Source organism: Arachis hypogaea, chromosome 13, assembly GCF_003086295.3.
Source record: "Arachis hypogaea cultivar Tifrunner chromosome 13, arahy.Tifrunner.gnm2.J5K5, whole genome shotgun sequence".
In the NCBI taxonomy this organism is placed as follows: domain Eukaryota; kingdom Viridiplantae; phylum Streptophyta; class Magnoliopsida; order Fabales; family Fabaceae; genus Arachis; species Arachis hypogaea.
Window position 1 is genome coordinate 14,916,646 of NC_092048.1, and position 144,179 is coordinate 15,060,824.

The following is a 144,179-nucleotide window of genomic DNA, read 5'->3' on the forward strand; positions in this document are numbered from 1 at the left end:
TAATGAAGCAATTCCTCATCGGTTGGATGAAATCGAAACCCCGGTGGCACACCACCGTTATTAGAAGAACCCATCAAGCTAGAATAATCACTTACTACTACTACTACTACTTAGCTGAAATTTAATTTGAACTTGGAAGGAAGGAAAGTGATAGATGATGATGGAGGGTAGCAATAAATTTTGTAGGTGGTGATTGAGGCATGGGACTTATATACCGTGATGGTTGTCAACGCCACCCACTGTATGTAACTATAGAGAAAGGGTTGACGGCCGGTGACTACGCCGACGGGAATGGTTAAAGCTACTTATCGTAAAAACCAAGTTTGCCCAAATGAATGTGACTATCTCTTACCTATATCTCTATCATTCTTATTTTTCTATTCTTATTAATTCTTTTCTCTTCTTAATCATACATCTTCCCCCACTAGCGTATAAGGAGCGTAAGCTACACTCCCCTATCCGTATATTTTTTTTTCCATAATAATAATTAAAGATTCAGAGATTTAGCTAGAGTTGAATTGGATAACTAAAAAATATAATTTATTATTTTAAATTAATTAATTGCTAAAAAATAGATTCGACTTTTTAATTAATTTTTTTTATGTTCAATTAATTAATTTGTTGCCAAATAATATTTATCTTAAACTGAATCGGTCTAATAACTAATTGAACCGACTGGTTTGATCTACAATAATTAATAACGCGAAAGATGAAATAGGTGGTATATTTATTAGCAGAAATCAAAATATTCAAAGTACAAATAATGGAGGGTATATATATATGGTGCAGCTATGACTATAGTTAATCTCAGTGCTTATGCTTAAAGGTAATGAATACATTTGCATGACCTACTAATAATTTGACGATGATATTATTATTAACAGCAAACCCATTAATTAATGATAAAACTTAAATATCTTAAATTTAATTTGTTCGTGTGCACCATTATCAGAACCGTGCTTATGCGTAAAGGTATGATATATGATGTCTCGTTTCCCTATCTTGATATTATGTTAGCAGTAAATTAAACTTAATATGGTGGAATTTATGTATGTTATTAGGGACCCGTGTGATTGTCCGAACTAATTATTACGTTAATGCGAACCTAAGGTATACAGAAGCAACATGCTTAATTTGTGGTTAAAGCTAACTTGGTCAAAACCCTCTGCTTTAGGATAATTTTCGATACTTCAAAGGAAGAGGGGTTCGTGCCCCAAATAAAACCCAACAATGGCTGGAGAATATAGTACTATAGTACGGGGACCTACCAAGCAAAATCAAGGACATTGTATTTTTTATCTAAAGGTCAGCACCAACATTACCATGGCCAGTATTATTCACGTTATAACGATTTTTCATGCTAGCAATGAGGGACAGATTTAGTGTAATACATATATAGAGAGGGTAAAATCATACCAGTATTAATGTATGGTGTATGCATATATATATATATCAAATGTGAAAAAGAATATGTATAGTCTATGAATAATAACACCGAATAATAATGTTGATGCTATATATATATTGTTGCATATAGTATAATCCACGCGCGTGGCCGAAGGCTGTCAACTAAATCTTGCTACAAAAATAGGTTAACTAGTTTTCAGCAAATAATTAAATCAGTAAACGATCCCGAGAAATAGAAATATAGGTTATTTGATTGTTGTTAAAGCAATGTGTGGAAAAATAGCTACTAAAGCTTCTTGGGATTTCCGCATTTCATTGGACGGCCGAAGTTTTATACTAACAAAATTCTTCTTTATAATTTTTTTATACAAAATTATTGACGATCGCATAAAACTTTTGAGAAATTTTGGGTCAGCCTTAAATGTCCATAGAAACAGTTGGAGACGCAGTCGCCATAGCTGGGGCATGCACATGTGGGTATGACCTAAGGCCTCTTCAGATTGTTATAGTTTGATTCAGTTGCACGCTTTCTTTCTGTATTTTTTTCTGATTTATTATCCCCCTTCCCTATGAGCTTTTGCGATCCTTCAATATCATCAATCAATTATATGTATATATCTCTTCTGATGTTTGTTTATAGAATTGAATATAGTTGGTGAATGGTGAATTGTATCTAGAAACTTTTTTATATCAAAACCAAAAGAATGATAGTAATAACCTGTTAGAAGCTACAAATCATTGAGTTATTAGTTCCAATCATTAACTTATTGACTAGGGATCAAACTTAATTCAGCTAATTAATTTGAAATTTAGCTAACATATAGGGAAAAATTGTTAAAAAGAAACCTCTAACATTAAAAATAATAAGAATATTTAAAATTTAAGTAAAAAGAATATTTTAAAGTGAAACAAAATAAAGATAATTTAGAATTTAGAATTTAAAGTTTAGCATTTAAAATTTAGAATTTATTAGATTTATTAAAATTTAAGATGTAGTTAGAAATAGTTATGAATGATAAATAAGTGAAATTGTGGTGTTAAAAAAAATAAAAAAAGGTTGAAAGTATAATAAAAAATAAAATAATGTGATTGAATTTGTTAAATTGTAGTCCAATAATTATTTATTTATTTATTGGCTGAAATTAGTTAACGTGGTTGTATTATAATGTAATGTGCATTAAGTAGTCATCAGCTCTATTCATCGAAACTTCATTTCTCTATTTGCATTCATGCATACATATTTCTCCTGTATGTAGACGGAATCAAATAATTAATTGGTGATGACAGCTTTTCAGTCATGTTGACTCAAATCTGCAGTGGAAAATTTGTACAATAAAAGCTTATATATTATATATAGATATGAATTCCTAGTTTTCATACATTGTCCTGATATATGGTATCCATATCTTGATTTTGAAGTTATCTTCTTTGGTTAAAACTGAACTAGTAGTGGGATGTATTATTGAATCCATATATATTCACAGTTTAAGATATTAGTTCAGACTGGATGGCTCTTGATGATTCAATAATTTATCCTCCGATCCGAACGAACGTAAATATATATCTAACTAACAAATTAGAAATTTAGTTTAATTTAATTTGTGTAATTAATGCATTAGTATTAATATAGGGAATATTATCATTTAGTGGGGGAGTGGGCACATAGTTAAATATTTTCATTGTTTAAGAATAATTATATTATTAAATTATTAATTAATTTAAGTTAGTCTAATAATTAATTTATTTAAATAGGTGTCGAAATTTGAATATCGTCTTATACGTGCACTAATTTATTATTTAGTAGACAATTTTCATTAGTTAATATATATACACACAAGCTAGTCCTACAATTCCAAGTCAGTGAAACTTACATACGAATAAATTTCAGAAAATTAAAAAAAAAAGTCCAATATAAATTTTAGCTGATTAATTTAAATTTAAATTTTTTAATTCGGTAAATTTTTTATTAATTGATTTTTGTTGTCTCTCTAATCTAAATAAAACTGATCACATATATAAATTTATAAAAATACTATGTATATATACAAAAATCAGTCATTATATATTTGTGTATAAATATATATTATTTAAATTATTTTTAATATATATATTTTATAATGTATTTTATATTAGTGGCTGAATTTAGTATATATTTAATATTAATATTATGAAAAAGTATAGGGAGCCAATGAAATATTTGTACAATGTCTATAATAGAGGTTTATGGAGTATTAGAGATATAACCATTAGTGTTACCTTTTTATATCAGCGTAAGCTTTGAGATGAATGGTATTATGACATGGTATCAGAATTCTAGATCCAAAAAGTTAAAAGTTTGATCCCATTATACATATTGTACAAATATTCCATTGGCTTTAGCAGGACTCCAATATTATAGTATGAAATATATTTGTAAAGACTATTTTGCACCACACATAACAATATATACCTATAAGGTGGGCAATGCAAGCTTGAAGCGTGCTCACTAATGATTTGAATATTTGACTGTCACTCTTAGTCTTAGACACCGGCTGTATATGGTAGCAGTGATACTTGTGGCATAGGTTCATAGATTAATAGCTTCATATATATTCACTTGACAAATTTCACAAACATAATTTTCAGAGTGTTCTTTCTAAAATCCAAATAAAGCACATCTCCATGGCACTTTGAAGTAGTAGTGTTTCCTAATACTTGAATATATGTTTCTCTAGACAAATCCGAAAGGTGTAGTTCTTTTACTTATATGGAGTTACATTGGGAGTGACCCATGAATAGCAAGAAGGCATTAGGCCACATGCATCATTGCAAAACCACAATAATGAACCACTAACTCAATAGATAATAATAATTAAAAAACCCTCGTGTTCTACCAAAGCTCCACACAAATGCTAAGAGTTAGGGTATATATTTGATTGGGTAATTAGTAAGGGTAGTAAATTTCATTCAAATAATTTTATGTGCAAATTAAATTTATACATAAAATTCACCTTAACTTTTATCCCCCAACCAATTAAACATGTCCTTAATTAAATAAAATATCAAATAAAGAATTAAATTATGGGGAGAAATCATGAAAAATAAACTAAAAGATCAATAGACTAAAAATTAAACATTGAAGATGATGAAATCAACAGTGTCACCATATGAAGGGAACTCCCACATGGGGTTGAATCCGCTCAAAACTAGATCCACAAGAAAATGGTCCAAGGGAGATTATTAGAGAACTACTAAAGCATTATAACAGGAATGCTAATACTGGAGAACTATTAGAATGTATTTTTTAATTAGTAATATATGTTTAAAAGTGTGGGATCGATAAAAATATATTATTAGATTGATAAACTAAAAAAATTAGGTTAATAACTAAAAAAAATAACAAAAAATAATGAACAAGTCTAGGGGCCAGCAACTTTGTTAAATTTTGGCCATCATGTAACCAGCAAAGAAGAGTGAGCTATTGGATGAAATCTCACACCAATCTCACACCATTAAAACCATCATTGATGACTATTTAATAGTTATAAATCACAAAAATTGCTGGCCCTAGCATTCCTCAAAAATAATAAATGCTGCGTGCGCTCTCTCCCACCCAAATTCTAGAATCTCATATTGGTTAAGGATGAAAATTAAATGTTTGAGGTTTGAGATATGATATTAGTTTTGAGGCTGAGATTGAGCTTTAGCTCTAGTTTTAGCTCTTAGGAAGAATAATGAAGATGGGTGATAATAAAATTACAATCACGATAAGTATCCATAAAAATTTAGCTATTACATTACATATATATTAAAAATAAATTAATATATAATAATTGATTTTTTGTGTACCTAGTATTTTTAATAAAATTGTAATTTTGAAGTTTGAGATTGAAACTAGATTGTTTATGTATTTTTTTCTTTCTCATTGATAATAGAGCGTTTGTAATAGGATTTTTTTTTTTTTTTTTGTGTAGAGTTACCATTTGTCGTTCATCTCTTTTTTGTGGTATAACAATTAATTCTCCTCTATATATACTTATATAGTTAAAAGATGGTATATGCACCCATAAAAATAACTATTATGAATTTGTGTACAAATATATATTTTTCATTATTTTAATAAATATTTTATAGTTTAATACATATTATATTCTATATATTTGACTAATTTTTTATATATAGGTAACATGAATCACAAACAAAACTTTAAAAGTTTTCTCGACCACAAACAGAATAATCAAAGTCAACTTTTATCCTTCCCATCATCTTTTTTTTTTCCTCTTTATATGGTCAAATTTAAAAATAGGATAAATTTCTATGTTTTTTCTATAATTTTAACGAATAGTTAAAAAAATAATTCTGACATTTAATTTTTCTACTGTTTTATTCTTAATCTTTTTGATAAATTTCAAAAGTATTTTTATTTTTTATTTTTTATTTTTTTATAGTAAAAAATTAATCAACTTTTTGTTTGGATTTTACTCTTTAGTTATCTCAATTTAAAAATTTTAATCCTAATTTCAATCTCAATTTCAATTTTTAAATTAAGTACACCACACCAGCATATACCTTACTCCCCAGTCTCTACCCTCAACTCCATCACCTGCAACCTCCAACCTAGGGACAGATTTAGAGGGGCTCCAGTGGGAATCATACAAAAAATTTTAAAATTTTTATATATTATATGATGATGTATTTAACTTTAAAATTGAATTATTAGTCTAATAGTGGCTAATTAAAATATTCTTTGTCCTATAACTTGACTTCAAATTTCAATTGTTACATTTTGACACTAATAGTATATTATATTTTTTTAGGCCAATTATTTTGATCAACAAATTTTTTTTAATTGTTCTTTCTATTCTTTATTTTTTCATTAACCATTTGTTTGAATGAATTCTTTTTTCATTGTTTCTTCTATCTTTTTAATTTTTTCCTTAACTTTTAAATTTATTATCTTATAGAAAATACTTTAATTTTTATAACAAATTCTAATTGAATAGCAAAAAAATATATATACATAAAAATAAAATTCTTTTAATATTTATTTATTTTCTCATGATATTAAAATAATAACATATTAAATAAATTATATATTAGTATGAATATTTTATATATTTTATTTACTAATTTATTTTAAATATGTAACACCCTAACTTTTAGTACAATATGATCGTACCAAAAGTAAGGCGTTACTAAATTTCACAAAATTTTGTTTCTATTAATTCAAACCACGTATAAAAGATCTTCAAATAATAATAATCACATAAATACTATTAATAATAAGTGTTATACAAATAAATTTAATATAAAACTCAAATACAATACATATCCCTCTGGATAAAATAGAAACTAAAGCAACAAGAGCGAGGGAATTCTATAAAAGCGACAGGAATCATAAGTAAATCTACTAATCATCTGCAGTTTCATACTGAGTCTTCGAACCTGTGTCACTGAAATGGTGGAAGATTTTAGAGTGAGAACAAACTACAGTTCTCAGTAGAGAATGAAAATGCCGTAAAATTAATGAATATAATGCAAATAAGTAACTTACTCAATAAAATTATTTTGTTAAACCTTTGGAAATACTTTTTACTTTTATTTTATATAATTAATTACCTTACTTTAAAATTTCCGAACTTAAAACAATCTCAATCACAACTTAATAGCACAAGAAACAGATCAACACACAAACAAATTATAACAAGACAAACAGCACAATGGCAGAGAAACAAGATAAGCAAACACAACCAAATGCAAGTGCGCAAACAAGGATGATGCATGTCTAGTCCTACGCAGGCCATAAGCTCATGTGTCGGTTGCCTACCTGCTCCCAACATTACCCAGGCACGAGTCCCAGATATGGCTTTCCAGATGCATACAGTGTGCTTATAAGTCTTACGGCTAGGCCGCATATAGTGTGACTTTCAAATCAATGTTCTTACATCTGGAAAACAGTTCTCAGTGTGTGGGCGTCTCCACTATACATTTGGCACTAAGGCCCAAACAAAGTCGCATCTGCTCTCATGTGGCAGACAGTCTTTTAAAGCTTGTTCTTTATCTTTGCCCTCTGCTCTCCTATGGCAGAGATCCCCTTCAGTTAATGCATTCTTTTAATCTTTGTTTTCTTCTCTCCTGTGGCAGAGATTCCTTTAATTATCTCACTTTCTTTTACTTTTCGTTCTTCTTCTTTTCTTTCTTATCAAACCGAACTCATATTATAATTTAAACAAGATCTCTTCTCAAAAGATTGGATTTAAAACAGTATACATTTCTTAATAAATTGAATGCAAAATAGAATATATTTTTTCTTAACTAAATAAATCTCAAATAATTTAATTTTTTAAAACCAAATCTTTTAAAAATAGCATTTCAGACAAAGTCTCAAATTTTATAAAATTTCGACAGCACTTTCTCTATTTTCTCAACAATTCACCAACCCTTTTCTCAACAGTTATCAAATCAACGGAATTCTTAATAATCAACATATTTTATCGCCATATAATTTTTGGTAATTCTAAAATTATTCATAAAACCTCAAAATTATTGCTTCAGTTAAGGAATCAATTTTAGGAAGTCAGTTTAGAAATCCAAGCTCAATCTGTTTTTGGTTCATCAAACCTTAATTTCCACAGTTCATTGATCTTTTTTCTCAACAACGATCAAAACAGCAAGATTCTCAGCCCATTCAGTTTAGTGACCAAAGTTGTTGATAATATAGCCAAAATTTACAAGCACTCATTCTCAATACTCACGAAACAGTCACAATCAAACCATCATCGCAATAATTCCAAATCGAGCAGAAGCCGAAATCAATTTAACACTCAACACAATATTATTCAGTAAAATTAACATATCCAGCAACCAATAATTCTCAAACAAGCTTGCAACAATATCCATCATCATCAAATAAATCTCAATTTCATAACTAAATCAAGAAATCAGCGTAACCAGGAATTCGAGTAATTAGTTACTTTCAAACAATTAAATCATTATTCACGAATCACAGCCTCAAATTAAAATCATTCTGAATACCACACCAATCACAATTTTACAACCTCAATCTAAGCTTATCTCTATCAATTAATCACACAAAATATTTATAAATTATTTGCAGTTACTCACTAGACCCCATTGGCATTCGTGAATTAAAACAGTTAATTTTGAAATACATCCCCTACCTCAATTAACTGGAATTCGAAGAAATCGTTAACCGGGACAAATTCCTTTTTCCTATCTCGTAACAGCAGTAGCCTCACACAGAACGAGCAGCAACTACAATAGTTCCAAAACGGCATCGATACCAATACTGGTTGCAACAAAATTTTAGAAGCAAAGTGGCAAAAATAAAATAAGAATATATGTGACTAGGATTAGAACATCAACATGGCAGAGGAACAAGTTTGAAGCAGAACAAGGATGAGAGTGTTACAGTTTCAAAAATGGAGGAATCGAAACCAGAACAGTAGCTTTAGTGTTCTTCTCTTGCATCAAGGATTTTGCGTTCAGACAATTTATCCCCTAAAAAAAATGACAAATACATCCCCCAAAAAAGCAGACGTTAGACACATTACATCCTTCCATCAGCCCATGTAACAAACGGAACGGAGTTGCTTTGTTGTCCCATTACGAGAATTGACGTGTCTGTTTCTGCCACATCCGTAGTACGATGTCGTTTTGAAATTTTCTTCTTTTATATTTATTTCACTTTAGCTCTTAACCTCTTCAGTTATCCTCTGTTTTTACCCATTAACCCTAAGGGAGAAGTTGAAGTCAAAGAGTCTTAGCTTAGTGCAGTAACAAAAGTCACAATTCTTCTTTCAATGTACCAACAAGGAAGAAGATGTCGTTAAGAAAACCGGTATCAGCAGAGACATTCTTGACTCAGGTAAAAAAATATTGATGCTTTTGTCAGTTAGTGTATTCCTTTGTCAGTTGCCTTTATGGTGGGCCCATTGTTTGAAACAAATTTTTAATCTTTTGGAAAACATAGTTTTCAGCTTATTTTATTAAGAATGACACATTTTACCACATTAAGAATTGTTTATGCATTTGTTGTTACTTTGTGGGGTTTTTGCTTATTTGTTTATGATTACTGAAAGTAGTGATTAGCACAAAGACTAGTATCACTTTTAGTATTATTTATGTCATAATAAAAAAAAGATAAACCTGTTTTTGATTCCTTAGTTAACTGTTGTCCCAATATATTCAAATGATAATTGTGTTTCTACTTAGCAGATGGAGGAATTTGCTATTTTGTGTTCAACCATGGAGAAAAATTTGTGAGGAACAAACGGAGAGAGTTGAGTTATCGAGATAGGTTAGTTGAGAGGTTTCCAAAGATGGATCTGGACCTTATCAACTTCTTTGACTTAAAGGAACTGTTCAAGAGATTTGGATACGGTGATTACAAAGCAATGATGTGGTTTGATCCAAATGCTACTAATTTAGAAGTCGGTTTGCATCCTATTTTTGGAGATTCAAAGATCAATGCTTTAAAGGAGCACAAAATGCAAAACAAAGAGTGAGGAGTTCTATATATATTTTGAGCATCATATTCTTAGTGGTGAAGATGCTATAGGCTATGATGGGGAATGGATCCTCTCAATTGTTAAAAAAAAATTAAGAGTGTAAAGTGTGATCTCTAACCCTTTATTGCTTCTCTCTCATATTTATTCTTGGTCCCACTTATAAAATTAATGGTGAGAGATCACACTTTACTCTCTCAATTGTTAAAAAAAAATTGAGAGGATCCATTTCCGCTATGATGAAGCCGATGATCCTCTTATTTCTGATGATGACAGTGATGATGATAGTTACAAGAGCGCTGAAGATAAGTTGTACAAACCCCCACCTCCTAATTTTGGAGAATCAAACACTGATGTCGAAGAGGAGCTTGCAAGAGAGATGAAAAAGAAGAAGACTGCAAACAATAACCATTCTTCAAAAGAAAAAAAAAGTTACTAATGAAGAAAGTCCTAAACTTAGCAAATTTCCTAAATGTCGAAAGAAGAAAGAATATAAGAAGTCGAGAAGGAGTTCAAGATTGCGACAAGAGGCTATATTGAGTTAAGAAATTAACTAAATTAATTAATGATGACAAACATTAATTTATTGGAAAATTAACTAATTAGTTTTGATTATTTTGGTTAAAGTGATGCAGGCCAAAAATTTAATACTCAGCTGCAACCCAATATGAAACAAATGAAATCATGCTGGTGGGCTACAAATAAATAAGAAGCCCAAAGAAAATCAAAAGCAAGGAATCAGACGGGCCAAATGAAATGATCTGATCCATGCCTGATAGCAAACAATTCCCTTTCACTTACTTTCACCAAATCAACGTTCACTTTTTTCCTCTTGGTCAGAAATCACAGAAGAAAGAGAGAGAGCTTCTTCCCTAAGCTAATCACCAAAGAAGCAAGAAAGAGAAAGATTAAGCTTGAAAGGCAGATGTCTAATCAACCATTTCAAACCACATCAAGCTAAGACAAAGCTAAAAGGTAACCCATTTTCTTATGCATGCATCATATGTTCTTCTCCTCTTTCCAACTCTCTGCTCAGTCTAAAATGGGATACATGGGAAAGATGTTATCTGTTCTTCACTGCTGTGCATCTACGGTCACAAGTGAGTCTTGGGGGCCAAGTAGCTTTTCAATGGCCAAGATTTGGGTTTACCATTGAGGATATCTGTTTTCTGCTTTCTATGGTTTTTGGTCAACAAGAGAATGTAAGAATCAAAATTTCTATTCTGAGGATTAATGGAAAAAAGGTGAGATGGTGGGTTGGTGACGCACAAGGCTCAAGAAGTTGACCTAGGGAGAACAATCCAGCAACATGCAAGGAGATAAAAGAAGATTTTTCTTCATTCAGAAGACAAGGAGAGATAACCCAGTGTAATTGAGGTTTTGTTTTGTGAAGAAACTCTCTGAAGAAGTTCATTTACTTGGACAGTGCTTTCTTTCAAAGAAGCATTCCGCCAAAAATGAAGAACTGAATCAGAGACATGCAAATCTGGTTTATCATATAGCAAAAAGGGCTGTTGAAGAGTCAATCTCCTTCATGTTTTACAGATTGTAATTTACTTTTTAATGTTTATCTTTCTGTAATTTCTAGAGTGAAAAGGCATATTGAGAGAGCTCAAGTAAAAGCCAATGAGTGGAAAGAGGCTGAGTGATACACTTGAGAGAAAAGTCTAGAGTTATTTCAGATTTCTTTAGGTAAGTCTGTGTCTTATGTCTAGTATCTTGTACCTGTGAGGTATCCCTTTCTTAGTTGGGTTAGCACTAAGAGTGAAGAGTTAGGTATTAGCATAGCCAATGTCAAGTTAGGTTAGAACTTGAGTGTGGAAGGATTGTGTCAATCCTGTAGAATTGGTGTATGTAATACTTTAACTATAGTGAAAATTTTACCACTGTTGTGGTGGAGACTGGATGTAGGTTGCATAGCACAAGGCAACCGAACCAGGATACATGATGGTGTTAGTTTTTCTCTTCTCTGCTATGTTCTATTTTCTGATATTCATGAGACAAAATGAAATTGTCTCATAAATTTTTTGCTGCTGAGTTCAAACAGATTCATATTGCAACTTTGTTTTAAAAGGGTTATTATAGTAACTTAAAAGAAGGTCATAGATTCCACCCTCTTCCCTTCTTTAAGCCTTCCACAACCTTCATGCTACACAGCATGTGGGGAATTCTAATTCAAGTGAGCACCCAATTGAAATTGGAGATAATGGAGATGAAGAACATCATGAACATCCGAAAAATGCTGAAGATACTGAAGATGACCATTTTGTTAGGTACTTTTTAAGAAAAATACGTGCTCACAAGAATTCAGATGATGAGAAAGTGTTTGACTATGAATCGGAAGACTTGCATACTCCTGTTAGAAGCGATGCAGAGGATGATGTGAATATGACTGATTTTGATTACTTCTCAGAGGATGCTGAATTTGGGGATGTGAAACTAGAAATTGGTATGAAGTTTGACACTTTGAAACAGTTTAAGAAGGCGCTCAAGGACTGGACAGTAGCTAAGGATAGAGAATTACATATTTACAATGGCTAAAGAATGAAAAGGGGAGGTCAAGAGTCAAGTGTGTTAAGAAAAATTGTCCCTTCTTGATTTTTTGCTCATGAAATTCATGTGAAGATTGTTTTTAAATTAAGTCTTTTTTTCTGAGCATACATACAATAGGGACTTTGGAAGTAGTCAGGCAAATGTTAGATGGATTACTGAAAAACTTGAGAAGCAGTTACAGACACGGCCAAAGCTCACCCAAAAGAAAGCATTAGAACACATAAAGCAGGATTATAAAATGCAAAATCACTACAAAACCATGCAAAGGGCGCTTAAAAAAGCAAGAGAGTTAGTAATTGGTAAGAAAAGTGAACAGTATGGTAAATTAAGAAATTACCTGGTTGAGATATTGAAAAGCAACCCTGGAAGCATAGTCTTGTTGGAAGTTGAGCCAATTCCACAATCTCCTCTACTATTTAATAAATTTTATATTTGTTTATGTAAGCAAGGCTTCAAAGAAGGATGTCGCACATTGATGAACTTGACGGATGTTTTTTAAATGGCTAATATAGGGGACAATTATTATCTGTTGTATCTCAAGATTCGAATAACTATTTCTATGTGGTGGCTTATACTGTGGTTGCATCAGAGACCAAAGAAACATGGAAATGATTTCTCACTTTATTGCTACAAGATTTGGGAGACGTTCAATTACACGAATGTAGCTTTATATCTGACCAACAAAAGATAACATTTTAAAGGTGTTCTTCATATGTTAGCATGTCTTGATTGTTTATTATCCGTATGGGCCTAAATTGTATGTGTTTGTTATTATCCTTAGGCTCCTACAACATCAACTGCTCAATTTAAAACTCCAATTAAAATCCAGTCAATATTCTTTACTATTAAGCTACTGAATCCAGTCTTGTTTAGAAAAAAAGCAATTAATTGTGAGGCCTAAACAAATTCCACTACAGCTAAACACACCACAGCAATCAACAATAAATTCAAGTGATAGTATTTTTACAGAAATTCTGGCTACAACAAGCAGTGAAACAGCTTCAAGAATGTTTCAGTTCATTTTCAACCCTAGATTTAAGTTTTAGTTAAAGTCTTTTTTTTTTAACAAGAGAGCTCAACATAATAAGTGGAGCAAGAACAACAACAAGTAAATAGAAAAATTAAAAAAGAAAAAAATTACAAAGAAACTCATCAACTATTTTTTATACTCCTCTTTCTTATAGTGTACTCCTGATTTTGTACTCGTGAAAACATCTTCAACCACTCCAATATTACTAAAATTCTGTCAATCCAATTGCAAGATCATTAGGCAAAAGTCCACCAGTTGCATATCTTCTTTTATCAATTCTTACTAAAACTCTGTTAATCTGACAGCATCCTTTCTCCCCTCCACATGCACAATCTCGTTGAAGTCTCTCATAAAAGCTGACATAACTCTGCAATATAACTCAATTTCTCCCACACAGCAAATTTCTCTTCTCTTGTATGAACTCCATACAGAAAGCATAATTGAAATTATTTTTAGTAAGACCCCTTCAACACACAACCAAAACTCCCCTTTATGACAACGACTCATTTTAACCGTTATTTCATCCCAAATTAACAGTAAACCTCTTGAGGCACCCTCCGACTCAACATATTTTCATCCCGCAGCATCACTCTCCCGAATTCTTATTACATCAAATTTCATCACTATCCGCCACTTAATCTCAAACAAGCCTAACGTATTTAACTTAAATTTTTCTTAAGGTTTTTTATCATGCTCAATTTTTCATCACCCATTAACCCCTACCATTCCAAGAACAAATTATTTTAATAAATTATTACACACCTTTTTTTTGGGCCTGCAGCGTCTTGCTTTCTCTTTCTGTTTTGCCAATCTTCTTTTCTGAGCAATTTTTTCATTCTATGCTTGGAGAATAGCCATAACATCATCTTCTTCATTGTATAAAATTGCACCTGATTCCAACACTAGGTCTCAAGTTTTTCTATTTTCAAGCATCTGTTCCTCCAAAATATTATTTATGTTTTCCTTACTTCCTTTATTCTTGTCCGAACCACCATCATCAACCACCCTCTTCCCAACTACTTCTTCATCATGTTCCGATAGCTTCCCCTGTCTCTTTGTCAATGTTGTTCCCTTTGTGCCGAAACCCATGCCACTATTATTCACAATGTCATTCCTATCACGCATTTCTTTATCAACGTCTTCCGCACCATCATCATCAACATACACACCCAACCCACCAATCCCTCCATTCAATGTTACCGTCGGGAGAGTAGCGGCTTAGTTCTCCGCCACCAACTCTTCTTCGATCTCATGACCCAACATAGGTGGCGTCAGGGTTGCGCATTTTCCTTGACATGTTGAACCTCCTTTGCCGTGGCCAATCTTTAGCTTTCCTCCTTCAACACCGATACGATCTCCCTCGATCTTCTTCGCGCCGGTTTCTAGCGCAAGTTTTGCTGATGCAGCTTCCTACACACTTGTCGTAGACCCTTCTCTAGCGTGCCCATCCCTATCATGAAAACGGTGCTCTATTTCCATCAAGCCTATCTCTGATTCTAGATCCAACCCAACATCACCGAACCGGTTGATTGAGAAAGCCGGGTCCAAAGATCCTTCTCTATCTTTTTTGGACATCTTTGAATTGTTGGGCCTAGCACCAAGCCTACAAAGAACCTTCTTTTTCTTATTCCTTTTGCCCCTCCTTTCTAATCCATTAAAGTTACCTTCATAAATCCATGATACTATATCTTCAGAATCAGCTTCATAATTAATATGATCACATCCCACACAATCTGCTCTCCCTTCAATTCCTTCATAAATTGGTTGATATGTTACCGTTTTTACCTGATTTTGTTTTGAATGATCATTAATCCACTCATTCAAAATAATTTCAGGAATTACCAACCTGCCCTTATCTTCTCCGTCTTTCCTCAGCTCCCCCATCACCACGTCGGCTGCCTGGTCGTTGAAAATCGCCGATTTTGTAGCCCGTGCACTTCTTAAGCTCGTACCCACATACTCCCTTTCCGCAACTGTTTTTCGTTGTTCACAACTATAGTCACTTTTTTCATTAGCTTCTTCATAACAATTCAATCCAAAAGTCTCCCGTCCCACTTCTTTCACTAGCACATCGAACCCACTGATACCTATTGTGATATAGACCCATTCATTAATCATATCCATGATACAAGTATCAATTTGCACTCGTCCAACACTAAAAGACATGCACTGTCACTTTGTCACAACCGACTACTTCCCCATTGGCCTCCTAACATACTAAAGGTATCTGCTGACTACGCATGTAACGGAACTCTGTAACATTCTAACCACACTCTTTGAGTTTCACATCGCTCCATCTCATCCCATCTCCATATACTATGGAAGAATTGCAAGAGACTATGCATTTTAAACGTATATGCTTCTTTCGTATTCAATACAGAATCAAAAGTCAAAAGAACTTTATATGCTCCCAGTTCCCGTACTTGGACAACTTGAGGCAGGTTTTTTCCAATCATCTTTTTCAAGGAACTTAAATCAATTGCCTTCGTCGTACTGCCGACCAAACTTCTCTGTAGCTACTCCAAATTCTCTTTCACCACCGATACTTCTACTTTCTTTGTCCACCTATTTCCATGTGAGTCTGGCTCTTTTTGGTGCCTTGTTAGTTTCTCTACTTGCTTTTGGTTATCTCCTTCCTGAGGTTGAGAATTTGTCTTGTTCCAACTATCACCTCCTTCCTGAGCTGTCTTTTGGACCTTTGTCTCAGTTATTCGTCTATACTTCGCTTCTCCCACGTACAGAATCTTTCCTCTCAATCTCATACGATTCATTTCTGTTATAGCCTTTAGAGCTCCACCTTTCGTTGTGTATCGGATGAACGCAAAAACATACATATTACCACCTTTTTGTTTTTGTGATACATAAATATCGTTAATCCGTCTAGTCCAATTAAACAGATGGAATAATTCATTCTTTGAAATATTTTCGGGGAGATTATCAACAAAGATGGAGAAAGACTCATTTTCCAACCATTAATACTTTTCTCGATTCCAAATCCTGTGATCTTTTACATGTTCTCTAGTTCTAACCCACTCTGTGTTTCTCACCCTCTGTCTCACTCCTCACTCCTCCAATTTCAGTTAAAGTCTTGAATGGAAGGAATTGTAATATTTTCTATATAATTCTTTAGTATTTTGGATATGATTGTCTAGTATTTTGTGTAGACTTTTTATAAATTTAAATTCTGTTTTAAATTATATATAATATATTGTGCAATTATGATAATGTTTGTTATAGGTTTTGTTTTGATTTAGTAACACAAACTTCAAGTGTTCAATCTCTTTTTGGATTAAGTCTTGTAATTGAAAACAATTATTTAAAAGTTTTGATAATATAATAATGCTCTTATGGCTATATGGTTATCTGATTTTTTTATTTCATTTTATTATTGTGAACATTATATTCATTAACACCAACATCCATAATAAATTATACAATGATTCAAAAACTCTTATTCATTATTGTATTCATAATAATACAATTATAATACTATTACATTCATGCATCAAGCTATCTAATTTGATTCATTCATAACCCTTACTCCACATGTTCACAATAATTGCAATTAAAATACCATCCATAAAATATACATCATTTTTAAATCTATTATCAGTAATTTTACTTGGAGTTTTCTTATTTTTACAATTCATTTTCAATCTCATAATTTACTCCTCCAAATCAAGTAATCTATCTTTCACTCCCCTTATAGAACTTCTGAATCTTCACATCTTCGATAACATCATCCAATCATTTGAAAAATTTGCAATATGTCCCATAATAAGAACCAAAAAACATACTATAAATGATAAATATAAATTTCAATTTAATGGAACACTCAAAATTTAAAAAATAAATTGAATTAACAATTACCCTATAGTTTGGACACCTTAAGAACAATTTATCTAGATTATCCACTGTTCTAGACTTGTATATTGTTATATATAGTTGACAATTACACTTAAGAGTGATTTTATGGTTTAACCCTTTTTCATATGTTGAGTCATTCCTCTAATTCCAGCCGCTCCCTTCATTCTTTTTTTTTTTGGCGCTTCGTGCTTCTGGAACTTTCAGTGTTATTCATTATGCGTTGTGATAGGATTTTGTTTCAAGATGAATAATTGGAGACTATGCACAACTAAGATTTAAGGCATGTTAAAATCAAACAACATTGAAAGACTAATTTATCCTCATTAGTTAGAGTAAATCCAATGTGACATTAACGGATACCTTAATCACTTAAAAATCCACCAAACTCCGTTGGTCTTAATAACAAAAGGTTATAATATGTCCACATTTTATTTTGGTGGATACTACAATGAAGATGGCAAAAATATCTTCTCATGAAGATGCTTTGGTTAAAAGTGTGGTTTATTTATTTAGCCACACTTTAAACAAAAACAACACTTTTATAAATATCAAAATCTAACCATACAATTCATCATTTAAGGGTCAAAAAGAAATATATTCACATGAAGACAATTATAAAATCTTCATTGTAGTATCCACTTTTTATTTTTGAGAAGATATATTTATCACTTTTTTTTTCAAGAACTAAATTATCTGAACACAAAATCCTCATAAATCTAATTATCACTCTACTCAAAATTTTAAATTTCTAATTCATTTAATTTGTATTTATTAAACCCAACAAATTTACTGTGATTGGTTGGACTGCTTGGTATGGTAATGATATAAGTATTTGCTGTTAGTTCACCGATCATTCAAACCTAATGTTCTTTGCTTCTCAACTCTTCCTCCCTGCGTTGCTGCCTTTCTTTCTTTCTTTCTTTCTTTCTGTCTTTGTTGTGTAGCTTAGCTAGCTCTCTGCAGCTACTGATTCCATTGGAACATGTTACTTCTTCTTCTTCTTCTTCCTGAATCCAATTCGGTTAGGCAACAGTTTCCGTTCCATGGAGGGATCAACATCATCACCGGCGTCTTCGTCCCAATCCCTCGCTTTCTACGACTTCCTGGATCGCATGCGAAACCCTGCTTCTCTCGATCTTCTTCGATCAATTAAGAGGTATATAAACAATTATCGCTATCGCCTAATTCCTTTTTTTGTTTTGCGTTCATTTTTTAATTTTGTGGTGCATTGTTTCGGTTCTATTTGATTTCTAGCTCTTATTGTGCATAATTTCCGTGTATTTGAATTCTTTGAATTTCGATTTGCATTACGGATGACTTCATGAGATCTAGTGGTTCGTTGATTATACGCCAAAGATTGTGATGATGAATTGATTCGTCTTTGGTAAAAGTAAATACCAGAAATTCTAGGTCTGAATGTCATTTACACGGCATTGTTCGGTTCAATTAGCGGCAATAATATGTTATATTGTCGAACTACTAATTGTAATTTAGGAATGCATCAATGTTTATGACCCTAGCGTGTTATTGAGACACTGCAAGCTTGTAACTCTGCTTTACATGGAAACATATATGTTATTATTGGTATTGTTGTTTGTATTTCTATTGGTTGAAAAGATTGGTTGGTTGATGATTCTCTTGTCACATGGTTCTTGCTAACAAATAATTATATGGAGATGCAATACAAGTATACTTGAACAAAATAGTCCCTGCCTCAAGGTTTTAATGAGGCTTGAACTTAAATAGAGTTCTTTGAATGTGGTGCAGTTTTAAATGTTGCATTCCTTTTATGTTGGATGAGATTTATTGTTTTCAGCTAAGAGCTAACTCGTAAGAATATATAAAAAAATTTCAATTAATTTATATTGGGATGCATGGTTGCACACGCCTTTTCTTTCTGAAGATGCTTCATCAACCCTTTGCTCTTTCTGATACATATCCTATCCCTTAATGCAAATTGTTTTCTCAGCTTCATTGTATCATTTTCATTCTATCCATGCAATCCTGAAAGTGATGGGAAAAGAGTGCAAGAGTTCTTCTCAACAACAGAAACTGCAATAAGAGATCATCCATTGTGGATGGGTGCCACTGAAGAAGAGATTGACTGTGCAATGGAGGTACGAAAATTAGTATTGTATAATTCTATATAATATGCTGCATAAAAGTTCTGAATATATATGTCTTTCTATGTGCTCAGGAAAAAGGAAGTTATGTTAAGTACAATAAGCCCTTTTGTGATCCATTTAATGCCATTTCCTGTGCCTTGTTCTTCTTTTTATAATGGCTGGTGGTTCTTTATTTTGACTATACTTGTTCAGAAAAATTCACCATTATATTTGGTTAATAGGTAATAAAATCTAAACAATGATGCCATATTTTTGTACAATATCATATTACTGCAGGAACTAATTAACTTTGGCATGGAATATATGTAGTTGCTTTATGCAAAGTTGTGGTAATCTTTTTTGTACGTTAATTCTGTCGGCCCACTTCTGGGGGTCTTCTTCCTTTGCAGAATAGGAGATTCCTTCTTTCTTTTCTCTGAACATTCCTCGTTCATTCCTCCAGGGTTTGGAGAAATATATAATGACTAAATTGTTCTCCCGGACATTTTCTGCTTTGCCTGAGGATGGAAGGATTGATAATGACATATCAGAGAAAATGTGCTTGCTGCAAACCTTTCTGAAGCCTGAACATCTGGACATACCAGCACTTCTTCGCAATGAAGCTTCATGGCTGGTATGCAGCTTTAAGATGTGTATATTTGTGTTTTGAAGTCTTTTAACTTTCTGAGGGAATGTGTAAGAGAGTGGGGATATAATTAGGGTAATTTTTATTATATAAACAGCAACATAAACATTAGCAGAACTGTGAGAGAAGGAAAAGCGTGGAAGAACACTGCTCTGGAAGATAGACTTCCTTTAACTTGCACTAGATTTTTAATTCTTTGATCCAACAAACACTTTTTTTTTTTTTGCTTTTTGTGTTGAGCTAGAGCAGAAGTCTTTGTTTGAATTGTCTCCCTTCCCAATTTTTTAATCTGTTCCAAGGCTTCCAGCCTTTCTATTTAAAAGGATTGCTTATAGCAACTACACTTTTGAGTTTTTGCTTGATGGAATGACAAAAATTGATTCTACTTTCTTTTTTCATGCAGCTGGCTGAGAAAGAATTGAGGAAAATCAATGGTTTCAAATCTCCTCGTGAGAAACTATTGTGTATAATGAATTGTTGTAAGGTCATCAACAATCTGCTGCTCAATGCAACAATTTCTGAAAATCATGTGCCAGCTGGGGCTGATGACTTTCTCCCTGTGCTCATATATGTTACAATAAAGGCAAGCTTGCTTGGTAATTAGCCATTTTGCAGAGTATCATATTCTAATTTCTGAACAACCAGGCCCATTTTTCGTTATCTTTTTTCCATCTTTGTTTCAATTATCATGATTGTAGTATGATATATCTATGAAGGCGAGAAACTAAGGACTGTAGAGAAAAATTGGCTTCCGTTGTTACCTTCTTAGACCTATTTAAACTCAAAATTGACTCTTCACAAGACCAGAGGTGCATACAAGTGGAGTTCCTTGTCTTGACTAAAGCTCAGTGTCCACTAACTTGATTCCAGATGATTCATACCTCAGCTAAACATAAACCCTCTATTAGAAGTTGCTAGGCATTGGAATTTTAATTCCAAAACTAAACAATTACATCCTGATCTATATGATGTTAAACTTTGTGATTAGGTGGGGATAGCAAGCAAAGTGCCTAGGACTTTCTGCGGGGTTGACGAGCTGAAGTTTGCAAAGATAAAGATAGTGTTTCTCTTCATTATTTGAAGTACTGTATATTTAGGCCTGTGGTCCATTAACACTGTCCTATGACCTTGTTGTCTATATATTGATGCCGACTTTGATCATCAATTGCTTTTAAAGAAAAGTGAACATTCCCTTTCTTGATTTTCTTCTAAATTTTTTACATGTTATGGTGAGTCATTTTCTGTTATTTTGGTATCTTGGAAGGTATTCTTATTAGAAAACCTTTTGGTATGTTACTTTCAGGCCAATCCTCCCCAATTACATTCTAACCTGAAATTCATCCAGTTGTACCGATGGCAAGCAAAACTCGTCTCAGAAGCTGCATATTATTTCACAAATCTTGTGTCAGCCATGGCATTTATAGTTGATTTAAATGCTACATCCCTTTCCATGGATGAAGACAAATTTGAGGAAAACATGGAAGCAGCCAAATTGAAGAGCAAATTAAAAAGTGAAGAATATCAGATGATCAAACAAGGGGAGGCCAAGTGCAGTTCATCAGGCAAAATGTGTGACGAAATTGAAGAGACAAGAGGTCAGTTTTCTTATTTCTTGGGTGTTGTTTGAAATATTAATTACTGGTGTCCCCAATCACAATCATTGTATTTGTAACCCTTTTCCTAGTTATGTCGCTTGAATCAAATTATCCATATATGGAAGCTCAGAGTCGAGAGTTGAAGGAGAGAGACGTTGACAGATTGTTAAGTCTCTACAAGGATTTAGTTTTGAAGTATACAGCCTTGTGCAAAGCTATTGATTGCCTTCCAGTTTCAGAGAAAGAACCAATTATTAGACGCCTAAAGAAGCAGGAAACAGGCAGTCTGGTTGCACCGCAGGGCCAATGAATTGGAATAGGTACGAGAACTGATTTTGGGAACAACGGTTAAATAGGCAACTTAATGCCGAATTTACTTGTGAAAGTTATTTATTCATTTTTAAAAATGAAATCCATTCTTTAATTCGACTGCAAAGCACAGGTGAACGACGGATTAAGTTGCCTATGTATACTGCTGACTGCTGTACGTAGTTTTTAAGGATTTAATTAGCATGTGAGATACAAAATAAGTGGTTACAGTAGTTATATATCTTCCATTGCTCGATAATTTCAAACAGGAGCCTAGAAACGCTCCAAAAACAAGGAAGCTCCAAGGAGTCAAAACATAAAACTATACACGCATACATTACAAAACTATATACACTCATCGTACACCAAAATCTACAGTTATGTTACAAGCAACTGCTGCACAGTCCGTTGCCACTGCTTCATCTTTGCAAGAAGCATTCGATAATTTGTAAGACTTGTTAGCTTCAACATCGGAGTCTGGCAAATTTACAGCTTCCTGACGGTACGAGCTAAGGCATCTAAGACACACAAACTTAGAAGGTATTGCATCACAATTATCAATTCCCGCGCATCTCGTATGCTGCCAAACACTGCAAGTATCACATGCTAACATTCTTTCTCCATCATCGTCCTTAGCCCCACAGGGGCAGTCAACTCTCCATGTCTCTGTACCCCGTTCCATTCGGAAGCGGCTTAGACCATACTTGGCTGGACACTTGCCTTGAATTTTGACCATCGCACTTGTTCCAAGCAAGAATTTTAAGGTGAGCGAGTCACTAATTGAACCATACCCTATTACTTCCTCAGCTTGAAACCTCTTGTACATTGCATACACCTCTTGAAAAGCACTAGTGACCTCCCTCTTAAGGTCAGCAACAGTAGCACTCAAAGGCAACACGATTAGTTCTGGTGGCGGGGATGGATCATCTTTCGGCTGATCAGAAAGTTCAACCTGACACCACAGTCTGATGACCGGAGGTTGTTCCATGGCCACCTCTGGCTTGTACTCTTTCACAAACTGCTTACAGTCAAGAAGCTTCCTTGCTGAATCAGCCACACTTTTCCTCATAACCTTGGGTCTATAGCTCACCATTTTGTCTGGGTGAATTATCGAATCAAATAAAAATGCCAGATCGGATATGACTTGCTCTTCTGATGGATGGCTTGAATTTCGCGTAAATCCATCACAGAACGGTTCTAGCCTGTTGTTAATGGTACATGCATCAGTGGCACTACTATAGAAGCATTTTACAAAAGAAATTCAGTACATTATTCCCTTACCTGAATTCTGTAGCACTAGTATTTGGATTGCATCGTGAAGCAACTACCATTCCGTTGGCAGCTAATTTTCCTTCCAAATGCTTAAGACTGTAGTCTAGAAGCTCTGGAGATGAAACACCCCTGCAAACTGCACCCTTGAGAACACGTCTAGCAACCCATTTGACCTCCCTACAGGAAGCTGATGCAAGCAATACCTTAATCAAAGCCTGTTGCACATCCTCAACATCATGTCTTGTCCAAGCACACAATAAATTACATTTGTTGGAGCCTTCATCCTGTTTAGATATTTTTTTCGTCATCATCTTGCGAAATTCATGGACCAGTGTCAACAAAAAGGAGAAGAGGTCTTTGATTGTTAGAAGTTCAGTTTCAGCCAACGACTGGTAAAGAGAAATAACACACTGAAGGCGGCTTCGTGGTCCCCGACCCTGGAATGAAAATGAGGACAAGGGCATATCTGACAGGGTATTCACTGCTTTCTGGTAGGCATCTTGTGTAAGAGCATAGCTGCCATTTCCAAATTCATAACCCCAATTGCCATACCACGAACGGCTATTGGTGATTGCATGGAGCACTCGATATTCCAACCCAAATTTCTTGGACAAATCCATCACACTAACCTTCCTGCACAAATATTCAACACAATAAACTACAAAGCAAAGAAAACAAAAGAAAAATAAAAACTCAACAAAAAATGACCAAAGGATTCACACCTAACAGAAATTGCAGAACACAGTCTATCCCAAAATCCCATAATATCAAATCCAGAGAGAAGCTTTGAGCCACCTTCTCTTCCATTGAGAGTAAGCAGGTGACCATAACCATTGGAGTGGACAACACCATGCAGGAGATGGGTGTTATCGTCGATTTGTTGATACACCCAATCCTCAAGATCATCCACAGTAATGTTGAAGTCACATGATTTGCACCTAACAATTTTAAAAAAACAAAACAATCAGCCACAGATCAACTCATCAAGATCTTTCCACGGGAAAAAAAAGTTTGAGACCTTGGTTCAGATAGTTGGACAAGATTTTCACATCTGGAACAAGGTCTTTGGTAAGACTCAATGGATTTACTGGCAGCCCGGATAATGAAATGATATCGCTTGCGACAGACGGGGTGACCGCTCCACCCTGTTAATATATATTTTTTTATAGACATAAGTAACTCTCAATCGTGTGTATCTATGCTTGTGTTATTTTAGTTTTTAAGAACAAATTATATTATTTAAGCACATAGAAAACCAAGAAAGAAAAAAAAAATCATTTATAACAGCAGCTGATAGTAATATCTAAGCCAAAAATAAGAGACTGTGCTAAGCTATCTTAAAAAGGAGTTATTCAAGGACATAGAAAGCAATAATATAATTAGGAAAAAATCTATGTCTACGCCAAAATATATATAATTAAGTAATAGCTAAAGGATTAAAAAATTTAAACAAAAAAAAATAACAATTGTTAGATGATCACTAAATAATATTAGATTAACATGCCGGGTAAGTAGAATGCACGCGAGTAACTCGAGCGATTCAACTCACCAACGACTCGACACTGGTCACAGTACACTGAACTTCGAGAGCGCGTGACATCTTCCTCCACAATGTCAAGCGTGACCACCGCAGGCGAGAGATCCGGGCCTTCGACAAGGTCACCAACCCGGAACAAGATCTGCCACGTCATCAGCGCCGGGAAGAGTGAAGGCGGAAACGTTATGCGACCATGGTCTGCCAGGAACCGCTGGACACAGTTGCGAAAGGGTGAGTCCAAGGAAGCGCCGGCGGCGGAAGGGAAAGTGAGAAAGTCGTGGAGATCGGCGGTTACTCTTCTCTTCATCCTCTTCGTAGGCCTCTCGTTGACCACCATCACGAAGCCCAAGGAGGCTAGCCGGTCGGATAAAAAAACGACGCCGAATGAAAGGTAAAGTAACGAAGAAAGCAGATCTGAAGCGTTAGAGAGTGATTATGCTATTTACGTTGCGAAGAAGAAGCATAACAGGCGGAGAAAGATGAAGAACCGAAGATGAAGAAGAAGGAGGCAGATACGACGGCGTAGCGATGAAGGCGCTCGTTGTTGCTTGCTGGGTGTTGTTGGTAGGGTTTGTTGTGTTTTTTTACTTTCTTTCGATTTTTGATATTTGTATATATCCACTTTTCCTGAGGGCATTATCGTCATTCGACTTCCTATTGGCGGTTCAATTTTTCCTTTCCTTTTCCCGTCTTTATCAAGTCTCAAACTGCCCTTTTAATTCTAACTAAAATAGCCGTTCTAGAATTTTACAAACAAAATAGAAACATCTTTGGCAGATAAAAATAACCGAAATCTAATTTGATCAGTGATGTCATCTTCAAATGTAATATTAATCTGCAAATCTATTTTAAAAAGGAAAAACTAATAAGTTTTGCACTATTTAGAAAGATCTTAGAAATTACTCACATTGAAAGAATATAACTTATTTGTATTTATATAACTAAAAAAACATGTTTAATATTAATCAACAGTGTTATTTATTAATTTAAGCTTTTAAATTTCTCTAAGTTAAAAGAAAAAATAAATCCCATCTCAATCATGATTAATAATATTGGTATGGTTTCAAGTCAAAATGAATAATAATAATAATAATAATAATATCGACATTCAAATATGAGTATCTGACATAGATATTAAGGTTTGTTTAAATTTTTAAAAACTTAACATTATAGGGTCATCTAACCAAATCTAAAAGTATAATCAACTTGTATCTTTATATGTGAATTAATAGTCTTCACGTGCTTATTGTATCACAGTACAATTTAATTTAATATAACTATATCATATATATAGATAACAATGCTCTTATCAATTAATTTGAATTTTTAATTACATGATTGATTTTCACTTTCATATCTGACTTTATATTTCTATTTAGTCACCCAAAAAAAAAATCTGACTTTATATTTCTAGATAAATATCTTATTATCATTTACGAATATTACGATGTAACAGAACAAATAGCTTAAAAATATAAGTACAGTAACATCCTTAAATTATCACTTTATTGGTGCCGGCAAAGAATATGATTTTTTTATTTAAATTAAAAATATATAATATTTACCGATTTAAATAAACGTGTAAGTATTTACTGCAGTGAAAAAAATTTCGGATGCACCCGAGATATGAACAAGACGAGATCTCGGATACAGTACATCCGAAATATAGCTTTAATTAGCTTTAATCCATTGCATCCGAGATATACACATTTTTTATAATTTGGGGCAATGTATCTGAGATACGTTCTAGGATAATTTTTATTTATAAACGTTACAATATTTTTGTAAATTTAAAATTACGTGTATTATTATTAAAAAATTATTATAAAAAATTACGTCTATTATTATAAAAAAATTACTATTAAAACAATATAAATTTAATTTTTATTTTTAAATTAATCCAATTTTTAAAAGTTATATCTTGCCTTATGTATTTAAAATTAGCAATTCGAAATTGATTAGTACATTATTTTCTTAAAAATCAACCCATTTGAATTCGTATTCAATGAGAGTACATAAAAAATTATATCAAATTAGATTGATTTAAATCTATTCTATCTTTCAATCTATTCTATCTATCTATTCTATTATATAAAAATCGGATTTTTGTATTTAATGACGAAGCTGACATGGTATGCTTTTGAGAGAGTTTCCTAATTTATTTCTTTTAATTCATTAAATATAATTTATTACAATTGATTAATTATATCCATTAGTTGATTTGATTGGATATTTAAATATCACACAATATAATATTATGTATATTAATTAATTGAATATAATTGTTAGAGTATAATTAGGATCAATTAAATCAATTAGCATTATTCAACATATGAATATTTATTATATGATATTACGTCTTTATTATTTTGATTCTCTTATCACCTATAGATATCCTTCTATATTGTATCATTCTACACAATTTGAATACTCACAAATCTTTTTCCTTATGTTCTCTCTTCCCTTTCTAACATGGTATCAAAACTATGATATCCTCCTTGAAAAAGATGAGTTGATTTTCTTAGTTGAAATCACTGTATATTTCATACTTTTCTTCCATTTCATTTTTTTCCTTCTCTTTTGTCAATGCTTTGATACTTTTCTGACCTCACTAATTAACTCATCCACTACTTACTTACTCTCATGGAGAAATCATGTGTTTTTCATCACTTTTCGATAGTTTGTCATCTCTTTGCACTTTATCACTTTTCATCAGTTTTCCGACAGTTCACCATCTTTTCAACAGTTAGCCACTCTTGCGGCAGTTTTGTATAGTTACTATTGATTTTATTGTTTTCGTTTTCTTGAATTTTTCTTTATTTTTTTATAACTTAATAATTTAAATAAAAAAGTAAAGAAAGGAAAAAACAATGGCCAAAGACAGAGGTTAGAAGCCTAAAGCAGCAACAGTATTCCTCAGCATTATTATTATTAATATGAACTTTATTATTTTTTTTCTAACTTTGTTTAATATGAGCTTAGTTTTTTTTTCTTTGTTATTATTAATATTTTTATTATTTTTTCCTCTAATTATAAATTTTTTTATAATAATTCTTTGATAGAATATTTTTTTGGTCTAATAATTTTATTCCTATTTTTTGTCAAAAATAATTTATATTAAGAGAAAAAAAGATACAAATTAAATTTTAAAATTTAAATTTAAATAAGATGTGCAAAGGATAACTATTGAATTCATTTAGTAGATTTAAACTCTTTGTATTATCGTCATTAAAAATTTCAAATACTATTATAAAATTCTAGATATTTTTTATCTTATTGTTCTTAAATTATACATTATACCGTGTATTTGAAGAGTTTTATCTTTTTTGAAATAAGTGTGACATTATATAATTTTTTGGATACAAAAAGATAATGAAGTTGAAGTGAGTAATAAAATTGATTATATAATAAGATACAAATTTTTAGATTTTCTTGCACAATTGACAAATTTTTAGTTTCAAAATAAATTTTTACTCTATTTTTTATCTTTTGTTAGATTTTTTTTATAATTTTTTCTTGATTTTCTTAATTAATTATAATTGTAATAATTTATCACAAATTTGTATTTTATAGAAAGAATTTATCAATCATAAAATATAGAAGACTTAACAAAAAAATTTTAAAAATTTTGATTAATCACAAAATAAAAAATTATAAATTGTGCTTTAGTTATGTTGTAAAATACAAATTAGAGCTATTTAAAATTAATTTTTTACCATTAATGTTAACTTAAATTATAATAACGTAAAATATAAAAATTGTATATAATAATTTAATTTAATTATTTATACAACCAAAATTATTATATCTCATTTATTTTTATTTATTAATGATCTTTAATTGTCTATTAAAAAATAAAAATTTGAATTGATTAAATTAATTATTTTAACTAGTAATATAATTATTGTGACATTTGTTTTGTTCAGTAATATTTTTTAATTTATTTAATCTGATTAATCGTCTCTTTTTTATTTTATACTAATTTTACTAATTAAAGTTAATAAATTTCAGTTATTTTAATTCTTGCAACTTTTTATTCTAATAATTTATTTCAATTAATGTATTAATACAATTTTAATATTTATGTCATTAATAATAATAATAATTTTATTTTAAAGTGACATTTTATCCCATATATATGTCTAATTGTAAAAAATTTATTTTTTTTTATATGATTAAATTAGACATATTTATATTTAATTTATTTTATTACTTAATTATAATTAATTATATTAAAAGATTAAGATTATGCTGGATTATCATTATTTTATTATTTTTTATTTTTGATATTAATTCAGATATTTTTTTTTTATTTGTATCTTTTATTCTCTTATTCTATGTATTTACTCCCATAAATCTTGCTAAATTGAACAAGATAATATATATCTTCTTTTTATTCCTCTTTTAAATACACATAAAATGTATTAAATTATTTCTCTTCCATTTAATAATTTTGTTTTTCTTCTATTTATATTTTTTTAATATTTTATTGGTTCTTATTTTTTTTAATTTTACTTTAATTTATGTATTTTTTCTTATTATTCCTAACATTTTTTATTTATGTGTAATATATGTTCTTATATATGTTATAGAAATATTATTTGATTCTATTAACTTGCCAAATTTTTTGGAAAAATCTAAAGCTATAGCACAAAAATATATTTATAGATATTTTACTTTTTTAATTAAAAATATAATATTTTTTATCATATTTGTTAAAATTCTAAGTTAAATATGAATATTGATTTTTGAAATAGAATAAATATATTTTAAATTTTTTGCATCTAAAAATAATATTCTATCAAAGTTAGAATTATTTAGATGGATAAGTAATTGTGAATATAGAATTATTTAGGATGGATACAACTAAGTACATCTTTTTATTGAAAATACAAATTTAAAAATATTATATTCAATTCTCAACAGTCAACCTCTCATTCAACCATTGTATGTTCAAAAGATTTTTGAAAAAATGAAATAATTTTAGGTATATAATTTTTTGTAAAAATTTAATTAATTCAAGATATTTATAGTCGTTGATTAGAAAAGTAAATTGAAATGACAATTTAATATTTCTATATTCTTAAAATATTATTTATTTATTTTTCTAGCATTCTTTATCATCTAACGCTCACGTTAATATAATTTAATTCAATAAAATTATTTATCATCATTTGATTGAATAAAAATTCTATTTTATCTGAAAATTTTAGGATTTCTCAACCTCAAGATCATCCATGTTAAATCATTAAGAAATATAACTGAGAGTACAGAAGCGTCCCTTCATTCGAGAGCATGATTGAGATCAAAGAGCTTGGCTTTTGTGGTTCTTTAATCTTCGTCAACCAAAATTTTCTGTATCCCTGATAGGGCTGAATCACAACTCTACAGCAGCAATAATAAACCCTAATAATAACGATAATAATAATAAAATTACCTATTATAATACAAATAAACAATATTCGAATATATATATATATATATATATATATATATATATCATTAAATATTAAAAAAAATTACTCACCCATTGAAGATTATCCAAATACTCAATAATGTGTTCTTCACGTTTAGTAAAATCACGAATCATTTTTTATTTTATAATATTTACTCTAAACTTTCTACTCTTCCGATCTTCTTCCTCTCACAGCACAACCTTACAACTTAAAACCCCTCACTATAACTTCTCTCTCAACAAGTCTTTCACCTCTTCTGCTTTTGCTTCCTGCTTTTTGCTTTCAGATTCAGTTTTATAGACTCCATCACCGCTCTTTTCCAACACATGGCGTTCATGCAGCTTGGGAGCCTGACAAATGCAACCTGCGTTTTGCTCCTGACTGCTGGCAAATGCAATTTGCATTTTGAGAGTTCCAAGTGATCAACACGTCAGTCATTGCCTGCATGTAGAGAGCAGAACACGTTTTGAGCTTCAAGTTGCTTCTTTGCCAAATGCATGCTGCGTTTTGGAGCCTGCATGCAGCTCTACCATTTTCATGTGCAATCAAAATGTAATCTACGTTTTACACTCCATGCAACAATATATGAGAACAACACCATTCTTACTTCCATTTTTTAATTAATTCCTGACATAGTTACAATACTTTTGACTAAATTCCTATCTCTACATGAACCTCAAACTTAACGCCAAATCCAACCCCAAAAAGATGCCCTAAAGCTTGGCAAACGTCATAGTACATGTGTCCAAGTTAGTGCTCTAGACGGCTAAGAATAGTCTTTTATAATCCCTATGAGTCCTTCTGCATGTCACATTCTCGTCCTTCATCATAAAGCCATCTAAAATACGTTTAATGACTGGGGTTTGGAGGGCCGTCAACACACTTGTTTCTCCATGAAGTTACGTATCCACTCTTTTCCTTACTTGAGACAACTCATATTAGGTCAGGAGATAATCATTGGCCTGATAAAGAACTAGTTCATAAATCTTATCTTCATAAAGGGTTTATCTTTTTCAAAAAATGAAGATTCCAATGAAATTATAGTGAATTCATAGTGCTAGCAAAAAGAATAGGCCTTAAAATCCCTTTGACATGAGACTAAAAAGATAAATTTACCAATAACTATAGGACCAGAAATAAGGTGGAAAAGTTACATGAACTTCACGTCCTCTATGAAACTTTACAATCATAAAAAACTCACAGCAAAGACTCAAATGAAGATCTACAAACACTGCATAAATGATCTGAAGTTATATGTCTTTTAAAATGGAACTCATTTATCAACAATGCTTCCTTAGCAACTAATCAACAAAAATTCTGAATTTTTTGAGGTACTTCAAGCCTCCAAATTTTAAAGTAAAACTCGACTTTATCATTCTTTAGAAAATTTAAGTATAGACTACAATCAATAGAGTTTGGAAGTCACACAACTATATCCTTCCCCAAAACATCTGCAATGCACTTTAAATCTCATTCATTTCCATCAATAGAAATACAAACTCTCTCATCAAACATATTTTTAATTAAATGGCTCTAAACAAAATCAACAAAATCAAAGATACTTGAGATCAAGTGGTATTTCCAAAAGTTGACTAATAGAGTAAATTTTTTATAGTAGTTCTAAAATCCATGTGATTACCTAATGTGGTTCTTGAGATTCCAATTGTACCATTGTAGTCCTTTAGATTTAGCTTTAGATATCATAGTAGTCCCTAGACATCTTTCAAACGATGAGTTAGTTGTCACAGTGCTGACGTGACATCACTTTGCTACCGCTGCAGGGTGCCAAAACGTTGCATTTTGGTTTGGCGCCCAGCTGTGTAAAAAACGACGACATTTGAATGAGGTAGCATGTAAAACAATTTCGATTAAACTCAAACACTTCATTCGTCTTCTCCACTTCCACCCTCCTACTTCTTTGTCTTCTCTTCATCAATGGCGCAGTTCTAGAGTTCCGTTGGTAGGGTTAAAATATTTGAGAGATGAACTCATCCAATTCAAGACTCATTTAGTCATTCGTCTCCTCCACTGCAAGTCTGCAAGCACGATGTTCTGTCATTTTCATTGTTAATGAAGGTAACTATTTTTGTTATTATTTTTTCAATGCAATAACGGTTCTTCGCTGTATTTGAGTTGTGAGCGTGGTTGGGATTTTTTTGTTTTTTTTTTTATATATATATATATATTATTTGTAGTTTCTAGGGTTTGGTTTTGTTTAAGGTAGGTTGGGTTTTTGTGGAGATATTCTATTTTAACCGAATAGAACAGAAATAGGATAAACGATGGTCATAGATCTATATATGTGACTTAAATATTCTATTTTAATAAAAAAATTTTAAATTGCATAGGCAATGAAGGATTAAATATTTAAATGTAATTATTTTTTTCGATCTAATTTTGTGATTGAAGGCATTAGTGATTTAGCTGTTACATATGATCTTAATTTAAACATAATACAAGCTTGGGTGATACAAAATTTTTGTAACTTGAGAAATAAGATTATATTAGTAGAAAGAATACTTCAGTATACTTCCATTCCTAGTGAACCTCACCTTGTTTGTAGACAGTAATAGTATTAGTACAACTAAAACAGAATTTGTTTCTTCTGATATAACCTAATTTACCAATTCTTGAACCAATTTTGATTGTGTAGTTTAGAATTGTGCTGTATATATAACTCACTAACAAACCATATTGGGGCCCCTTTGTTCTCTGCATAATTCTCACATTGTTATAGAAAAAAAATCGACCGACTCCTTCTAAGTGAGAGGTCGATATATATATCCCAAATGGTTGGTTGTTAGTTTCATAGTTTTATTATTTTCATAAAATATTTGTGCCATAGTTATAACTTATAACAATCCATTGTCAACCAAACGTATAATAAATTCACAAGTTTTAGGAAAGAACAATGACAAAAAGAACAATAATAACAACAGATCAGAGGTAATAATATTAATTCACATTATAATTGAAACAATAAAAAATAGTTTGTGATCCGTCACCTTATAGTTTGGTATTTATTGTGTATTATGAGTCATAACTCGACTTTATTTATCTTCATTCTAAATTTGTAATGGACGATCTTAATAACTATTATTTTAATTTAATGACCAACAGTCATAACATCAATTCTATTCATCAATCCTATGTCTATAAAGGCACCAATTTCTATATATCGCAAAACACACACGGATATGATAAGTTATATTTCATGTCTAATATTCTATATTCATAGAATTATTATATACCTCTTAAACACTTACTGACTTGAGCGTCGGAGTGTATTTTGCAGGTATCCACCCACTGTGATTTTTACGTTCGAGTTATTCTCATCTATTAAAGAAAAGACGTATTACAACAGCGCAAGAGACCGAGCTATACTTGAAAATTCATCCATATAAGAACAATTGACGTTCAAGTTATTCTCATTCCATTAAAAAAAAAAGCGTATTACAACAGCGCAAGAGACGAGCTATACCTCGGAAGTTCATCCACGCAAGAACAATTGGCACCCATCGTGAGGTCAAGTAAAATAATTTCTACTCCCCTCAGGTTTATAAAACTTGAATTACATTCAAAATTTTTGAACCAATCTCAACAATCTTGTTTAAGATTTTATTTAATACCTTTTTATCAAATTTTAATCTATCGTAACTTTTTATAAAGTATGTGCTTTATGCATTTGAATTGCTTTACTTTTATGAAACATAATATTTCACATCTCATAATCGATCAATGAATCAATTCGAGAACAAACTCGACTTCTAATCAATCCGAGAAAAAAAAACTCGGTTTTCAATCAATCCAAGTACAAACTTACCTATCAATTTTGCTAACTTTTTCAAAGTTCTATACTTACGTAAGTAAATATATTTTATTCATACATATTTTTGCATTTATATTTTCTGTAACTAATATTTACTGATATATTAGTTATATTCAAATCTCAATATATGTTCTATACAATAATGACATATAACAACCATGTCAATTAAAGTTTTATTTCATTATGTGCTATATTCTTATTGCTTAATGATTTTATTTATATAATTAAATGAAGGTAATGATGAGTTCAAATCTTAAAATTCGATTCCATAAAAAATCAATTGTATATCAATATTATATAACTGTTATACTATTCACTTTATACTATTAAATTTTATGTTACTATTTGTTTAATATAGAAAGTTAAGTAAAAAAAAAGTTACAAATATGCAAATTTGTTATTTTTGCACAAAGTCATAGCTAAACAAGATTTATTTTATTATTAAATAACTAATTACTTTATTGTTTTATTAACAAGTTAATGCAGATTCTACGAAACAAAGTTATAATATTAGCAAATAAAATTAAGTAATTCATATTTGGTATGTATGACATTCATATATTGTCTTCTTCTCTAGAATTATCAACTTTCAAGGTATAGTTAAGTATGATTTTGGTCCCCAACGTAAACGTCGAAAATCAAAATCGTCCCCAACTTTTTTTTGCTACAAAATGGTCTCCAAAGTTTCAGTTTGTTTTAAAATCGTCTGTTAGACGAAAATACCCCTCCCTCTCCTCTTCTTCCTCAACACTCATCTTCTTCCTCAACATTAACCAGAAGCAGATGCACAAACGCAGAGAACAACAATGGATAACAACAAGCTCAACCAGAAGCAGAAGAACAGCAGAAGCGAAAAATAATGAAACAACAACAACCAGATGCAGAAGAACAACAACAACCATGGATCTTGTATACAATTAACCATTAACAGAAATTCAATAACCTAAGCTAATTCTATCAAATCTAAGCTAATTCGACAACAACAACAACAATTCAGCAGCAACTTTCAGCAATTCAATAACCTAAAATCAACTAACAGAAAATTAAAATCCAGCTAAACTAACCCAGAATCAAATCAAGGGGCTGGAGGGAGGGTAACAGGCAGTGGTGACTCTGATTTCTTCTGCAACAGGGACTGAGGGAGGGAAAGCAGGGAGGCTCGCTGGTGGTGGTGAAACAGAGGAAGCTCCACGTTGCTGCATGGTAATGAAGCAGGGGAGGCTCCACGTTACTGCGCCATGGTGAAGCAGGAGAGGCTCGCCGGCAGTGAGCTCTGGTTCGAGGAGATCCGAGATAGGGAAGAAGAGAAGGACGAGAGAGGGTTGCGGTTGATCTGGACAGGAAAGAGACAGCGGCGGCGGCGGCAGGATGGCGGGACTGCGGCGGCAGGACGGCGGCTTCCCTTCCCTCCCCCTCCCCCCTCCCCGTTTCTCGCGCCCCACCCCCCTTCTTTCTCTCCCCCATTCTCTCTGCATCCCTTTATTTCTTTCTTTTTTATTTATTTTATATTTATTTTATTTTATAATTTTTATAATGAGGGGTAATTTGGTAATAAAAATAAATAAATTTGCTAAAAAGGATGATTTTAAAACAAACTGAAACTTTGGAGATCATTTTGTAGCAAAAAAAAGTTAGGGACGATTTTGATTTTCGACCTTTACGTTGGGACCAAAATCATACTTAACCCATTTTTTTACTTTGAACTCCTTTACTTTTACAATATATATTATTCAATATATGTTGCGATTTTAATATATTTATTTTCTCAATTTATCTTATTAATGTCATATGCCTTTCAATATAAATTGTAAATATTCAATAACTAATTGCTTTAAGCGAGAAATTCATCAATAAGCTATTGTGGGCCGAAAAATTTTCCAAGACAATTAACCATGATATCCTCGGATCATACAATTGATTCTGTCAACGGATATCTATTTCTGAACTTTTCAGTTCACATACAATCAAATGCTAAAATTGTTCTTAAACGAAAAAGTATGTCCCGTACAACCATCTTGATTGAATGACTCTTATCACTCAAAATTTTTTTTTGACTAAGTGCTGACATAATAACCCAACTAAGCTTGGGGCTCACCATATCATTATTCACTTATCTTTTAAGCGAGTTATAACTCATTTTATTTTCTAAGCTTAGCCTGGATCATATGATCGGCAGACAAAACTTAGGGGCTGTGATCCGTCACCATATAGCTCGGTCTTTATTGTGCATTATGAATCATAACTCGACTTTATTTGCCTTGATTCTAGAGATGGCAATACCACTCGAACCCGCGGGTACCCACCCCACCCCTACCCGCTCGGGACGGGTTTTTAGCTGGGCGGGTTCTTGGGAGGAGCGAGGGCGGGGTCGGGTTTAGGTAATACCCGCCCCTACCCGCCCCGCTATATATATAATATATATAATTTTAATATATAATATGTATAATATATGTAAAATAATTAGTAAATAATTAATAATATTGTATCATATTTAAATTTTTACTTTAATTTATGTTATGTATGTGATGATGGTTATATAAATTTTGAAATTTAATTTAATTTATTGAATTTTAATAATTATAGGGGCGGGTAGGGACGGAGTGGGTATCCGCAGGGGCGGGTTAGGGTTCAACGTTTTACTACTCGCGGGTAGAAGCGGGGCGAGTCCATGCGGGTTGTTGTACGGCGGGGCGGGGTCGGGTAGAGCAAAAACCTGCCCCTACCCACCCCGTTGCCACCCCTACTTGATTCTATGTTTATAACGGACGATCTTAATAATTATTATTTTGATTTAATGACCAACACATCAACTCTATTAATCAACCCTATGTCTGTAAAGACACCAATTTCTATATCTCGCAAAACACATACGGACATGATAAGTTCTATTTCATGTCTAACATTCTATATTCATAGAATTATTATATACCTCTTAAACACTTACTAAGTTGAATATCGGAATGTATTTTGCAGGTATCCACCCACTATGTTCTTTGACGTTCGAGTTATTCTCATTCTATTAAAGAAAAGGCGTATTACAACAGCATAAGAGATGGGTTATACCTCAAAAATTTATCCATACAAAAATAATTTGTTTAAATTTAAATATATTCTAGACCATCTGAAAATCAAACTACAATCACAACTGCATCATTTCAGCACTTGTGAATTCTTACTTTTATTTTACGTTTTTGTCCAGTATCCACTAGATAATGAGTGGATAGAATTTTTAATTATAGAGTTATTATTATCTATCATTAAGAAGAAGAAAAAAAAAATTATTTTTCAAAAATTTAAAAATTTAGAATTAAATAAAAAAAGATTAGATCAAATTATATCAAATTGTAATATTGCCAACTAAATTAGTCATTGCATCCTTTAACATGGTAACATAATGCTAAATCAGTATAATGAGAGTCAAATAACAATTAGCAAATGTGATTATTCTAATAAAGATTTTATAATTGTCATTATGTAAAGATATTTTATTTTTTATTATTAGATGATAAGTTGTAGGACTTGATTTTTATATAGGTTTAATTATTCTGCTGGTTCCTATAGTTTTGCAAAATTTTTAATTTGGTCCCTATACTTTTTTTTTTCTTTTAATTGAATCCTTGCACCAAAATTTTTTTTAATTGGGTCCCTACACTTTTTTTTTCTTTTTATTTAGGTCCCTGTACCAATTCTTTTTTTTTTTAGTTGGGTCCCTATAAAATTAAGCCAATTACTACTAAGAGGGACTTAATTGAAAAAAAATTTGGTGCAGGGACCCAATTAAAAAGAAAAAAAAATATAAAGACCTAATTGAAAATTTCATGAAACTATAGGGACCAACAGAGTAATTAAACCTTTTATATATTATAAAAATGTTATTTTTATTTAAAGTGTAGTTAAATAAATAACATTTTTTAAACAAAAATATCATAAAAAAATATTTTTCACATCTTTATTGAAAGAAAAAGTATAGATAAACAATGAAAATACTAAACAATATGAACAATGGATATATTGAATGTTCAATTCACTAGGTATGCGAATAGTTATCTTAATATTAATATTTAGATGAGTAATTTGAGATGTAGTGTGTTTTTATTTTATGGGGAGTGCTAAGTAAACAATGATCATCTTAAACAATATGAACAACCACCAATAAAATAAAAATACACTACACCTCTAAATTAATTATCTAAATTTTAATATTAAAATAACTATCCTTACACCTAGTGAAATGAATATTCGACATATCTATTGTTCACATTATTTAATATTTTTATTGTCTACTTATATTTTTCTTTATTTATTGAATTAATTTTAAAATTTATTATTTATATTATTTATAAAAATTATTATTTACCTAATAAAATTCTGAATAAAATACTTGCCATTAACAATACACTATAGTTAGAACTTAGAACTTAGAACCCTGCTCGGCGGACGAAGAAAGTGTAAGACGTGGGAGAGAACAACGGTGTATTGTCACCATCCAACAGTAACTTTCTCGGAATATGGCACAATTGATTGAATTGGTTAAAGAAAGGAAGGTCCAGTTGGCTCCAAGCGACAAAAAATAATTGATAATTAAACTAAATAAATATAAATATTATTTTCATCAAACAATTAATTTGTGTACGACGTTATGGACAGTGGGTCCGTTTGCTGTGAATAAAATAAAGACTACATAATCCCCATTCCAAGACAATGGCGGGGGACAACGATCAGATTAAGATTTTAGTTACCAAAAGGCGGTTCTCCGTGGCTTTTTTCTGCTTTGGATGGGCGCCTTTCAACCAATTTTTGAATTTTCATTTTCGTACTTAGAACCATTTTCGTTTACATTTTACGGTTTACACTATACAAAATTTTGAACCAATCCAAAAATATTATTATGAGGTAATAATATATATAATATTAAAAATTATGTAAAAAATTATATAATGTAAGATGTATTATAAAATATATTGATAGACAATATATTTTAAAATAATAAAAAATATGTGTATAATTTATACTAACAAAGTGATTGATTCTTTGTATCATAAAATTTATCGATAATAGAATTTGTGTCAAATTTTTTAATAATTTTTTTTAATATAATTAAAAGACAATTACCAAAAAATTCATCTTTCATTTTATTTATGAGTCATTCTTCACAATATTCATAGTTAAAAAAGATCTTCTAGTTGTAGCAGTTAAAAAAAAAAATTAATACCAAATAAATATAAAAAAATGGTCACAAAAAAAATCACCTTATGAGATTTGCAAAATTTTATTTAATTAAAAAATATTAATAATAACATATTTTTTAGATTTTTTTAATATTGTTACTTACTTTTTAAATATTAAAAATTATTAATATTTAGTTAGACTGAATTTTTATTTATAATAGACTAAATACTTTTATTTATTACTTTTTAAGTACTTTTTTGCCATTTACAAAAAAAAAAAAAAATCCAAAAATCACTTTGTATAAAATCATTAAGTTTCAAAGGTGCAATTTTTTTTTCTAACTATGTTTATAAAATTTCAGATCAAAATATAATTTTTAAAATTTTTTTGAGAATAATAGATAAATAATATTATTTTAAGTCTCAAATAATTTATAGAAATAAATACAAATCCCATTTAAATTTGATTATTGATTTTTAAATTGCACAATTAATAAGAAGTTCTTAAGTTAACTATTAACTACAAAAAATTAAGTGAAAAAAAAATTCCATAGATAAAATTAAACTAATTAGATTAACTTCTCCTTATGAATATACTAAAAGTAAATGTCTTATATTTAACCAAGTTATATAATGAAATAACTCAACATTTAGCTATGTGAAATAATTATTGAACTCTTTAAATTTTCTATCAATTACTTCATAGAGTATCGAAATTTGAAAATGATACTACCAAAGTAATTAAAATTAACAAAATAACGTTTATTTTCGTGAGCTTAATTTAACACAATAGTTTTATATATTATAATGGTAACATCTAATAAAATATATTTTATATCAATGAAACATAGTGGGATTAATCTTAATAGACTAATGAAGATAAAAAGTAATATTATTATATACTATTAACGATTTTTCTAAACTTCAAATGAAATTTAAATAGATCCATTCTTTTATATAATATAACTGTTCAGAAGTGATTTAGTTTTTTCGAGTTAAAGAGTTATTTAAACAAAATTGTAAAAAATAAATTAAAAATACAAAGTTATCATAATTGTTTAGTTTTAAGTACACGTATTTGAATTAATGTATATGATTAAATTTAGTTTAATTTAGTAAGTGAGAGTTACTTTCTTTTATAAGATATTCTTTATTTGATATGCTTGATCATATTTTATATATGATTTTAAATTTATATATAATCAATATTATAATATTTTCTTTCATAATAAAATGATGGTTATAATAGAGCAATTAAATTTAGCTAGGTATTATTAAAATGAGTGATAAAAAATTATTCTTCTCTCTATAACGTCTTTTTTGACATTCAAAAAAACGTTTTCATTAAATCAATTTTTTAGAATTTATCATACTCTTACAACCTGTTTATGGTTCAGAAGTCAGAACAATAACTTTTTTCTTTTTAAATAATCACGTAGGGTTCTATTAATTTTAATTATAAGTATTTATGCAAGTTTTGATTTACATTTATAAAAATATAATTATGAATCTAAAGAAAGAGTCTAGGAGCTGAAACGATACAAATGTCTAACACAAGAACAATATAAAAGTATTCACAACACAATATAGCAACAACTATGAACAAGTAAATATAGCAAGTAAAGCAATAATAAGAACACACCGAAATTTTATCGTGGAAAACCCCTCAATGTGAGAGGTAAAAACTACGAGTCGTCCAAACCAATAAAATAGCTATACTATAATCAAATGAGGTAAAAGAGAGTCTCAAACAAAGTACTAAAACGTGCATATAACTATCCAAAACATTAAAGCACCAAAGCTTAGGAGCAAGAAGATGAAAAATACCCAAAAACAAAGCTGCTATTTGAAGCCTATTTCTCCATCTGCAGAACTCCAATTAAAATCTTCACCATTCAGAATGAAGAACAAGATGAGAAAAATTTGCAGTCCAAATTTCATGTCGATCCAACAGTGAAAGAATGAGAAACTGCTGTTAAAAAGTTGCTGCTCTGTTTAAAAATGGGAAACCTATTTTCTTTCTATCGAAACCAATTTCTGTCACTGAAAATTTCCAATCAACATCTCCACCGACCAGAATGAAGAACAAGATGAGAAAAATTTGCACCAGTGAAGCCTATTTCTCCATCTGCAGAACTCCAATTAAAATCTTCACCATTCAGAATGAAGAACAAGATGAGAAAAATTTGCAGTCCAAATTTCATGTCGATCCAACAGTGAAAGAATGAGAAACTGCTGTTAAAAAGTTGCTGCTCTGTTTAAAAATGGGAAACCTATTTTCTTTCTATCGAAACCAATTTCTGTCACTGAAAATTTCCAATCAACATCTCCACCGACCAGAATGAAGAACAAGATGAGAGGAACATGCAATTCAAATTTTAAGCTGATCCAACGGTGAATGAATGAGGAACTGCCATTTGAAATTTACTGCTTTGCACAAAAACAAAAATTTTATTTTCCCTCTTCTCTCTCACTTGGTGGCTACTTTCTCACACTCTCAAAAGACCCAAAAAAAATTTGATTAGGATTGAAATATTAGGGTATAAAAATACACTCTAAAAAATTGAAATTGAATCTCACAGAAGAGAAAAAAAAACCAACATCTAATTGTTATAATAAATCGCTTCTTTAGTTACTTACATCTCAATTTTGGTGTCCCATTCACATTTGATTTAATCAATTGTTTGTATAGCAAGTTATCACTTTATTATTGCTATATTTGTACTTTATTTAATAATAATGAAACGATGAGTTATAAATGAGTTTATAAACGGTTTAATTATTTTGTTGGTCTTATAGTTTTGCAAAATTTTTAATTAAGTTTTTATTTTTTTATTTTAATTGAGTCTTTACACCAAATATTTTTTTTAATTTGGTCCCTCTTCTTTTTTTTTTTATTTGGATCTCTGCACTAATTTTTTTTAATTGGGTTTCTATACAATTAGACCAATTACTATCAAAAGAAGACTTAATTGAAAAAAAAATTAGTGCAGAAATCCAATTAAAAAAAAAAAATAATGTAGGAACTTAATTAAAAATTTTGTGAAACTATAAGAGTAACATCGTAATTAAACCTTTATAAATGACTTATCATATCACTAATCTAGACATTATAAAACATTACCATTTTTCTTTTTATTAAAATATACCCGAGCAAGAAACTTTTTGGCTATTCAATCCAGCTACATTTAAAAGCTCTCTAAAGAAAAAAAAAAAGTTGCCGAAGGGAGAAATCCTAGCGAAGATTGAAAACCCCTGTCAAGTGGGGATGTTATTATAGATATTGTCACTCTAGGAAATTTGGAAACAATTTTTTCAAAAATTAAAAAAGAAAAAAAAAAAAAGAAAGAAAGAAAGGAAAATGTATTGAATTCCTCTTGATGCAAAAGCAGTAAAGTATAAGGTGTTTCTGAAAACAATTTATGAATTAGAGGTCAACGTTCCAAACAGCTCCATCTCCTTCCCCACAAGCTTTGTGTATATCTTTCATTCTCTCCACCGATTTACATATTCCACTGCAAGACCAATCAAAAGATGCCACGCACACGTTTCCTGTCCTTGCCTTCCAATCACAATCTGTGCCACACTCAAAAGAAAAAATAAATTGTCATATTTGGAAGTAAAGTTACAAAATATAGTGATACAATCAAAGAGTAAAAAATATACGTATAAAATGTAAGAAAAAAAAGAAATAGTGCATTGCGCATATCATAATTATGGGGATTCAAAATATTTACCAGGAGGTGTCCCACAACACATAGAGCGTTCATCGATATGTTCAACTTCTAGGCCCAATAACCATGACCCTAAAGAGACATCCTCATTTGCATATCTGTGTAATATGGGCCTGTAAATTTATTTGCATTAAATATCCTAATTTCATAATTACCAAAAAAAATTATCCTAATTTCATGACCAAACAAAACGTCAAACTCTTAAATAGTTAAACGTTTGCTATCTAGTCCAAAAAAAAAAAAAAAAAACCCCATTTGCCATTAAATAAAATTCTTAAATTGGTGAAATATATGTTCAAAAAAAGGGAAGTCAATATCAGTTAATCTATATTAAGGGATCAGAAATTTTTGGAGCCAGTATTTTTTATTATTTTTGTCATTATTTGATCAATATAAATATTAAATTATCTTTAATAAATAAATTTTGTTAATTAATATGTGTAAATTCTGAAAAAATATGAGTATAAATTGTATTCATTTATGTGTATAAAACTTTAGTAAATATAAATATAAATTATATATTTTTTATATTCTATAAATATAGGAATAAATTATTATTATTATTAAATATTGACAAAAAAATAATAATATTTACTAGTAATGTAACATTATTATTTAGGACTTGAATTATTTAAGGCTAATAGTTAGTTCTTTAATGAATAGGTAAAGTATATTTTTTGTCCTTGAAGTTTAGCAAAAATTTTAAAAATACCCTTAAGTTTTATTTTGTTTCAATTTTGTCTTAGAAGTTTTCGATTTGCATCAAATATACTCTTAACGGCTAAATTTTCAAAAAAATTAAGACCAATCTAACAATAATGCATGAAAACTATGCTTGATTTGCTTGTGTTGAGGGTTGTTCTTATGAAATTGTTGTTGAATTGGTCTTAAATTTTTTGAAAAATTAGCCGTTCGGGGTATATTTGATGCAAATCGAAAATTTTTAGGACAAAATTGAAACAAAATAAAACTCAGGAGTATTTTTGAAATTTTTGTCAAACTTCAGGGACAAAAAATATACTTTACCCTGATGAATTAAATGGGTGAAATTTGGGAAAGGACAAGGAAGAAATCACCAGTTGATGGAGATATATGTAGCAAGATCCTTGGAGATGGCATATATTTGGCCAGTGGCATGCCTGAAATACTTGTTCCCTTCTTCTCCAAACTTCCAGTGCTCAGCCTCATGATACTTTACCCCTCTGCACCCACACCAAGTTTCATTTAAACCAGCTTAATTATTTATTTCACATTAATAAAATATAATATAATGTATAATAATAGGATTAATAATAAAAATGGTTTCTAAAAGATCAAGTGCTTATCAATTTGACCCTAAAAGAAATCAAATGTTTCAAAATACAATAATAAATCTAATTGATTCTTCTACTAAAGAAGTACTATTCAGATTTACTATCTTTTAAGAATCAACGGGGAGACATTTGAAGGACTAATTGAGTATTAACATATTAACCTTACTTTTGATATAGAACTGGACCGGATTTCATGCAGCCAATATAAACCCTAGGTCTTGATCTGTACTTAGCAAGGGTACTCACTAGCATGCCTGCATTAACAAATTAGAGAGTAGAATGATGAGAATAATAATAGAGTTAGATTATTAATGAATAATTAAGATGCATGGAAACGTACCAAGATTTAAATGGATGTCATCATCAACCTTGACATAGAAATCAGCATCCCACAAAGAAACAACAGTGGAGAAAAAGAGGCGAGTCTTGGTAGAAAGCTCATGGTAGCCCTCAACATGGTCGAGCCTCAAGAAATCATTGTGTTGAGCCTCTTCTGCGTCAATTGCTTTATCGAGAATGCCACCTGCAGTGGTGCTGTGGCCTATCATGAACCTCACAACAATCCCCTTCTCTTTCTCCAGTTCCTTAAGCTCGCTTCCTTTCGGTAACCATGTTTCCCGTATCGACTCTCTTCTCTTTTTGCTGCTGAACGCTGTGTTGATTCCAATCACCACAAAAGCTTTCTGTAAACCACCCTCTTGCCTCTTCAACTGCTCCCCACTATTTTCACTTCTCCGAGCTGCTGTCAGCTCCATTTCCAACGTTGAAACTGCCTTGTCCAGCGACCTATACACGCACCAAAATTATTCCTTCCATTATTAATTAAAACAAGATTCTTCGTACCAATTAAACAATATATAATGATTGATTTTAGTAACTGATTTTAATATACGTGTATTATTTTTATAATAATTTTCTGTTATTATTATAAAAGTAGCTACCTTAAAAGAATTATTATCAACATAAATGATTAATATTAAAAATAATAATGTATAATTATAAATACTAATTTAAATAAATTAATTTTAAATTATTATCCCTCTAATATTACCCTAAAACTCGAGAAAAAAACACATATAATGTACATGTTTATGATAACTCATGATTTATATGCATATGTTTTACTCACTTGATAGCTTGATGGGTCTTTGACACTTCCTCCATTACATCACCAGCTCTGCCTTCAATCAACTTCTGCTCGAAAATTGGATGTAAAAGAATTATTGTCATACATTTCAGTAATTTTATAATAAAGATTACTTACTAAAATGATTGAAACATCAATATTTCTAAAACACTTAATAACCTTCGATAAACATGGATTTTTAAAATAGGGCAAGTTATTGATGTGATACACTTACTCGTTTATGGTCACAGTCACGAGGTTTGGGAAGAGGCAGCAAATTATTATTATTATTATTATTATTATTATTATTATTGTTATTATTGTCAGTGTTAGAGGGACGAGTCCACATTTGACCAGTGAAGAGTGTTCCAGCAAGGAAGCATGCAATGCATAAAACAAATATGGCCTTTCCTGAAGCTGGTTTCCCCCTCATCTTTCTACTAACAACTTGCCTTGCCCACAACAACACTTCTATGAACTTTTGCACTAATGTGGGAACGATCTTCATAGGGAAAAAAATAACAGTTATTATTAGTACATAAATAAAATTAAATGACTCTTTATATAGGTGAATTAAATAATAAATAAAGATGATGATACTACTGTAGGTCTCAAGCAGTTAAGCATGGGCAAATACTTGTTACTCTATGTTAGGTCGCAGGAATAAAGTAAATGAATAAGATCTATAAACGATGTGATTTACCATACACATACATTATAAGCAAAAATTTTATGATCTTTTTTAATATTTCGTGTGTAGATGTATTACTTGTTTGACATAGGTAAATTTTCTGGCTATCACCAAATAATAGAGGGGTTTGAACATATCATGTGATATTGTGTGGGATGTTTATATTAGAAAAGTGAAAAGGTAAAGTGTGCGTGAGGTAGAATGTATGGCTTATCTTCTTGCTTTATAACAGTTCGACAAAAATAAAGGGTGATAATTTTAATGCTATGAATCGGAAGGTATTAAGGGAAAGCTATGGACAGCCACATCTACGAAATTAAAGTACAGTTTCAAATAAAATAGTTGATTTCTTAATTAATTATTGCGGGTAAATGCTTCAGTAGATTGAAAAATTAAGCTTTGGATCAATCACTTCTGAGCTTTGAGTCGGTCAGTTTTATGAATATACATTCAACAATTTACATGTAGAGGATTGAATTATGTCAAAAATATAGAAAGCATATGAATGAAATAAATAACAAATATTTGAAAATGATTAGACTAGATAGGATATCCAATTACCTGAATAGATGTTGTGGTTTTGATGATTGAAAGATGTTAATTACTTTGACTGAAAGTTCTTAAGATACAAAAATAATAATAATAATAATTAGAAAATTAAGAAATTAATTTCTACCAATGTAGGTAGTAACCTTTTTAGTGTTATATGGCGTGTTTTGATATGTAGGATAGTGGCAGTTTGATCATGTGGTTTCCATGATGCAACAAAAAACAGCTATTAGCAAGAAAAGAGCTTCATTCATTCCTCTTTAGTTTGTGATTTTGTGTGGGCAATCTCTCTTGCTTGCACCTATCACGTGTCCACTAAGCTCTTACCGTTGCGTTTGAAAGTGAAGACTATATATGCCACTATATGTAATTTCTACCATTCATCATCAATATTAAAGGTATTTTAGGGTTTGATGGCAACATTCTAACCAGCATATAATTCACAATGCTTAGATTCTTTTGAGTTGACTTTTCATGTTTAAATTCCTAGGTTAAAAAAATTCCTAACCTAAATCATGCCCAACATACTATTTTAAGGAGAAAAAACTGTAGGCTTCCCCCTATAAGATGTGATAGCATATTGCTCGTATATATTAAGTTATTAATAAGTGCTAGAGAAGAGCAGCAAGCAATTAACTACAATTAATTAATCCAAAATGAATTGATTAGTAACTAATTATTGGTTGGTATAAGGTAACAAGTTGATAGCTCACACGCTAAGAGTGACTGGAATTCTAGAAATGAGTTCCATTTTGTTGTACTCTTAGTTTTACATTGATTCATGTATATATATATATATATAGGTATATATTTAAATGATTTTTTAAATTAGTGATATTTTGTCTAATGACAATAATATACTATTGAATGGTTAAATAAAATCCATTTTTTAAACATTTATCTTACATAAACTCTTTATATTATGAAAAAAAAAGTGATTGTTTTCATAAATGATAGAATTAGTTATAAACTCTTTATATTATGGAAAAAAAAGTGGTTGTTTTCATAAATGATAGAATTAGTTATAAATAATCTGTCAAAAAAAATACTTATCAACCAATAAAATTGAGGGCAATTTAAATAAATTGTTTCACCTTTAAAATTACGCAAATGCATTATTTTCAAAACAAAGACACAAATGCATTGTTTCACATATCTATGGAAATCGCTACTGGCAGTAGCGGTACACAAACACAAAATCCACTGCTGCCAGCCGCGAATTACGTTGAGTTGTTGTCAGTAGCGATTTCCATAGATATGTGAAACAATGCATTTGCATTTTCGTTTTGAAAACAATGCATTATTTGCGTAATTTTAAAGGTGAAACAATTTATTTAGGTAAATTGCCCTAAAATTGAACTAAACATTAAATAATTAAAAATTAACATCAATTTAACTAAAAAAAATTTTAATTAACGAAAAATTCAAACACAATGTTTGTTCAGATAATAATAAAAGATAAGAAAGAGAAAGAGAGCCAAAAGGGAAAATGATAATTATAAAGTAGACTTATTAATATTAGTTGAACAAGATCATTCTATATTTTTATTTTTTAAATAACTCAATATAATAAGATAGAGCGATCAAGAACTAAAATAAATAAAAATAAAACAGAAAATAAAAAACAAAGACAACTAAAATACTTAACACTATATATATGCTTCACTTGTACCATCTACTCTACTTGAATAAATTGCAATATCACTGTAGGCATCGGAAGGCTGATGAATCATGACGGTTGCATTGGGAAGACAGCGACAATAACAAAGAGGCCATGGATCCAGCTTGACCCAAGACTTATGAATTGGAGACAAATGTATTGCATATATCATGAATAGCAAGAGCTACGTATAATAAACAGCAATGTAACTATTCGAATATCAGACATATCCCAAAATGACAATAACAAGAGCCATAACTCACTGTACTATTCTTCCCCTCATAAAAGATCTCTTGATAATATTACGTATGGGTTGCAAAATAATTTTATTATGTTATATTATTATGTTCCAAAATAATTTTATATTAATATTTAAAAAAGTTATTGTTATGAATTTTTAATGTCAGTATGAAATTATGTTAGATTATGTTTAATTGTATTAGGTTATATTATTTTTTGATGTTAATTTTCTTAAAAAAATTAAAGATAATATTTTTAGATATCTGTAAAATCACAGGACAGTACAATTCAATAGACACATATGATGGAGATGAGATTAGAACGATAATTTTTTTCTTAAACGAGGATGGAATATAAGAGAGATATTTGTCATTCTTGTAGAAATCTATTAAATTTTATTACGTAAATTTATAATATATATTTTTATATTTTATTTATTTGAAAACCAAAAATTAGAATTATTATTTAGAGACATTTTTTTGGGATCTTGTTCGGCTTGGATCGGATAGATCCGAAACCAAACCTGCAATACCCAATCTAACCCAAGACTACCCCCTACTCTCTCTGGTTCGAAATTTAATTTTCTTCCCTTATTCAACCACTTGAAGATCTTTGTCGACATGTTTTTATGTTGGCCTTCCAATCAAGCCCATGGTATCCGTGATCGTTGGTAGGACTGGTAATATATACTATACTCGCGGGTATTTAACCTGGACCAATCCATTTAGATAGGGTTATCTATCTGATCCGCTGCGGGTAGGGTAGGGTGCGGTGTGAGTTTGCCTGCGAGTAGGGTAGGGGACGGATTCAGGGTACCCTAACCGCACCCCTAATATATTATATAATATATATGTAAAACTTATGTATGTAGTGAAGAAAGTGAGTGTTGAACTTACAATCTTTTATAAAAACTTGAAATAACCACTAAGCTAATTGATGAAGATATTATTTGTAATTTTATGTTGGATTTCTTTAAGATTTTATTGTTTTTAATTTTAATTTGAACTTAGTTTTTTTTTTCTATTTTATTAATATGTATGAAATTTGGAATGGTTGAATTTTATATTTGCTTGAAAATGTTTTATTTCTCTGTGAGTAGGATCGGGTAGGGTAGGGTTTAAAATTTTAGAGTGCGGGTAGAGTTAGGATTCAGAGATTCTCAACCCTTGAATAGGGTAGAATAGAGTTTTAAGAAAGTTTTCAACCCACGAGTAGGATTAGGGTAGAGTCCAAACCTACCCTACCCTACCCATTGTCAGCCCTAACTGTCGGCGGTTACCATTGTAGAAAGTAGCTGGGTTTCAGAGCTTTGATCCTCTTCTCGTGTTGTGATTCCGCCGATGATGCTGCTGAGTAGGCGAAGTTTCTATGGTTCGACTCGTTGTATAGTATCAAACACCACTGTTGGTAACTCCTACGGTTGTTGTGATACCACACCTCAGTCCTATGGTCCCTGCGAAAATTCTTGGAGCTGTTGGTACAATTTTTTAGAGACATTTTTTTGTAAAGTTGAAGGAGCCTAGGCCCATAAAGAAAATAACACTAAAATAAAAGGTTCTTGGACCAAAAGTATCCTTTTTTACATCATCTCTCAATAACTAAACTAGTTTTAAGGAAAAAGTATCTAAAAAGAAGAAAGTCTCTTTATACTTGACATTATTGTGCGCTAGCCCATGAGCATACTGGTTTACTTCTCTGCCAGTATGTGTAAATAAAAATTTTCAAGGTCTACGAAGGAGTTCTTATATCTCCCTGAGCACTTTATTGTGGTAGTTTTTTTTTTTTCATTTTGTACTTCTTCAATACCTCGTAGACCTTCATCAAATCTATCTCCACTCTTCTCATTCCTAAATCTGAAGCCATACGAAGTCCATAACAGATACCCCACAACTCTGCTTGCACCAGCTGACATCCTCTTAGATTCGCTAGAAACCCCCAATCCACTCTCCATGGTGGGTCCTTAGAAGGCCTCTGCACCCAGCTCTCAAGGTTCCTTCTTGTGAGGTGTCATCCATATTTAATTAACCCAATCTTTTTTTAGAGAATTCCAATGTAAGTTTCTCTTTAGTATTCTCTTTGTTATAAAAACTTATCTTTTTGATGTGATTTTTTTGTATTTTTTCGCTTTTTTTTTCTGATGATTAAAATAGGGTTCACCGAGCAGAGAAAATTTAGATTGTGAACCTTTAGTTTTGCCACTTCTAGCAGAGTCAGTAATAAGTAAACACAAACTCGTTCATCCATGATCCAACTATGTTATATGCATTTATCCATATCATTGATAATATTAGTTTGTATTCATAACTTCAAAGGCATAATAAAGAAGAAAGCAATAGCATTGGGGTTTACAATTCTTGCCTAGATCTTAGATGCATTGGGACAATCTCACAATGCATGGAGGATCGTTTCTTTCACCTGACAATGCATGGAGGATCGTTTCTTTCACCTGGGGCCATCTATGGCAGTAGGGGGAGGCACCCATCATTCTAGCTTTCCTATCAACTGTCATAAACCTTTCATGATATATAAGCTACAAAAAGATACACACTCTCTTTAGCTTTTTTATTTCTATACGGCTTTCCACATTTTACTGTTTTTACATTGCTAGATAGTTTAAGTTATTGTATGCGATTGCAATAGTAAAATCTCTATTAAGAGTAAATTTTCATTCTATAATGTATTTTTCTTTATGAGGTTGTGGAGGCTCTGTTTTTCTTATTTCTTCTATTAAATTCTGGGAGAAAAAAGCTTCTAATATATTGAGCTACCATTGATTATCTGTATTCACAAAATCTCCAATTGTGCACTGCTCCTCTTCTTTTGGGATGTCTTCTAACACTTTTTTTTTTCTAAGTAATTCCTTTTCTAATAGCCAAATGTCATCCTAGAATTTGATTATTTTTCCATCACCTATATATAATTCACTTACAGTGTTATTTTATCTTAGTCCACACACTTTGCAGTTTCCTCGAGAAGGGAGAACTTTTGTTATTGTTTATATTCTCCAACCCCTCTAACAATCCTTGCTTGTCATGTGTAATAACTTGTGTCCATAGAGCCCCCTGCTCTATAACTAATATCTAAAGAATTTTTTTGATAAAGACTTCATTTATCTTTTAGAGTTTGCAAAATCCCAACCTCCTTGCTGTTTCAGCTAACACAGCGTCTCCCATCCAATTTGCTGGATCCTTTTCTTATTTTAGCTATCTCCCCAAATGAAACTTCGTATAGCTTTCTCTATCTCTGTATAAATTCTTTTTGGAAGTCTAGTGTGTTACATGTTATAGTAGGCTAAAGGGTTCAGGATAGCCTTAGCAAGCGTTATTCTCTCCACTAGAGATAAGTACTGGCTTTTCCATCTCTTTAACTTATTCTACACACGATGAAGTACATGTTTAAACTTCTCCTTTCCTCCTCGTTGGTTAATAATCATAGCTCCTGGATACTTTCTCAAGTTTTGATTTTGCTGCAACTGACATATTTTTTTATGGCTTCTCTATCTTCTTCCTTCACATTATTAGAGAAAACTATGATCGTTTTTTGAACACTAACTTTTAGTCGCCAGACATCTCACAAAACTCCTTTATTACGTCTACAATAACTGCAATTTGATCTACATTTGCTTCTGCAAAACGCTAAAAAATCATCTATGAAGAGAAGGTGGGGGATGATCAGCCCCTTCCTTTCCACTGTAATCGACTTTCATAGATTAGAATCAACATACTCTTTTATGAGTTAGAATAATTTATCCATCATAATCATAAAGAGATAAAGTGACAAAGGGTCACCTTGCCTCAAACTCCTTAAGGGACTAAAATGCTCTTTTTTTTCCTCTGTTCCATAACAGATTGTATGAAACAGAGGAAATACGGGTCACAATAAGCTCTTTTAGCTTGTTAGTCACCCCAAATTCCTCCAAGCATTGGTTGAAGAACGACTACTTTATTTTATCATAAGCTTTCTCAAAATCGAGTTTAATCGCTATAAAGCTTCTCTTGCCTCTCATCTTTTTCATAATATACACTACAAGAGACACGCCGAATAGTGGCGGTTTCTGTAGGAATTTGCTGCGGTTTTTAACCGCTGGCAAAACGAAATTCCAATGGTTCTACAAGCGTTGCCTATTAGGGGTGGAGATTTGATTTTGCGGCGGTTTTGAGAAACCGCTGGCACAATCGCAGTAAATCAAATAATTGATTTTGCGGCAGTTTCAGAACCGCCGCTATTTGGTCATTGGAATTTAAAAAAAATGTGCGGTGGTCCAAAACCGCCGCAGATTTATGTGGATTTTTTTTTTTAAAGAATGCGACATGATTATATCACATACAAAGCGAATGTAAATGACTTGCTAGCATAACATTCCCTTATAATAAAAAACAAGATTATATCACCAGTTCATGCACATGAATAAATTCATGAAGCTATTTCACAATTTAAGACAAAATAAAAATTTTGACAAAGAATAAAAAAAGCATACTTTAACCTCTTTTATCATACTTTCTTGTTCTAACTGCAAAGCAAAATAGTGCAGTTATTAGCTAAACTACTTAATAATGCTTGTTGAATTCATCTCACATTCCAATTTAGACCTCTTCTCTCGGCTCCATTATTCTTCATTGGTTGTTGACTCAATTTCAAGTTCCATACTTTGGTGAGACTGTTGTTGGTTCTCAGGAATCAAAGAATGCATGTTGAACTTGCTTTGAGGCCCCTCTATTACTCTATGTTGTTGGCTACTGGAACCATCTTCATTAACACAAGCTCTCTCATTTTCAGTACTAGGGTGATTGTTGTTGTTGTTCTTGTTAGCACTTGTTGTGTCTTTTGTTTCAAGCATGTGTATTTTCTCAACCAATGGCTTTCACACTCGGACTCGAGCATTTATGAACCAATTCGATACCTACATTAATTAGTTTGTTACATATTTAGAGTATCTTCTGTTAGTAAAAACTAAAGAGAAATGTTTCTTGTACTCATTTTTCGTTACATAGTAACAAGTATTTATACTGACTGGTCCCATTCCCTTGCATGGGATGAAAATATGAAAATAAAAATATTTACTTTATGACACTGTTTAAAGCTATCATATGATGAAATAGACCCCCTTTCAAAAAAGCTACCATATGAACATTGTAAATTACAAATTCAATGAACTGAATATGTAAAAAGACCAACAAATAAAATGATGAATTTGAAAGGAATAATCTCCCACCTGGTTTCGCGAAAGACCTGTTTGTGTTGCCAATATGTGTTTATCAGTGTCTGGGGTAACTGAAATGAAATTCAAACTAAGAATAAAACATGTTTTATTCATATAAACTAAGAATTATGCATTCAAGTACTATTTTTGTTTAAAATGGCTGACTACACGATACAAGGATACTATTTGTTATTAATATTAGTATTAATCGATGGAAAACAATACATATTAGAATATTCACTTCTGAACTTGGGACTTGGTGCTATAAGCCCTTACCCTTAACCTTACTCATATGAAGTGTCGAGCCACGGTGATATACATAATACATAACTTCAAACCTTATCACATGTGAAACAAAGTTTAATAATGATCACAAGCATTTTACGATATAGTTTTCCAAATCTTGTAAGTTGCATTAATGTCTAACCAATCATATTCACAACTTTTCACTCACAAAATGTCACATTTTAGTAAGAGAACTACCTCACCTCAGCAAGTGCGCATTTGTTTCCTTTTGTCTCATTGTTAACTCCATTAACAACACCCTTCAAAATTAAAAAAAAAAATGTTATAACCATCACTGCAGAAAAAGAAAAAGCGAAAGAAGTCAAAAGAATACAGTTATAAGCATGTACCATGACCTCTTTTCACTTGATGGTAGTTCTAGTAATCTTTGAGGTTCCCTCCTCCTCAAAGAATGAAAGTTTTAGTCAACTTGGTACCTTTAAAATAAGGATTCTCTTTAAAATTGTGAAAATGTTATAATTTTTTCATTATTAGAATCAAGACAGAAAATAATCAAAATTGAGAGAAAATAGAAAAACTGATCCTATCATTAAAAACAAAATAGATATAAAAAAATAGGGAAAAATGAGAGAAGAATCTTACAAAGGTGATTGAGTAGCCCAACTTCATATCTTTGAAATCTTCAACATCAAGGGAATGTAAATACTTGAAGATCTATGTCATACAAAAATGTCAATGTATTAGAAATTGTTCAAACCTTTCTTAACTCTTCCCTCCCCCCCCCCCCCAAAAAAAACAAGAATCTCATTGTGATACAATCTAACCTATTACAATTCTTTAAAATAAAATTTCAACCCCAAAATATATCATAAACTAAAATAGTAGTAGAAATAATAAGAAGTAGTACATTCAAATCCTCAACAACTATGCAATAAGTACTTATAAATTAAACATTTTAAGAGTCTAAACTAGGACAACATAAAACACACTCAAAGACAATCAAAGCATCATGTAGCAGATAGCATAAAAGAATATAGATCCTTGAAAAAGAATATGACCTGCCAGTGATAATAACATCAAAGTATTGAAGCCAGGCAAAACTTTTACTTCCATTTAACTCACTGGATCCAGAGAGAAAATTCATGACAATGTTTGTGTACTCCCACAAACTGCAAATGCCATATTGATAATGTTCCATCCGCCAGTAATAACCACAAGATAGTTCGACTAGTCATTAATACCCCCTTTCTTCTTAAGTTAGAGCATACTCTCATTTGCATTTTTCTTCTTCTCCATTCTTGTTCAGTTAATAGTTCACGAACCTTGATTTTGAGCTCTTTCTAGAACTCCTCTGAGTGTTCATATTGTTTATCATATTTTTCCTGATAAGCACAAAAGAGAATGAGAGAGAACAAAATATAATAGGTCTTTTGGTGGGAAAAGAAAGGCAACCAATATATTTTTTGTTTAGTATTGATAGCATACTAATTATAAGATATTAGAACACGAGCAGGGACTAGACAGATGCAAAACAAAAAGAAAGCCTCAGTGCCTCACAACAAGAGGGTATTCCAAAATTCTAGGTTCTAGGTGCATAATAAAGATCACAGATTTGTATAGAACTCTAATAATAAAACAGTAAACACATGCAATGAAGAGAATATTGCACACAATAACAAGTGGATGAATGCAGACAAATGACCAGTAAAAATTGAGAGCATTCAGCTAAAAATCAATGAATGATCATAGTTGAAGTGCTAAAATTTCAAAGAAATAGAGAATCCAAAAAAAACAACCCACAAAAAAAGCAGAATAAAACCCCTTAATGGAAATCATAAACACCAAAAGAGAGTAATAAAAAAAAGCAAGAGTGATAGAGAGAATGCTAAACAGGAAAGAAGAAATTAATTTCAGCCGTGAACACAGAGAGATAACAAACAATAAAGATAAAGGCATACTGGAGAGGAAGAATAACAAGATCAGCTGCGATTACCTGGAAAGAATAATAAGAGCAGTAATGTTTTTGTTCTGGATTTGGAAGTTTGGAGGTAGCAACGCACGATAAGGCAATGCAAGATTGATATATAGAAGAGTGGCTCTTGCTCTTGCTATTGCTCTTACTAGATTTCAAAGCTCTTGCTCTGCCTGCAAAAAATATTGTCCATATTCCAAAAGGGTGCTTCTTTCAGCGCTATAACTACCAAAGCTGAATGTAATTTTAATGAAAAACAACAATAAAAATTGACTTCAATAATTAACAGAATTGGAAATTTCAATAATGGCATAGCAAAATCACACAAGTGTTAAGATAGAGAGCTTCAATCACAGAATAATCTAAGTTCATCCCATGACAAGGATGAAATTGCCACACAATGCTAAATGAAACTTCCAAATTATAGAAACAAAATCCGTATTCTATTGGAACATATCTCAATAACATAATAGTTAATTGAATTGAAGGCAAAATCTTCAATCTAAAATGGAAGTGAATTGAATTGAAAAAAAAAATAGGGAACATGGTGATAATCTTCGGAAGGGACAACTATAGCATCAAGAAGGAGAGAGTAAGAATACATCAAAGAAATGAACTTAGAAAGAAAGTTAGGAGAATAGTGGAACAAAATAGAAGCAGAACAGTTTCAAAAAAGGAAGAAGCAGAGTTACCATTTGTCCTGGTTTCGGCGACGGTTGTAACTGGTGGCGGGTGTGCGATGGCGAGCTCCTCTCCCTATTTGGCTCCTCCCAGCGGCAGCTCTATCAGTGGCAGCAGCAGCAAACCCTAATGGCAACGGGAACAGGATGCTACGACGACGGCCTTGACCCCAATCGACGGCAGCGGCGGCAGCAGAGCAGGACGGTGCGAGAACGGACCTCCTCCTTCTCGCCTGCGTTCATCGTCTTCTGCTTCTCCTTCACTCTTCGTCGTTCTTCTCCTTCGTGAGCGTGCACACTCCCTCTCTTCGCGAACTCTCTCTCTCTCTCTCTCTCTTCGGCTTCAGTGGCGACGACGGCAAGCTTAGTGGTGGCAGCGGTGGCAAGACGCGATGGTGAAGACCCGCGATGAGGACGACGACGGCGCTGGCTTCGCGGTGAGCTGATGCGATCTCCTTCTCTCTTCGCGGTTCTTTCTCTTGCGGTTTTGGCTTTCCGACGGCACGGCAACGCGACGGCGGCGGCGAACCCAGCTGCGCCAGCCCGGTTCCTTCCTCCCTTCTCTCTTCTTCTTCATTTTTCCCTCTTTTCTCTTTAGATTTCTCTCTTTCTTTTTTATGCTGTTGCCGAGTGTTGTGTTTTTTGAAAGAGGAAGATTGAAATATTGCCGAAAAAAAGCTAAATTAGCTTCGGTTCTAAAAAATTCATGGCAAAACTTTATTAAATAGCTATTCTTCCAACTTTCACCACTAAAACTGCTGGAAAACCACTAGATAGCTGCGGTTGTAAAAACAGCTGCTAGTTATCCGCAGCTATCTTCTATTTTTGTGTTAGTGATAAGTTATCTCGTTAACTATTAATATATTATTGGAGATATTTCATCCTGTAATAAAATTAGATTGCTATGTAGCAATTTTATTAGCCAGCCCAGGTTTAATTTTCTCAATCACAATTTTAGACAACCCTTTGTCACTCACGTTGCAAAGAAAAATGGGTTTGAATTGAGTTATGAACTCTGACGTGGGAATATTTGAAATAAGCGTAATCAACGTGTTATTCATCTTCTTTATGTAATTTGAGCAAATATCTACTATGGAGGGAACATTTTAGACTTGATACAGTTTCAAGTATCTGTGTAAAAGCTTGTTGGGAAGCCACATTTTCCAAGTGCTTTAAGAGAACCAATTCTAAAAGGAGGATGCTCCCATAAAGATGCGTAAAACGTCTTTTTGTAAAGACACTTATGTGTCGCATTATTATTGGACGTATTAATGAACCGATTATTTTTTAATTTCTTAACAAACTAGAATAAAATCGATTTTTTTATAACAATAACAATAAATCCAATTGTTATCAGATCCGGTCGAACCGACCAATTTACATAATTCATTGAATCATGGGTTTTTTTTGTTTTTTAAAACGAAAATTAGGGATATATTTATCTTTTTATTAAAAAAATTAAACATGATTCGATTTAGATTGTGTAAATCGGTCGGACCAAATCTGGTCTAATAATTATAGTGCAAACAATTGAATTTATTATTGTTGCTATAATAAACTGATTTTGTTCTGGTTTATTAAAAAATAAATTAACTGGTTTAATAAAGATGTCCAATAATATCATGACACATGTAAACGTCTTTAAAAAAAAGACATTTTTAGTGTCTTTATCGAAGTGGTCTCCTTTTCTAAAAAATGCACCTTTAGTTTTCTCTAAAGTTGGAAGCCATTCATATTCCTTCTGTTCTCTTCGGCTAGAGGAGGACCCGGGGGGAGGGATACTTGTTGATAATTGTTTTTTTCTCCTTATACAGCACCTTAATTAAAAAAGTCAATGGTGTGTTGGGTAATAGTTTTCTCTTTTTCACCATTCCTATTCCACAATTTTAAGATTCTATTCTTTTTCCTTCTTATAATAGTCTTAGTGTGGTAGTACTTCCTATTGTGATAGCCTTAACTTGTACCACCTATCTTTTTCTTGACTTCTGTCTTCTGTAACCACATAAATTCTTGACTTTTATTTTTGGTAATTACTTTTTGTTTTTATATTTGATATTTTTGGACGAATTTTGTTTCTGGGTCTTCTTAAAGAAGTTTTGTTTTGGCCCATAAAAGAGATAAAATTTCATGTAGTTGATTCATTCAGTTACGACCTACCCAAATCAAAACTACGTAGCTCAAGCCTATCTTTCGTCCTTTACCTTTTCTTTTTTCTTTTTTTTTTATACTTTTTTTTAATTTAAAAGGAGGATTGTTAATGTAGTATACTCTGAATAGAATTACTGATTTAGACAGAAATTTATAATTAATAAGTTGTAGAATAATGCAGTTTGTATACCAAAAAAGTGTATGTGTTTTTTAAGATATACTTTAAATTTAAGCGTGGAGAGATGAATAAATAAAATAACGTGAAGACTATAACTTCATTAAATAATGAAAAGATAAATGTTAAAAGAAAAATTAAAACAGTAAGATTACAGGACTTCCAAACATTATTATTTTAAGCTAATACTTAGCAAATAATAATTTATTATACTCACATTTACAGAATTTTACACATAAAATATATAATTTATATTTATATTTATCAAAATTTATACATATGACTCAACATAATTTATATCTGTATTTGTCATAATTTGCACACATGAATCAACATTAAAGATAGTTTGTGTTGACAAAAATTAATAAAAAATGTTGACCCTAAAATTTTCTGAAATTAGAAAACTTCTCTAAATTATATTTTTAACTATACTATTTATAAGAAATAAAAAAGTTATTCTATATACATATCAATATATCATTAGGATCGGAGCTCCTATCAGAATTCATTTAAATGGGACACTCATTGTATATTACTAAGTTTTAGTGCCAAATTTTAGGTAGTTGTCCATACTGGTTTAACTTTTCACTTGAAATGCTAGGCTGTTTACGAACGAGTTTTTTAACATTAAAAAAAATAGGTGTGTATACTAATAAATCCATTCTCTCCAAGCGACTACATGAGCCTGTTTGTTAAGGGGAACGAATCATTTAAGGGAGGGACTAACCGTCTGGCATAAAAACATAAGATGCCGCATACTTATTTGTAGAAATTGACAAACCATTTTTTATGGTTAGACGCTCTCCACAATGGAAATGGACAGGGCCAAATTAGGTATTTATCAGAGAAATAAAAATAAACACATTTGCAACTTACAATTAGGGATAATAATTACTAGTGGATATGACTATGAGCCTTTACATTTCATTCCTATTAACTATTAAGGCTCACGATCAAAACGTGTGCACAGAAGAGGTATCCTTAGAACACGTTTCGTTCCTTTTTCAAACTGACGTGAAACTTTAGATTTACCATCATGATTGTCTCCTTTCCAAAAAAAAAAAAGAAAAAACAACAACAACAACACACTTTACATACATACACTAGGTGCCTAAGAAGTAAGTGCAAGAAACTACATTTTAAAATTTACTTACAGTGTTTGTAGGACTAACTGCGGAGCTACCCTTACGTTAATAAAACAAAACGAAGATGGTAGTAGAATTAATATTTGATATTTAGGAGAATAACAGAACGTCGTCGTTGAAATTGAAGACTTCGTTCCATGTCAATTCTCCAACAGAACCTGCAGGACTGAGATTCATAGGACCACATTCCTTCACATCCTCAAACCACGTCGTTCTCCAAACCGACTCTGACTCTTCCTCTTCTCCCAACAAACCTTCCCACCACTCCACCGAATCCGCCTTCCCGGGCGACCGGGTCGGGTCATGCCCGCTCCGTGCATCCACCACCTCCACGGCCGCTTTGGCCGCCGCCGACTGTATGTCACGCCTGGACGACGAGAGAGGGCGTGGCAGCGAGTGAACAAGGTCGGGGAAATTGAGGGTGGCGGAGTTTCCTTTGAGGAAGAAAGCGGCGGAGTCGTATGCACGAGCCGCCATCTCAGGCGAGCCGAATGAGCCGAGCCATACACGGGTTTTCTGGCCGGGCATTCTGATCTCGGAGACGTAGCGTCCCCAGCTGCGTTTTCGAACCCCGCGGAATGCGGTATCGCGCTGGCGGGAACGTTTCTGGGTGCCCCGTTTAGCGGACGGGTCGGGTCGGTCACTTTCCTCGGTTATGGACATATGTGTGATTTATTCTTTCGATTCTGAGTTATGAGTGTTGAGTAATGATGCTTTGCGGGCTTCTTGGTAGTCAGATTTTGGGTGGGGGGTTTTAATTTGTAGCCACTGGATTTTCAAGTGTACTGTGGAGCGAAAGAGTTATATTAGCTAGCTGGCATTTCCTGTGCTTCACTGCTTCACTGCTTTTCATTTTTTTAATTATTAAATTTTTATTTTCTTTTTCCTCTTCGGCCTTCAAATTTATATCATACAAACAACTTATTTTAATTACCAACTTAACTTAAAAAAGCAAGACAGGTGTTTATTTTCAATACATATAAAAGAGGAAGGATATTCATTAGTCTAATTTAGAATGAAGGTGCAATGAAAAAGTTTCTAAAATTTTAATTGTACTATAAAAATGATCAAATTTGAAAAAATTATACTATTTTGATCTTTATTTTTTTTAGTCAACTTATTTTTTACATTGTGAGTGACTTAACATATTTTTTTAGGTAAAAACTCAGGTACAGTTGATTTCACGTGAAGTTGATACCTGAGAGTTGTTAGATTATTTGAATTATCTGACTAAATTTTTATCTAAAAACTTTTAGATTCACGTGAAGTTGACTACATCTGAGTTTTCACCATTCTTTTAACGTTAGATTAGACGGATCAAAAAAAAATATTTGATAAAACGATAATATTTAACTTTAATAATAATATATATTTTTGGGATAAGACGTTTTGTAAATTGTTGAGGGAAAAAGAATGTAAATTAACGTGGTGCTCAATTTCAAAAACGTTTATGATGCATTTTAAATCTCGAAAATTTTTTCGATACAAACAATGAATTTCAGAACCACTTTAAAATTTTACTCATATATATATATATATTAACAGGGCTATATATTTCTCTTTATGGTAGTAACTTTTTTTAGCATTATTTTTTTTAAATTCTTTTTAATTCTACTAGTGTATAATATTAACAAAAGTAATATTTAATCAAATGATAATCTTTTTAAAAATTCAATTAAAAATTATTAAGTTTGAATATTATTAGTATATACTAATGCATTAATATGTAATAACCTTTATAAATTAAATGTGTATAATAATAATAAATGTGAAATTAGTCAAAATAATACGTATATCATATTTTAATTTCTCAATTTAACTCTTATAAATAACATTTTTTGATAAATTATATATAATAAATGTTATTTTAGAGAAAAAATAGTACACCAAACTTCTCTCACATATTATCATTATTTTATAGTTGTAACAAATATAAGATTAATTAATGTAAGTACTTTGCACTCTAACTAAAAGATCATGAGTTTTTGAGTATGGAAAATTATATTTTAGGAACAAAAATTCGTACTTCAAACATTCTTTTCCGTCTCCATTATTATACTAGTGTATTGATATATAGACATTAATAATTTACTCTTTTATCATTTATTATATCTGTATAAAAATAATAAAAGTAAAAAATTATCTCAAAAAAATAATAGAAGTAAAAATAAACAAGGTGATAATAATTCTTTATACTATAATTAAAAATAATTAAATTCAAATTTTAGAAATCACAAAAAATAGAATATTTTTTATAAATATATATGACAAAAAAATTTTAAAACAAAAATTTATTCCCAAAACTTTCTATTTATTTATTTCTCTCTCTCTCTCTTATATATATATTTGAAGTAGATAATAATGATTCATATAACACAGACTATTCTTTCTAAAACTATATGTGGAAATAAGCACAAAATTGTAAGTAAAATAAACCACGCATGTCTGATTTCAGAATTCACCCGTCTTTTAAATATCAATGATGCTAGATGTAGTTAAAAATTAATTAAAAATATAAAATAATATATACTAAAATATAAAATATATTAAAAATAATTTAAATAATATAACATATGTATTTATCTATATATATATAGTAACTAATTTTAGTATATTATATTTTTGCCTTTAACATATATTATTATTGTTTTTGTTTTTTTGCTCTCTAATAATTGAAAGTTGACAGTAAATAATCGCTGAATGCGAATTGGATAAGTCTTAACAGGCAAACATACATAATTAGCCACTAGATTATTCATTGTATATTTTGTTACCAAGTGACAGCCTATTAATTACTTCAATATATATAATATATCATTTTTAACTTGCGTCTTGTAGTGAAAAAAATATATAATGGTGTTTTTTAATCATGTTGCTATGTATGGATCAACATCATAATTTCATATAATATTTAATTGTACTACTTGGGAAGGTAATTTATCAAGTTTGTTTTTAAGCTTGAACAATGTTATATGGCATCAATTGGCGTGTCCTAATTGATCACTCAATCTAGGTCGATATAGGGTCTTGCCAACCTTGAAGGTGTATACGTGCTTATCAACTAGGCTAATTAATAGGATTTTCTTCCCCATAGCCATCAACTTACATTTCTTTATTAATTGTAATTTGCAGCATAGAAGGTGCTACGAGCCATCCTTTATCATCGAGTTAATTGAATTATATCATGTTGATTTGGCAATTTCACTAACTGATACATTATAATTGCTGTTAAATATTTGTCCGTATGGGCTTACAGCCTTTTCTTAGCAACTACTTTGACAATATATAACTCTAACAACTTACTGTTATATGTCTAACTTTACCGAGAAAGGTTAAATTGATTAGGTTTTGAACAAATTAATAGCAACATATATATTATTTAATTTTATGCTAATAACAAAAGTTTTTTGATAAGATGATGTATAGTCGAAAATGTACTTATATTGTATGTAGCACTTACCACGCAATGCTAAACATATACGACAAACTTCTAAGTCCAGTAGAGATTCACTTGATATCATCACATGGATCAATTATAAATACTCATCACATAACTTCTTTAATATATTAAGTGGAATTAAACATATCACTTGTTTAGGTAGGAAGCATCTTGAAGTATTAATAAGTAGTTTAATTACAAGATCAAATTCAATAAACGTTTTTTTTTTTGAGAGACTTCTACTCTTTTTATATATGACTTCAATTAAAAAAAATTAAATTAGATTTGTCAAATTTTTTAAAATAAAATTTGAGGATACTAGTGATACAAAAGATTCGGATTTTAAATTTTTTTTTCATTAACAATAATTTTTTATATTTTAAAAAATTATTATTAATAAAAAAAATTTTAGATGCCTCATTTAAAGCCAAGTAATGTGTTTCGGTCACTCCTCTTAAATCCAATAAAATCACTTAATCATGGCCAAAATCAACACGGTTTTAGACACATTGAATAATAATGCATTTTGTAATTCAAATCATATAGAATTATATTTTTTTTCAGAAAAAATATAAGTAGACAATGAAAATACTAAATAATATAAATAATAGATCTATCGGATGTTCAATTTACTAAATGTGCGAATGGTTATCTTAATATTAAGATTTAGATAAATACGTAATTTGAGATGTAATGTGTTTTTACTTTATTAGACTAATTTTAGAATCTATTATTTACATTATTCATAAAAATCATTGTGTACCTATTTTATTGAAACATTTCTAAAAACATAGAAAACGGTTGATTATCATATTTTCTAAGAGACAAAGAGTTATTAGCTCTCACAACTATGGTATCCAGACCCAGCACATTATATTACCCATTATTCATCTTAAAGACTCTTAATTTGAGTATTAAGGACTTTTTATAGGTACCTTTATCTTTTTGGAGACACGAACTCAAAGAAATTCGTCGCAGTCTCGTATCCGATCCTACAAATTTATGTTCTACTACTAAAAGAGATAATCATAGTCTCATTTTTGGAACACAATACAATCATGCAACTAATCATAGCATGCATACACTAGTTAAGAATCGAAAACATATTTAGAAAGCAAATCGATTATATATTTTTTAGAAGAACTTAACGATTTTTGAATTGAAAGTTGATTAGTTATTTTATATATTGATAAATATAACAAATCATTTTAAATATTATTGTAATTACAAGATAAAGAAATAAATTTATTTTTGAAGATTTTAATTATTGATGTTAAAAAATGAGAGTCGATACATGTCTTTAAAGGAAAGGATTTAGTTAATATGTATTTTAAAGAAGGACACAAGATAAACTTATTATTAGTGAATATATTTAAATATTTTTATTTAATAAATATATTAAAAATTTAAATTTTTTATATTTTTAATAAAAAAAATTTAATTTTATTATAATCTTAAATAAACCCCAAAGTAAAAACTAAAAGGTGGAAGTTGCCAAACATGAATAATTCAACATTTGGTGGTCATTGATGCATCAGCATGACATAATTAGTATGAGATGAATTTATTTTCTGTTGTTACAAAAGTTTCGAATTAGTAGATTCGTCAGTTAATAAATTTATGAGTAGTCATTAGAAGATTGCATTGCAGTACTATAGAGATCAGAGGATCGGATAAGAGACGAAGAAGCATATAATTGATTATCATCATTCATCAAAGCGGTGGAAAGAGGACGTACGAGTGAGTAATAAGAAAACACGTCATCATCATATATGGATGAAAAACGCGTGAAGCCAGCTGGGTGTGACTGTGAAGTATATATGAATTCCCAAGTGAAATAGTGAAGGGGTTAAAAATGGCAAAGCATTGTTTGAGCCACCAAACGAAGATTACATTACCAATTTATGATAATGAATGAAATCAATGAATAGATGCATGTCTGTGCAGTGCATGAATATAGGCATGCACCGTGTTGACTTCAACGCGTGTTTAATTATATATGTGAAGACCGTGCTGTACCCTATAGTACTTATTATTGTCCTTCACTTCCTCAGGCTCTTGTCTTATTCATTCTTGTTCTTGCAAGATACAATGCAACAACCGTGTTACAGCTGGTGCAATAATACACACTCTTTCTAGTTTCTACTTGCTAGTTACTACTTTCTCCCTCCCTCCATCTTGCTTCTTTTCTTTCAAAACTGAATTCATTATTCATATTTCAGTAGTTAGGTTATTTTTGGCTCACTACTTCTCGTTATTGTTTCAATCGTAATATATATGCAGCCTTAACTTAACTACTAAAAGAGAGCCTCTACTTTATGTATACATATATACTTACTAGGCAAAGTATTTGATGAGGTTTTCAACGAGGGTCTCATTGATGAGATTCACAATTTAATTGCTTAAATTCCCCTACTTTTTTTTTTTGCCAAATTGCAATGAGGTACCGGTTATTTGGTACGATTGATAATTAACCTTTTTATTTTAAAATAAATAAATAAAAAAGAAGTAATAAGAATAAAATAACAAAATATAAATAGAAGACACTAGTATTAATGATCACTAATATTATTATCTCACTGAAATAGAAATAATTTATATATTTATTAATATTATACATATTGTAGTGTATACTAAAAAAGTAAAAAAGATGGAAGAAAGAGAGTTTATATTATATATGTATGAAAGAGAAGAGTATTCCTTATTGTGTATATTGTCTCTGATTAAGCCTCCTATTTATATTTGTATAAGTTTAACTTTTTCAAGTTTTGGAAAGATGGCACTATCTATCATTAACTATTTGTACCATCCAAGTAAATTTAATTGGAGGAATGGTTGGTGGTCATCCATATTGTAACACTCCCCCTTGGATGACCATCAAGGATTGTGCCTCGTTAAAACTTTACTAAAGAAATACTCAATAGAAAAAACTTTAGTGAAGGAAAAAGAGTACAAAATCTTTTGTGATAGGGGATGCCTCATTAAAAACCTTGTCAAGAAAATCTCAATGAAAAAAACCTGACCAAGGAAAAAAGAGTACAGACTCCCCCTCTTGTCGACATCATTTAACATCTCGAAATCAGCGCATCCCAATCTGATGTACCAATTTTTCAAAGGAGGATTTTGAGAGTGACTTTGTAAATAAATCTGCCAGATTATCACTTGAACGGATCTGTTGGTCATCAATTGTCCCTTAATTTTGAAGATCATGAGTGAAGAAAAATTTGAGAGAAATATGCTTTGTTCTATCACCTTTGATGTATCCACCCTTAAATTGAGCGATGCATGCTGTATTATCTTCAAACAGGACAGTTGGGGCTATCTTATGATCAATCAGTCTACATGATGACAGAATATATTAGATCAAACTCCTGAGCCAAAAATAATCGCGACTTGCTTCATGTATTACTAGTATTTCAGCATGATTAGAGGAGGTTGTTGCTATCGTCTGTTTTGTGGACTTCCATGATATAGTTGTACCACCATATATGAACAAGCATCCTGTTTGAGATATCCCTTTGTGTGGATCAGACAAGTATCCTGCATCTGCATAGCCAACTAGTTGTGACTTTGATCCATAGGGATAAAACAATCCCATATCAACCGTTCCATAAAGATATCGAGAAATTTGTTTGATTTCATTCCAATGTCTTCTGGATGGAAATGAACTATACCTTACTAGTAAATTCACCGCAAATGATATATCAAATCGTGTGTTATTAGCAAGATACATTAGCGCTCCAATGACACTAAGATATGGTACTTCAGGACCAATGATATCTTCATTTTCTTGCTTAGGACGGAATTGATCCATTTTCACATCCAAAGATCTTACGATCATTGGGGTACTTAATGGATGTGACTTATCCATATAAAATCTCTTCAAGATATTTTCTGTGTATGTTGTTTGATGAATAAAGATCCCATTTTTGTATGCTCGATCTGCAGGACGAGACAAAATTTAGTCTTTCCAAGATCTTTCATCTCAAACTCTTCTTTTAGAGTTTTTATAATTATTGGAATCTCTTTAGGAGTTCCAATGATATTTAAATCATCAACGTACACAGCAATTATAATGAATCCAGATGCAGATTTCTTTATGAAAATACATGGGCAGATATCATCATTCTTAAATCCATTTTTGGCCAGATACTCGGTAAAGACGATTATACCACATTCGTCCAAATTGCTTTAAACCATATAAGGATCTTTGCAATTTGACTGAGTATAACCCCTGTGAATATTCATTGGTTGATTTAGATATCTTTAATCCTTCAGGGACTTTCATATAGATATCACGATCTACTGATCCGTATAAGTAGATTGTTACCACATCCATTAAATACATATACAATTTATGATATGCAGATAAATTGACCAAATAACGTAATGTTATTGCATCCACTACAGGGGAATATGTTTCTTCATAGTCTATACCGGGCCTTTGTGAAAAACTTTGTGCCACAAGTCGAGCTTTGTAGCGTACAACTTCATTTTTTTCATTTCGTTTTCTCACAAATACCCATATGTATCCAACAAATTTTACATCTTCTGGTGTACGGATTACAGGTCCAAAGACTTCATGTTTTGCAAGTAAGTCTAGCTCAGCCTTCATAGCTTCTTCCCATTTTGGCCAATCATTCCTGTGTCGACATTCTTCGACTGTTCTTGAATCAAGATCCTTACTTTCATTCATGATATTTAATGCCACATTATATGCAAATATTTCATCGACAATTGTCTTATTTTGATCCATTTCTCTCCTGTAAAGGCATAATTTATCAAGATCTCATCATTTTCAGAAATTTCAGATACCTGAATGTCTTATGGCATTAAAACTATATCAAAATTTTGGACAACTGCATGTGTCTTTACTATGTCTTTTTCAACAGGAATAGTATTTACCTCTTTTTTTTTTTAGGATTTTTGTCTTTGGAACCGACAGGTCTACCATGCTTCTTGTGTGAATTTGTTTCAGTGGCACTTGTCCAACTGGGACATCAATTCGAATTGGGATATTTTCTGCTGGTATATTAGATTTGGTTATCCTCTTTGTATCAGAAAATGCATCAAGCAATTCATTTTCTATTCTTTGCAAATGTATAATTTTTGAGCTTCTAGTTTACATTGCCTTGATCGAGGATCTAAATGCATCAAGGATGATGCATTCCAACTAAGTTCCCTTTTAGGAAGCTTATTCTCTCCCCTAATGTTGGAAATTTTAATTCATCAAAATAACAATCTACAAATCGGAACTTAAATACATCTCCAGTTTGTATCTCAAGATACATCACTATAAAGGTAGAATCATATCCAACATATATTCTCAATTTTCTTTGGGGTCCCATTTTGGTGCGAGAAGGTGGCGCAATGGGAACATATATTGCACACCCGAATATTCTTAAATGAGAAACATTTGGCTGCTGGCCAAAAGCTAATTGTATAGAGAGAACTATGGTAACTTGTTGGCCTCAAACGAATTAGTGCTGCTGCATGCAAAATGTAACACTCTACCACACAGAGCTTTACACCTAGAATGTAAAACAGAGGTGGCGAGACGCTACAACCTCTAAAAGTAAAAATATATGTATATAACAAGGATAATATATCTGGGAGTCTTGAAAGAAAACGGTACGACGAAAACAAAATCGAAGGTATAATGCTCACAAGAAACAGAAAGATAGAAAACTTATACAGAAAACCACAAAACAGATATATGAAAAAAAGTAGAGTTCTAATTAATAGTTATATAATCAAGATCTAGACTCGACCTGCGAAATAAAGGTCGGCTAGAATATATATAGGTAAATATAAATTATGTTTCTCCAAGTCAACATCTAATAGAAACAAAACATAATATATACAAGATGGAGAATCTAGACACATATATAAACATAAACCAAATATAAACACCGGTGAAATTTCCCTCGTTTCTCCTCCTCTAGACATGGGGTATCTTAGTTACATAGACATATAATACAGACAAAGAAAACACAGATATAATGCATATATAGAAGGTAGAACATATAGCAATTAGACATAGTAAATCAAATAGGCAAATCCAAGTAAGGCAAACTCAAACAAAACAAACAAATGCATATGATATATGCCTGCCCTATGGCTAATGAGCTCATTTATCGGTTATATAGCCAAACTCGACATGTCCAGTAACTAATCCAGACACTGTCTCTCCGTTACCCATTAATACCATTAGAGGGAATACGTGTCCTGTTACCATTAGAGGGATTATGTGCCCTCTCACCATTAGAGGGATTATATGCCCTATCACCATTAGAGGGATTATGTGCCCTCTCACCATTAGAGGGATTATGTGCCCTGTCACTCTTACAACCAGAGAGAAAACACAGACATACTCATCATCAATCATCCACAATCATGAATCGTTTATCATATTCATTCAATTTTATAATTCAAACTCAGTTTTTATCATTCTTCTTTCTCATCTCTTTCCCGGAGCAAGTGGACAATGCCACTGCCTCTTACCCGGGGTCACATGTCTCATTCATTTACATATTCCTCAAGTTAACTTCAAAATCGTTTTCGAATTTAAACTTTTTTCAAAAGGCAAAGGAAAATTATTTATTAGTTAAACCCCTCGACAAAGTCTCTAAACTTTAGGGGAACGACAACCAATCTCATTTCAAAACTAAATCTTTTAAACTCAAACATAATTCATTATTTTCTTAAATAAATCAAAATCAAATAAAATAATTATTTCAATCCAAATTAACTAAAATAAAACTTCTCAAAATTCTTCTAAAAATTTCGATAGCACCTTCCTTAAAACTCAAACTTCTACCACCCTTCAAAGGTTCCAACCATCAAACCAAACACCCCTCAATCATTCAAATCATTCCTAGTATCAAATAATTTCAAAATTAAAAGAATTTTAATATTAAATCTTTTTGCAAAACCAACTAACTCCAATAACAAACCGTTTATAAAATCGAATCATACATCTCTCAACCAATCCATTCAATTCAATTTCACAAACTCACCATCAATTCTCAACACATCAACAATCATGTTTATTTTACTTTATACTCATCAAAGTCACAATCCAACACATACAAATTCTTTTATTCTTTATACAGACATCGTATACCATATACATAATCCATCAATAACTCATTCAATCCATTCCTATCTTATCTAGCCTAAGTTTTTACATTACATTATATTTTATCTACGAAAAACTAAAACCATACCTTGGCCGATTCCTCTCTAATGCTCGGAACACCCTAATTATCCACCGTTCCTCAAGCTCCAAAGCTCCAACTCCTCACCAATTGAATTTCTAGCTCCTAGGATTCAATTCCAAACTTCCAATATCCACAATGTAACTCCAATTTAACAAGATACACAATCTAATTCATACAATATCACAATAATCAACATTGAGCTCACTAAATTACTAATTCACAAGGGTTAGGATTTTCTTACCAGTACCCATGAGTCAAATAGATAAAATATGGTGATTATCCACCGCTAGAGTACCCCTAAACCATAAAAATCATAAAATCTCTCAATACTAAAATCCAAAATCATAATTTGAAGAGGGATAACTGGGTGAGAAAATGTGATTCTCTTACCAAATTATTTAATGAATTTTTGTAGAGAATTTTGAGACGAACACGTGGCCACTGACGGCTCGTCAATCGGAACTCCGGATTAAAAGTTACGTGGAATTAAATCTTTGGCAAGGGTTTGGTGTTATAACTTGGGTTCTCCTCCTTCTCTTCAGCTTTCAGCGTGCCTCTCATCAAGAAATGAGGAAGATGAGCTGAGTTCCCTCTTTTATATGTTGGGCCATAGGCTTGGTTCAATCGGTTTAGCCTGTTCAGCCCAATCTTGGGTCAAATTCTTTAAAATTAGTGTCAAAATTTATGTTTTAATTATCTCTACCTCATTTAACTATAAAATTTAACTTTATAGTTTTTAAATAATAATTTATTTATTAGATACTTATTTATTAATTTCACGGGTCTTGCACAAAATAGCATGCCCTCAAGCCAAGGTTGAGAGATTTGTTCTCATAAGTAAAGGTCTAGCAATTAATTTGAGGCGTTTAATAAGTGATTCTTCTAATCCATTTTGTATGTGAACATGAGCTACTGGATGTTCAACGCTTATTCCATTAGCCATACAATAAGCATCAAATGCTTGGAAAGTAAATTCACCAGCATTATCAAGACGAAATGCTTTGATTGAATTTTCTGGAAACTGTGTTTTTAATCGAATAATTTGAGCAAGTAATCTCGCAAACGCCAAGTTGCGAGAAGACAATAAGCACACATGTAACCATCTCGAAGATGTGTCTATTAGGATCATAAAATATCTAAAAGATCCACATGGTGGATGAATAAGTCCACATATATCGCCTTGAATTTTTTCTAGGAATTCGGGGGACTTAAATCCAATCTTTACTGGTGATGACCTTAAAATTAACTTTCCCTGAGAACATGCAACACAACAAAATTAACTAGATTTAAGAATTTTCTGGTTCTTTAGTGAATGTCCATGGGAGTTTTCAATAATTCTCCACATCATGGTTGTTCTCGGATGACCAAATCGACCATGCCAAGTTATGAATTCATTTGGGCTAGTAAACTTCTGGTTTACAATAGCATGTGATTCAATTGCACTAATCTTGTTATAATATAACCCAGATGAGAGTGAACATAACTTTTCTAATATAACTTTTTTATTTGAATCATGAATTGTGATACAAAAGTACTCATAATTTTCCTCATTCATTGTTTCAATATGATATTCATTTCGGCGAATATCTTTGAAACTCAATAAGTTCCTTAGAGCCAATAATAGTATTAATATATTCTTCTTTTGGCACAAGATGAATAAAGTATATATTACTTTTGAGAATAGTATGCGAACTTGCACTATTTGCAAGGTAAACATCTTCACTATATGTCTTTTTGCCATTTTCTTCAAAGACAAATAATCATAAAATGAGTAAACTATTTGCGCAGTAAAATTATTTTCTTGATTGAAAATATTTTTCTAAAAAGTATAGTATATACTAAAAATTTTATTATTATTATTATCTTGGCACATTCAGTAATTTTGAAATTCATAAATATTTTATTAAACATTATACTTGAAATTCAGATGCATAGAAAATAAAACTTAACAATAAGTTTCTTACATTATTTATTTACATGAATACTTAACAATCTCACATATTAAACTATTCCATCATTGATCAAATGACCAATATTTTCTTAAGAATTTTCAAAAAAATCAGATACATCATAATGAGTGGTGTAATTTTCAACATCATTTGAAACAAAATTCGACTCCTTTCCTTTGTCGTCCTTTTTCAAAGATGCTTGATAAAGATCGACTAGGTGCCTTGGGGTACGACAGGTACGCGACCAATGGCCCTTTCCACCACAACGAAAATATTTATCCTCTGTTGATTTATTTTGCCACTACAAGAATATGGCCGATTAGTTACCACAATAAGAGTCGTAAAATCATCGCTAATCTAACGCAAAATATAATTTGTGACAGATTAGCTACCGCCTAGCAACTAATGCTTTCCTTGCTAATTACAAGTCGTAGATCAGTGAGGCAAACACAATAGTCGCTAATTCATTAGAAAAATTTTTAGCTATTGAATAGATAGTCGCAAATCCATCACTAAAGTTAAAGCTAATTCCATAGAAGAAATAGATTAAACGGTAGTCACTAATTAGCAACAAAATCTACTGCAGCAGTGTCATCGCTAAATGCAAGCTAACTTCGTAGACGAAATAGAATGCTTAGTTGACGCTAATTAGCGAGGAATTTTTTCGAACCTAACTCGTCGCAAGTTGTCCGCTAATATGATCGCAAATCTGTCACATTTTGTAGCAAATCTATAGCCAATCTTTGAAAATCCTTAATCAAATTTGTATGAATGTTGTCGCTAAACCAAAGCTATTCGAAATGAGAAAGTAGAGTTATGAAATAGTTGCTAATTTGCTAAGAAATAATATGTAGTCAATTAGTTGCAATACTATCCCAAAATGTCATCGCAAATTCCTTTTAAACTAGTAACAAATCTATAGGTATCTCACAAATATTTTAGTCGCAATAGAGTTTTTAATTTGTCACCATCGTCAACAGCGAGTATGTCGCTAATTTTTCTAGAATATCGGTTAAGATTCCAATTTTATCGCTATACTAAAATAAACATCATATTATTTTTTTTATTTTAGTGATTGAACTAAGATTATAATGCATACAAATAAAATTAGTTCATCAAAATTATACATGTCTAAAAAAAATCAAACCCAACATATTTATTAAAATAAAAGTCTAATGTAACAACTCCAACACAAGCACTTCACAAATAAAATACCAAAACAAGCTAAATCTAACAATATCAGTAACTTTAAAATTCAATTCAAGTAATTATTTATCAACTAAGCAAACTACCAATAAAAGTAAGCTAACTTCTATAAAACCTGAAAATGCATCAAATTGCCCAATCAATTATCTATCAAACAAATAAACTACCTAAATAAGCTAAGCCTAACAAAATGCATTAACATAAGCCACCTAATCAATATTATTGCCGGTAAAATCACTCTAATGGTCCTTTTCTTGAGAGAATCCTAGAATCTTAGAAAGGAGAGACAGTAGATTACTCTGTATAGCTTCATTTACAACACTAGGCAACATTGCATTTATAGCATTAGGCAATGCTTCTTTAATAGCTTCAGTGATGTCCGCTTGTGAAACTGGTTTGACTGTAGAAACACCTGTATCTTCTGGTAATGGCACATTTCTATGATCATGAATATCAATATCTAGATTGCGGCCTAACCCATGAACTTGTCCTTTCTTATTGGTTCCTGCAACTTCTGTCCACACGTCATGATCAACTTCAGGTTGATCTAATAAATCTTCTCCATATTTTTGTGATATTTCCTCGTCATATAAGTCCTACAACAAAAAAATAAGGACATATTATTAAGAAAACTGGAAGTAAATTATATTACAAAATTAAAGACACTTACAATAATTTCCTTGGATACTTCAGAAACATATTCTCCACTTTTTTTCTTATGAACATCATCATATACTTCAAGGAAAGATACACGACGCTTCAACTTAGCTTCCTGTAATAACATTTATTAGAATAGTATCATAAATCATTTGAGATAGCCAATATTTTTTTTTATACCTTTCTTCTCTTGTGTTCGCCAAAAGCCCAAAACTGATAGGCCCTGCAGTGTGTAGTTTATGAGCAGGTGTAGCAGCCCTATTTTTTTGACTAGCCACAGACTTGTTTTTCCACTTTGAATCTAACCAGTGATCAACTAAGCCATTCCAAACATCAACTTTCATTGCTTTAGATCCATAACCCTTAATGTCAGCAATACTAGTTGAGTTTGCCTCCTTAAAAGCTCTTTTCCTTGCTCTTTTCAAAATATCACGATAGCGGTCAAGCATTGTCCTATTCCAAACAATTTTTGCCATAGCCTTATCATAATTTGATGCAAATTCATGTTTTTCCTAAATTTAAGCATTCGAAAGACTTAGTAACTACTCAATCCAATTATATATTAAAATCGTATTGAAGCAATATCATAATCACTTACCAGGAAACCTTTAAACAACTCGTTCTTCATGTTTGGACAATATTGAGTATGACACATTCCTACTGCTATTAGTTGTATCCCCTGCCTTTGGCTTAAATCGTGGGTGTCCACACATTGTGCAGGCTCCATAACTAGTCTTGTCACTTGTTTCTTTATAATATAGCATGCAGTGATTAAGACAAGCATCAATTTTATCATATCATAATCCCAATTCTTGAATCATTGTCTTTGACCGGTAGAAATCTTCTGGCAACTTCTCTGATTCTGGAAGCATGCTCTTGATTATGGCAATCATTCGATTATAACAGCTCTCACTCATGTTGAATTCTGACTTCAAGTTAACTAGCTGGGTTACAGCTGACAATATTGTATGCTTGGTGTAGCCATCCCACAAAGGTTCGTCAGCAACTCCTCAGTAACTTATAAAACTTCGACGCAGATGGATTTGGATCCTCTTCTAAACCTTCCACTACGTTTAAGTTATCACCTGCAGCATCAATAACCATGTCTATATATGGATTTGTATTCTCCTCTTCATGTTCTTGAGTAACATTTCTTGCGTCCTGTTCAACCCATCTTTCCTCACCATGAGCAGTCCAGTTTATATAACCCTCCATAAACCCATGATCACACAAATGCTTTTCAACCCAAAATATTTCATCCGTAAGTCTGTTATTACATTTTGTACATGGACAAAGAATGCGACCTAAACTATCAATGACTGTCGGGTTTCTTTCTACAAAATCTATGAATTCCACAACACCTTTCTTAAATTTTTCGCTTAGATGACCAGTGTAATCTTGTCTTCGTGACATCCAACTTCTATTGGGCGCCATGATTATATGGACTAAGGTTTCATTTTAGTTGTAATACCAATGTTTAACATGCATATAAATGGACATAGTCTCGTGTATAATTTTTTTTCTAAATTTTATTAATATATTTTTATTCATAATCACACTAAATAACCCCTTTCTACAAGTTATAAAGTAACAAACATAATATATTCAATTTGAAAATAAAGATATAAATCATAAAAAGATAATATATAAAGCTTGAAGAAAATAATCATAAACAATTTGAAGCATTAGAAAAATAAAAAAACAATTGGGTATCATTAATCTCATGTCAAGAACTTCAAGTCACGAGGTTAAAAAGTATGAAAATATACCGGATTCAATAAAAAGATATCAATAACTAATTATATCTTTTAATACAATAAGAACTCAAGAGATTGACAAAACTACCATTACAGTAAGAAAATAGGAACTTAAAATTCATGACAATATGAAGCAAGACAGCAAAAAACTCAAGTTCAATCACTAACAAATTCTATTAGCAATAAACAAATTTAAGTAATCATTTTAGAACAGCAACAAGTTAAAGATTTTTAGTAACAAATTTCAACCACACATTCAACTTTCAACAATAAATCCAACTTTCAACAACAAAATCAAAGTGCATTCAAGTTCAATCAGTAACAAATTCTTTCAGCAATTAACAAATTTAAGTGATCATTTTAGATAAGCAAAAAATTTAAGGTTCCAGCAACAAATTTCAACCACACATTCAACTTTCAGCAACAAATTTCAGCCACACATTCAACTTTCAACAACAAAATCAAAGTGCATTCAAGTTCAATCAGTAACAAATTCTTTTAGCAATAAACAAATTTAAGTGACCATTTCAGATAAGCAAAAAATTTAAGGTTCCAACATCAAATTTCAACCACACATTCAACTCTAAGCTAGGGGTGGCAATGGGTAGGGTAGGGTAGGGTTTGGATCCAACCCTAACCCTACCCGTAGGTTGAGATTTTTATATAAACTCAACCCTACTCTACCCGCGGGTTGAGAATATCCCAACCCTAACCCTACCAGCTCTTAACCCGTGGGTAGGGTCGGGTACAACATTATTATATAACTTGATGATAATTTAAAATAGAACTGATTTTTATGTAAAAAAATATTAAATTATTAATTAATAATTTTCTTTTAGTGATTAAGAATCTTTTTGTATTTAGTGAGAGGTCTTTGATTCAACATCCACTTAAAATATATTTTTATATAAATATATAACATAAACATATATAGAGTGCGGGTTGGTCGGGTAGGGTTGAGACTCAGCCCGCACCCTACCCGACCCGCACGAGAATCCTACCCGCACCCTACCCTACCCGCTGCGGATCGGGTTGACAACCCTACCCGACCGAGTGGGCTCGGGTTGGGTACTCGCGGATAGGATATATATTGCTACCCCTACTCTCAGCAACAAATTCATCTTTCAACAACAAAATCAAAGTGCATTCAAGTTCAATCAGTAACAAATTCTTTCTGCAATGAACAAATTTAAGTGGTCATTTCAGAACAACAACAAGTAAAAGGTTCCAGTAACAAATTTCTCATCCACACATTCAACTTTCAACAATAAATCCAACTTTGAATAATAAAATCAAAGTGCATTCAAGTTCAATCAATAACAAATTCTTTCAGCAATGAACAAATTTAAGTGATCATTCTAGATAAGTAAAAAATTCAAGGTTCCAGTAACAAATTTCAGCCACACATTCAACTTTCAGCAACAAATTCAACTTTCAACAACAAAATTAAAGTGCTTTCAAGTTCAATCAGTAACAAATTGTTTCAGCAATTAACAAATTTAAGTGACAATTTCAGATAAGCAAAAAATTCAAGGTTCCAACATCAAATTTCGACCACACATTCAACTCTCAGCTAGGGGTGGCAATGGGTAGGATATGGTAGGGTTTGGATCCAACCATAACCCTACCCGCGGGTTGAGATTTTTATATAAACTCAACCCTACTCTACCCGTGGGTTGAGAATATCCCAACCCTAACCCTACCAGCTCTTAACCCGCGGGTAGGGTCGGGTACAACATTATTATATAACTTGATGATAATTTAAAATAGAACTGATTTTTATGTAAAAAAATATTAAATTATCAATTAATGATTTTCTTTTAGTGATTAAGAATCTTTTTGTATTTAGTGAGAGGTCTTTGATCAAACATCCACTTAAAACATATTTTTATGTAAATATATAACATAAACATATATAGAGTGCGGGTTGGTCGGGTAGGGTTGAGACTCAACCCGCACCCTACCCTACCCGCTGCGGATCGGGTTGGCAACCCTACCCGACCGAGTGGGCTCGGGTTGGGTACTCGCGGATAGGATATTGTTAGGATTTGGTTGAATTAGTCCCACATTGCTTAGGATAGTAAATGGAGTGGGTGGCCTAGGCTATAAATATGAGGCTAAGTTCTACATATTTTTTGCACCAGTCGAAAACACTTAAAGCTTGTATCTGACTTTTCTTTTTCTCTATACTCTTTGATTAGAAAGTGTTGTGAGGTGTAGTTAAATATTTGCTTTGAGAGTGTGGGTGTACTGGGGTGCCGGTGTTAGAGAGAAAGAAGTCTATGTGTTGTAACAATTTTCATATAGTGATATTCTTTGGTTGTCATTTGACAACGGCCGTGGTTTTTTTCTCCAGTAATTGGAGTTTTCCACGTTAAATTCTTGTGTTGTGATTGTGTCTATTTTATTTCTCTAGAAAAAGTATTTTCTCAAGGGGAAATGGTGTATTATTCCCAACATGTGGTATCAGAGCTTCGGTTCGGTAGGATTTATTCTTAGTATGCTCTGTGATTGCAGCCTAGTTTGACCTTCCATATCAGAAAAGAATTTTATCCTGTGACTTGAGGTTGATCTTTGGTTGCTGTTGTTGTTGCTGGAAGGCAGTGTGACACTGTGAGAGTGCAATTTGGAAAGGTTCTGGCTAAGGAAAGACTTGGTATTTAAGTGTGTCCATTGTGACCCACCTCTCTTTCCTGGGGACCCTTCCTAGTGCACGGTCTACAGTTGAGTTATACTATTTCAGTATACGGTTGCAACAATGTCAGGATATTCAAGTGCTGTGAAGCTTGAAATAGAGAAATTTGATGGAAGAATCAATTTTGGCTTGTGGTAAATACAAGTCAAGGATGTGTTGATACAATCAGGTTTGCACAAGGCGTTGAAGAAGAAGTATCCTCATGGTATTGTCGCATTGCCATGGATAAGGATAAGTTGTGGCAATCGGGTCCACAATTGCACACGGGCATTGGTTGGCGTTGAGATGCAAGGTGTGTGGCGGAGTTATGTCGATGGCTGAAGAACTTCCAGAAAAAGCCAATTTGGAAGTTGCACCATGAATTTTCAGCAAGGTTTCGATCTGTACCAAGGCGAAATGCTTGGAGTGGTCTAATTCCAAGTGAGTATACTTTCATGGTGGAGTATGATAGTTCTCTGAAGTATGATTGTCGGTATAGACAATGGCAGCAAAGAATTGTCGGTGTTGACTATGGAAGCTGAAGATGTGTGACTATTTCAATCAAGGTGGAGATTGTTAGGATTTGGTTGAATTAGTCCCACATTGCTTAGGATAGCAAATGGAGTGGGTGGCCTAGGCTATAGATATGAGGCTAAGTTCTCCATATTTTTTGCACCAGTCGGAAACACTTAAAGCTTGTATCTGGCTTTTCTTTTCCTTTATACTCTTTGATTAGAAAGTGTTGTGATGTGTAGTTAAATATTTGCTTTGAGAGTGTGGGTGTACTGGGGTGCCGGTATTAGAGAGGAAGAAGTCTATGTGTTGTATCAATTTTCACATAGTGATATTCTTTGGTTGTCATTTGACAACGGCCGTGGTTTTTTTCTCCAATAATTGAGGTTTTCCACATTAAATTCTTGTGTTGTGATTGTGTCTATTTTATTTCTCTGGAAAGGGTATTTTCTCAAGGGAGAATGGTGTATTATTCCCAACAGATATATATTGCTACCCCTACTCTCAGCAACAAATTTATCTTTCAACAACAAAATCAAAGTGCATTCAAGTTCAATCAGTAACAAATTCTTTCTGCAATGAACAAATTTAAGTGATCATTTCAGAACAACAACAAGTAAAAGGTTCCAGTAACAAATTTCTCATCCACACATTCAACTTTCAACAATAAATCCAACTTTGAACAACAAAATCAAAGTGCATTCAAGTTCAATCAATAACAAATTCTTTCAGCAGTGAACAAATTTAAGTGATCATTCCAGATATGCAAAAAATTCAAGGTTCCAGTAACAAATTTCAGCCACACATTCAACTTTCAGCAACAAATTCAACTTTAAACAACAAAATCAAAGTGCTTTCAAGTTCAATCAGTAACAAATTCTTTCAGCAATTAACAAATTTAAGTGACTATTTCAGATAAACAAAAAATTCAAGGTTCTATTAACAAATTTCAGCCATATATTCAACTTTCAGCAACAAATTCATCTTTCGACAACAAAATCAAAGTGCATTCAAGCTCAATCAGTAAAGTGATCATTTCATAACAGAAAGAAAGGGAAAATTAATTGGAACTCACCAAATTGGGTTGTGCAAAGGAACCTGAGGCGAAGCTCAAAGTAAGGAGATGAACGAAGACCAGCTCACCGAGACCTGCTACCTCTGTTGCCGGCAACGACGAGCGTAGGGAAGGCACACTTCTAAGTACGAGAGGATGACGAGTCGGAGTGCGACCCCGGGACCTGCTGCTTCTTCTGCGGTGACGATGATGGGGAATAAGGTGTGCGACTGGGTGCAAGACAGTGATGTTGAAGAAAGCTGGCCAACTGGCTTGACGACCGAAGCAAGAAGATGACAACGAGCGCAGGAAGGCGGTGACTGAGCTTGAGAGAGTGAGGACACAGAGCAACCGAAGATGATAATGGCGTGAGAGAGACGTTGGGGGTTCAGGGTTGGTGGTCATTCAGCTTAGAAGGGGGAGATCTGGGTTGGGACGACATCGTTTCTGCCCCTTTTGTTTTCTAATATTTTTTGGAAAATTAATTTTTATGTTTTTTAAATAATAAATTTAAGATAAAAAATAAAAATTTTGTAAATAATAAATTATTAATAAATAAAAAATAAAAATAAAAAATAAAAATTTTATAAGTTATTTAATTTTTTTAATATATAGAATAATAAAATTTGAATAAATTTAAGTATAATATTAAAATTATTACGTTGTTATTATATGTAACAATCAAGATGAAAAATTTATAAATGTTTGTAAATTTATTTATTTTTTCAATCTTATTTAATTTGAGGCAGATGTAAAAATTTAAATTTAAAAAATCTTTTTTTTCGCATAATTTTCATTGTTATATTTTTTATTTTATATTTAATATCTTAAATCATCATTAATCATTATTCTTTTAAAATTTTTAATTTTTATTTTCATTATTTTTATTCTCCATACATATATCTATCATTATTTTTTCATTAAGTGGAAGAAAGATAGAAAAAGAATATTACATATACTCAGTAGAATAATGAAGAAGACAATAAGGATATAAATTATGTGTAAAATAAAAAAGTAACTGTAAAAAGAAGAAAGAAAAATTAACTGATAATTATATTTTTGACTAATTTTTAAAATGACAGTTATATTATTCAGAGATAATAATAATTATATATGTATAAAGAATAAAAAGAGAAAAAGATAGTGTATAATATGACGAGATGATATAATCAAAATATAAATTAATAATTTTAAAAATTAATAAAATTAAAGATAATTAAAGATATTTAAGATAAAATTAAAGTAATACATTTTTTATTTATTAGAATTATGGATGAAAATAAAAAAATGCTTTGCATATAAATTTTTAAATTTGCTTCTGGTTAAATAGAATTGAGAAAATAAATAAATTTAATAACATTTATAAGTAACTAATCTTTAAATAATATTAGTAAGTGTTTATATTGATTTAGTTACACATAATAACAACTTTATATTTTTTTAATCTTATTTTTTAATTTAAATTTATTTATTTTATAGATTTTACATGTTAAATAATTTAATATATTTTTATCTTTTTCATAATTTATTTATAATTATTAATATTAAATTTATAATTTTAAAAATAAAAATATAAAATTAATTTCTTAAACTCAATAGAAAAAGCGGCTGAATAGGCACGATAGTGCCGGATGAGCCGCTAATTAAAGTAATGAAGGAATGAGGACTAACGTTTTTCCTCACAAATTAATAACAACATGAAATAAACAAGTAAAGTCTATCAGTTGTTAAGCGGTCACTATTTCCTCACTAAATAAGCTTTTGATTAGTAACTCAATTGCGACAAGTTACTTCTAAAATTTTTTGCGATTGGCTTTGGAGTTGTTATAACTCTTCGACGGATTTTCAACGAGATTAGCGAGTAATTTGCTACAAAATAGGTAGGATATAGCTTCTGCTTTGCGACAAAATTGCAGTTGCCAAGTCGCTCGCTAAATTAAACTTGCGACAATTTAGCGACAAATGTATTTCGCCCGCTAATCAGCGACTTGAAATCAGCGAACGAAGTATGTCAGTTGTTAAACGGTCGCAAATTTCTCATTACTTAGGTCCTAGGCGCTCAATATCCATATTTCCACTTTAGCGACCAATTAGCAAGGAACACTTCCTTAGCTAAATGATTTATCTGTTACGACGAGTTAGCAACGAATATTTTCTATCGCTACCCTAATTTTGAATTTTACAATATTATGCAACAAATTAGCAAGAAACTAGTTGCTCGCTAAAAATAAAAAATTTGGTGACAAATTAGCTACAAAATTGTTCATCACAAAATACATTTCAAGTCTTTGTGACGAATTAGCTAGGAATATTGTTTCTCACTAAGTACCCTTTTCACACAAAATTTATTTAGCGACGAAATAGTGTGTGAATTGTTTCTCGCTAATTATATATCAAACACTTGCGACAGAATAGTGATAATAATATCACTCGCTACTTTACTTTTATTTGATTGAATCCTTAAGTGACTGATTTGCTAGAACATTGTCACTCGCTAATTAATTTGTGACAAATTAATGAGGAAATTTTTCTCGCTCTTTTTTTAGCTACAAAAGTCAATTTGCGAGAAACAGACTTACTCATAAATCTCTCGCTAATCAGTGGCTTTTCTCAAGCTCGGATATTTTGTGACCACTCATTGTTTTTGTCAGTAATGTGTCACTAATTCCTCGCAAGTTAGTGACGGATTAGTGACAAAAAATATTTATCGCAAAAAAATCGTTGCTAATTTGTCAAATTCTTGTAGTGCGCCCATTGTTTCTTTCTTTATCCCACTTCTGGTGAGATCATTTCTTGTGAACATAATTTTTCTTCCTTCAATAATTTTTCTTGTTGCCAAAACCTTGCCATTTACCTCTTCTGTAGTTATGATTTGCCGCATTTGCTTCAGAAAATGGGGCGACACCAGCTGGGCGCGCGTCATGATTTTTTAAGAGCAACTCATTGTTGCGTTCAGCAACAAGAAGGCAAGAAATTAGTTTAGAATATATTTTAAATCCTTTTTCTCGATACTGCTGCTACATGAGCACATTCAAGGCATGGAAAGTCAAGAAAGTTTTCTCTAACATATCATTATCAGTTATCTTTTTCCCACATAATTTTATTTGTGAGGTGATTTGAAACATTGCTGAATTATATTCATTTATGGATTTAAAATCTTGTAGAGGCAAATGCGTCCATTCATATCGTGCTCTATAAAATATCACCATCTTTTGATGATTATACATTTCTTCAATGTCTTTTCATAGATTTACAGGATCTTTTAATGTGAGATATTCATTTTTCAATCCTTCGTCAAGATGACGACGAAGGAAGATCATGACTTTGGCTTTATCCTTCTGGGATGCATTATTTTCAGCTTTAATGGTATCTCCAAGATCTATTGAATCAAGATGGATTTCAGCATCTAGTATCCATGATAAATAGTTGTTTTCAGATATATCAAGAGCATTAAATTCAAGATGAGAGAGTTTCGACATAATGAAAATTTGTTATTTGAGTCTTCCTAAAATTTGATCGGAATCTCGTGCTGATAACGTATTGTAATAAATAAATAAAGAAGAGGTAATAAAAATGAAATATCAAAATGTAAATAGAAGACACTAATATTAATATTCACCAATACTATTATCTCATTGTAATAGAAGTAATTCATATATTTATTAATATTATATATATTGTAGCATATACTCAGAAAGATAGAAGAAAGAGAGTTTATATTATATATGTATGAAAGAGAAGAGTATTTTTTATTATATATATTGCTCCGATTAAGCCTCCTATTTATATTTGTATAAGTTAACTTTTTCAAGTTTTAGAAAGCCATATAGCAATCATCTTCTCTTAGTGCCAGAGGCTCTTCACAACTTCTTCAATGGTATTGATATTTTCATCTTCGCATTTTATTGTGCAGTGCCATCTTCGATACTATGGCACTGTATTCTATCATTCGACTAAATTTTTTTATTAAAATATTATTAGAGTTGTTAATAGTTGAGAGTTAAATTAGTAATAGCTAGTAGTTAATAGATGGATATTTATGAGATTAGTTAATAATATTTTTATAAATATAATGATTTTTGTATTATATAACAACAATTTTAACACAATAATTTTACATATAATATTATCTTCTTATTCTGCTATTATCCAAAAAATTTAACATGGTATCAGAGCCATGATATCTTCCTTAAAGAAGACAAGCCATTAGTTTTTCGGTGAAAAATCAACATATTTCTTCTTCAAACGCAAATAATTAGTTTCCATTGTCTTCTTTCTCTCTAATGGTAGAATCATCTTCTAACATAGCACAAGATCTCACTAGCCCTTTCTAATTTCTATATTCATCCTAATGAAAATTTAACCTCTGTCCTTGTCACTCCTATCCTTACTGGCAGTAACTATCACCCTTGGTGTCGATCCTTTTCTACGGCCATCATCTTCAAAAATAAATATGGCTTTATTCTTTCTCTTCTAAACTGATGATCCTCTGTTTCTAATATGGGAATGTTGTAATAACCTGGTGTTGTCTTCTCTATTTTATTCCCTCTCTCCCTCTATTACCCAAAATTATGGTTGTTGAGAGCTGAAACCCGCCTTCACACGCCTTTCAAAGTTTGTTGTCACTGTTATTTCTTCTTCTTTTTCTCTTCTTCTTCTTTTCTCTTCTCTTCTTCTTTGTCCCTTTCTCCTTCTTCCTCGGTCAAGAACCACCTCCTATCCACATCTTTTCTCCCTCTCTTTATCTATCTGTTTACCTGGCTCTACTGGCCACTCTGCGCCGTCGCGGCGTATCCGATGTCCCATTTCTTCTCTCTTCTTTTTCTTCCTGCTCCTTCCTGGTTCTCTCAAACACAGAATCAGAACAGTAGCCTTATTCATCCTTTCCGTCATGATGAGAATTGTCGGCCCGCAACACACACCTCTTCCTTCTTCTTCTGTGTCTCGCACCACATGTCTCTTCCTCTATGTTATCGCATTGCACACCTCTTCCTCAACCATCTCATCAAAACTTATTCAAATTAGAAATTATTGGCATCTTTCATCCACCAACTTGTGGGAACATATTAAAATATTATTAGAGTTGTTAGTAGTTAGAAGTTAAATTAGTAATGGCTAGTAGTTAGTAGATAGATATTTATGAGAGTAGTTAGTAATATTCCTATAAATATAATAATTTTTATATCATATAACAACAACTTTAACACAACAATTTTACATATAATATTATTTTTTTTATTCTACTCTTTTCTTAGAAATTTAACACTCTTTCATACTAAAAAAATCATTTTCTTTTTCTGTTACTTAAATTATCAATATATTAATTGTTTAAGTTGCTTATTGATAATTTAAGGAAGAGAGAGAAAAAATGATAACTTTTGTTATTTATTATTTGTTAGAATTAATTCATAATTTATTTACAAAATATTTAAAAAAAGTTTTTTTTTCTTTGTAATTTACTGTTTGTTAAAATATATTAAAACCAATTAATATTATTAGAATTATTTAACATATTTAGATATTTGTTATAAAATATTATATTTTTATTATTTTAATTTTTTCAACACTTATAAATATTCTTTATATATTTTTTATACAATATACACAAAAATCTTTTTTCTGCTATTCTTTTTTATCTTTCTAACACCGTTTAGTATGAGATCACAACTTGGAATATAATGAATAATGTTAATTGACTATACGAAATTAAATCAAATATGCTTGACAACTTGTCTTGACAAGGGAAAAAGGAGAGGATAAATGGCGCAACTCTGATGTGAGAGTAGGGTTTAGAAAAGTAGAAAAAACAAAGATGATTAATTTCTTGATTAAAGTTTTTTTTTGTTTGTTTAAATAGATATTCGTTTGAATAATTAAAAGGTTATTATAGTCACAAAAAAAAAAGGTTATTATACTACATAACCGGCTACCTCATTGAAACTTGGCAAAATAGAATATGGGAATATATGAGCAAATAAACTGCCAACCTCATCAATGACATCTCTTTTTAAAACCTCATTGAATAATTTGCTTTCTAATAATTAAGCTAAACTTGTTTGCGTCCTGCTGCACATACATGATGACACACCTTAGTCAACTCACCATGTATGGCAGAAGATTACCGCATGCATATTGATAACTTAATTAAATGAATTTGCATCGTGATTTTTGCCGTCCTTTTTTTACCCTTAAACAATGATTATTATATTTTGGATGTAGATTTATGTAGGTATTTCATCATACGACAAGTAAATTTATTCATACGACAATGATTATATATATATATATATATATATATATATATATATATATATATATAGTTTAAGATATGTATTTAAATTGCAGTGATGTCGCATGTATAAATATTTTTGCCAATTGAATTTAACCAAATTAAAAAGAGTTGGAAAAGATACTGAAATTAAAGTCGAGCACATGAATAATATAGATAAAAAAACACACATAAAAATATAGGATTAGATTTAGTTAAAAACATGAACAGTTCACTTAGCATTTTTATTTAAATTGACAGTGAAAATAATGGTATGACAAGCATTTCATTAAATTAGTTGGTGTGAGAGTACTCTACAAACAGACAAATCTAAATAAAATAATCAATAATTATAATTTTTTATTATGTCACATGTTTATTTTTACTTTCTTTTATTCTTTTAAGATGTGGCATATATTTTTTATTTTATTAACATTCTGTTAAAATATTTTATAAATTAAAAAGATTTGCTAGATATGATGATAGATATAATAAACTGATAGAAGATAATCATGTGTATATATTACAGCAGTATATAGTAGAATAAATTAAAAAAAAAAATTACACAAATTTTATTTTTTTTTTTCTTTTTTTTTTTTTACTACCCAAAATTTAGTACATTCCATGAGATCACATACTCACAGGCCTACATGTAGTCTACAAAGCAAATCATATATTACTTTGTATGTAGTTATTAATGTTAGGAAAGAGAGATTAGAATTATTTCTCATAATCGTAAAACATAACTATGTAAAATCAGGACAGCTATCCTAAGTTAGTGTACACATCTCCACAATACTATAATGTTTGATGGAGAAATCTTGCATAATATCTCATCAAACTTCATGTTGATCTAATATGGATATAATTGTGCATTGTAAGCCCATAGAGAGGACATTGTGGTCCAATCTAAAGCACAGTTAAAAAATTAATACATAATAATTGATGTTAATAAATTTAAAAAATATCTAAATTAATTAGTAAAAAGAATTTTGTTTAATAAAGTTAAATTTTAGTTAACATTTAAAATTATTCTATATCTAAAAGAAGAAAACAAAATTAAATTAAATAAAAAAATACAAAATATCTAAAAATTTTAAAAAAATTTTAATTAGAATATAAAATATTTATCGTCCTAACTAATTTAATGTTTATTATTGTTAAACATATGTAATAATAAATAAAATGATAAATTAATAAAAATGCTAGTTGCACGTTTAGCCCAAAAAAATGTAGTGGCATATCCCAAATTCAATGGATTAAACTTCCAAACACAAACACAAACACGCTTAGCTTGCATCAAACGTACTCTTACATGTGTTTTGTAATTTAGTGTTGATGCTTGCTGATATTCTGATCTGATCTTAGTTCCTGCCATTTCACACGTAGCTTCAGTTACCTACATTGGACCAAAACTTTTGGCAGGAGGTTAGGCAACATGCATGAAAATTAAGGAACTTAAAAGTATACACCAAAACTCAATTGCTGCCGTCATAAGAAGAAAGCGTCCAAAATAAATAAATAAATAAAGACAACTAAAAGCCGGATAAAGCACACTACTTGCCGCCTTGTATTATTGCTTTAGTTTTTATGAGATGGATCAAGAAAAATGTGAACCAATGCATATGATTTCATCAACCTTGAATCATATATATAACTGAACCACCTCTGTTCTAGGTCTCGTATATGTTAACAATGAGGGAAGTGAGAGGTGGTAGTTGGAAATACAGTGGTGCTAGTGTAAAAAGTTCTGCCACAGTGGCAATTGTGGTGCTGTTATGGTGGCATGGAGTGGCACAAGTGAAGTCACAAAGGATTCCAGCTCTGTTTATTTTTGGAGATTCATTGGTTGAAGTTGGCAATAATAACTTCCTCAGGACCCTTTCAAGGGCTAATTTCTATCCCTACGGCATTGACTATTCCAAGGGCCCAACTGGACGTTTCTCTAATGGCAGATCTTTAATTGACTTCCTTGGTAATAATTATAACTCCTTTAAAATTAGAATGTTAGTAGAGTCAGAAAGCAAGAGCTTAATCATTTTTTTTAACAAACTGTTTTTGCAGCGAATTTGTTGGGTGTTCCTTCTCCTCCACCCTTTGCAGATCCTACCACAACTGGTCGTGCAATAATTAATGGAGTCAATTTTGCATCAGCTAATGGTGGCATTCTTGAAGAGTCAGGCAGACACTATGTCTGTAATTTAATTATTTACAAACTTAACTGTTATAACCATTTTGAGCTCTTAATTTAATTTGGTAATGCAGGGTGAGCGGTATAGCTTAAGCCAGCAAGTACTGAACTTCCAGACCACATTAAATCAGCTTAGAACAATGATGGATGCAGACACATTAAGACAGTATTTAGCTAAGTCTATTGTAATTGTAGTCACGGGAAACAATGACTATATCAATAACTACCTCCTTCCTGGCTTATATGGCTCTAGCTCTAATTACACTACTCAACAGTTTGGTAATCTTCTCGTTAATTCCCATATTCGAAATATGCTGGTAATTATCTCATTATAACATTGTTGTATTAATTAATTAGTTGTGTATTCAAAGAATTATTTCAACTATTGCTTTAATAATGTGTGGATATGTTCTGCATTAGGCTTTATATAGCTTAGGACTAAGGAAGTTCTTCTTAGCGGGAGTTGGACCACTTGGTTGCACTCCTAACCAACGAGCTCGCGGTTTAGCCCCGTTGGGAAGGTGCTTAGACATTGTTAATCAAATGGTTGGAACCTTCAACCAAGGGCTAAGATCAATGGTGGATCAGCTGAATAGAAACCGTCCTGATTCCATGTTTGTGTATGGTAACACTTACGGCATCTTTGGGGACATGTTAAATAACCCTGCAGCTTATTGTAAGCTACACTTTAATATCTTTGTCAAACAATATTTCATTGATGGTAATGAAGTCAAACTAATCGGATGATTGGAATGTTCATTTTTGTAGCCTTTAGTGTCATTGACAGAGCTTGTTGTGGACTTGGAATGTATCAAGGCCAAATAACATGTCTCCCTTTTTTAGCTCCATGTGTGTCAAGAAACCAGTATCTATATTGGGATGCCTTCAATCCATCACAATCTGCAGTGTATGTCTATGCTTGGAGAGTTGTGAATGGTCCTGTTAATGATGCTTATCCTATTAATCTGCAACAAATGGCTCAACTTTAGTTCTCTGGACAAGTGGACAACTACTCCCTACTTTTATTATTATCTATGGAAAATAAAAAAATGTACCGTTATCTAAGTAAATGATATATTTTATAGTACTGATGTTTATAAATTATTCTTAAGCCTTTATTATTTTCCAATTTTATATGGAATATTTTAGGAATAGGAATGAATAAATGAGTACTCTAATAAGAATATTTTGAATCATAGAATAGTGATTTTAAAATTAGAAAAATGTTCTAATGGTAAAATGTTTTAAAATGTAAGACTTAAATAGAGAAATATATTAAAAATTTAAAATATTTAAATAAATTCAAAATAACTAAAGCTACCAATAAAGATTATACTTTAAATTTTTTTTTGTTATATTATATAATCACTTGAAAAGTTTTTTTTTTCTGAACACATGAAAAGATTTTTTTTTGTCACACTGCATAGGAGTACAAATACCATTGTACTTCAACATGAAAGACTAAATATTTTTAATTTCAGAGCAAATGCCACATGAATTACATTACAGCTCATTGAGACATAGACCTAATTAAATCAAAATACTCAATGTATTACCTTTTTTTTAATTGAATAAAACTTGATGCAATTTTTATAATGGTTTATGATTTTATATTTCTTGGATTAAACCTTTGTTTTTGGCATCATAAAGTGGGAAAGGGCCGAAGGAGGCCCAAATTAGCTAGATAAAATGAAGTAATAAGTCCATGTTCAGACCATATGGTTGACCAAACGAAAAAAAGAGAGAAACCCTAGGAAGAAATGAGAATGGCGAATTTGAAATACCTGAGTAGGAGAGCGTTGCTTGGGTGGAGTTGGAAGGTAGAAGGAAGCAGTTATCGGCTTTATTCGAAGGCAAGCACTGCCTCTGCTGCTACGACAGATGACCGCGGTGAAGGTGAGGATGCTGCTCCCACTTCGGGGATCTGTAGGCCGCTCTCGGAGATACTGAAGGAGCTTAATAAGAAAGTCCCCGATTCTCTCGTCAAAACCCGTGTTGAGTCCGACGGATTTGCCATCCGATACATTCCCTGGTGCGTCTCTCTCTGTCTCTCTCTGTAGCTCATATGCATAGCTGATATATATTCTTCTTGTGTTTTGCAGGCACACTGTCAACCGCATTTTAAACTTACACGCTCCAGGTACCCACCTATCTATTTATTTCCCCTTTTGCTTTTGAGTTTTTCTAAGGTTTTCTGATTTTTCATTTGTGATAGAGTGGTCTGGTGAAGTTCGCAACATCTCCTACTCCGCCGACGCCAAGTCTGTCTCTGTTGTCTACCGCATTACCCTCTATGGCACTGATGCTGAGGTACCAACTTCATCATGCATTCAATCATATTAGCCGCTATTAGATTATGTTACCACTTGTATGTAATTTTCATTGCTACTCAATTCATCACTATCACTATGTTCCCTTTTTTAAATGTGCAAGTGCAATTAAAGACTCACTTTAACTAGGTTATGAATTGGGGAAACGAATCAACTATTTTGATAATGCCACTCTTTCTACAAATTCATACAAACATACAATGCAAAAAATTCATGTGAGAAGTGACATTATAAAAAATGGGAGTACTTATCATTTTCCTATGAAGTGCTCTGTGTTCTTGTGTTTGGACCTAAATTGTGTTATGAAAAGGAAGCGATTATCTGAAAAAATATTTTTTTTTTTTGGTCTTTTTGTTGAAATTATTTTCTGTTGGGAGTAATGAGAATTTCTGTTTTGATTTTTTCGCTGAAATTATAGTGTTATATGCTATGGTCTTTTTGCTGAAATTATAATGTTCTATGTATGGTGATCCTGTTTTGATTTTGTTTTTTCCTTCTTCAATCCTGGTTTCTATAGATATTTAGAGAATCAACTGGTACTGCTTCAATAGATGACACAAGTTATGGAGATCCTGTACAGAAGGCAGAAGCAATGGCTTTTCGTAGAGCTTGTGCACGCTTTGGCCTAGGACTCCATCTTTATCATGAAGATGTATCATGATCAGCTGCTTTTGCTATTCAGGTTTAGTGTCTTGCTAATTGTCATTTTGTTATGTTTATATGCGATTAGATATATAGATCCGTTTGTGCTAGAAGGAAGCATTTTGTTATTTAGTGACCTACTAAGCTGCTGTAGAGGGAATTGATATCCTGCTTGAATTATGATGTAAAACTTCACAATAGTTTATTAATGGATGACATGTTGTACTATGAAATAGCAAAAGATCACTAAATTTGTCAGGATGTCATATGTTTTCACTATCACAATGACAAAAACAAAACTGAGTAGAAAAACACAGGTCATTGAGTTAGGTTTCTGTGATCATGGTAACTCTAACTTAAGAAAAACTGCTTTTTAGGTTGTGTTTGATAGAAAAATGTGGTAACTATTATTATCCATTTTTCATATACACGAGCGTTCCTATAAAAAATTTAAGAAAAAAAAAAACCAAATTGATTTTTAAAGAAACTTAGATTGGATACTTTAATCTTCAACAAGTTTTTATCATCTAATATACATATTAAAAATTTGATTGGAAACAATAGAGATTAATTTGTGTGACAAAAATAATTTTCTAAGATTTCTAAAAAATAAAAATTTGGAAACCAAGTGTCTAATTTAAATTCTCTTGATAATTTAAAATTTTTTAAATATATTTAATCTTTTTTATATAGTATTTTTATAATAAAAATTAATATTTATTTATGAAATTAAAAATAACATAAAAAAATAGACAACTTTTAAGTATTTTTTATAATAAAAATTAATATTTATTTATGAAATTAAAAATAACATAAAAAAATAGACAACTTTTAAGTATTTTTTTATAATAAAAATTAATATTTATTTATTAATTAAAAATAATATATAAAATAAATAACATATTTAGTATTTTTTAAGTACTCTCAGTAATTTTATTTTTATTATTGTTTTAGGTTCTAATTTTTTACAAGTTATATTTTTATTATTATTTATAATTAATTTTTTATTTAATTTATCATTTCTATCCAGAACAATAATACATATTATAAAAAATTAGAATAATAAGCAGTGCACAATAATTACAATGATAAATTTTACAATCCCGTTATGGTACCAGCAGTATTTCTACCAACTTCTGCCAACCCTTGTTAATGACTGTGTTTAATGAAAGTGTCTTTGCGGATATGTCTAATAAAAATATCTTTTTTATAGCTGTGTTTAATAGAAGTGTCTTTATAGATGTATTTTCTAGATGTGTCTCCTTATACATGTGTTTAAAATATAATAATTAATTATTATTGGCAATAAATTGGTAGATAGTATATTGGTATCCTATCTTTTACTTAAATTTTATAATATCAAACAAAAAGATATTTTATAATTGTTGTAATACTTAGTATTCTTTTGTTTAGTATTATTTTAGACGATAAAATTTTATTACTGATTACTCTATTGTTATGTATGATTAATTTTTTATTTATTTTATCCTTTTTAATAAAATTAATAATTCATATTATAACAAAATTACAATAAAAAATTAAAATATAAAAAAATATTAAAGATGATAAAAAATTTATAAAAAAAAATTATTAAAACCAATAATAATCAGCAATCAACCTAAACGCACGTTAAGTGAATGCAGAAACTATAATTTCTTGCTAAAATCATTAAAGAACAATTTTTAAAGAATTTAAATTCACTTCTATCCTCTCTAACGTATTTGCTAAACATATCCTAATTTGACTGTTTTTTTTCTCCAGAAATTTACCTCTTTTTAACGCATAAAAAAGCACCAATGTTACTACAATACTACTTACCACGTTTAATTTCAACCTTTTACATGTTACTCGTCTTGCATCTACAGATTAGCAGATACATAAGGAAAACCTTTTTTTTTGGGTGTGCCGTGGTGGGGTGGAGCCAAAATTTAATTGCACAGTAAATTGCCACATGTCCACATCACTACATCAGTATTGAGTATTGACTATTGAGTTATAAGGAAGCAAAAGGTAACTCTTAAGCCTGTGGGCTGAAATTTTAAGCCAAGCCCACTCTTAGAATATCAATAAAGTATGGGGCAAGGTATTGGAACTACCCAACACCTAAAGCCTAACAATAAGAATAAAAATAAAGAGATCCTACAAAGGACAAACAGGCCATGGGAACCAAAATTTCAGCATGCTTATCGTGAAGCCAATCGGAGCGCTGATTGGATGGCAAAGAAGGAATGTAGAATGATGGTGGGATTCCACTTCATAGACCAACTGCCAGAAGTTATTTTTCCAATCCTTAGTGATGATGTTATGGGGGATAGTATACCCCGATTAGCGAAGAGTCCTTAGTTTTTTTCCTTTGGGCCTAGGCCCCGGCAAAAAACCAAACAAAAAAAAAGAATAAAAATAAAGAAAACCAACTTGATTTAGTCTAATAATTAGTGCACTAGCACATTTAAATAAGTGCGTTAGTTGTAATTTCGTCATGTACATGTAGTAATTTATTGGTCTAACAACAAACTCAGATTAGTCATTGGCAGATTAGAGGGTACTGTAAATAATAGTAATAATAATAATAATAATAATAAAAAAGAAGAGGAAGAAAATAAAAAGATTGAAACTGATAACACGTAGAAAGAGCTCTGCAGATGGAATTTGGGGGGTTGGTGGTAGTGTTTCTTATAATGCAAGTTTAACCAAGCCGAAGGTGCTTCGAACACAATCCAATTCAAACCAAAATTGGAAGAATTGTGGGATGGAGTACCAAAGATGGGTTGGGTTGCAGTGTCCTAAAATGTGGGTCTGAGCCTCGGAGGGGACCAATTGTGCACTATTCCACTATTGACACTATTTAAATATTTAGCTTATACAACATAACCGTGTGGCATGCAAAGAGCTCAGCTGCTAGAGAAATTTCCCCTATCATTCATTGTAACTTGTAAGGCCTTATTGATTCCAACGACTCTCTCTCTCTCTTAAAATAATTTCAAGAGAAATTTGGTAAACAGTAGTAATGAAGTCAAAAGATATTTTGTCAAGCAAAATGAGTACAATTATAGTTGTGACGTGAGCTTAAATGGACCTTCATATATGAGAAAAAGTTGTTATTCCATCTGATGAGTGATAACTATCCGACGACCATAAATATGGTTTAATTATTTACAAGTATTTCTTCATTGGAGATTGAATAACGATGACGATTACAAATTAATGGATTCTTATGATTAACTATGAAGTATAAAAAATTCATTCCTCAGTAATAATGTACAGAGAAATGTTATACGCGACTAACAAAATTTATTATTTTTTTATCAATATTTGTCTAACTCCAAACATTAAAGATTAAATTTTAAAACTTAAACTCTAATCTCTAATAATATAAAAATAAAGTATTATCTGGCTATCTATAATAATAAAAGTATGTGTTTAAATTTGCAATCACCATTTGATAGTTTGATTTGCTCATGCACTTCCAAGAGCACCATGATTCCATGAAGAAGGTGCGGGAGTTATTGAGGAATATGACTTTGTACCTACTGTATTAGTGCATGTTCTTCTATTTATTTATTTATTTATTTTTCTTTTCATTTATGCTCAAAATCGTACCCATTAGTTGTTTATCAATTGGATTACTAAATGTTGAGATTAGGTCATGGCTCAAAATGTGGAGTTTTGTTTGTATTCACTATCTTAGTTATTTGAATTGGACAGGACATATTACTGGATTACTGAATTGATTGATCTAATTATAATTAAATAAGAAAAATGCTAGAGGTTATTATAATTTATAGTTTTCAGTTATTAATTAGTCATTAATATTTAAAAGCATAAGATAAAGTAGTTATTAGATTACTAAACTAAAAGAACTCTATTAAAAATATTGAGTTGATAGCTAAGTGATGGTTAAAAATAATAAATTTTGATGATTCTTAATATTTTTTATTAAATAATTATATAAAATTTTAATTTTTTATTATCAATAAATATTTTTTTAGTTTTCTTTTTGTATCAAATTAACTATTTTTTTCAAATTTTAATAATTTATTAATTAATTTATATTTGTTATATTTTTTAAATATTTATGAAAAGAAAATAAAGATCATAATTATAAAAATAGAAATATATTGTAATTGATTTTTTAAATTTATAGATATAATTTAATTTCACTTAGGTAATATATTTAATAAAAAAACTATAACAAATAAAAAGTTAGGCTAGTAATAACACAGTTTGAACAGTCCACGAATTTTTACTGAATTTGATTAAATTTGAGCAGATTAATTGTTTACTCGGTTGAAATGATGACTCAATCTAATATAAAAATCGGATAATCCCAGTGATCAAATTAGGGTTTAGGTAATCTTTATTGAATAATATTTGGAATGATTTTATTTAACAAGTCTAATTTTTTACATGGAGTTAGTTCATATGTTATGTATTATGTTTAAAAATGGGGGAATGTTTAGAATGTTTATGAAGAGAAAGAGGAGGAATTGGTTGTATCTTTCACTTGGGGAAGAAGGCAGAGTGACTGCGTTGTAGTGAGTGGGAAAAAGAGGTGGGTGTGGAGTGGGACCCTTGACAGTGAGATGTGTGAGAATGATAGACAATAGAAGCAGCATGTGTAGGAAGGAGATAGAGTCCTTTTATTTGGTACTCTCACCTTCTTTTTTTGTTTTTCATTTTGTAATTATTCTTCTTCTTATTACAAACTACTAAGTAGCAGTACTAACTACTTGCATGTTAGTCACAGCTGCTTTGCAATTAAAGAGAAATGTATAGTTGGTGTGCGCTGTAATTGGTTGGATACACAGTGAGTGAGTGAGTCGGTCATAGTTTCTTTCTTTCTTTCTTTCTCTCTTTCTCTGATCAACTCTGAACTCAGTCCCTCAATAACCCAAAGTTGGAGACAGCTGCGCAGACCCCACCTGCCAGATACTCATGCAATAATCTTTGTGAAATCTCAATAACACCCTTCATTCTTCACTTTTATCACAACTTCGCCACTCCGTTCATATCATGCCTTTACTTTGCAACTTGCATGCCACATCATATCTTTGTGCATTTAAATTGCTTGGATTGGATGAGTAATGAGTATATGCACTTCGATTCTTCAAACAAGGATAATTTTGACTCTCTTCTCAAAGACTTCTTATTAGGGTTTCAAAGGATTTGAAAGTGCATTAGCAAACACTAATGTTTTTAAGTATAAATCAAGATGTAGAGATTATGAGTGAATATTATTTACCTACGGGATGGAGATCTCGTTTCCCTTATTTATAATTACGGTTAATTAATGTGCAAAATTTAAGATGAATATTAACATAAAAATAATTTTATATGAAAATAATGAATCATTATATGATTTGGTATATAATTTATTTAATATAATAAAAGTTTACATTTTATTTATCATTTTTATATTAATTATATTAAGTATACATAAAAAATTAGTTATTTATATAAAATATATATTAAAATTAAACAATATATATATATAAATATATGATAGCTAATTTTGTCATTGATTTTTATTGTGTACATTTATAAAAGAAGACACCGGAAGAAAGAAAAAGAATCAAATTAAAGTTTGAGAAAAAAGAAGACGTGTAGAAGAAGAAGAAAGGAGAGAAAAAATGGAGAAAAAGAAGATGCTGAAAATTGAATGCTGTGAATAAAATAAATGCAAAAACATATTTTGAGATATTTGCTTAGAATAAACTTGATGATAAAATTGACTTGGTCACCCTGTATTTTCATTTTTTTTTTCTAAATTTTTATAAATATAGCAAAATTTTAAATTCAACAGAGAAAGCATCCAAATAGCATTTCTCTTTTGTCATTGCAACCTTAAAATTGTCGAGGATTTATGATTATGATGTCAAACAAAGTGACATCTTCTACTCTAACTTCATGATTATACTTAGCTTGTTGATGTACAGTGAAATATAGTTATTATTCATGTTATTCAATCGTTGACACTCTGTGAAACATAAAAACAAGTTATTCTTATGTAAACTAGTTTCTGGTTGTTTTCAATTTTACATAAATCATTAGTTTAAAACACTTGGAAACATAGTCGGCATATTTCATAAGATGATGGCAAGTACCAAGTATCTAGCTACTTTGAATTGCTGTCCTAAATGGAAAAGAGCGAGGACGACATCTTGGACTAATTAAGAGAGTTTATACAAATATATAAAATATAATAATGTTCTTCATTGTGGGTTGGGATGGGGATGGCCATCGCCTTCATTCAATTCGTAACATCTCTGGACTCTGATCAATTCGTAAATTGCGACCTTTATTATATCAAAGTCAAGAATTAACAACTCCTTTATGTTCTAGTTTAATTTCCTAAACTTTATTTTCCTTCCTTGCACACATTGGGTTGAATTATAAAGGTTGAGGTATCAGAGTTCTACATTTCTACCCATTTTTCACGTATCTTAGGCTTTATATATTATAGGGTAAAGAATGGTTTTTGTTTGTGAAGTTTAGCAAAAAATTTAAAAATATTTTTAAATTTTATTTTATTTTAGAAATTTTTATTTACATTAAATATATTCTTGGCGATTAATTTTTTAAAAAAATTAAAATTAATTCAACAACAATTTTATAAGAACAACTCCCAACACAAATAAATCAAACATAATTTTCATATATTATTGTTAGGTTGGTTTTAAATTTTTTAAAAATTTAGTTGTTGAATATATATTTGATGCACGTAAAAAAATTTTGAAACAAAATTAAAACAAAATAAAATTTAAGAATATTTTTAACATTTTTAATAAATTTTAAAAACAAAAAATATACTTTATTCTATATTATATTATATACTATATGTATTACTGTTGTTACATACAACTGGGACTAGTGTTTCACTGGAACCCTAAGTGTGCCTAGTAATAATTCATTAGAAGGGATGCACTAGTAGCTGCTACCCTACCTTTCTATGATGACCCAAACGTATTTAATTAGAATGCTCCTTACATTAAATAAGATTAATTAATTTAGATTTGCAGAACATCTTGAAAGGTAGTAGTTTTTAATAATTTTGGCTAGTATTTCATCACAGTACAAATATTAAATTATTTTCAATAAATAAATTTTATTGATTTATTTTTACAAATTTTAATAAATACAAATATAAGTTGTATTAATTCATGTGTGTAAATTTTAATAAATATAACTATAAATTATATATTTATGTATTTAAATTTTTATAAATATAAGTATAAATTATTATTAGTCAAATACTGATTCATAATGATATTATTTGCAGGATATGTAGCATTTTTTTTTGAAATTTGTGTTAAAAATTAAAATAAGTCATTACGTTAATCTTCAAGTACATTAAAACCTGTGACTAGAATTCTGTAATAGCTCTCCAAATAGTAGTTATACGCAAGTGAAGTATAATTCTTTAATACTTTGTTTTTGAGGTAAAAACTCTGGGAAATTATTAATTTCATTGTAAGTCAGGATCAGGTTATCTACAAGCTCAAAAACAATATATATAGTACATAATTTTCTTTTAGAAAAGAAACAATAATTAACTTAGAAATGACATACATGATTAAAAACATACTAATTAGGAGTGAGAAAGCAAAAGGACAACGACCACTGATTATCTTCATTATTTTTATTTTTCTTTTTAAAGGTGGAAGAGCAGAATTGTTAAAGTCGTTCAGATATTGTTGATGAGATGGGACCGCAGAGTTTTGATTAATAATTGATGATTAGGGTTAGATGCAGTTAATGCAAGAGTTAAGATTTTTGTTTTTTCCATGAAAAGAAAAGGGTTTTGGCTTTCAACTTTCAAGATATGTTGGGGCTGGCTAGTGACTAGTGACTACTTTAATTTACAACGAAACTCACTCCTTCAGTACAATGCATGCACCATTTCATACAGAGATGGACCATGCATGGCATGTGACTTATATGGGATTATAGATAATGCCCCCAAAATAAAGAAAAATAATGCTTGCACATGATTACTCATCTAAGATGCTGTTGCATCTCCTTGCATCATAATAATAGGCACACTCGTATATCATAATAATTATAATTGTATATGGTTTTAGGTTATATATTGAAACTACTAGGATTTAGTGACAGACAAGTTAAAATCAGAGGGTGTTTATGCATGAAAGGTCGATTAATAAACACTGGTCATGCAGGTGGAAAAGTAGGACTAGCTGGTACTTGATTTCCATTCTTTGATTTATCAAATCAATCTGAAGAAATCACAAACAAATTTTGGTCATGCATGCTCTATGTAGTATGTAGTGTTCATACGTTCCATGCACGAAATTTTATTTGGGCAATATAGGGTGAGTTTTGTGTCCAAAGGATTTTTTGTCCCTTCATTCGATCAATGCAAAATTGCATCGAAACTCGTGTTGAGTTAACTGCAAGATTGTTCAAATAACATTTTAATTAAAAAAGCTAATTGAGGAATTAATTAATTCCTTTTCTGTTTTCCTTATTTGTAATCTTTTGATGTGTTTACTGTGAATTTGCAGAAATAATTTCATCTTTCTCATCCTTCATGTCCAATTTTTTAATCTTGGGTGTTTGTTGGACGAATATTAATAAGTATCGTGTCTAAATTCAGACATAATAATTCATCAAAGTGTTTTTGTTTTATAGCTGTATGGTTTTGTGATTTTTGTTCTATTAATGAGTTGTTCTCTGCTCTTTTTGGTAGAAATGATTATCCTAATTATGTTGTAGTTATTTTTTTTTATAGAGTTTCTTGTATTAATATATACTGTTGAAAAAAAATCACTTTTTATTAATAGTTATTTATTTTATTTTTAATGACAATAAAAATAATCGTCAATATATTAGTTAACAATTAGATATTAGTCGTCTTATATTTTATTGTTAAAAGATTTTAACGATAATTATATATAACTGCAAAAAAATATATAATTATTATAAAATATATCATGATCATTATATTATTGTCATTAAAATTTGTCATTAAAAATGATTTTTGTTGTATTGTAAATATTTTGGTTATTTATGCGAAAATATATCCTTTGCAAAGATGAAGATGTCGCAAAGGAACAGGTAATAGAAAATCAGAATCTAGTTGGTCATCCGTTTGCATATTTTTACTAGAGCGCTTGAGGCTAATTTAAGCGTTATTTAATATTGGTGGAAACTCACATAAAATTGTATTCGTGTGAAGTTGTATTTATATAAAGTTGTTAGTTGATAATATTAAATAATAATTTAGTTAAATATGTTAAATATCTAATAGTTCTCAATTAGCAATTTCACATGAAAATAAATATTTTTTAATTTTTTCCTTTAATATCTAGAGTCATTTAAAATTTATTTTGCATCTTTTGATAGTATTTCTTTTTTAAAAATTCTTAAGATTTGTTTGATTTATGTTTTTATTTTAAGAATTTTATAAAAATTAAAAAATAAAATTAAAAAAAATTATTATTTTTTCTTTAATTTAATTTTACTAAATTTTAAAATAAAAATTGTTGAGAATAAAAATAAAAAACAAAAATACAAACCAAATAATAAACACTTAGATTATATAATTTTTTTTTTGTTTTTTTCTCTGAGAATTAAGATGTCGATTATCGGTTGTAATCCAATTTTGTTAGAAAATCTTATTCCTATTATATATTATTGCTAGGAGTGCACATAATATAGATTGGTCTGAAAATTTGATTTGGACTTGGATATTTTGGGACTAGTTTAGTGTGATTTTATTGGGTCTAATATTAAATTTGAGTTAAGGTAAATTCGATTTCATCCTGTCTATGTATACTCTAGGAGACTAAAAATGTATATATATTTTAAATTAATTCTAATATTATGTTATATTAATTATAAATTTATTATTTTATTTTTAATCACATTTGTTGAATTAAAAAATAGATCAAAGAAGTATGAAATTAGAATTTATAGACAAATTTAAATTTAAGTATGAATATAAATTTTTCGATAATAAGTATATTTTTTTTCTTTATAAATAAGTGCATCATAAATTTTTGACATAAAATTATTAATATTCGGGCATCATCCGGTCTAAATCAAATTTTAGTGTGGTCTAAAAATAATATAATTTTATTGGGTCTAAAATTAGATAAAAATCTCAAAAATAAACTCAAATATCATTTAAAATTACTTGATCTGGCCCATTTGCACCCCCTAATTATTACTATTAATCCAAGAAAAAGATAAAAAGAACTAGAACAATGAAAAAAATATTAACAAATAATTTTGACCAGCGACTCGAGAGTCCGATTACATATGCAGACGTGCATACTTTCCTGTTAAATTAGGGGGAACTGAAAGGTAATTAACCAATTTAACAAACCAAAATAAGAGACTTAGCAACGCCCTTTCTTATTTGGAAAATATATTTGGACCACGGTGCCCCTTCTTTAATTAATTAGCGTAAATCTATGGAGCATAATGAGCCAGCTTAAATAATTGGGTTGGGTGAGCTTCTGCCAGCTATCGAGTCAGCCTTCCTTAATTTGCTTATTGCATTTAGAATTATTGAAACCTTTTCTACTTTTATTATTTAGTTTTAGTACATACTTCGAGCTGGAGCACCCCTCCATCTGTTATGGCTGTTAAACATAGATATATAAATAATAGTACATTTAGAAAAAAGCTTAGGAACCAACACTAATTCAGCTAATAAATCAACAACTACCAATTGAATATTAAAAAAAAAATTAGGAGCAATAAAAACATTTAAAATTTAAGTAAAAAGAATATCTAAAAGTGATAAAACAAAGTGAAACAAATTTAGAGTTTAACATCTAGGATTTAAAATTTAGAGTTAAGAATTTAAAATTTAAGGTTTAAAATTTAGGATTTAAAATTTAGATTTTAAGATTTAGAATTTAGAATTCATTACAAAAAGAAATATTGAATACCGTCGAATTTATTGTCAGATTTAGTGTCAGACGTTAGCGGCAGATTTATCGACGAATTTGACAATAAATTTATTAGGTAAAAAAAGTTACCGTCGAATTTGATTTCCGACGATAAATTCGCTGGTAATAAATGGAAGGAAAAAAAAGAAAAAATTGGCATGAGCACTACCGCCGGATTTACTGGTAGATTTATCCGCTGGTAACCTTGATTAGTGCAACGCTGCGTTTTGGTAACTCGCAAAGTATTACCGGCGGATGAATTTATCTGCCAGTAAATTTGACGATAATCTTCTTGTCCTAAATTCAAATTGCAAACCCTTTCCCCCGTCATTTTTGCATTACTCTCTCTCACTCCCACTCCCACACACTGAGGCATAGCGCCGCCCCCTCTCCCCCAGCCCTCTCACTCTCACCTCGGTTCACCGCCACCACTCGCTTGCCTCCGTCGTTGCGCCTCTTGCCGAATCCACCACATCGTGTGCTCGCGAATCGGTCTCCTCTGGATACACCACATCGTGTGCTCTCGCCGGATCCACTGCACGCTCGCGTCTCCTCCAAATACACCGCATCGTGTGCTCTCGCTGGATCCAACGCACGCTCGCGTCTCGTCGTGCCTCCTTCGCTCGTCTCCCCTCGCATGCTCGTCGCTAGCTGTCTTGCTCCCTCTGTCTCGTATTCTTCTCATCCGCCATCACTACACCCAACGCCTGGTGAGTGTTCGCGTCTCATCGCGCCGCACCGCGTCCCCAATCCTCCATTCCCTCTCTTCTGTGGGTGTTGCTGCCTGCACTGCACTACTGGATTCTGCAGCTACAGCAACAATCAACATGTAAGTTTTTTTTAGTTATTCAAATATTCTATATTAATTTTTAACACTACAAGAAAAACGTTGAGTACCGTCGAGTTTACCGTCGGATTAATCAAATAAATCTGCCGCTAAAAAGATTACCGTCGGATTTACTGTCGTCCTTGGATTGACGGTATAAACCTCGTCAAAAACTGCTTACCGGCGGATTGTGTTGATGGTTACCGTCGGATAATCTGACGGTAACTTTGGCATCGTTTCATGTGTTTAGGCGCCAAGTTACCGTCGCATTTATTCGATGGTAAATCCTACGGTAATGTTAATTTTATTTTTTTAATTTTTTGGCATAGTTAAGCCACAATTAGTACACTCTTGTTAACAAAATTGTTAATAGAAATTTAAAGTTGCCAGAAATCAACAAATTATTTTATTAAAAAATAAATAGTTTGAATAAAATAAAATGTCACAAATGTAGAATACAATGAAGTAGACAAAAAATGCATAAAACCTTAAACTCTATAGATCCTAGTAATATTTGTCTTCGTCGGCGGCGGAGGCGGCTTCGTGGTCCCTATGCTGAGGCAGTAGAGTAGGTGATGCCGTTGGTGCCCTACCAACAGCGCCGCTGCCTCCAGCGCACATCTGCTCGCTGTACTCCTCTATCTGCTACCGCAACCGCTTAAGCTGCTCCAGTTTCTCCGTCAGGTCCGAGCTAACGGCAACGCATGCAAGAATCTCTTGATACCTCTGCTCAGACTGCTCCACCTGCTGGTGCAGTTTCTGTGTTAGCTTCTGCACCTCCTCCCTGAAGTCAACAACTTCCTGGGGATCAGCAAGGCTGGTGGCAGAGGCAAAGGCAGAGAAAGCTATCAACGCGGAGGAGCAGAGGCCATTGGCGAAGAACGACCCTAACCCGAAGTAGTGATTCTTGTGGGGTTCAGAGACAATCTCGAGCCAAATCCTATCAAGATCCACCACTGAGGTCTCGGAGCCGATTTCGTCGGCCCCATTAGGCGACTGAGATTGCTGGGTCACGGCCTCCAACCTCTGCGTGTACTCCTCCTGCGAAACACATATTAGTTGTGATTAGGATAATAGTTAAATAATTGACTTTAAACCAAATCTCTGCTTGTTTGCCTTCAAGGTATGGGTATATTTGAAGGTCTCCGCCAATATCCTCACGATCCAACGGCTTGGACAACAAATTAATATATCAACCAAGTAATAAAATAAACGAACAAATTAAACAATGATAGAAAAATATATATGAACCAAAATATAGGAAATCTTTATTCTAATTTCGAAAACCTAATTTTAATTTTTTCGATTTTACTGAAAATCTTATAAAAATTTTGACAGAGTCTCCCCTAATATTCGGATTTAGCCATCCTTGAAGAGTTCTATCAAAATCAAATATCCATAAACCCTTCTCAACTTATTAATTTTTTCAATTATTATTAAGGTAACATACAAATAACTCAATCATTACTAATACAGTCAAGTATTTTCTAAACAATTTCAACAGTAGGAAGCAAGAAACAGCTCAATAATTCAAAATTTTTCAGCAATCTCAGAGTCTAATCTAACCTATTCTAACCACCTAAATTCACTAAAATAGAAAATTAAACTAACTAATCTCTACTAACTAATTGGTTAACTTGATAATCAAAAAGGAAATTAAACCAACGAAGCAGTTCAGCTCAGCTCAGTTCATATAAGACTATATAAGTACATAACAACAGAACAATGCTAACACCAAAGATCATATTCAAAACTAGAATGCATATAAATCAATTACATTCTTATAAAATAAATGAAGAAATTAAAAAACTAATTCAAGTAACTACTAAAATATTAAACAATGCCAAAATTATTACCAGTATGGTCTTTGTCTTCATGAAGGTCACCGACCCACCCGTATACCTCGACGATCTGGGCGAAGCTCTGTTAGCGACATTTATCAGACGGTGACGCTTGAACCCGTCATTCTATCTAAAATAGGCCTCCAGTTCAAGCTTGATGTTTGGACGAATCCACAATGTCCGGTGGTGTTTCCCCTGACGAATGTTGCTTATCATCTGCTGAAGTCGTTTGGCTGCCCGGTGGTCATAGATCTTCTTAATCATGATATTGTGTTATGCATCCCATATGAATTTTAACTGCACAAAGTAATTCACCAAGATTAGTTAGGTGCAATAAAATAGAGTTCAAATGCAGTTAACTAATTCAAACCAAATTGGATTCTTACCGCCCACTTCTGAAACTAACGCTCACTAGTCTAAGCCGGGATCTGCATGTAGGTCGGTCACGGGTGATCGTACATGGATTTAATGACCTCGGATATCTCCTATGTGTAAGCATTGGGGTTTGGTGCAAACCTATAAGAGAAAAAAGCTCGCATTAACAAACACATAAGATAAACAATGTTAAGATAAATAAATTTAACATAAACAAACTTAATATTAAAAATTAAACTCACGACTACATGCCATCGGGTCAAATCCTCAGCCAGATGACGGGCGGTGGTGGAGGGGCATCCTGTGCGGAAGCATTGGAGGAATCACCCACCGCGGGCTCTGTCGACGTTATTGCTGCATCAACAGAGGGCATAGCAGAAGGAGACACCCAGTTCGGATTTGGGACGATGATGAATTGCTGGTCCGATGGACCTGCCTGTGACGTCACATAGGTCAACGGGGTAGCCGGGGTAGAGGGAAATGACTGGGCAGCCCTGAGGGATTGGTGGAAGCCCACTGTCTACCACGACCACATGACCCACTCGACCGACTTCTGCTACATATCGTTATATCTGTACAGCGAATATATTAATAACATAACAAATACCAATAAATAACAACATAAGAAGAAACTCTAGAAATAACAAAGAATTCTAAAAGTGTTTTAGTTTAGTAAATTAAGAAAAAATACATAGTATTTTAGTTTCAAAATAATTAAATTAGAATGAATAAGTATTTTGGTTAGTTTAACAAACTACAAAGTGTCTATAGAGCAATAAAATACTAATTACAACGGAGAAAATTTTCTTTCATAAGAACCAAAATGAATATATACATATGTAGTTCTCTTGTAAAAATGCCATAAATATTTATCATAACACCAACTTAACAAAATAAAAGCATAAACTAAGACAAAAATAATTATCCAATGAACAATTGCACAAAAATACAGCAACCCAACAATTAATTATAACAATTTCGAAAACATAATTTTAATTTTTTCGATTTTACTAAAAATCTTATAAAAATTTTGACAGAGTCTCCCCTAAAATTCAGATTTCGCCACCCTTTGAGGGTTCCATCCAAACCAAATATCCATCAACCCTTCTCAACCGGTTAATTTTTTCAATCATTATTAAGGTAACATACAAACAGCTCAATCATTATTAATACTGTCAAGAATTTTTCAGACGATTTCAGTAGCAGTAATAAGCAAACAACTCAATAATCTAACATTTTTTAGCAATCTCAGAGTCTAATATAATCTATTCTAACCTATCCTAACTACCTAAATCTACTAAAACAGAAAATTAAACTTACTAACTCTAATAACTAATTAATTAACTTGATATAACAGAATTTAAAATAAACAGAGTTCAAACAAGAAACCTTAATGCATAACAAGAGAAAATAGAGAAGAGGGGTGGAGGTGCAGTGGAAGCAGAAGCAGAAGTGACAGGGACATTGCAGCAGCGGCGGCAGGGACGTTCAGCAGCAATGGCAGCATCAGAGGCAGTGGGAAGCAGAAGAGGTTGACAAAGAGGAGATATGAGTAGGTTAGAGAGAGAGTGAGAGGATGAGAGGTTAGAGAGAGAGAGACAAAGGTAAGAAGTTAGAGAATGAGAGAGAGAGAGAGAGAGAGAGAGAGAGAGAGAGAGAGAGTGTGTGAGTGAGTGAGTGAGTGAATTTGAAATGAGGGAGAAGGGGGTTTGCGGCTCCAATTTAGGGCACAGTTACCGTCGGATTTTTCGGTGGATATTTTCGACCGTAACGCGGGCCGGATCACCAAAACGCAGCATTCTATTAAACGTGTCTACCATCGAATTCTTCTGACGGTAACTCTGACGCTAAAGTTGGCGCCTATTTGTTATGGTTTTTCGCTGAAATTTACCGGCGGTTTTACCATCAGAAGTGACTATCCGTCGGTAATTATTTTGACATGATGAATTCCTCATCAAACCCGTCGCTAAAATCCGATGCTAAGTCTGACTGTAATTGTTGCCGCTAAATCCGATGGTACTTAGCATTTTTCTTGTAGTATAATAGCTGATTCATTGATTAGAATATGGAAGAGGTTGAACTTATAATGTTGAAATGGTTGAAATGTTATCGTTGAATTAGGTTAGAGATTGGGTTTGCTAACTATGAATATGTTGATTTTGTTAATTTTGAATTGGTTTATGAATTGGTTTTGCTGATTATGAATATGAATTGGTTGCTCTGCACTCGAGAAATTGAACAAGATAATGAAATTTGTGGTTCAAATACTGGTCCAAATGCTAATAATGCACCTTCTACTTTGTCAAAACATAAGGATAATAAAGTGGTATGTCTTATTTGCTATTCTGATTGTTGAATCTGAATGGTGTAACATACTGTGATATTGTCTTTAAAGCGTAAGCTACTTTACTTTTTCAACTAAACTTAACAGCCCTTTGGTGAATTGAAATTACATGAGCAAGTGCTCATTTCAAATTATTGAAATTATTTAAATGTAATATTTTTTTCATGATCATAATTAACTGCTTTTGATATTTCACTCTTAGGAGTGGAGAGCAGTTCTGGTCCTCAAGATAAATATCCTATTGACAGTAAAGTTCAGGTTGTTTGTAGTGAAAATGGAGAATAGTATATTCAGCAGTTAATTTCTTTCGATATTTTGTTAGAAGCTGAGCGATCGAGTTGCTGAAGCTACAAAGCAGGCTATCAAACGGAAAATTATACAAGCGACAACTATTGATGTCCAATCACGAAGTTTACCAGCAAAGCTTCGTATAGAACCAGATAACCTTAAAGATGTGGTAAGTTATTCAATAATATTATCATTTCCTGATGTTTTCCCCTTATCTATAAAATTTAATAATTTTTATACATAAAATGCTTGCTACTAATATTAATGGTGTGTTTGACTAAACCGCTTTTGCTATCTAGATAGTCTTGAGTTTGTCTCTTGCTTTCTCTGCCACTTCTGATAATTATTTTCTAGATGACTACCAGATCATACTTAATTTCTAGCTCTATTTTTCTTCTAATTATTATTTTACAAAAATTGAAACAAAAAAAATTATAATTTTGCTGCGTTAAACTCAACATTACTTATTACATTCATGGATTATGTGTGCATTGTCCCCTGTTGTCTTCAGTCTCTTCGTCGTTCATGTCGTTGTGCCGGACGTGATGCTCCATCTCTCTCAATCTGCACCTCCGTGGCTGCATCTTTTAATGGAGTATAGGTATAATTTGTTCATTCTTTATTCTGATTCTTTGTTTATTAAGGTTTTTAAAATTTTCAAGCCTTAGAGTTTTTATTTATTGAATTCTGTTTGTAAATTGTGTTTACTTGCTGAAATTGTAAATTCTTTGTTCTAGTTTCTTAGGATTTTTTTTTAGTTTTGTTTGTAAATTCTTTTTATTTGCTTAAATTTGTTGTTGTATCATTAAATATTTTACCCTCAAGTTTCAAAGTCAGCTGTTTAATATGTATGAATTATATATTAATTTTTAAACATTTTAAAAAAAATTTAAATTTAAGTTTATCGTCAAATTTACTGTCGGTTAAATCCGTTGGTATTTATTAATTTAATTATTAATTAATAATATATTATCGACGGATTTATCGGGAGAAAAATCCGATGGTAAAAATTACCAGCGAAAATATTCCGACAGTAATTAGCAATGAATGAAAAAATCTGCCGATAAATAATTACCGGCGAGGTTTATACCGCCGGATTTATTCTGACAGTAATTCCAACGATAAGCATGTTACTGGCGAATTTTGTTGGTAAATCCGTCAGTAAATTCGATGGTATTCAACATTTTTTTTGTAGTGATTTAAGGCATGATCGACAAACAGGTGGCCAGAAGCGACAAATGACCGTAGGTGGCCGATGATGGTAGGTGACAAGAGGTGGTAGCTGGATATGGATGGATGAAATTGCAGTGGTGGATAGAAGAAAAAAAATAAAAATGGTAAAATAGTCATTACAAAAAAAATTAAAAGTGATTAGGTTTGTTTATTTATTTATTGGTTGAAGTTGGTTGTTTTTTTTTTAAAGCTATGTAATTGCATTGCTTTGTAAAAAAGAAATATACTGTCCATTATATACAGGGACAAAAAAAAAAGGGGATTTCTCACTTTAGTAAACACTAAATATTAGCAAAAAGAAAACAAATAGAAGAGATTAGGGATTCACAAAAAATGATACTCTATAACTTGAGTCATTCTTTGCTAGAGTTTCTTTGTTGTTTTTACAATTATTGTTGCCGTTAGCTTTTCATTTTTAAAGACCTCCAAATTTTTCGTCTTTCACAATGCCCAATACATAAATGCAAAGAGAGTTATAGAAGATTGTTTTCTTCCAATACCTCTACTTACCGTTTGCTACTAGACTGTAAATTCCATGATTCTATTTTGCATTATATCATTCACAAAAGGAGAGGAAGACAATCTCAGAAGCGAACCCGTATTACACTTAGACGTGAAGAATTGTTTCATTGCTATCTCTGCATTTTAAACATATTGCCAAAGTATCTAAAAAGTTTTGGTTGATCAAATTGAATACAAATAATTTTTTATGGACTGCTCTTCACAAAAAAAAATTTACTTTAGATAATAATTTTGATTGACATCTTATTAAATTGGTATATTTATTATGTTTTTCATATGTTTGAGTTTAAAATATGAAAGACGAATGTTAGGAAGAATTATTTTTAGTTAAAATATCAATAATTTATTTTAAAATTATTTTATTTGTTTTAAATTTTATTTTTAAATAATAATTTTTAGTTTTAAATCCTAATTAAAATATAAAAATTTTTAAATTTTAAAAATATCGAATAATATTATCTAACAATAAAAGTTAATTTTTTATATTTTTTAACGTAATATATATATATATATATATATATATATATATATATATAACTCTACTTTCATCTTACACTAAATTAATTAATACTATATCGTTATTTAAAAGAATGATGAGAATATTCTAGATCGTCATAGATTTTAAAAAATTTGATACCATATAATAAAATTATATTTTCTAAATATTTAACATATTAGATAAAGATATATAAATAGATAAAATTTTATTGACCATATTAAAAATAGGATAAATTACATAAATAAATTAATTGAGAATTAAAATTACGTTTGATTATATGCATGTCTCGTTTGATTCTTTATATAAATCGAATCTATCAATTGGATTCGATTTAGTGTATATATGTTATACTAATATTAAATCAAATTCGATTTACTACTAATACAACATATATATGTAAATCGAATCAACTTGATTCAATTTTCTATTGTACAACACATACATACTAAATTAAATCAGTTTGATTCAATTTATTACTAATACAGATTATTGACATTTTTTAATTTTTTAAGTTATTCATTAACTTTAAAACATATATGTCAATAAAAAATACCCTCCATTTAGATTCAAATAAAATATAAAAAAGATCAAAACGAATAAGAATAAAAATTCGAATTTTATGTTTTAGTTCAAATTTCAAAAAATTTATATTTTTACAAATTTTATAAATTCAAAATGGAACAATAAACGATTTCTCAAAATTCGTTAAAAATAATATTTTGAGTCATTAACATCTAAAAAATTATTACCAAAATTTTTTATGTTAAAAAAGTTAATATCAAGGTTCAGAAAACCGGACCGGTAATCAAACCGCTCTAGTCACTAGTTTACTGGTTTATTGGTCCAACCGGTTCAACCGGTGGTTCAACCGAAAAAATCGTTTTAGAATAGAATAATATATAAATTATAAATACACATCCTAAAATATAATTATAGTCTGATATAAATCTTAAAATATCTTCGAAATTTAAAACACTACATAAAATATCATCAACCAAATACATATCTTATCAAAATCCAAACTCAATCTGTTTTTCCAAGCTAAATCTGTTTTTCCCCTAAGGTTAGAAGAACCTTGTGACTGACTATCGTTAGCACTACGGGAATTAGGATTAGCAGCATCATTCGGAAGTGGAGTATCGGCAGGCATGTTATTATTCACAAAAGCATTGTTATCAGCAGTTGCTTCTTGATTAATACTATCTTCCATAACTGAAATTAATAAAACATATATGAAATTAAAAAGTAAAAACAGCCACATCACAATGAACATACACAGAAATTGATTAATACTATCTTCCATAACTGAAATTAATAAAACATATATGAAATTAAAAAGTAAAAACAGCCACATCACAATGAACATACACAGAAATTGAATAGTTCACAGATGAAATTCCAGCAATTGAAGAGTTCACAGAGCAAATTCATAGAAATTGAACAGTTCACAGATGAAGCAAAATAGAAGACTAGGCTGCTTAATTTCAGATTATTAATTTCCTATGCTCAGCAGCAAACAGAAATTGAGCCAAGGATCAAACACAAATTGACAAACAAAATGAAATTGTGCAACAAACAGGAAGTTAATTTTCAGATTATAAATTTCATGCAAGGTTTCTACTTTCTACTGAGGAAGTTCATACTGCACATAGTATCAAATTCACAGCCACAGCCACAGTTCACAGCCACAGTTCACAGTCCACAGAGATTAAATTGATTAGCCACAGCCACAGTTCACACTTCACAGAGGAAGTTCACACTTCACAGAGTATCAATTTCATGCAAGGTTTCTACCGGGGTCGATGGAAGAACATGAGCAGAGGTGAAGAACAAACAAGATGAGCAGAGGACGAGTCACTGACCTGGGGTCGATGGAGGGCTACCGGTGCTGAGTGTTGACTGTTGAGGACCGCGCGATGGAGATGGAGGGCTACCGGTGTTGACTGCATGCTGCGGTGCTGGTGTTGAGAAGATGAGCAGAGGATGGAGATGGAGGGCTACTGGGCAGGAACCAGGCGAAGGCGACGATGGAGATTTGAGGGTTACTGGGGCTGAGGATGGCGACACCAGGGGACGAAGGATGGCGACAGGGGGGCTATGGTTCAGGGCGGCTAGGGTTCTCCGTTCTCCATTGGAGATGATTCAGAAAGGGGGAATGAATGAATGGGGTCGGGGGAAGAAAGGGGGGTGGGGTGCTCCGTGCTAAACGAGCGGGTCGGGTCGGGTCCGTTTTTTATTTGTTATTTTAATTATAAAACGGCGTCGTTTAGCATAACTGGCCGGTCACCGATTCGGTCTAACCGGCCGGTTTTTGACCGGTTTGCCGGTTCTTAAACGGTTTTTGTTTGGACGGTTTTTATATGAGGACCGGACTGTTTGTAGTGCCGATTCGCGGTTAAACCAGTCAAACCGGCCGGTCCGGTCCGATTTTCAGAACCTTGGTTAATATACAGTATAGTCTTCTAAAGTGACATAGAAATTTAAATTTAAATTTTTAAAATAAAAAATAACAGATAATTACAATATAAAAAAATTAACTATATTTACAATATATAATTTGTGAGATAATTAAAATATTATATTAATTAAATTAGTTTCAATAATCTCCGACGGTATTACTCATATTGTATAAATATATATAAAATAATAATAAGTTTAAGTTAAAAGTAACGTCATTAAAGCGTTCATTCTACATTTAATTTCACAAATTAAATGATAATTTAATTAATATAACATTTTAATTATTTCACAAATTACATATAACTATTTGTTACCACCTTGGAGTAGGATCGACAATATATATCCTACTCACGAGTATATCCTACTCTACCCATACCGTTAATATATTATATAATATATATGTGAAAATTACGTGTATAGTGAAGGAAGTGCGTGTTGAATCTACAATTTTTCTCTTATAAATACTTAGAGTAACCATTAAGCTAATTATTTAAATTATTAATTTAGTACATTTAGTTTTTTTTATAATAAGTGTGACAAAACATTTCTCTTTATTTGTGTTATTTTAAATTTATTAAGAATTTGATGATCATATTATTTGTAATTTTATGTTAGATTTTTTTAAGATTGTATTTTTTTATTATTTTGATTTGAACTTAGCTTTTTATTTTCTGTTTTATTAATATGTGTGAAATTTGGAATGATTGAATTATATATTTTTTGAAAGAAATTAATTTTTCTACGAGTAGAATCGAGTAGGGTAGGGTTTAGAACTTTAAGGTGCGATAAGATTGGGCTTGAGAGTACTCTTAACCTGCGAATAGGGTTAGGGTAGAGTCCAAATTCTACCATATCCTACCAATTGTCAGTCCTATCTTAGAGTGTTATACTTTATATTAATTTTTTTAACATAAAAAATTCTGATAATGATTCTTTAGACGTTAATGAGTCAAAAGGTGATTTTTAACGAAATTTTAGAAATTATTTATTGTTTCGTTTTGAATTTATAAATTTGTAAGAATATAATTTTTTTGGAATTTGAACGAAAATACAAAATTTAAATTTTCTATTATTATTCGTTTTGATTTTTTTGATATTTTATTTGAATCTAAATGAGAATATTTTTTCATTGATATTTATATTTTAAAGTTAATAAAATTAATTTATTAAAAATAAAAATGTCAATAATCTGTATTAGTAATAAATCGAATCAATATGTATATATTATTGTACAACAACAATAAATCGAATCAAGTTAATTCGAATTTTATATATATATATATATATATATATATATATATATTTATTGTGTATTAGTAGTAAATCGATTTACTATTAATATAGCATATATATACAAAATTAAATCTAATTATTTTAATTTATATTAAAAAAATATAAATCAAATTTAATTGATTCCATTTACATAAAAAATCAAATAAAACATGCATGTAACTAAATTCAATTTAGTATATGTGTGTAATTTTAATTTTCAATTAATTTATTTATATAATTTACCCTAAAAAATATGAGTTTAAATTGATCAACTTCATAACTTGCATATGTCTCTGGAAAGATCGTTTGGCATTTTATAAAACCTACTCCCTCCAGCTCATGCTGGATGCAACGAACCCCGTCATAATCATCAAATATGCTTTCTGATCAAACTCTATTTAAAGAATTTCATCGTCCATCGTCAGCGCTAATTAATCCGGTAGCTGTCGTAAGTTAAAAATTCTTAATCAGATACACCCATAATATTTTTTATATATATAAAATGATGATTAAATTGTATAATTGATTTTACATCCGGCAATTTATTTATATCCAAACATTTTTTTTCTCTAGATATTCTTTTTGTCCAGTATTATAATGCATATATTCCTTGCAAGCTTCAGAATTCCAACATTTTTTATGGCATTAATCTGGAAGATATATTAAATACTGCGTCAGATGCAACTTATTATGTGGATTATTCTCACAATCCGATGCATGCATGCATGCTAGGTGAGTTTTTTAACCAAATTTTTAATTAAGTGATGATTAAAACATTTTGAGGCTCCTTAATATGTAAAACATTTTATATAATTATTCAATCACATTTATTTGTTTAGATAATTATTTATATAATTAATATAAAAAAATAATTATTTTTATGATATAATAATATATAATTATTTATACTAATACTGTATTAAAATTAAATTTTAAAATAATAAAAAATATTAAAATAACATTTTGTGCTTTTCTTTTATTTGTATTAGATTAAAAAAATTTTGTATTGATTTTATAGAATTCCGTATGTATTTGTTTTAAAAGATGCAAAATACTTTTTCATCCAGTCACCAAAAAAAAAAAAAATACTTTTTCATCCAACATTTTTTATTATTTATATATACAATTAAAAAGTAACTGTTATCTTAAGAATCAATTTAATTTAAAAGCTAAAACAATATAGTAAATGTATATATACGCCTTTATTATTATATTTTATTTATCTTCATAATAAAATATAATTCATTTCATTTTCTTCTTATTTTTTATGTTAGAGAAAATTTATTTAACATAGAGTTAAAATTATCTTATTAAATTTGATCTCGTATTAAAACTAGCTAGCAATAGATAAATGAGAATAGTTTTGATTTGTATTTTGATTTTTTTTTACGCTCTTTTTGGCCTCCTTCATATTTATCTCTCCCACAATTTTATAAAATTAATTTTAAAATAATTATTGTGGGAAGTCAAATTTGGAATCTTGAAGTTATAATCCTTACTTTTTTTTAACTACTAAACTATAATTCTATCTATGATTATTATGTTATATAAAAAAATAAAAAGCAACCCAAAAGCATACTTGTAGTGATAATGAACTTTGTAACACTAGCAAACTAATTAACTGAAGTTTAGTTTTCTAAATATAAATAAATTATTAATATTTTTCCAAAAAAATGAGTGAGATAAGAAAATACATTCTTTATTTTAATTAATGATTAAATAGTTTCTCCTGTAGCAATTGTTTTGTTTACAAATATTTTTTATATCATGAATATTGTAAAAAATAAACGTCACAATTGAGTAAAAGACAATGATTATTTAAATAGTTATTTAAGAGCATATATAAAAAAAAAAAACTGACATTTTATCAAATTCAAAACAATGAGAGGAGAATAATTATAAATTTACTTTTCATTATTTTATATTTGTATATTTTTTTAATGAGGCAATCAATTCATTAAAAATTTAATTGAGATATGAAACAGTAATTTCAAATTATAAATATTTCTGTAGTTGAATTTTATCTTTGTATATTTTTACTTTTAATATTTAATTTTTTTAAATTCGTCATTAGATTTAAGGATTAGAATAAAGATATGAAAGTGAAAAAAATAATAAACTAAGTATTGATACCATTTATAAAAATGATTTTGAGAAACATTTTTCTCATAGTTTTTAAAAATTGGGTTGTTTCTTTTATGGTGGAGGATAGACGATAGCTGGTCCTATCAAGTACTAAAATGTCCCCTTTTTTCTGTTCAATTTTCATTTTTTTTTTCAACCACTAAATCAAATTTAAGAAAACACTCTCCATTCTTCCATGCCCTTTCAAACCACAACGAAGAAAAGGTTATTTGGTCTCTCCAGCCAGTTATTTGGACCTCACTCATCATATAAAATTACTAAATTTTCATCTTATTTTTAAGCTTTAATTTCTTCTCCATCACCTAACTCATCATGCAGCCACAACCATAGACACTAGCATCACTGCCACCTTTTACCGACATCATCGCTATTGTTGCTTCATAGTCCTTAATTATTACTGACCCAGCAGTACCACCAACGACCCATTTGTCTTTTGGCCTCCTCTCATGCATGTCACTTATTAAGAACTCCAATTAGTTTTTCACCCGGATATAATTCAAGTTGTTGCAACAGTCATTCTATTAGAATCTAAGCTAAATTATGATAGTTTAATTACTAAATATGCTGATGTAATTAGTCTATTAGTTTGTTATGTTTTAGTTGCAGTCATAAGTTATTAGTTAATAAGCTAATTAGTCCTTTTTAAAAAATATATAATTTGTCAACCATTTCTCAAAATCCTGGCCTTGAATGAAAAAAAAAAATTGTTTTAAACCTTTAGAATAAATATTCATATTAATTTTAATATTTTTGTTTTATTTTATTTTAAAAATACTTAATATTTCTTTATTTTTTATTTTTTAAATATTAACAAAGAATCTATATCTTTCCGAATTCTAATTTTTTCGGTGGTAATTTGATAAAAAAAAAGTACATAATTTTATATAAATATAAGAATTTGATAATAATGCAAAGTAGAAAGATTATAAATTATAAATTTTTACAAATTACTTTTTGAATTGTGTTTTTTAATTTTATTATTTTTAACTAGTTTTTAATTCATTAACAACAATAATGTCAAAAAAATTTGTTGCACGAAATATTTATTATATATCTCATTAAATTTTATTAATAACTTTTACTGAATTAATAATAAAATAATATTAAATTAATTTTAAAGTATTTAAAATACAAATAAGATTAAAAAATTATAAAAATAAAAATTTAATTTTAATATATTATAAATAAAAAAAATTTATATATATATTTAATTATATAGTGTAATTATATGATTCTACAAAATATTTTAAAACGTCTGCACAAAAATATAGTTTAATAAAAAACCGTAGACGCATGGGATCACTCATCAGTGTGGTCAGTATGAATGACAGTATATGCTTTAGACAACCGCCATTGGACGTTTGACCGTTGACTTCCCGCCACTGCAGAACAGAATACCGAACACTGTTGGCGCCATTTGAAGTACACTCCGTTCCGTTTGTCGGGCCAAAAAGGTAATTAACAAAAGAAGTGAGGGTAATTATGCACCCCACACCACATGTCTCCTCAAAATAATAGAAAGTGCAAAGACGAAGGAACATAATAATATCACTGCATCATCCACTCCCACGCCCCCATCATTGCGCGTGGACCTCCCACTCTTCACCCCTCATTCCTCACGCGCCTTTTCTTCCGGTCTGAACCGCTCTACCCCATTATTGGATTCGACCGCCTCCAACTGCTCACTGCTGACCGTTAATAATCATCATCTTGTTCGTTAGGGCTCAGTTTTCGCTTTGTATTTTTCTCTCTCTTTCGTTAATGCGTAAATACGTAGGATATACCTACAGCTACAAGTACGTAGAGATACGACATCAATTATATGACATAAATCGGATAATATGTGCATGTTTCTACTTCATTTATATAATTACAATTCTATATGGTTACAATTACAATATAAATGTTATTTAGGATGTCGTTAATAAGTTCATCTTTTTTTTTTTTTCATTTGATAATTGTTTTGAATATTTTACTAGTATGTATTTTATGCTAATTAAAGGTATTTAAAAATTAATAAAATTAATTATTATGATCTATAGTAAATAGTAAATCATCTAAAAGTATATATTCTTTTATAAACATCACCTCACTTTATATTATTACGTACATTCATTATTGTAATGAACTCTCTCGTTTGCTATTTGTATGGTTATATATAAGTAGAAAGTTTTGACTACACAACTAACCGTGTATAATTATTAATCTCAATTCACTGTATTTTTCCTTTGTGTAAATCAGTTCTTCAAAATTATGTAGATGACGTATCTTTTTACTCAACAAATACATTGTTTATATTTTCCTTAAGCTTTTAGCAAAAATATTTCACAGATACTAAAAATTAAATCAGTTATCAAATAAATTAATTTTTCTAATAAAATAATTAACTTTTAAAATAATCAAATCAGTCATAACAGAATAATCAAATTTGTATAATTAAACTTGGTTAGTAGCATGATAAAAAAAAAAATTCTGAGATACCAAATATATATTTCTATCCGTGATGACTAATTTTTTATGTATATATACTATGATATAATTGCTTTTAATTATGTATAAATTATCCTTGAATTTTCTTAAATATACCACTTTGTCACACACACATATTCTTAAGTCAATTGATGAAAAAAGTGAGTTTATATAATCAATTGAAACATGTCAAAAAATTTAGGGCAGGTGTAGTTTGCATTTTCATTTTTTTTTAGAAAATACTAGAAATAAAAATAAAAAAATAAAATTACACCGGTCACAATTATGGGAAAATATTGTGAAAGTTTGGGGCTAAAATATATATTGTAAAATTTAGAGGCGGAAAGTGGAATAAATGATATTTATGATTTATTTGATAAGATACGGTAGATCCGGTTGAAGTAGAACTATATGTGGATATGAGATCCCGAGTGAGGGTTGGTTTATTGGGGTTTGGTTTGATTTAAAAATTGAATAATGGAAGGCAGGTGGGGGATGGTGTGTATATAATTCATGTCCTTATTATGTGACCCCCTTTCCTCTTTCTTTTTTTTTCTCCTTCCTTCCTTCCTTCTAACTTTTGCTTTCTCTCTTTTTGATCTCTGACCTAATTGTCTCTCTTCTCTCTTCTCACTTCTCAATATCTCCCTCTCCCTCCACCACCACCCACAAACCTAGCTAGCTGCTTCTCTCTCTCTCTCTCTCTCTCTCATCGTCTTCTCTTCTTAGATCTCTCTGTCCATAGACTCATATTATTCTTGACACACAAATAATAATATAGCTGCTGACTACTCTAGCTACAAGCAAGCTCAAGATAAGGATAATAATAAGAAGCAAGAAGATTGGAGAAGTTTGAATTTGATCATATCATATCATAGAATCGGTGGATCAGCTTAATCAAGAGTGAATATAATAATAATATATTGAAGCAAGGAAGATGACTCCAGTGAATTTGGCAGGGCAGTTCGGAGACACCACATACACCAAGGTTTTTGTTGGAGGCTTGGCTTGGGAGACTCAGAAAGAGACCATGAAGAAATACTTTGAGCAATTCGGTGAGATCTTGGAAGCTGTTGTCATCACTGACAAAGCCACCGGAAGATCTAAAGGCTACGGTTTTGTATGTTCATTATTTCTCTTCCACTTAGATCTCAAATTAATAATCCACATGAACCAATTTCATAACCGCTACTTTGTTATTTTATTAGGTCACGTTTCGCGAACCAGAAGCTGCCATGAGAGCTTGTGTGGATGCTGCTCCAGTAATTGATGGAAGAAGAGCTAACTGCAACCTTGCTTCTTTGGGTGTCCAGAGATCTAAGCCTTCAACCCCAAAGCATGGTCCGTTTTATTCTTAATTATACAAAACCAACTTCATTCTCTTTTTATTTCTTTAATTTCTTCTGCTTTCATTCTTATTATATATGTATTTTATCTGAATTTAGCAAGGTTGTGATTGATATGATATATAAGATCTTGGGAAAGTTCCATAACATCTTTTCCATTTTGATCAGTTTGTCACTGTTCAAAGATGCTCTCATCATATCAATTCTCAACCCCGTTCATATTCTTCCACTACTACTACTCACTCATAAAATCTTCATGTTAACTAATTAATGGATATTCCTCTCTTGCAAGTTGTCATTGATTGTGTGTTATATATATATTCTTTGATGAGAATGGAAGACACACACACACAGCTAATACATACATGGCAACTAAGCTTGAATATTCTTCCAGAGTGGAAAGTTCCATTTTTTTTGGTTATCCAAACTGAGGGTTTTCATGTATAATTTTTGGGAAACAACTACATGAAATGTCCCTTGCAAGCCATGGAACCCAAACAATGCAAATTTACTTCATTATACTTTATTCCAATTCCTTTACTAACCTTTTTCTTTTTCATCACTACTTATTCACATATATAAATATTTATCTTACTCGCTATAAAAGAAACCATTAAAACAAACAGCATATCATTTGTTTTTATGTAAAAATGGTTAAAAATTATTAAATTTTATATGAAAATAACTTTGTATGAGTATCTACAGTAAAACAAACATTATTCTGATTATACAAATGAATAAGCAAAGAACAAAACATGTACATTATATATTTCTTTAATTACTATACAATATATAAAAATTGTTATTATTATTATTATTAGTTTTGGTATGATGATTTATAATTTTTGTTTTTCAGGAGGAAGTGGAAGGAACTTTAGAGTAATGGGGTCTTTCCAGACAGGGTTTGGAGGGGGAGTGGGATCAGCTTTTCCATCGGCAGCAACCTTCCCTCATTATGCTATCCAGCAAGGGATACCATATAACGTTTATGGGTATGAATATGAATATCAATATATATACTTATATATTATTAATTATAACTAACTCTTTATTGCATGCTACTCTTTCTCTCTCTATAACTGTACTGCTTCTACAAATAACAAAGGTGGCAATGGCACGTGCAATGCCAACTCATGCACAACAAATAAAACCATCCAATTTCGTTTTTTTATAATCTTTTTTTCTTTTTTTAACTAAGCTTATCACTCAACAGTATGAAGCACGCTTTGCCACTTCATATCTCTATTCTTTTACACAGAATCAACCTCCACATGATCCTTAAATACACCTTTTTCCATCTCTCTCTCTCTCTGTCATGTGCGCGGTAACAAATCAAAGAGAAAATGGAAGACATACACAACATGTGAAAATAGTCTTCTACATTGTTTGACCAAACTTCTGTTAACTAACTAACCAACCAACCAAGATACCTAAATTTACGTGCTTCATGGAAACTCTAGCATATATACACCAAAATGAAGGATCTTGTAGTTGATTCCATATATATACTTCAATCGAGTATTGCATTTTATTATTACATAGATGATTTCGTTAAACTAGTGTCTTTATTAGCTTGATTAACTTTTAAGTTCTCACTTTAATCTTGTCTTTGTTTATTCTTTGATGATCACTATTTGCAGGTACTCTCCTTACTCACCGGATTACACTTACCCCACGGTTTGTACACATTTTTTTGTTTTTACTTTTACTATTTTTCTTTTGTCTGCTCTATGCATATCTTTTTAACTTAGGATCCGTTTTGAACCCTTACTTTTAGGTCACGCACCATGGCTTTTGAACTTTCTTTCACCAAATCAAACTATTTCCACCACCTTCTCACTTTTTTTTTTCATGATGATGATGATTTCACTTAAAATATCTAATTTGAAATAGTCTTCAATCACATCTTATAAGAGAAAAACTGAGTTTATTTTATTATATTGATCATTCAAATTTCATCAGTGAAACTGTTTTAATACTTATTTTGGTGGAAACTCAGGTGCAGTCGACTTTACGTGAAGTTATAACTGAAAGCCGTCAGATAAAAATTTAGTCAAATTAGTCAAGCCATCTAATGGCTCTCAGCTATTAACTTCACGTGAAGTCGACTGAACCTAAATTTCCATTACTTATTTTTTAGGGTTGGAGAAATTTTATATATGTTATTCTAAAATCTTCGGTTTGGAAAAATATAGGCCTTGGTTTCTTTAATTGACTTTTTATGCAATTTAAATCCCTTAATCATGTTTCTAATAGTACAATCATCATGTATGTTAAATCATGACGTGGAAATTCGAGTCAATATATATATAATTAATGTATCCCCACAATCAAAATCAAGTGAACGAACAGTTAAAATTACAGCAAATCTCCTGACTCACAACTACTTCAAAGGTTGATTTATATATCTATCTTAATAAATGTGCTGAACATTGATTTTAGCAGGCCTACTAGAATAGTAATAATAGAAAAGGCTCAATTATATATGATGATCACTGTATTATGATAATGTAAACATAAAGTATAACACTGTGTCCGGCCGGCTAAACAAAAGAAGATAACTTATGATTAAAGCAAGATAAAAAAAAAAAAAAACAATCCAATGAAAAGGGTTGGTAATTATCTGGTATTAAAGAGAATCCTCTTTATCTCCTTTTGGGGACGGGGTTAAAACGGTAATTGTAGTGGAGGGTTGCACCACTATGGTGTTGGCACCAACCTGTTTTTACTAGAATCAAAAACCATTCATGATTGTACCATACAGAATGTGGAGAAGAACGTGGTAAGTCGGTGGGCATGGCCACTATTTGCACAATATAATAATAATAATTAATATATAATAATAATGATTCCCGAAGAACCAATGAATGAATGAGTACTGGTCAAAGTGTTCCTTGTCCTGTCTTTCCAACTTTCTTTCTTTATTCAGTTTATTGTGTGTGTAACATGTCAAAGTGGTCCATATTCTAGGTCACACTTTCACAGTCTTCTAAATTCATGGGGCGCCAAATAATTTCTAATTTAATTCTCTAAATCATCATAGCGGTCCACCCTTTAAATGAACATAGAGAAGAAATAAAGAAACTATTCGAATAGTATATATGTGATATTAATTAAAAATAGAGGATATACATGCAATCCTATCTATATGTAAAGTTAATAATTCAATATCGTTATATGATTTAACATGTTTTATAAAACTTTTTAGCGTTTTTGATAACGCGAGATTAATAATAATAATAATGTAATTAAAATAGTTAAAAAGGTTTTTATTTTTGTAAAATGTGGAGAATGCAGAGCTACTACAGTGTGTATGGAGGTGCAGCAACAGCACAGTACCCAGTGTATGGAACGGGACACGCTGGAGGAATGATGACGGGTGCCGGGGCAGCAGCGGCGGCGGCAGCAGCCACGGCGTTTTATCCGTATATGCAGTACGGAGGAGAAGGGAGTGGCGGAGGTGGATCAACCGGCGGGAGCTATACTACTTCAGGGCAGGGTTATGGTGTGAATTATCCGCCTCATCAACTGTTTCAGTATTCTCCGATTGCTTCAACCGGTGGCTATGCTCAGCACTATGCAACTCCCATGTCCCTTGCTCCTTCCCCTGCCTTGCAATCAGGTTTGTACTCCATTTTCCACTTAATTATCAACCTTTTCTTTTTCTTTCCTCCTTCAACCCAACATTTTGGATTCAATTTTTGCTCACTTTCTTAGCTATTCATCTTATACATAATCAACCATCAAGATGTTGGTATCTAACAAACTTTGAAATCACAAATTTTAGGTTTAAGTATTTAATATACATAAGATTTTACACAAAGCGAAAACTCAAATACAGTTATTGTAAAATTGATAAATAAATATTAATGACCTAGCAAAATTTAATATAAATAAGATATTTCACACTCCGTACGTATGCATGTGGCATGTGCATGAATAATGCTCATCGTCAGAATTATTTGGAATTGGACTATAGATTATGACGTATATACAAGTGCATTTTAATATGGGAAAGTTTTCAAATGTACCGTCTTATCGGTATTACAGTGATTTTTAACCGTGAATCTTAATTATATATATTTTTTATAATTAAGATTAACGGTTAAAAATTAGTAAAACATCGATATAGCGATACACTTAAAAATTTTCTTTTAATATGTTTATACTATCATGATTATGGCAGTTATAATATTTTAAAAAATATTAATAAAATTAAAATAATATTTTTTTATTATTTAACTTTTTTTTAAAAAATAATACTAAAAAAATGTTATTATAATATAAAAAAATACGACTTTAACTACTGTAACTACCGTAAATATAAACATAATATAATCTACCATATATTTATGTATTGTATCAGTAGTAATATTTGAATTTACATTTTTGGTTAATGTATTTTATATAAAATTATGCTACATTGCCCATAAATATTATTATTTTTGGTTAATACACAGTAATAATTTACACTGATATTTATAAACGTTTTATTTACACATAAGAAATTTATAATTTATACTTATATTTATTAAAATTTTACACTCATAAATCAATATAATTTATACTTATATTTTTAAAATTTATATACATAAATTAATAAAATGACAATTTAGTATTTGTGTTAGTCAAATAATAACTAAAAATACTAAAAATTGCTTGCCCAACAGTTTCTCTTTTATATATACATAGATTGAATTAATAGTTGAAGATATTTTTCGATCCGAACGAAGAAAGAGGCATAATACTAACATCTTTGACAGTGTGTTTTGCTGTGCCGCAGGCGTGACAATGGCTCTTCAAGCTCCAATTCCTCATCGCTAGAGACTTATAAAATGAAACACTAAGCTATGTCATCCCATCATCGTCACTTATTGCATGCATGCTTCTTCAAGTCTCTCATCATCATCATCATCATCAATCAACCTTTTGGCCTAACCATGGTGCTCTCTTTCACACACACGCACTCTTCCACACTAACACAAAACAAAAGTCCATCAATGGCATTTGGGCTTTTGCATAAGATGCCCCCCGTAGGGGCTCAAAAAGTTACTCCATGCATATGAAAAGAAAAAAACAAACAAGGTTGCATCTTTCAATGGAAGGTTCCATGGAGTGAACCAAAAATAAAGATGCAATCTTTCACCAACACAAGCTATACGGAGATGGCTTGGGAAGTTGGAAAAAGAATGAGAAAAAAAAAAAAACACTTAGCCCCCGGAAAAGGCTAAGTCAAAAGAACCATCTTGTTTAACTTGAGTCCAAGGAGGACTAAGTCAAAGTCTAGAATGGTTTCAAAAACTGTAAATTTTGAAGATCAAACATAGATAGATGATCATCAAGTAGAAGTTAGTTATGCAAAAATAGGTAATCCCTCCAATCACCTCTCTGCATGAAAGAGGAACTTTTTTTTTTGGGCAATCATGGACATTTGGATGTCCCAGTTTTTTTGTATGGCAACATCTAGCTACTAGTCTTAGCTTTTAGTATTAGGACCAAGTCGTGTATTCACAAAATGTTTTTTTTTTTTATTAAATCAACTTCTTCATTTCAATTTTCACTAAGAAAAAGGGTTTAACCAACCAATTAACCATGTTCTTCCCTTTGGGTAAGGGAAGGCAAAAAATGCAATGATTAACTACTGTTTTTGTTTTTAATTTCCTTGTAAAAATTCAATTGCGGCTTAAACTATGGGAGTTTAAGCCCAATACTAATGTTTTAGGAGGGGTAGATTAGGATCATGTTGAGAACTGCATCAATGGAATGTGGAACTCAAAAGCACTTATTAATTTGCATGTAACCCTGGGAGATATTTTGGAATTCCCTTGGGTACACTTCACTTACTCACCAACCATGGTTAGGGCATAGGTGAATGAATGATCTCTCTCATCATCACTCTCAGTCTTCGTTCTTCTGTCACTCTCTCTTCCTCTATATTACATCGAGATTATGGACCTTGATACTCGGTTATTATTAATTATATGGTTTGTATTGCATTGTAATTAGGATGCTAAAATAGGAGAAGAATTAATTCCTTCTCTCTATCCATTCCGGATATGGATGTGAGAATGGAACTACTCTATCTATATGCGTTTAATCAATCTCATGTTATGCTTGCTTGATTGCTTTTGTTGTTCAACATATGTCAACATGAGCAAATCAAGTTAATGCTTCAACTATGTTACATTCATCATTTTGTTATATATCAATCCACCCACCTTATTAAGTAAATCTGGTTATATATATGATATATCACGTGGATATAATCATAATCCACCACGTCCCATGCATGCAGATCAGAAATTCCTGATTCAATTATATTATACATTTATGTATATACACTTGTGACGTTGTTTTAGTTTCTTTCTTTCGTCCAAGTTTTATTTAGAAATAAAATTGAACTATGGAAATAATCAAATAATATCATTTAATTTAATTTAAATCAGAGCATGCTGGTTTACCTTCTTGTTGTCGGCAAGTAGGGGTGGCAACGGGCGGGTAAGGGCAGGTTTTTACTTTATCCGATCCCGCCCCTCTTTATAATAATCCGTATAAAATCTGTTCCGCTTTTATCTGAGGATCGTAAATGGTTGAATCCTAACCCGTTCCGTCCCTACCCACCCCTATAATTATTAAAATATAATAAATAAAATTAAATTATAAATTTATATAACCATCATTATATACATCACATAAATTAAAGTAAAATTTTAAATATGATACAATATTATCAATCAGTTTACTAATTATTTTATACATATTATACATTATATATTATATATATATCGAAATGAATAGAACCTAAATCCGACCCTATTCCACTCCATTAAAAATTTGCTCTAATACAAAGCGAATAATTACCCATCTCGAACAAATAGGGACTGAATAAATACCATAAATTCAAATGGTATTGTCATTCCTATTCACAAGTAGCTTTTGTGAAGTTTAAACAAAGCCCAAAACAAATGAGAAGTGCCAGACAAAATCTAGGACATCACGTAATGCTAGAAGGACCTTCTACAGCCTATCATATGGTCCCCACTTCCCACCCTCCAAAATTGATAAGAATAAGTATAAATGTGTAATAGAAAACTAATTTTTAATTAATTAATATTAATCAATTTTTGTATTATAAATTTATTTTTTAATTATAATTTTTTATAAAAAATTTAGAATTTAAAATAAAAATAATTTAAAAAATTAACTAATATTAAATTGAAATTAATTCGTTATTCGAATTAAATAAATAAATAAAGTTAGAATAATGATTTACAATCAAGTTAATTATCCAACTAAATCTAACTAAAATGATATAACCTAATTGACATTCTCGCACCACTAAACATGTCAATATATGTAACTATCGTTTTTTTATGTGGACTTCATTTTTTTTTCAAATTTTTATGCGTTCTTCTTCTTCTTTCCACTCTTGATGATGCTCTTTTTCTCTTTTTTTTTTCCTCATCTTTTTTTTATTATTGTCGTTGTCACCACCACCATGCCACCACCTCCATCTCCTCCTCCTCCTCTTTCTTTTCTCATTTGAATTTTTTCGATATCCTCCTTCCTTTTTCAACCTCCTCCATCATCATTATTACCATCATTGTTATCATTATCGTTATTGTCATTATCGTCGTCTTCTTCTTATGTGTATAACAGTTCAAATTCAGAATGCACCGAAATTTTTAATAATGACGACATACAAACAAACTCCGTTCAAAACAAGTTCAGACCAGAATGCATCGAAAGTAAATCCATAATACACCGAAATTAAATCCAAATTGCACTGAAATAACTAAATGATAACTCAAAACTCCTCCTCCTCCTCCATTATCATCATTATTATCATCATCGTTATCATTATTGTCATTATCGTTGTCTTCTTTTTATATGTATAACAGTACAAATCCAAACACTACAAGAAAGTACCGGAATAGTGACAAACCCCAATTTGACGGTTTGTTTTGTATTGATTTTTGGGGATTTTATCACCTTTTACCCATATTTATTCAAGAAATAGCATGGTTTTGTATATTCTCCTTTAATTGTGCTTGAATGTGAAAACATGCTTTTTAGGACTCAAAATAGCTAAATTTAATTCACCTTGATTCTATTAGATGCCTTGATATGTTTGTTAAGTGATTTAAGGTTTAGGAGGCAAAGATTGGATCAAGGGAATGAAGAAAGAAAGCATGAAAAGTTGGAGAACTCATGAAGAAATGGAAGAACCGGAAAGCTGTCAAGCCGACCTCTTCGCACTTAATCGGCCATAACTTGAGCTACAGAGGTCCAAATGATGCGGTTCCAGTTGGGTTGGAAAGCTAACATCCGGGGCTTCGAAACGATATAAGATTTGCTATGGTTGAATCGCGCATGGTGACGCATACGCGCATAGTACGCGCACGCGCCGTTGCTGCCACCTGGTTCACTTAAAACAAAACGTGGCCAGCGAATTCTAAAGCCTTGTGGGCCCAATCCAACTCATTTCTGATGCTATTTAAGCCAAGGATTGAAGGGGGAATGGAGATACTTTTCATACTTTTCATACTTTAGAAGTTAGTTATCATTAGTTTAGTTTTAGCTTAGTTTTAGTAGTGAGAGTTAGTTTCTAGAGAGAGAAGCTCTCACTTCTCTCTAGAATTAGGATTAGAATTAGGTTTAGTTTTTAGATCTAGATTTTAATTCATGCTTTCATCTCCTTCTACCTTTCAATTCCTTGTTGTTACATTCATTCTTCTTCTATTCTTTTGTTGTAATTTCCTTTATGTTGTTCTTATGTTTTGTTGTAGATCTACTTTTGCTCCTTCTATTTTCTTTCAATTCAATTAGAGGTAATTCATGTAGATCTTGTTTCCTTTAATTGTTGTTGTTAATTCTTTACATTTGATTGTAGTTAGAATTAATTCTTGTTGTTGATTTACTATGTTTTTCTTTTGTGCCTTCCAAGTGTTTGATGAAATGCTTGGTTGGATTTTAGAGTAGAGTTTTATGTTCTTGGCTTGGAAAGGTAACTTAGGAACTCTTGAGTTACTAATGTCCAAGTAATTGATGATTGGGATTCATTGACTCTAGTTCTCACTAATTGAATTAGTGGAGAGTTAGGACTTATGGACTAGGATTGATATAGCTCATTTGACTTTCCTTTACTACTAGTTAGAGGATGATTTAATGAGATTAATCCTTGCCAATTCTCATATTGTGGTTAGTGATTAGGATAGAGATCTTTGACCACCAACCCTTGCCAAGACCTTTTTAGCCATTAGTTTACTTTCTTACCATTTACTTTTCATGCTTCTTATCCAAAACCCCAAAATAACTCATAACCAATAACAAGACACTTTATTGTAATTCCTAGGGAGAACGACCCGAGGTTCCAATACTTCGGTTTATAAATTTAGGGGTTTGTTACTTGTGACAAACAATCTTTTGTATGAAAGGATTATTGCTTGGTTTAGAAACTATACTTGCAACGAGAATTCATTTGTGAATTCTAAACCATCAAAAATCCATTCATCAAATAGCGACCGAAAAAATTAGTTGCTAATAGAGACTGATTTAGCATCCGATACAAAATTTTCAAGACCAAATCAATGTTGGTCGCTAAATTACATTCAGCGACCAATAAATTCGGTCGCTAATAGCAACCGAATTAGCAATCAATAAGTTTTAAATACAACCAAAATAAAATCGGTCGCTATTTTTTGATTTAGCGACCGATTTAGCAACCAAAACAGAAATAATATCTTTAGAACTGTTGGTCACAAAAAGTGGTCGCTATTTTTTATTTTAGCGACCGTTTTTACAACTGATAGTGAAATAGGGTGAACAATTTTTCGGTCGCTAATTCAGTCGCTAAATTAATGGTCGCTAAAGTGGTTGCTAATTGTTAATTTAGCGACTGATTTTAGTGACTAACATAATCAGCCACTAATAGCCACCGGATTAGCAATCGACTAGTTTTATACAACTAAAATATAAACGATTACTAAATCGGTCTCTAATTTTTAAATTAGCGACCGATTTTATAAATTAGAACAGGGCCTTATCATTCTAAGTTTACTTCCTTAACCTCTTATATTGTATTCCGATTGATATTAAGTAATATCTACATATTTTTATTTTTTTTGAAGTTAACCTCTTATCTCGTATTCTTATTGATATTAAGTAATATCTACAGATTTTTACCTTCACCTACCGCAGCTCATGCAATTTCGGACATTATTAAAGGGCATTACTCTCAGCCTGGCCTTCGTGGAAAAAAATACCAAATGCTACTAGAAAATTTTGGTGGGAAAAGTTTGAAGTAGGTTTTAGAGAAACATTTAATCTTTGGTATATTAAGAATTAGTTCTAAGTTTGAAAAATTTAATATATATCAACTTATAACTATTCTTACTTGTGTTGATTATTCAGAACAAACATAAGTTTTTTCCTCCAGATCTTCATTGGGCTCGAAGAAATTTTGAGAAGCGCGGTGCGACTTTACTAAAAAATTTGTTGGGAAAAACTCGTGCAAGTCGTGTCAAACCTCAATGGATAGAAGATGTTGTGTGGGATGCTCTCTGTGCTTATTGGAATACTGATGCTGGGCTTCTACAAAAGAGCGCGCAAGGCAAGTTAAATCGAGCATCTAATCGCAGCGGATTTGGAGCGGCTCTTCAAACTGCTGGCTCAATTTTCGTTATCCAACACAAAGCTAATATGGTGATGTTATGAAAAAACTTAGATCTTTTATATTATAATTTTATACACTTCAATTGGTAGTTAATATTCATAGGTTTTTTAATTTATATGTTTGGTAGAAAAAATCATTAAAGAAAACTCCAACACAACTAGAATTGTTTGCGAAGATCCACAAACACAAGAATGAGACATAGGTGGATAAGAAATCAAAGTATGTTGATGTGAGTCTATCTTAATCAAAATATATATCTCTTTCTCTGTATGTATTATTTTAATATTGTATTAGGACTAGTGTTTCAACTCATATAGGGCTGTTCTGTTATTGTTCATCAAATTATTTTTCTTACTGACCATTACTGTTGAGAAGCAGTCTATATATGCATTTATGCCACAATGTTGGTTGGTAATGACCTAAGCTAAAGATATATGAAACCCTTTAATGCACTATAAAATAAAAAATTCGGTCACCTTAACAAGATAAAATCATCATAAGCACAACACAGCCACCTTCCCTTACCAATATAAAGTCATTTTCCCCCCTTTTTTTCAGTGCCATGACTTTCTCTCAGGTTATTCTGATGAAGAACTGAGAAATCCTTTATATGATGCTGTAGCGTAAGATACATGCTTGTAGCCTTCGGTCGTTTGTATATGGTAAATTTAGGATTTGGTACTATTTTAATGTTTAGATTTTAGCAAATATTCAAGATATTATGATTTTTATTTTTGAAATGCATATAGGTTTGTATGTTCTACTTTGACGGTTGAAATTTTTTTGACATGAATGTCTAGTTTTTCTGTAATCTAATAGAAATTGTTGATGTAAAAACTATATTAAAATGAATACTATTGGATTATCTTGATGCGTAGCATTGTCCCATATTAATATACGCATATCATTGGTGCAATTAGCAGTGTTCACTCAGTGCAAAAGGGATGAATCAGCTAGAAACTTTGCATTGGATGACCTAAGCTTTGTAATTGTTACTTAACATGCTTATATTTTTAGTTTTTAAAGAAGCACTTAACATATATTTTAATTTTCTGCATGCATGGCAGGATGAATTTAAAAATATTATAGAACAGGCTACGCAAAAAGCATCTGAAGAAGGAAGTAACGCACCAAATGAGATAGATGTGTGGTGTGAAATAGCTGAAGTTAAAAAAAGGAAAGAATTTATGGACTTGGAATAGAATCCACTGCAATTGACAAAAGATCTTGTTATCGTGGCTCCAGTTCTCAGTCATCCGATTGGTTGCGAATGTCAGAACATGAAGATATAATGAAGAAAATGCAAGAAGAGAATGTTGACTTCTTAAAAACTAGGTTGGTAAAGACAGAAAGAGGACTTGAACTCACTAACCGTATGCTTCAAGAAATGATGAAAAAGCTTAATGTTGAAATTCCGATTCCTCAATTAGAAGGTGGAGAAAAAAATATAGAAGAGGATGAAGATGGTGAACGTACGTCTGAAGAGTGATTAGTAGTTGTGATGCTAGTTAGTTAATAGACTTTAAATGATGTAATTAGTAATAGTTGTATACTTATTATTGTTGTTTATGATATTGAATTGATGAGTTATTTTGGTTATTGTTTAAGTGTGTTATGATATTTTGGTTATTGTTTAAGTGTTATTTACTTTTATGTGTTAAAGTGTAGGTTTTTTGTTGATGGTTTTTCAATATTTGATGGCAAAAATATAAAAATTTAATAAAAAATAATTAAAAAATGATGATAGACTGAACCAGGTCCACACTTAGCGACCGAAATAACGGTCGCGAATGGGAGACCAAAACACTGGTCGCAAATTAGTGACCAATTTATTTAGCGACCAATACTCTTTGGTGAGGGTTTGGTGGCCTTGTTAACAAATCGGTCACTAAAATTGGTCGTTAAAGTTTAGCGACCGAAGTTGGTCGCTATTTTTCTTATTAGCGACCATGCTTTTAGCGACCACCCAAATCGGTCGCTATTTCGGTAATTTCTTGTAGTAAAAATACGCCGAAAATTATCTAATGATGATGACGCACAAACAAACTCAGTTTAAAACAAGTTAAGACCAGAATTCATCGAAATTAAATCCAAATTGAACTGAAATTCAAATCCAGAATGCACTGAACTCAAAACTCATCCTCTTCCTTCCTTCTTCTTCATCATTCTCATCTTTTTCTTTTTTTTGTTCATCTTCTCCTTTTTATTTTATCTTCTTGTGATTTTTCGTATTTTACTCTCTTAACAAGAATAAAATTAAAACAAAAAATCAAACAAAGAAAAAAAATATATAATGCTGCAAATTAATAGAAAGAGAAAAAGAAAAAGAAAAAAAATTGTAAAACCTACAAAATTAGTAAATAATTATTGAATAAATTAATTATTATTTAAAGATATTAGAAAATAGAATTTTATAGTTTAATAAGATAGAGTTAATTAAAATAAAAATTTTGACACTAATTTTAAAGAATTTGGTCCAAGATTGGTCCAAACTGATCGAACCGGACCCAAAACGGGCCCATGGTCCAACCACTCATCCAATTAAATGAGCTTCAGCTCTTCTCCCTCCTCCCTAAGATGAAACACGCTGAAGCCATAGGAAAAGGGGGAAAAGGAGAGAGCAAACCCTTGGCCAAAATTTAAATCAACATAACTTATGATCTGGAGCTCTGATTGACGAGTCGTTTACGGCCACACGTTTGTCTCGGAATTCTCTACAAAGTCTGCTAATTAATTTGGTAAGAAAACCTCAATCTCACTCTCAGCCTCTCCTTTCCAATCTCAAAAATTTGTTGTTTGAGTGTTGAGATTCTTAGTTGTTTTGATGTTCTAGGGTCAAATTAACTGAAAAAAATTAGTGGGTCTTGCACAATTGATGCATAAATAAGGTACAAGCCCTTGTTGATTTATGGGTTAGCAAGCTTGAATGTTGATTATAGTGATATGTTGTGGATTATATTGAATATTGTTGATTTGGAGAACAATGATGATGTTAGGAGCTTGATTGTTGGAACTTGGTGGCGGAGATTCGGTTCAGAGAGGCTTTGGGGTTGTGGACTCTTGAGGAGCGTTGACCTTGAGGTATCTTTGGGTTTTATGAGGAATCGACTAAGGTACGGCTTAAGTTACATTTAAGTACCGTGTAATATGATGTGAATTCCTAGGTTAGTTGCCCCTAGGATTAAGCTTGAATGATATGTTTGGATGGATTGATGTGTGTAGAGGATGCATGAAGGAAATTGATACTGTACTTATGAAATTGATATTGGTGTGTTTATAAATTATGTTAAATTGATGAAATATTGGGCCGGAAGCCATGAATTTGAGCCAGAGACTGGAAAGAGGTAAAAACGGTAAGTGATGGTTGATGATTAGTGATTTGATGAGATGATAAATTGAATTATTGATGTGGTTGGTAATTAAAATTTAGTTAATATGTATGTTGGTTAGTAATGTTGAGATTATGGTTGAAGTTGTGATGTGTAATATTGTATGTGAAGGTTGGATATGATAATGATGATGTATATTTTTGTATATTATGTTGAATTGAATGTGGAATAGTTGAGAATGGGTTGATAGTGTTGAGAACTTGTGAATTATCAATAATGATGAACCATGATGATGATAGTGAAAGTATGATTGTGAATCTTGTATGAATTATGAAGTTGAGTTGATTAATTTTGTGTTGGGGATGGTAAGTTTATTGGAGTTGTGTATTGGGATATTATGAAATGAATTGAGCAATGATATGTGAATTTGGTGTGTTTAGATATTGGCAAAAAGCTTAGAGTTTTGGTATTGATAAATGAGATTGGAGAAAATCGAGGTTTGATAAACTTTATGAAAACCATATTTTTAGCCGAAATTCGGTGAGCCATAACTCGACTTCCGGACTCCCAAATTCTTTCAAACTTATTTCATATAAAAATTTGATCCGTGAAGTTTACGCCGTTTGAAAAACGAATGAAAAATGTTTTAAAATGAAAGAGTTATGTGCGTCAGAAGTTCGGTAGGCAAAACTGAAATTCTGCAGATTTAGCCATTTCTAATCAAACTGCAGTGTATGCGTACGTATACCCCTCATTCGCAAAGGGTCGTTTCTGTCTAGCATACATGCATATGCAAACAAGGCTATGCGTATGATAAATGGACTAAATTGCACTCCCACGCGTACGCATGGCCCACGCGTACGCGTGACCTCCTGTTTTCAGCAAAGTGAATTTTTATATTTTAAAACCAAATTTTGAACTTCTAAACCTCTATTTCCACTTTCTAAGACCCTAGAATTCAATCATAATGGTAATGAAGTGGGTTTAACTAGAAAGGGATGGTGACTTAGAGGTGAAGAGAGGTTTTGGAGTAGGGGATTTAAATTGAAAAGTGTGGGTAGAGCGAGTAATTAAGTAATGAGGTGTTGGCAATATTGAACGAGAAGTGAATGATGAACCAGGGATTGAATTGATGAAATGTGAGTGTACGGGAAAGGGTATAACGGTGGTAATGATAAGTAGTGAATGTGGTTGGAAAGTGTGATGGGCACTATATCCCAAGAGTGTACTAGACACTATATCCTTGATAGATGATGATTGAGACTATTATGAATAAATGAATGTGATTATAAGACATGATTGAGGAATGACTAATGATGAGAATGTATATGTCTTCTCTCTGTTGTAAGGTGTGTCGGGCACTATATCCCACGAGTATGACGGACACTATATCCCAAGAGCGTGGCATGGCGGGCGCTATATCCAAAGAGTGTGGGAGCACCTTACCCTGAAAAGTATGTCGGGCACTATATCCCATGAGTGTGATGGGCACTATATCCCAAGAGCATGGCACGGCGGGCGCTATATCCCAAGAGTGTGGGAGCACTTTGTCCCAGGAAATGCAACGGACACTATATCCCATGAGTGTGTCGGGCACTATATCCCAAAAGTGTGGAGGCATATCAGAGAGATGATATCCGGGTTAGCTACTAGGTGTGTCGGGTTCTGGCAAAGTAACCGACACGTGAGCTCATGGCCAGTAGGATAGACATTCATCATATGCATCTGTTTGAATTGTTTAGGTCTGCTAATCACTTTGGTTTGTCTAATTGTACATGTTTCATGATTATTTGCTAATTGTCTTACTTGTCTTACTTGTGTGTTACTTGTATGTATTGTTTGTGTTTGTGTTTGTGTAAAAGTTGAGTTGCTTGGGGGATGGTTTGGGTCTTGGCTTATTTTGTTATAGAGTAGTGAAAGTATGAAGGATATTGGTTTAAAATATAATCCCCTATGATAGTGGCCAAGTTATGGATTAGTGAGAATTTATGATGGATATGATGAGATAAGAAGTTTAAGATGCTTAGTGAATTTATGTTATAGTGCATTGTATTTATTTGGCACTTTTACCGTACTGGGAACCCATGGGTTGGGGTTCTCATTCCGTATATATTTCTTGTTTTTCATATGCAGGTCCAAGTGCTCAGCAATGAGCTGTGGATTATCTGAAAGATAGCGAAGATCATTGGATTCTCTGTTTTACCTTAGTTAGATTTCTCTCCATGCTGGTTTTGAAGAACTCATGTTATGTATCTATTTCATTTAAAATCTTGCCTATATAGGTCCTTATGTATCTTTTGGGAGAGATAGAAATTACTATTGTCAAACTGCTTTTTCTTCTCTAACCCCAGCCGGCCTAAACTTCGCGGGTCATGACTAGTGACTATTTACTTATATTATATATTTATATCATGTCTTATCTTATCCTTGTTTACTGTTTCATGAATACCCTTGTTTTCTGAACACGCTTTATCTTTCTGATTACCGTATGCGAGAGTGCTATCCGTTCACGATTTTATTTCACTCTTTTCAAGCTTTTCGTTAATACTCCATTTAATTACATATATCTATATATTAAAAACCCCATATTGAGAGTCGTACCACCTTATTATCATTAACTTATGACTTGAGTATAAGAATTTGAATATTAGAGTGTTACATTATGGTATCAGAGCAGTTCATCCTCATAAGCCTGAGAGATGGACTGCTTATGCTTCAATGCATACTCTGAGTCTGTGCCTATGCTAGTTAGGGTATCTAGTTGATACGTCTAGCATGAAGTTCATGAGTGTACCTTTAGTAATTTGAAGTACTTAGCTTGGGATATTGAGATTGATCACCTTGGTATCACTTGTTTAGTGTAGACAGGACCCGAATGGCATCTCAAGGGCATGAGCGAGGTACTCAAAATGGGAATCTTCGCTGTGGGAAATGTGAGATTGGTGTGTTGGCTTGGATTGTTAAGTGAAATACTTGGAGGTGAATTGCTGAAATTAATTGGTTTAGTTAGGCTTGAATTGATTGGATATTGATGATTGAGAAGAGAGAAGACTTGTAGACGGCATTGGTATACCTTAGGTTTGAACTTGAAGTAAAGGTTTGCAAATTTGTATCATTGTGTAGAAAATGGAATAATGACCATTGTTAAAAATCTGATGTTATAAGTTTAAATGATTAGGTGATGTGAGTATGGAGGTCAAGAATTTTTTAAGAGATTGTGATTGAGTCTTAAAATGAGCATAAGTATTATTTAGGTGAGGTTTGAGAAAGCTTAGAAGTGAGCCTAGGTTTTATGATCCGATAAAGGGATATGACGTGAACACATGATTGGATTCTCGGTGGATTATAATTAGAGTGGCACTACGGAAGCGCAACAATTTTTGGTGGCTCTAGGACTGTAGGGACGTGAGGAAGAAATTTTGGGATATGAGGATTATTTGAGGAAGGATCGAGGAATGAAAATTGTGTGTGGTTTAGGTTATAATGAATTTACTTAGACTAAGAATTTGAGCAATTGTTTAGTGTTTGAGATAGCTGAGAATGATTTGAGATTAATTTGATTTAGATTGCACCCCTAAAGGATAAGAAAATTTGTAGTAATTGAGAGAGAGTTAGACGAAACTAAAAACGAATCAAACAGGTTTAACATAGGCTTGAATTTGATTAAGATTATGATCTTGTACATGAGGATGAAGAATGTGAGTTGGTATTCGAGTTGAGATTGGTGAACGGCAAAATGTATAGTGTGAGCTTGGTTGAATATATGGAGATTTGAGGAACAAATTTTGAGGGCAAAATTTTTAATTAGGTAGGTAGGATGTAAAACTCGCAAAATTAGTAAATAATTATTGAATAAATTAATTATTATTTAAAGAGATTAGAAAATGGAAGTTTATAGTTTAATAAGATAGAGCTAATTAAAATAATAATTTTGACAGTAATTTTAAAGAATTTGGCCCAAAATTAGACCAAATGGGTCAAACCAATCGAACCAGACCCAAAATAGGCCCATGGCCCAATCCAACTCACCCAATTAAATGAGCTTCAGCTCTTCTCCTTCCTCCCTAAGATGAAACACGCTGAAGCCATAGGAAAAGGGGGAGAAGGGGAGAGCAAACCCTTGGCCAAAATTCAAATCAACATAACTTATGATCCGGAGCTCCGATTGACAAGCCGTTTGTGGTCACGCGTTCGTCTTAGAATTCTCTACAAAGTCTGCTAATTAATTTGGTAAGAAAACCTCAATCTTACTCTCAGCCTCTCCTTCCCAATTTCGAAAATTTGATGTTTGAGTGTTAAGATTCTTAGTTGTTTTGATGTTCTAGGGTCAAATTAACTGGAGAAAATTAGTGGGTCTTGTAAAATTGATGCATAAATAAGGTAAGAACCTCAAGCCCTTGTTGATTTGTGGGCTAGCAAGTTTGAATGTTGATTATAGTGATATGTTGTGGGATTAGATTGAATATTGTTGATTTGGAGAACAATGATGATGTTGGGAACTTGATGGTGAAGATTTGGTTCGGAGAGGCTTTGGGGCTATGGACTCTTGAGGAGCGTTGACCTTGAGGTATCTTTGGATTTTATGAGGAATCGGCTAAGGTACAGTTAAAGTTTCATTTAAGTACCGTGTAATATGATGTGAATTCCTAGGTTAGATGCCCCTAGGATTAAGCTTGAATGATATTTTTGTATGAATTGATGTTTGTAGAGGATACATGAAGGAAATTGATACTGTACTTATGAAATTGATATTAGTGTGTTTATAAGTTATGTTGAATTGATGAAATATTGGGCCGGAGACCGTGAATTTGGGTCGGAGGCCAGAAAGAGGTAAGAACGGCAAGTGTTGGTTGATGATTGGTGATTTGATGAGATGATAAATTGAATTATTGATGTGGTTGGTAATTGAAATTAGTTAATATGTATGTTGGTTAGTAATGTTGAGATTGTGGTTGAGGTTGTGATGTGTAATATTGTAAGTGAAGGTTGGATATGATAATGATGATGTATATTATTGTATATTGTATTGAATTGAATGTGGAATAGTTGAGAATGGGTTGATAGTGTTGAGAACTTGTGAATTGTCAATAATGATGAACCATGATGATGATAGGGAAAGTATGATTGTGAATCTTGTATGAACTATGAAGTTGAGTTGATTAATTTTGTGTTGGCGATGGTAAGTTTATTGGAGTTGTGTAGTGGGGTATTATAAAATAAATTGAGTAATGATATATGAATTTGGTGTGTTTAGATGTTGGCAAAAAGCTTAGAGTTTTCGTATTGAGAAATGAGATTGGAGAAAATAGAGGTTTGATGAAATTTGTAAAAATCAGATTTTTGGCCAAACTTCGGTGAGTCATAACTTGGCTTCCAGACCTCCAAATTCTTTCAAACTTATTTCATATGAAAATTGGGTCCGTGAAGTTTATGCCGTTCGAAGAACAAATGAAAAATATTTTAAAAGGAAAGAGTTATATGCGTCGAAAGTTTGGTAGGCAAAACTGAAATTCTGCAGACTTAGCCATTTCTGATCAAACTGCAATGTATGCGTACGCATACCCCTCATTCGCGAAGGCTCGTTTCTGTCCATCATACATGCGTACGTGGACAGGGCAATGCATATGCGGAATGGGCTAAATTTCACTCTCACGCGTACGCGTGACCCCCTGTTTTCAGCAAAGTGAATTTTTATGTTTTAAAACCAAATTTTGAACTTCTAAACCTCTATTTCAACTTTCTAAGACCCTAGAATTCAATTGTAATGGTAATGAAGTGGGTTAAACTAGGAAGGGATGGTGACTTAGAGGTGAAGAGAGGTTTTGGAGTGGAGGATTTAAATTGAAAAGTGTGGGTAGAGCGAGTAATTAAGTAATGAGGTGTTGACAATATTGAACGAGAAGTGAATGATGAACGTGAGATTGAACTGAGATATGAATTGATGAAATGTGAGTGTACGGGAGGGGGTATAAGGGTGGTAATGATAAGTAGTGAATGTGGTTGGGGAGTGTGACGAACACTATATCCCAAGAGTGTGTTGGACACTATATCCCTGATAGATGATGATTGAGACTATTATGACTAAATGAATGTGATTATGAGACATGATTGAGGAATGATAGATGATGAGAATGTATATGTTTTCTCTTTGTTGCAAGGTGTGTCGGGTACTATATCCCATGAGTGTGACGGGAACTATATCCCAAGAGCGTGGCATGGCGGGCGCTATATCCCAAGAGTGTGGGAGCACCTTACCCTGAGAAGTGTGTCGGGTACTATATCCCATGAGTGTGACGGGAACTATATCCCAAGAGCATCACATGACAGGCGCTATATCCGAAGAGTGTGGGACCACTTTGTCCCAGGAAATGCGACGGGCACTATATCCCGAGAGTGTGACGGGCATTATATCCCAAGAGTGTGAGCACTATATCCCAAGAGTGTGGAGGCATATCAGAGAGATGATATCCGGGTTAGCTACCGGGTGTGTCAGGTTCTGGCAAAGTAACCAACACGTGAGCTCATGGCCAGTGGGATAGACATACATCATATGCATCTGTTTGAATTGTTTGGGTTTGCTAATTATTTTGGTTTTCCTAATTGTACATGTTTCATGATTATTTGCTAATTATCTTACTTGTGCATTATTTGTATGTATTGTTTGTGTTTGTGTAAATGTTGAGTTGCTTGGGGGATAGTTTGGGTCTTGGCTTATTCTGTTGGAGAGTAGTGAGAGTATGAAGGATATTGGTTTAAAATAGAATCCCCTATGATAGTGGCCAAGTTATGGATTAGTGAGAATTTAGGATGGATATGACGAGATAAGAAGTTTAAGATGCTTGGTGAATTTATGTTATAGTACATTGTATTTATTTGGCACTTTTACCGTACTGGAAACCCATGGGTCGGGAATTCTCATTCCGTATATATATCTTGTTTTTCAGATGCAGGTTCAGGTGCTCAGCAGTGAGCTGTGGATTATCTAAGAGATGGCGAAGATCTTTGGATTCCCTGTTTTACTTTGTTTAGATTTCTCTACATGCTGGTTTTGAAGAACTCATGTTATGTATCTATTTCATTTGAAAACTTGCCTATAGAGGTCCTTATGTATCTTTTGGGAGAGATAGAAATTACTGTTGTCAAACTGCTTTTACTTCTCTAACCCTAGTCGGCCTAAACTTCGCAGGTCGCGACTAGTGGCTATTTACTTATATTATATATGTAACACCCTACCACACAGGCCTTACGCTTAAGTCGTAAAGCAGAGGTGGCAAGGTATTACGACCTCTAAAAGAAAATGATATCTACATAGATATAGTTGGGTGAAATCATATTTAGGAGCCTTGAAGAACAAGCTAAACAAATTGATAAACAGAAAATCGTGACACACTCGCATGGATATTCGTAAAACGGACAGGTAAAATCGAAATATAACTGAACACATATATATACATATCAGAGTTCCAAAACTCAGATAGCAAGCTCCAGACTCGACCTGCGAAGCTAAGGCCGACCAGAGTATATAATTATGTTTATATACAACCCAAAATAAAACTCAAACCACAAAACAAATCCCTGTATCTCCAAGTCGACCTCTAGGAGGGACAAAACACAAAATATACATGCGGAGATTCTATAAACATATATACATAGCCTAAAACAAAATATGACAGTCCAAAAGACAGTTCTTCGCTCGTAAGGAGGATACCCAAATGCTCAACGAGGTGTCTCTTGACCTGCATCTGAAAAACAACAACATAGTATGGGATGAGAACCGGAGGTTCTCAGTATGGTAAAGGTGCCCGCATAGTTAATATAAAAGGTCTCGGGAAAGTCAGAGGCATTCCTAAAACTTCGACACTCAGAATCATTCTTAAGGAAAATAAACTAAACCAAAAGTTAGGTAAGCTATCTAAGGTATTCTAATTCTGAATCTAACTTTAACCTAATAATTCACGTTCTGTCTCCTCTAATCCTCCAAATCATTGGTGGAACAATCTTCTCTCCTCACACCTTCGTCAGGAGGAATTTCCCAAAAACATACACATACAATTCAAGCAAAGAAAACACAGATAGAGAAGCATTTACAGCAAGTAGAACAAGTAGCAGATAAGTAGAATTTAACAGTTAAACAAACTAAAGCAATGCACACCCAAACAAAGCAAACAAATGCATATGATGTATGCCTGTCCTATGGCTGATGAGTCTCATCTGTCGGTTATACAGCCAACCCGACAAGTCCTGGTAGTTAACCATTGGACAGTCCCTCTGTGCGCGCATCCCCAAGCTCAATAATATTCCATGGAGTCAAACTCCAAACTCAAATATAATATTCCATGGAGTCACACTCCAAGCTCAATAGTATAGTATTCCATGGAGTTAAACTCCAAGCTCAATAATATTCAATATTCATATTTATGCATGCCCATGGGGGAATCCGGGGAGTTAAAGTGCCCGGTCACATCTTGCGACAGAGGGTCAATAAATAGTCTCAAATGCACAAGCCACATAATAATCTCTTTCTTTTTAAAATACCACCTCAAATCAAACTCCAATTCTTAAAGAAATTTTGGCATTATCTCCTCTAAGACTCAAATTTCTGCCACCCTTCAAGGGTCCCAACTATCAAACCAAACACCTCTCAGTCACTCAAATCATTTCCAGTAACAAATTATTTCATAATCAAACAAATACCAATATTAAATCTTTTTCCAAACCGACCAACTTCAACAGCAAATTATTGACAACAGCTAAACCTCACATTTTATACCATATACACAAACCATCAATTATACATTCAGTTCATTCCTATCTTAAGGTCTTCTAGCCTAAGTTTTCACGTGACATTAAATGTTAACTACGAGAAACCAAAACCATACCTTCGTACGGAATCAAAATATTCAAAGCTCCGGAGAAGCTTTTTGGCTGAGCTATTGAAGAAGAAAATGTCCAGAATCGTTTATGCCTCCTAAAATTCCCGTTGGCCAAACCCGAAGAAAAGATGAACTATGTCACTGTCAACTTCCACTAATCAAAAATGGTGCCAACGTGTAGAAGAAGAGGTTACGAATACTCTTACCGGATTAGATTTTTGATTGGAGTTACGGATTACAAAAAAATCGAAGCCGGAGGTTCAGAAGAATTTTACGTTCTCTCTTGGTCTTCTCTCTCCGTTTTCTTTCTGTTCTTTCCTCTCGCATACGTTAATGATATATATATATGTATGATTAGTACACCGCCTTAGCTTCCTTTATATTATATACACACTTTATGAAAGGGAATTGTAATAATAAATTATACTTATATAGAAGGAAGCTAAGAATGAATAATAATAGCATAATATTATATTACAAAGCTTATTATTATATGTATACGTATACATATCGATAATGATAAATTTTAGTGGATATATATATATATATATATATATATATATATATATATATATAATGATTGAAGTATTAGGTTAAATAGTGAATAATAATAATAATAATACAGGAACGAACTTTAGTGAATAATAATAAGGTATATTATATATATATAAACGAAAGCATAGGTAATCTAAATAGGAAA

The 144,179-nt window shown here is 31.5% G+C and overlaps 8 protein-coding genes and 2 long non-coding RNA genes across 12 annotated transcripts in view; 4 read left to right on the forward strand and 6 right to left on the reverse strand.

Moving 5' to 3' along the window:
• Positions 1-246, reverse strand: part of LOC112737404 (protein BEARSKIN2) — a 2,125-nt gene extending 1,879 nt beyond the window's left edge. Inside the window, exon 1 of the mRNA XM_025787305.2 lies at positions 1-246. This exon is cut by the window's left edge and continues 92 nt beyond it. Coding sequence (XP_025643090.1) covers positions 1-74 — 74 coding nt within the window. The 5' untranslated portion in view covers positions 75-246.
• A 17,919-nt stretch (positions 247-18,165) lies between these two features.
• On the forward strand, positions 18,166-24,580 carry LOC112737406 (vacuolar protein sorting-associated protein 9A). Of its 2 annotated transcripts, XM_029291467.2 has the most exons (7): positions 18,166-18,520; positions 19,334-19,481; positions 19,933-20,103; positions 20,519-20,698; positions 21,419-21,710; positions 21,800-22,030; positions 22,289-24,580. In XM_029291467.2, exons 1-6 carry the CDS (start codon positions 18,408-18,410, stop codon positions 22,018-22,020), a joined length of 1,125 nt encoding a protein of 374 aa, XP_029147300.1. In that variant the 5' UTR covers positions 18,166-18,407; the 3' UTR covers positions 22,021-22,030; positions 22,289-24,580. The 2 variants fall into 2 exon arrangements, with proteins under 2 accessions (XP_029147300.1, XP_025643092.1); XM_025787307.2 differs by lacking the exon at positions 22,289-24,580 and having other exon boundaries at positions 21,800-22,278.
• Positions 22,231-25,491, reverse strand: LOC112737405 (PHD finger protein At1g33420). The gene is made up of 5 exons (XM_025787306.3): positions 24,841-25,491; positions 24,310-24,436; positions 24,014-24,229; positions 23,301-23,924; positions 22,231-23,221 (listed from the first exon to the last, which is right to left on the reverse strand). Exons 1-5 carry the CDS (start codon positions 25,163-25,165, stop codon positions 22,375-22,377), a joined length of 2,139 nt encoding a protein of 712 aa, XP_025643091.1. The 5' UTR covers positions 25,166-25,491; the 3' UTR covers positions 22,231-22,374.
• Positions 25,492-42,424: 16,933 nt separating this feature from the next.
• Positions 42,425-45,887, reverse strand: LOC112735775 (probable beta-1,3-galactosyltransferase 8). Its single transcript, XM_025785280.2, has 7 exons — positions 45,690-45,887; positions 45,458-45,522; positions 44,669-45,114; positions 44,495-44,582; positions 44,092-44,217; positions 43,019-43,128; positions 42,425-42,857 (listed from the first exon to the last, which is right to left on the reverse strand). The coding sequence occupies exons 1-7, from the start codon at positions 45,885-45,887 to the stop codon at positions 42,709-42,711; spliced, it is 1,182 nt and encodes a 393-aa protein (XP_025641065.1). The 3' UTR covers positions 42,425-42,708.
• Positions 45,888-52,929: 7,042 nt separating this feature from the next.
• On the reverse strand, positions 52,930-57,751 carry LOC112737408 (uncharacterized). Its single transcript, XR_003168960.3, has 8 exons — positions 56,705-57,751; positions 56,034-56,185; positions 55,099-55,422; positions 54,683-54,754; positions 54,430-54,516; positions 54,283-54,339; positions 53,807-53,865; positions 52,930-53,494 (listed from the first exon to the last, which is right to left on the reverse strand). It is a non-coding gene; the product is annotated as an uncharacterized lncRNA (long non-coding RNA).
• Positions 57,752-59,865: 2,114 nt separating this feature from the next.
• LOC112737409 (ethylene-responsive transcription factor ERF023) lies at positions 59,866-61,093 on the reverse strand. Its single transcript, XM_025787309.3, has one exon. It carries the CDS (start codon positions 60,821-60,823, stop codon positions 60,251-60,253), a length of 573 nt encoding a protein of 190 aa, XP_025643094.1. The 5' UTR covers positions 60,824-61,093; the 3' UTR covers positions 59,866-60,250.
• A 27,416-nt stretch (positions 61,094-88,509) lies between these two features.
• LOC112737410 (GDSL esterase/lipase At1g71250) lies at positions 88,510-90,195 on the forward strand. Its single transcript, XM_025787311.3, has 5 exons — positions 88,510-88,875; positions 88,965-89,092; positions 89,166-89,408; positions 89,512-89,767; positions 89,860-90,195. Exons 1-5 carry the CDS (start codon positions 88,587-88,589, stop codon positions 90,078-90,080), a joined length of 1,137 nt encoding a protein of 378 aa, XP_025643096.1. The 5' UTR covers positions 88,510-88,586; the 3' UTR covers positions 90,081-90,195.
• A 515-nt stretch (positions 90,196-90,710) lies between these two features.
• Positions 90,711-92,324, forward strand: LOC112737411 (DNA repair RAD52-like protein 1, mitochondrial). Its single transcript, XM_025787312.3, has 4 exons — positions 90,711-91,123; positions 91,194-91,231; positions 91,307-91,401; positions 91,939-92,324. Exons 1-4 carry the CDS (start codon positions 90,852-90,854, stop codon positions 92,080-92,082), a joined length of 549 nt encoding a protein of 182 aa, XP_025643097.1. The 5' UTR covers positions 90,711-90,851; the 3' UTR covers positions 92,083-92,324.
• A 27,320-nt stretch (positions 92,325-119,644) lies between these two features.
• LOC112737412 (uncharacterized) lies at positions 119,645-126,833 on the forward strand. Of its 2 annotated transcripts, none has more exons than XM_025787315.3 (6): positions 119,645-120,376; positions 120,465-120,597; positions 121,459-121,594; positions 122,243-122,279; positions 123,900-124,224; positions 125,366-126,833. In XM_025787315.3, the coding sequence occupies exons 1-6, from the start codon at positions 120,194-120,196 to the stop codon at positions 125,389-125,391; spliced, it is 840 nt and encodes a 279-aa protein (XP_025643100.1). In that variant the 5' UTR covers positions 119,645-120,193; the 3' UTR covers positions 125,392-126,833. The 2 variants fall into 2 exon arrangements, with proteins under 2 accessions (XP_025643100.1, XP_025643098.1); XM_025787313.3 differs by having other exon boundaries at positions 119,706-120,376; positions 125,386-126,833.
• A 15,196-nt stretch (positions 126,834-142,029) lies between these two features.
• On the reverse strand, positions 142,030-143,969 carry LOC112735776 (uncharacterized). The gene is made up of 3 exons (XR_003168533.3): positions 143,686-143,969; positions 143,486-143,574; positions 142,030-142,348 (listed from the first exon to the last, which is right to left on the reverse strand). It is a non-coding gene; the product is annotated as an uncharacterized lncRNA (long non-coding RNA).
• Positions 143,970-144,179: the final 210 nt, after the last annotated feature.

What these genes read in the sequence shown, in the direction of transcription:
- LOC112737406 (XM_029291467.2), top strand. Translation starts at nt 18,408, where the DNA reads ATGGAGGGATCAACATCATCACCGGCGTCTTCGTCCCAATCCCTCGCT. An exon ending in TCATATATGTTACAATAAAG is followed by an intron (nt 20,699 to 21,418) that starts GCAAGCTTGCTT and finishes TGTTACTTTCAG; the next exon opens with GCCAATCCTCCCCAATTACA. An exon ending in CGAAATTGAAGAGACAAGAG is followed by an intron (nt 21,711 to 21,799) that starts GTCAGTTTTCTT and finishes CCCTTTTCCTAG; the next exon opens with TTATGTCGCTTGAATCAAAT.
- LOC112737405 (XM_025787306.3), bottom strand. Translation starts at nt 25,165, where the DNA reads ATGGTGGTCAACGAGAGGCCTACGAAGAGGATGAAGAGAAGAGTAACC. An exon ending in GTCCAACTATCTGAACCAAG is followed by an intron (nt 24,230 to 24,309) that starts GTCTCAAACTTT and finishes TAAAATTGTTAG; the next exon opens with GTGCAAATCATGTGACTTCA. An exon ending in TGTTCTGCAATTTCTGTTAG is followed by an intron (nt 23,925 to 24,013) that starts GTGTGAATCCTT and finishes ATATTTGTGCAG; the next exon opens with GAAGGTTAGTGTGATGGATT.
- LOC112735775 (XM_025785280.2), bottom strand. Translation starts at nt 45,887, where the DNA reads ATGAGGGGGAAACCAGCTTCAGGAAAGGCCATATTTGTTTTATGCATT. An exon ending in GTGACTGTGACCATAAACGA is followed by an intron (nt 45,523 to 45,689) that starts GTAAGTGTATCA and finishes ATTTTCGAGCAG; the next exon opens with AAGTTGATTGAAGGCAGAGC. An exon ending in AAGACCCATCAAGCTATCAA is followed by an intron (nt 45,115 to 45,457) that starts GTGAGTAAAACA and finishes GTGCGTGTATAG; the next exon opens with GTCGCTGGACAAGGCAGTTT.
- LOC112737409 (XM_025787309.3), bottom strand. Translation starts at nt 60,823, where the DNA reads ATGTCCATAACCGAGGAAAGTGACCGACCCGACCCGTCCGCTAAACGG.
- LOC112737410 (XM_025787311.3), top strand. Translation starts at nt 88,587, where the DNA reads ATGTTAACAATGAGGGAAGTGAGAGGTGGTAGTTGGAAATACAGTGGT. An exon ending in ATCTTTAATTGACTTCCTTG is followed by an intron (nt 88,876 to 88,964) that starts GTAATAATTATA and finishes CTGTTTTTGCAG; the next exon opens with CGAATTTGTTGGGTGTTCCT. An exon ending in AAATAACCCTGCAGCTTATT is followed by an intron (nt 89,768 to 89,859) that starts GTAAGCTACACT and finishes TCATTTTTGTAG; the next exon opens with CCTTTAGTGTCATTGACAGA.
- LOC112737411 (XM_025787312.3), top strand. Translation starts at nt 90,852, where the DNA reads ATGAGAATGGCGAATTTGAAATACCTGAGTAGGAGAGCGTTGCTTGGG. An exon ending in GCCATCCGATACATTCCCTG is followed by an intron (nt 91,124 to 91,193) that starts GTGCGTCTCTCT and finishes TGTGTTTTGCAG; the next exon opens with GCACACTGTCAACCGCATTT. An exon ending in TTTAAACTTACACGCTCCAG is followed by an intron (nt 91,232 to 91,306) that starts GTACCCACCTAT and finishes CATTTGTGATAG; the next exon opens with AGTGGTCTGGTGAAGTTCGC.
- LOC112737412 (XM_025787313.3), top strand. Translation starts at nt 120,194, where the DNA reads ATGACTCCAGTGAATTTGGCAGGGCAGTTCGGAGACACCACATACACC. An exon ending in GATCTAAAGGCTACGGTTTT is followed by an intron (nt 120,377 to 120,464) that starts GTATGTTCATTA and finishes TTATTTTATTAG; the next exon opens with GTCACGTTTCGCGAACCAGA. An exon ending in GCCTTCAACCCCAAAGCATG is followed by an intron (nt 120,598 to 121,458) that starts GTCCGTTTTATT and finishes TTTGTTTTTCAG; the next exon opens with GAGGAAGTGGAAGGAACTTT.